The 106,994-nt window shown below is 41.4% G+C and overlaps 8 protein-coding genes across 11 annotated transcripts; 4 read left to right on the top strand and 4 right to left on the bottom strand.

The window, feature by feature from the left end:
• Positions 1 to 17,384: 17,384 nt before the first annotated feature.
• efemp2a (EGF containing fibulin extracellular matrix protein 2a) lies at positions 17,385 to 27,748 on the bottom strand. The gene is made up of 11 exons (XM_071457746.1): positions 27,585 to 27,748; positions 23,565 to 23,827; positions 22,897 to 22,945; positions 22,564 to 22,752; positions 21,932 to 22,054; positions 21,683 to 21,799; positions 20,304 to 20,423; positions 20,093 to 20,212; positions 19,817 to 19,943; positions 18,992 to 19,187; positions 17,385 to 18,316 (listed from the first exon to the last, which is right to left on the bottom strand). The coding sequence occupies exons 2-11, from the start codon at positions 23,664 to 23,666 to the stop codon at positions 18,155 to 18,157; spliced, it is 1,305 nt and encodes a 434-aa protein (XP_071313847.1). The 5' UTR covers positions 23,667 to 23,827; positions 27,585 to 27,748; the 3' UTR covers positions 17,385 to 18,154.
• A 1,583-nt stretch (positions 27,749 to 29,331) lies between these two features.
• fibpa (fibroblast growth factor (acidic) intracellular binding protein a) lies at positions 29,332 to 33,848 on the bottom strand. The gene is made up of 11 exons (XM_071457747.1): positions 33,481 to 33,848; positions 33,303 to 33,387; positions 32,510 to 32,708; positions 32,116 to 32,242; positions 31,720 to 31,820; positions 31,383 to 31,516; positions 30,803 to 30,911; positions 30,618 to 30,681; positions 30,417 to 30,503; positions 30,156 to 30,253; positions 29,332 to 29,616 (listed from the first exon to the last, which is right to left on the bottom strand). The coding sequence occupies exons 2-11, from the start codon at positions 33,385 to 33,387 to the stop codon at positions 29,547 to 29,549; spliced, it is 1,074 nt and encodes a 357-aa protein (XP_071313848.1). The 5' UTR covers positions 33,481 to 33,848; the 3' UTR covers positions 29,332 to 29,546.
• A 2,783-nt stretch (positions 33,849 to 36,631) lies between these two features.
• ccdc85b (coiled-coil domain containing 85B) lies at positions 36,632 to 39,296 on the top strand. The gene has a single exon (XM_071457392.1). It carries the CDS (start codon positions 37,414 to 37,416, stop codon positions 38,017 to 38,019), a length of 606 nt encoding a protein of 201 aa, XP_071313493.1. The 5' UTR covers positions 36,632 to 37,413; the 3' UTR covers positions 38,020 to 39,296.
• Positions 39,297 to 40,314: 1,018 nt separating this feature from the next.
• On the bottom strand, positions 40,315 to 43,889 carry fosl1a (FOS like 1, AP-1 transcription factor subunit a). The gene is made up of 4 exons (XM_071457389.1): positions 43,507 to 43,889; positions 42,882 to 43,139; positions 41,738 to 41,845; positions 40,315 to 41,621 (listed from the first exon to the last, which is right to left on the bottom strand). Exons 1-4 carry the CDS (start codon positions 43,609 to 43,611, stop codon positions 41,064 to 41,066), a joined length of 1,029 nt encoding a protein of 342 aa, XP_071313490.1. The 5' UTR covers positions 43,612 to 43,889; the 3' UTR covers positions 40,315 to 41,063.
• A 3,569-nt stretch (positions 43,890 to 47,458) lies between these two features.
• yif1a (Yip1 interacting factor homolog A (S. cerevisiae)) lies at positions 47,459 to 53,693 on the top strand. Of its 2 annotated transcripts, XM_071457390.1 has the most exons (10): positions 47,459 to 47,476; positions 47,548 to 47,638; positions 48,029 to 48,080; positions 49,273 to 49,517; positions 50,448 to 50,552; positions 51,857 to 51,935; positions 52,021 to 52,078; positions 52,175 to 52,330; positions 52,540 to 52,633; positions 52,966 to 53,693. In XM_071457390.1, exons 3-10 carry the CDS (start codon positions 48,050 to 48,052, stop codon positions 53,122 to 53,124), a joined length of 927 nt encoding a protein of 308 aa, XP_071313491.1. In that variant the 5' UTR covers positions 47,459 to 47,476; positions 47,548 to 47,638; positions 48,029 to 48,049; the 3' UTR covers positions 53,125 to 53,693. The 2 variants fall into 2 exon arrangements, with proteins under 2 accessions (XP_071313491.1, XP_071313492.1); XM_071457391.1 differs by lacking the exon at positions 47,459 to 47,476 and having other exon boundaries at positions 47,551 to 47,634; positions 52,966 to 53,327.
• Positions 53,694 to 58,351: 4,658 nt separating this feature from the next.
• On the top strand, positions 58,352 to 73,202 carry atl3 (atlastin 3). Of its 3 annotated transcripts, XM_071458661.1 has the most exons (15): positions 64,307 to 64,455; positions 64,937 to 65,225; positions 66,112 to 66,334; positions 67,050 to 67,184; positions 67,413 to 67,517; positions 67,601 to 67,651; positions 67,804 to 67,860; positions 67,964 to 68,056; positions 68,199 to 68,337; positions 68,447 to 68,574; positions 68,661 to 68,717; positions 68,843 to 68,914; positions 69,637 to 69,828; positions 69,979 to 70,218; positions 70,757 to 73,202. In XM_071458661.1, the coding sequence occupies exons 3-15, from the start codon at positions 66,131 to 66,133 to the stop codon at positions 70,817 to 70,819; spliced, it is 1,536 nt and encodes a 511-aa protein (XP_071314762.1). In that variant the 5' UTR covers positions 64,307 to 64,455; positions 64,937 to 65,225; positions 66,112 to 66,130; the 3' UTR covers positions 70,820 to 73,202. The 3 variants fall into 3 exon arrangements, with proteins under 3 accessions (XP_071314765.1, XP_071314761.1, XP_071314762.1); XM_071458664.1 differs by lacking the exons at positions 64,307 to 64,455; positions 64,937 to 65,225 and adding an exon at positions 58,352 to 58,376; XM_071458660.1 differs by lacking the exon at positions 64,937 to 65,225 and having other exon boundaries at positions 64,296 to 64,455.
• A 2,230-nt stretch (positions 73,203 to 75,432) lies between these two features.
• cfl1 (cofilin 1) lies at positions 75,433 to 82,251 on the top strand. The gene is made up of 4 exons (XM_071458666.1): positions 75,433 to 75,591; positions 79,316 to 79,626; positions 79,710 to 79,786; positions 81,241 to 82,251. The coding sequence occupies exons 1-4, from the start codon at positions 75,589 to 75,591 to the stop codon at positions 81,351 to 81,353; spliced, it is 504 nt and encodes a 167-aa protein (XP_071314767.1). The 5' UTR covers positions 75,433 to 75,588; the 3' UTR covers positions 81,354 to 82,251.
• Positions 81,942 to 86,785, bottom strand: prss23 (serine protease 23). The gene is made up of 2 exons (XM_071458665.1): positions 86,505 to 86,785; positions 81,942 to 84,740 (listed from the first exon to the last, which is right to left on the bottom strand). Exon 2 carries the CDS (start codon positions 84,721 to 84,723, stop codon positions 83,569 to 83,571), a length of 1,155 nt encoding a protein of 384 aa, XP_071314766.1. The 5' UTR covers positions 84,724 to 84,740; positions 86,505 to 86,785; the 3' UTR covers positions 81,942 to 83,568.
• Between the last annotated feature and the right edge of the window lie 20,209 nt (positions 86,786 to 106,994).

Below are 106,994 nucleotides of genomic sequence, written 5' to 3'. Positions count from 1 at the left end.
GTGTTTATATGTCTGGCACCTGCGGCGGACTCCGCGTCACCGCCCGTTTGCCCCGGACCTGTCGGTGAACACTGCCGGGGCTCGGCAGGCGCCACTCACCGGTTCATTGTGACACATTTCGCCTCCTGTCCACAGTTTGAACATGTCAGCTGCTCAGATGAGGTTCTGCACCGCAGAGCTGGGCAGCCACCGTCAAGCTGCTGTGGCAGGCGGCGGACACGGACCCGGGGCTGTCGAGCATCGCTGCGTCTCTCCGTCGCCCTTTATGACTGGAACCAAATTCACACATCTGCACATGAACTACCGCCAGCCTCCGGTTCCGTTAGTTTACTGGACTGTGGCTTCACGGCAGCGTCATGTAGAGAGTCGCTATGTGCAGCCTGTGCTTTTGCTCCATGATTCTGTATCTCATTCTGAGAGAGCAGCTGTTATTCATAGAGAAACGCAGAGCGCATCTGCGGCCGTGAATGAGACAAACCCGATGATCACAGAACACCGTGAACCACAGTCTGTTTTCAAGAAGCTTCTTCAAAAACCTCTTTCATCAGTGACGTTCATTAACGATTTGACGCGCGCGCCGTTACCTGCCGCCGGTCGCACGTGAGCCAGAACGCGCTGTTTCTAAGAATAGATTCTCACCGGTGACCGGCACGAGGACGGCGGGCCGCGCCCCCGCCGCCAGCTTCGGTTCCTATTTATAGGATCAGGTTTCACTGTGAGCCCCGGAAATAGACCTGGAGGAGCACACACACACACACACACCTGGACACACACACACACACACACACACACACACACACACACACCTGGACACACACACACACACACACACACACACACACACACCTGGACACACACACACACACCTGGACACACACACACACACACACACACCTGGACACACACACACACACACACACACACACACCTGGACACACACACACACACACACCTGGACACACACACACACACACACACACACACACACACACACACACACACCTGGACACACACACACACCTGGACACACACACACACACACACACACACACCTGGACACACACACACACACACACACACACACACACACACCTGGAGGAGCACACACATACACACACACACCTGGACACACACACCTGGACACACACACACACACCTGGAGGAGCACACACATACACACCTGGACACACACACACACACACACACACCTGGACACACACACACACACACACACACACACACACACACACCTGGACACACACACACACACACACACACACACCACACACACACACACCTGGACACACACACACACACACACACACACACACACCTGGACACACACACACACACACACACACACACACACACACCTGGAGGAGCACACACATACACACACACACCTGGACACACACACACACACACACACACCTGGAGGAGCACACACATACACACACACACACACACACACACACACACACCTGGACACACACACACACACACACACCTGGACACACACACACACACACACTCACACATTAGGATCACCACTTTTTTTTATTTCTTTAATTCTTTCATGTCATGTGTGAAGGGGGCGGGTATGGGGGGGTCAGGGGTCGGGGGTCAGGGGTCAGGGCTCGGTGGTAAATGTTCCTCCAGGAGCTGAGTGCAGAGAAGGTTCTGGCCACACCTGGTGAGTACCGGGGGTGATATCCAGTCAGCTGGCAGCTCACACTGATGCAGTCTGATACAACAGGGCCGTAATAAATCCTCCTTCATGAAGGTGACAGTCCAGTTTTTGTTTGAAAGGAGCTTTGGCTCATTTCAGAGGCTGCAGGCTGAGCTGAATTATTGCGATGTGCCGACAGGTGTTTAATTTATTTTGCCCACCCTGTTTATATGAGTGCGTTCAGGCTAAGTAACTTTAATTCCACAACATAAATCATTCCATTTTAGGGTCAAGACTTGACTTCAGGTTGAGGGTTTAGGGTTCAGGTTTGGGGTCAGGATGGACGTGGTCTGGGTCGGCTGTGAGTGAGGGAGGGATGTTTGTGAGCAGCTGTCTCAGTGTTTGAAGTTGAAAAAATATTCTAAAGCAAAACAGAGTCTGATCTATTATTTACTTCATCTAGATGAATGAGGACGAGTGAGGAGTCAATAGGACACTGCCCATTTGTTAGATAAATATTGATCACTGTGATCCACTGTTTAGCTACTTTGACACATTTCAGTATGCAGAGGGTAGCTCACTGATGAATCATCCTGCTCCTTGCTGGGGACCTTCAGCTTTACTTGTTTCAGTCCCTCTGTCTGTCTGTCTGTCTGTCTGGGTTTTGTTCTGTCTTTCCTGCCCAGGAGCTCGTGGGTCTGCCTCTGTTTCTCCTGCTTTGAGGTTTGTTTTTGTCTCATTTCCGATGACTCAGGCATCTCTGTTTTCTCCCTGGTTCCTGTTTGGTAATGACCCAAAGGTGTTACCAGATCATCAAAGAAAAAAAATGCATATTTGCTTCTAAAGCCACTGTTCATTGATTTTTTTTCTCAGTCAAAACAACCTCTAACCCTCATGTTCAATGTTTATAGTTTTAATTTACTCTACCAGAGGTCAGTGGAGACGTAGAAATGAGAGATATAAGTTTGTCATCTCTGCTTCACATCACATGGACGAGCAGAGAGAAATACATCACACATCAGTCTGTGACATCAGTTTTTCTTTTGGCTGTTCTGGATGCAGCATCACACTCGTTCATTAGTGCAGTCCACTGAGAGAAAACATTATCGCTCAGAGGTCACAGTAATCTCTCCCTTTTTTCTTTTTTTTCAAACCAATCCTGAAAAGACTAAAGTTGAGTCATGCTCTTCGTTTCAGGTGCATCAAACAGCCTTTTGTTTGGTTCGACGTGAACCCTCCTGCATCAGTGTGGGGTCAAAGGTCATCCAGCCATCAGGGACAGAGCTGAGGGACAACATCCAGATGCTACAGGTGGGTTTAACTCAGACGTCCAAGTGCAAAAGTGAAACCTTTGTAATAATTGTGAGATATGTTGAGTTTAGAGTTATATTGTCTGTCTGTGATCAGGACAGTTTTAGCCACAATGAGGTTTAAAGTATCTGTTGATCTGATAAACACCCATCGAATAGGTTTATTTGATTAACTCAAGTTTTGACACTAAAGTTAAACAGAGTCATGTGATCCCAGTTCCACAATCTGTACTTACTGTTCGCATTCACAAAAGTGATTATTCAAATAGGACGTGGAAAATGTTTTTTCATTAATTATCTTAAACCTGCATTACAGCTGAAACTATTGCTTAATCAAATTGTCAGGTGGCAGAAAATTCATTTCAGTCTCCTGCAGAAGGGCCAAACTCTCTGCTTCCCAGCCTTCAGCTGCAATGGTTTGGTACTTTTCTTTGTCTTCTGTGATTCTAAACTGAATGGGAACAAGATGCTAAGTCTGGGAATAAGTGAAAACAATCTGCGAACTAAGAAAGAATTTATACTGTATATATATATATTTCAACTAATGGGTGTCTTTTCTAACAGTGTGCAGTCTGACCTACTGAGCAACAAAGCTGGAAGTTTGAGGGAAGATGGGATAATGAGCACTTTACAAATCTATTGTGATTTGTTTGAAAATTATTACATGCTTCTTCTTAGGCAGAAGTTTTTATCCAAAGCAACTTACAAGTGAGAGACGACACACATTATTGACGAGTTCCTTTTTTAGGTTTGGGGACTTGCTCAATAATGAATAAATAATAGATAGATAGATAATAGAATAAATAATTTACTTTGGAGGAAGCAGAGGTGCAGGGAAAAGAGTATTACCAGGAACATACTGCAGGCCTATAGCCTGTATGTCACTGCCTGCTTATGGGCTACAACATTAGACTGGTACAGGTTTATGAAGACTGTGGAACTTCAAACTATTTCAACTTGCTTCCAAAACTGAGGCAAGTTTTAGGACAAAATCCCAAAACTACAGGCACCTGTAATAATACAACAGGTGCACCTTAGATATTCTATAACCCTCTCATTCACTACCTTCACATCCTGGTCCCCTGTTAGTACAAACAATGACACTGTAAAGTGTTCCCCTTGCTGCTGTAAAAAGGTTGTTAATTATATCGGCTCACACCACCTCTGCCTCTCGGAGCCCCTATCAGTGAAGCACCAAACTCTCCGGTTGTTGACATTTTCCTCAGGAACAGATTCACCCTGCATTATTGCATTTCCTTCCTCCTGATTTCTCTCTCTCTCTTTTTTTTTTTTTTAAATCTTCCACCCTTCACTGGTAGTTTGGCTGAAAATGTACCCAAAGTGCTTGTACCCGAAATCGTCATGTTTCAGTTTCGTCAGCCGCCACAAAGTAATGAAATGTCCTCCACAATTTGCATTTTGAGGGATGACACACCAAAGATGGTCGTCTGCATCTCAGTGGTAAAATGTTAAGATTCTTCAACATGACTACTGCAGCAGTCTAGTGAACAAAAAAAGGAACAGACAACACATTTAAGTTTGCTGCCTCATTAACTAGACTAAAAACAAGTCTGTGGCCTTGTATTATATTGACCATCATTAGAGTAATTAATGACAAACTTTAATTACAAAAAAGTCTAATTTTCCAAAGGATGACTGACTACAAAATGACTTCAGTCTCATGTTTGACCTTCTAGGCTGTCGCCATCAACTACAGATTAATTTGAAAGTGAATTATTTAGATTCCAACTATCTTTATACTTGAAGCATAAGGCCAGTGTTTCTACATGATTTGTTTCATTTACTAAACTACATTTAGATTATTGCTGACCATCTACTGAAACCTTTTTTTTTTTCTAATTTATGGACATGTTAACTTTCAGACTCTACTTGTTGTACTCTGTCTGGCTCTCAAATGCCTTTTTATCTTTAAATTATCATCTTGGAAAAGACATATTTTTTAACAGGGCATCAAAGCTGCCAATAATTGTTTGTTTTATGCAGGAAATTTCTGCACACGATTACCAAAGCCCAACAGAACACTTTCCTTGAGATAATTAATTTTGGAGCCTGGATGCAAGGATGTGGGGAGACAGGGAGGAAACAGTTCTAGTCCAATAAGACTGTGCATCCTTTTAGCTTTTAGCTTTGATATTGATATTGGTTCATGTGCAGATTTTAACAGGAGGTGCTTGGGATGCTGATAGTGTCACCACTGGGGTTAAACATATGCTTTCCAATTTTTTACTTCCTTTTAATTGCATTTTTTTTCTTGCTGGATGCAGCATTTGAACTCATGACCAATGAGTTACAGGCATTTCAGTAAGAAAGAAAGAAATTATACAGCATTTTTCAAAAATAGAATACAAAGTGCTTTACAATCACAAAAAAAGAAGCTAAACAGAATAAATTTTTGAGAAATATTTAAATCAAAGACAAACAAAAATGGGATTTTAAATTTCAATTCTAATTTTGCCACATAGAAAGTGTAACAAAGTCCTGGGTGAAGTGAGAGTAAAGGATTTGCTGGTTCCCTGTTGTCTACTGCTCCACATGTGAATCTCATTTTCACTGAATTTGTGACTAAGCACACATCACTTTCTTCAAGATGTAGTGTTTTCAGAGATTGCCTTAAAAAACAGCACTCCAGACTTTCTCTGGGCAAAAATAGCACACATCTTTATGCAGGAGCTCCCAGAACAAAAACACTCAAAGTTGTTTGTTTTTTTCCACCCTGCAGTCTCGTAGGTACTTAAGCTGTCCCGGTGTCCCACACACTCTGTTGTCTCAAGCGCTGCCATTGTTGCAGTTGTCATGATAATCCCTGCCATTATGAGACGAGGCTGTGTTGGTATCATAGGTGGGTGGCGGAGAAGAACATGGCTGTGGAGAGGCGGACGGATGAAGAGCGAGGGGTCGGAGGGATGAGTGCCTCGTCTCCCTGACAGCAAATGGACTCAAATGAATCCAATTAGTGGGTCTTCTTTGTGCCAGAATCTCCTGTTTGTGTCAATATTCATGTGGAGGCTCATTTAGTCTTATAACCCTCTTAAGTACAATCACTCATCTAGGCGCATTAACTCAGGCGCTCACTTATTCACTCACTCATTCATGTTCCCGCTCTCAGATCCATTTTTCCATGCAACTGCTCCTTCATTCACTTGCTCACTCATTAATTTGTTCACTCAGTCACCCTTTTACTCAGTCGCTCATTCACAGAGGCCGGTACATTGTGAGCAGTGACCTCTGTGGTTTGGTTATTTTCAAATGTAATTTATTAAGAAATTTTGCTGTTTTTCTCTCTGACTGTGACGATTTTCTCTGTCCTCGTGTGTAACGTTGTGAGTCGCTACATAAAACCCTGACTGACATGTTGCATTAGCATCACAAACTAACGTTGAGTGATGGATAAAAAAAGGCAAAAATACAGTCTTGGATCAGGTTCTGGTCTTAAATTTGGTGGTCGTGGACTTATACCCGCTTTGACTGATGATTGATTGATTAATTGATTGATGGAAAAATGCTGCAAAGAGAGCGCTGGTATTTGGTCACATGATTTTTTTGATAACTGTTACCTTTGAAGATGGTAAATGTGTTAGCTGCTAATTTACCCACCCTGCAGATACAGAGCAACATTATTGTTCATTTGTTGTCGTGTTTCTGGTTCTGAATGTCAGTCCAATATTCTTGTAGCTCCGCTTTGGTCTCCACCAACTGTTTTTCACTGGTTTACAGGTGAAACTCCTCAGCTCTCATTTCTGAAATCACATTTACACCACATAGGGTGAAGCAGAGTGTTGTACAGGTACCACAGTTACAGGAGGAGGTGTAGAAGTAAAAGCAGTGGAGAGGAAGACACGGATGAGGAGACAGAGGGAGAACAGAGGCAACATGCTTCTGTAAAAACGTCATGGCAGACAGATGTCAGATAAAGTAATGGATAGCCAAAAGATGTTGGAGCAGATTTACATTCTGCTTTTCATTTACAAATAGTTTCATATATTCAAAATCTTTTTCTGTTTTTTTTTCCCCCCTCATTTTTCTGTTTTCCGTTTTTTCATTTCTGTCACACATCAGGCCGTTCTGTGGACAGAGACTGATGTGTGATGCCTCTGTGGAAACTGACAGTCACTATATTTGAGTTTTAATTAGAAATGTAATAAAAGAAACACAATTTTATTGCTCTCTGTCAAACAAGTTAACAACAAGCTGGTGAACACAGTGGAGCTGAAGAGCCAGATATTTCCCTCAAGAGCTGGAGGAGACCAAACACAGAGCAAAAAGAGAGAAATCTTTTTTTTTTATTCATCCAGGGGACAGAAACACAACTCAAGCAACCTAAAATGTGATTATATGTAAATGTTATTTTCACCACTTGTTTCCAAGTGGCCAAAAAAAGAAAACAGTTTAAGCCATTACACATTTCAGTTTGGTGACAGTGATGAACTCAGTGGTAAAGTTGTTGTTCCTCGAGTTTTGAGTGTTGCAGCTGTGTTTGAGAAAATGTGCCTGAAGCAATTTGAGAAAAACCAATAATCTAAAAACTAGTAACGTGCTCACTCATTTATTCACACTCACTCTTTCACTCACCCACACGTTACCTTGCTTACTCTCTCAAATTTGCTCATTCAGTCACATTTCGCTGAGTTACCCCCTCACTCACACACTCATTCACCAACACTTACTCTCTGTCACTATCCTTCACACACACACACTGATCAGATGTACAAAGGGCAGGAGTATTCTGGCTCTTTCTACACACACACACACACACACAGTCGCTAACAGGTGTGACTTTCACAGCTTCGGCCGTTGGCAGCGACTGAAACTGCGGATGAGGAACAAGCAGCATGTTCCTCCACAACCTTAGTCATCACATCACAGGGAACAGAGAGGATAGATCATCAGTCTGCAACAGCTCCATCAAGCTGTGGTGTGAGTTATGGAGGTTTATTACCGTTAAAATGTCAACGATTTAGCTGATGATGAGAGATATGTTGTGTTTATCACTAATGTAAACGCGGCCATAAATAATTGGGTTATTTTTGGACCACTTCAGGGTGAAGAGTTCAGGAAACGAGGGGGGTAAAAGAGGCGGAGGAGGGGTTGGGTTATGTAGGAAATAATTTCAAGGTAAACAACCAGTGTGGTTCTCATGCCAGAGGTGAAAGACACTTGTCCTAAGACTGTCTTTTCTTTTCTTTTTTCAGTTTATTTTTACACCCAGAGAGTCAAGGTTGCGCTCTGCTTCTTGAAAGGAAGGAGCTAATCTGTCGCCTAGCAACACCTCCCACTCCTGCATCGAAGCGGGAGCGAGGGAGAGAGGGAGGATGTGGAGTAAAGAGAGGAGTTGAGGAAAAAAGATAGAAATTTAAGTACAGAGAGAGGTAGAGAGGGATGACAGGGAACATGGGGAACTGGAAGATGTACATCAGGGTGTATGAATCTGAATAATTATGTTCTGGAAGCTGGAAGAGGGAGATTGATCATCACATGGATGTACAGCTTCATTCTGTATTCATTTACACACAGTTGTGTATAACACATACGCACATAAACACACATACAGGCTGTTTTATCTGTTCTGTTGTAGACATGTGTTTGTTTAATGTCCAACACTTTATCTATACTGTTCCTATAAAACAAAAATACAAATACATACATAGAAAAGGAGAAATTGAAGAGTCCATACATAATCAAAATTAGGAAATGTGTCTGTGAAGCTGGTCTCACAAACGTAGAAGCTGAACCTCGGAAAAGATGAATTCATACCATCTCACAGTCTGCTGCATTGACAGTGAATGGAAAAGATTTAGTGCTTTTTGGTTTTATAGAAGTTTTTTTCAGCACATTTTCCTTTATTATTATTATTATTATTATTATTATTATTATTGTAGTGATCATGAAGATACAGACAGTAAGAGGGAGAAAAAAGCATGCATCAAAGATCTCAGCTGTTATATAGGACCTATCTTAACCTCTAGGTATATATGTATGAACTGTATCTGTTGCTTTATTTATTTTTATATAATTACATCTGACTGATAAATGACTACAAGGCTCAGCAGGGTTCAGATCCTCACCATGAACCACATCTGGGCAGCAGCTGCAGTATGTCGCATGTCATTATTCTTCTCCTCATTGCTCTTAAAATGGTTCAGGAGATGTTAGTCAGTTTCTCTGTCTTTTTTAAAGAACATTTTTATGGAAAAGAAGAGAAATAGGAAATATGGAGAGAAGTTGGAGGTGACTTCACTTTAATCAAACAGGGAATTTATGTGGGATTATCTCAGGACCCTGGACCACAGAGACGCCCCAGCTTTTCCAGCCTCTCTCCAAAATCCAGACATGACCCTTCAGGTTGAGAACCACTACTCCAGGTGAATCCCACCTCTTACACAATGCATGCTGGGACAGGCTGAACCCCCCCGCATGGAATTGTGTCTCTAAATATATCAGCAGCACAAAGACTCAGAAAATAAAAGCAATGGTAGTTACTGTTAAACAAACCTGAAAAAACAAAAGTCGTTTTCACACACACACACACACACACACACACATATATATGTATATGTATATATATATATATATATATATATATATATATAGTGGCAAAACTTGTAAATGTTCAAATGTTAATACCTTGGTTCACACACTGACAACTTCTAACTTCACTGCCTGTCTCTCTGCCTGAGATGAAGTCTGTCGAATCCATCGACAGACAGACGCAACTTGTGAATATAAACCATACAAACACCCACGCACACAGCTCCACCCACACTCCTGCTCCTCACCTCCTGCCTTTATCCATCACTCCCTGCCTCCTTCTCTCGGTTTGGCTTTGTGAGCCAGTAGCCTTGTACCTTTTCTCTTCGCTTTTCAATATGTAGTTTATTTTTAGCAGCCAGGGCAGAGAACAGGAGGGCAGAAGTTTTTCACTAGTGCTCTTTGGTTGTGTTCGAGTTCTCTGTCTCCTCAAGGTCCCTTTGGACTATACTTAGACTCACAGGAGAACATGGGGACAATAACTCAGTAAATAGCTTGGATATTTCTATTGAGGATGGAGTCCGCCACGAGAGGCTTTATTATACTGTGTGAGACTGGTCGTGCTTCTGTGCTCAAGGATAAAATCTGTATGAGAGAACATTTAAGATGCACTTTTTAAAGTAAAACATGCATGAGACCAACATTTGAGTACAAGAAAAACTCGCAGGCATCAAACTGTCACGAGCAAGTATTTATTTAACATGTAATATTTATATTTATATATTTGTATAAAGCATTTTTCTGTCTTTATGATCTAGATATTTGAACCCATGTGACTTTTCTGTGGTGGACACATGCAGTTTTCTTCTCCCAGAGTACTGTACTGTAACATACCAGAGCAGACACAGACTCTTTCTCCCCACAGTAAGTTGGTGCTGATGCGGGGTTGCCATGGTGACGTGATGTAGATGTGTTACATCATGAGAGGCCTCCTAGCAGCAGATCTTTCATTGAGACTCCCTCTGTTTCTCGCTCTGTGATTAACTCTTTCAGACAAGAGGTCAAACACAGGAATCAAATCAGGCCAAAGACAAAGACATAGTATGCGGATGATTCTGCATTTGCTGTTATCTTAAGTGTTCATTTTAGTTTGCATCATCCGGACTTACAGTATGTTCAAGATGAGCAGATAGATCAAGGTGTTGCATAACAAAAGCAGAGAGTGGGTTGATGAGAGTGAGGGAGGAGCAGATGTGCTGAATGGGCCTCATATCAGCCAATAACACACATTAGTACCTTGTTCTTTTCTTAGACTTGGTCCATTTGTCCTCTTTTTTCCTTCACTGTCCTTGTGCAGTGTGGCTCAAAATACATCTGTACTGACCTGACCCAGCGCTTTGATACCAGTCACATGACCACTCTCATATAACCATCACAGTTTGCTTCATTTGTGTTCCCCCCCTGTCCATGTTGTCCACTGTCCCGAGCAATTTACTGATTCATTCATTCTGGGCTGATTCATGAATGGATGGGGTCAATCGCTTGTCAGCTGTAGCTTGTTCATTTCTTCCCATTGAGGCCTGTGATTTCTAACTGGAGCGCTCCAAAAATACATCAACACACAAACAAGACCTGTGTGGTGTCAATAAGCTGGAAAACAGGTAACAGGTCACAGATGAGCCTTTTTCCAGGAAAGTAGCCTTTTATCTGATATTATTATTGTATTGACTCATTAATGAAGCACTGAATTAGAAACACTTATAAAAAGCAGGTTTGGAAATCCTGTCAAATGAACTGAATGAATGAACTGTCTGTTGAGAAGTGTGATTGTTGTCAATATTAGAGGTTTTTATCTATTTTGAGAGGTTATATAACACAGTTAATGGGCAGATGTGAGGGGTCCAGTCATGAAATAAAACTAGTTAGGGACATTTTTGAGGTACTTGTACTTTACATGAGTATTTCCATTTAGTGTCACCTTATACTTCCCCTCGACTGCATTTATTTAACAGCTATAGTTATTATCTACTTTACAGATTAAGACTTTACATAAAAACAAATGAAATACTATAAAAATACAACACATTGTTAAATATTAAACCTTTTTCTCATATGACTGCTTCCAAAAAGCAGTTGTAAGCAGGAGTTTGGATCTTCTGAGTTCTTAGCAGTTGAGATTTCTGCCTCTAAACTTCTCAGATAGTTTATTCTAATTAACCATTTGAGGCCCAAAAAGGGAAAATTTACTAAATTTTATGTAAGAAAATGATGATGAATTTAACAACTTCTTTCTTTTTCTCATGATCCATGAGATTTATCTTGTGACTCTTTCATTGTGCCGGACTCCTAAGTTAAGAATGACAGGAAAAAACTATTGAACTTCTTCAAGTAGTTAAAAATAGTTAAACCCTGATGCTACCTATACACTGATGCATCAGGATGAACAAGATCATAAAGTCATTTCTGAAATCATAAGGAGTATTTTTGCTGTGGAATAAGTACTTTTACATCTGTACCTAATTAAGATTTTAAATGCAGGACTAACAGAGTATTTTTACATCGGTGTATTGGTACTTTTACTTAAGGAAAATGTGTGACTACTTCCTCCACCACTGGTGCCTGGTGGTGGAAATATTCAGACCTTTTCCTTTATTAATATCAAATGTACTTAATGTACCAAAAATAAAAGTTCTCATTATGCAGAATGTTCCACTGTGTATTCTATACTTGGATGATAATTATTGATGCATTAATCTGTACATCACTGTAATGTTGCAGCTGACGGTGGAGCGCTTTATATACTGCTGGATAGTTTCATCTAATTCTAATCAGAAGTTATTTATGATCATGTGTTGCGTAAATAATCAGAATCTGCAAAGTAACTGTAATGAAAGTGTCAAATAACTGCAGTAGAATTGCCTCTAAACTGCACTTAACTACAGTATTTGAGTAAATGTACTTAGTTACATTCCACTGCTGGTTAATCCACAGTGAGATGTTCTTCATCTGAAAGTCACAGCTCAAATATCTGTTTCACAATCAGTTTGTGTTCTGTGATTCACAGAGTTCCTCCCTAGCTCCTGCTCCCTGGCGCTCACATACCTTTCACTTTCTTCATTTCTGTTATTTTTCTCAGGGCTGAATGTCTTTTCAGCATAGGTCCCTTTTGCCGCCATACGCCCACACACCCATAGCAACATGTTGTCGTTTCTTGGTAACCACATTTACGCAATGAGTAAAGAAACTGAAGGTAGAGTAGGCTTGGATAAGGTCTCGCTTAGAGCCTTATATAAATCTATCCAAGGCTCCTGAAAGAGGCGAGTGGTGTTGGGGTGGGGAGGAAGGGTGGGGGGGGGGGAGAGATGGGGGGGGGGGGGGGGGGGGGGGGGGTCTCATCATCTGGACCTGAAGTCTCAGCAGCTCTCATGTAATTCAGCATCTCAGCTAAATTTTTGTTTGTGCGAATGCCAAAGACAGATAAACATGTTGTGTTTTTTTGGAGCCTCTGTGTTTTTATTTGCTCCTGAATCTCAACATGAGCTTCAGTCAGAGTCCAGGCTGTCTGTGCAGTCATCCTCTCTGTGCAGTTATATTTTTAATTACACTGTTGTTAATCACTGACATGTGACCCATTATCCTGCTCACTGAGATACCCTGCACTCAATTCCCAGGGTGTTCGTGGGAGATTACACTGACCCGCGGTGATGAACATACCCAGCAATTGAACCTGTAATTGGACCAGACTGATAAGCTAATTATTTCTAACAAGAAACGATGGCTGTTGTATCACAGGGGTACAAGTTAGAGAGCGTTTCACACGTAGGGTCCTGGGTGATGTGTGCAGGTCACTTCTGGTCTGACAACCGTTCATATTGAAACAAAGAAGAAGAAAATCCCACAGGATTTATTTCTCAATAATAGAAAATCCAATCAAAACTCATTATATTTGCAAATATATTCAACCTTCATTCAGCCGTGGTTAAACAGCTCTTGGTAGTTTATCACAAACTACAGCCTCCAAAATGACCGTAATGTAAAATCAATAATTATTTCCTGGTTACACATCACAAACACAAACATCTGTACAGTATGAATCTTTATTCAAATGATCTGATCCAATTAATTCTCTTTCCAATCACGTCCACAACTAGAGACACCAGGAGGCCCTCATCATCAAAACTTTATTAGTGATCCAAAGCGAACCATGTTCTAGCTTCATGCTACATTTTCTTATATTCGATCTGAAATTCACACACAGCGAGTAGTTTACTTTCAAACACAGATAATATGTAATAAAACTCACTGTTGTTGGTCATGTTTTTCTTTAAATAGACGCTGATGTGATTGTTTATATAGTGTTGTGTCCCCTCTGATCATTCTCTCTCCATATATCTACATATTTATCTATATTTGCATATATATCTATATCTATATCTATAGATATATATACATATATGCAACTATCCAGAGGAGAGCCATTTCCTGCCCAATGCTCTCACTAATTTACACTCCCTAATCACTGGGCCCTCTTTGTATTGTGCAGCCTGTTTTTGATGTCCCACAGATCCCACTGCCCGCTCCTTTCATTAATGAACTAATCTCAGTGCTCGGGGTGAGGGTGGAGGGGTGTGGGTGGAGGGAAATGACACTCCACCTCGCTCTTTCATTCATAAATATAATACCTGCATTGTGGTGTAGTGGAGGGGAGAGGCATGGAGAGCTTTTTGTGATGCAGTAGGAGGAGATCAAAGGGGAACAGACTGAGGGACACAACAGGACTGCATAACGTGGAAAGGTGTCTTTTCTGTCCACCATGTTGATGCACTCTGCCCCCAGAGAGCCCTCGTTTCTCCTCTTCCGGTCCCACGCCATCCCCCTCTGCGGCCTACGGGACACGGCTTGCCCAGAAATGAGATCATACTCGGGCGAAGGTGCCAAAAAAAATGAGGCCCAGGCGTTCCAGCACTCCCCTCTGCCGCCCCAAACACTCCTCCCACTCGTCTGTGTGGGCACTGCCGCTCTCAAACACATGCTCCCCTATGTCAACACCCACACCCTCCGAACACAGACACCAACCTGAAGACACAGACACACGGAGGGATTCGGTTACTGAATACAAACACAAGCCCACAGCACAAACACACACATTTTAAAAGCTTTATCTAATTCCTCCAATTACATTACTACAGACACACACGTTTACACACACTCCCTTGGGCCCACTGGGCCGATACAGTGGTTGTTTTGTGTCTCACTGTAGTTGTAGTTTTGCATCGCTTTATGGTTGTTTTGTGTCTATTTTTAGTTCATTTGCATCTATTTTTAGTAATTTTGCAATTTAATTTTGTTTTTTTTTAACCTCTTTGTGGTCATTTTAGGTCTATTTTAGTTGTTTTGCATCTTTTTCATCATCATCAGTCATTTTACATCCTCTCTTATGTCATGTTTTATCTCTTTGTCGTCATTTTGTGTATTTGTACTAATTTTCTGTCTATTTTTAGTTGTTTGAATCTATTTTAAGTCGATTTTCTTCTCTTTGTGTTTGTTTTGTGTTTCTTTGTTTGGCCACTATGTGCATCTTTTTAGCTTTTAGCATCTGATTCTGGTTGCTTTGAATCTGTTTTAGTCATTTTGCATATTTTTGTGGTCTTTTTCCATTTCTCTCATTTTATGTCTATTTTGAGTTTGCATCATCATCATCATCATCATCAGTCATTTTACATCCTCTCTTAAGTCACGTTTTATCTCTTTGTGGTCATTTTGTGTTTCGGTGACATTTTGCAGGTGAAGCTCAGGGGCCCCGTCACTGCCCGGGCCCCTGTTCCTCGTCAGCCGGCTCAGGGATCCATCCATGACAGTGTCGGCCTGCTTCAGTCTGGACGCCAACAGGAAACACCAGGGGACCTGTAAAACTAATGTGAGCACAGACACGCACACACACCTCCTCCTGACCTCTTCACCACTATCACCAGGATCTGTCATCTTTGTTCTCCATCATCACAAGATGCCAAGTTATGTAAGAGAAAAAATCAATTCGACAACATATTTCAGATTCTCAAACGCTTGAAAAGTATTTGCACATCGTAGTCGCTGTATTGCACATTATTTGTGAGAGGTAGAAAAAGTTGTCATCACTTTTTCCTCCCACAGGTGCATGAGTTCATGAGAAATGGGCGAAAATGTAGGCTCGGTACTGGGTTAGGTTATAAAACCAGCTCTCTCCTCAGGTTGTTGCTATTCCTGGACTGATCCTGAGAGAGGATCTGTGTGATCTGCTGCCGCCTGCCGGCTGAACGTCGGCTGCTCCGGTTACATAAAACAGGGCCGTGTGTGTGAGTCATCACCCCCCCAGTGAGAACAGATGGGAGGTGTGTGTGGTGTGTTTGTGTGTGTTTGTGTGTGGGACTGGGCGGAGCGAACAGCAGTGGACTGTAAAATAAGGGCTTTCCCCTCTCTTTTTTCTCCCTCTCTCTCTTTTCCCTCAGTGTTTCTCTCAGATTTTGTGTGGGTCAGTAGAACCAGTTAACACACAAGTGAAGTGCTGTGACAGTAAAAATAGAACAGGAGGCTGCAGAGCTTCAATCTTGTTAAATCATACTGCAGCCATTTGCTGCCTCTCCTCCTGAATTTAAAGATGTCAGGAAGTGGATACGAGATCTCATCCTCCTCTTCCTCACACAGACATGAAGCATCACAAATCACATCATCTGTGAAGATGAGAGTGAGCTGATATTTCCTCTTTTTCCTGAGAGAAGTATTTAGAATTGGGCTCGATCAGGACAGGACAGGAGTCACGATGGTGTTGGCTGTTAGCTGCTGATGTTAGACACAGGTGAATATGTCTGGGTGAGTGTGTGGGTGCAGGTAAAGATGGAGGCAGCTCTGGGACATTTTAACCCACTGGTGACCCTCCTCTGTGTTGTGGGCCCGGCTCAGTGGGTTGTTGAGAGGTTACCCACCTGATGACCCTGCAGACAGCTTCATACTGAAACACTGTTATTTTCTTTGGTAAGATTCAGAAATCTCCTCATATCAGTTGGTAACTAGATAAAACAGTGATGGTGGTTTGGCTGCAGCACTTTGTGGATTTCAAGAGCAGTTTAAAGGTGAATTACATCAGAGTGGAAATGTTTCTAGTACAACTGGTGGCTATTTTAAGACTAATGGAGCCGGACCTCTGAGCGACCCTGGCTGCCTATCAAGCAGGAAGCAGCTATTTACCTGAACAAACACAGTGCAGATCTAAAACCAGGTCAAACCAGTGTTTGTGTTCAAGTACGATTTAAATGTACATCTTCATCTTTTAGTCTTTAGTCTTTCATGTCTGATGAAGCAGAAATCTTTGGGGCCAAATCACAACCACCTCATTACTGCCCCCTGAGGCTGAGTGTGGAAAACACCCACTGGTACGTTACAGTCAGTACATAGCATAGTTAGTAATAACCACAACATTGAGACCGTCCTACACTTGACAACACACTTAAACAAGCAACAAAACTCTGCTGTATGGATCCATCTAAACATACAGAGCAAACAACACAACCTGATACTGCAGCATCAGATTTAACAATAACACTGGGAACATTCAACCAACTTTAACCACAGTCAGTAAAGATTATTAGCTAATGATTATTTCCATCATTGATTAAACCGAAAATAAATCATTCTTTGTTTATTTTATCTATAAAATGTTAAGTGTTAACGTGTCAATCAACTAAAATCAAAAGATATTTGGTTGCATTGATATAAAACAAAGAAAATCAGTAAATCCTCACACTGGAGAAGCTGAAAGTAGAAAATGTTAAATAATTATTAATTAGTTCTCTGTTAATCAACTAATCAGTAAACTGTTTTGGCTAAATAACATTAGCAGCTGCAGAGGGATGGTGCTGCAGAATAAACACCAAGACACAGAGATGTAAAGTTATATTGTTTTATTTGGGTTTAAATCTTAGACCAAAAAAAAAAAAAAAAAAAATTAAAAATACAAAGTACAACAAAATCAGCAATGTGACAATCTGACAAATGGCAGTTATGGAGAGCTGGAACATAGGAATGAACAGTGGAGGGTGGAGGAGGAGGGTGGATGCTGAGGTCTGATCTGAGTGGTTGCTGAATCATGTCTGTCAACAGGAAACAGGGCTGACCAGAGTAAAGTGACGAGCAGAGTGGAACCGGACATAAGGATGTAAACTGGTGAAAACAGATGAATGTAGTGACGCTGGGCGTGAATCACTGCACCACACAGATTTGTTTTCACCCTGAACACGTGTGATGAAATAAAAACCCTTTGTTCACACCGAGCACAGAGCGACGCTGCCAGGCAGGTGTGAAGTTAGAAATAAATCTCATGATAAAACAGGGAAGCCGATTTGACTGGACTCATTATTTCTGCCCTTTATCTGTGAGACATTACTGCTACATGTATCTGTGAACTGTACTGTGGGTATATTCTCACACACACGATGGTGGGCTGACAAATGTGTGGCTTTCTTTGGACAATAAGTACAAAAAGCTTCGAGTGTAACATCACAGTGACTGGTTGAACTGCACTGACCACTTCTTTTTACAGCCTCTTTTTCTTTTATTTGGCATCCATGTTTCTCTCCAGCTCTTTCTCTCCATTTTTTCTGTTTCCCTCCTGTCTTCTTCTTCTTCTTCTTCTTCTTCTTCTTCTTCTTCTTCTTCTTTAAAAGCTGTAAGGCCCGACGTAGATGGAGAGTCTGAGGACGGAGCTGCCGTGGTAGCTGAGCAGAGGGTTAACTGACACCATCTCCAGGTCCAACGTGTACTCTCGGGGCCCTGACACAGCGCGGGCCAGCACCAGCATGGCACTGATATTATTGATTTGCTGCAGAAGACAAAACAAATATGACTGCATTCGTTTCTACCACAGAGGGAACTGAGTGAGTTTTTACATTTCTATACCAACAAGTAAACATTAAGCATGTTTGAACCGCGAAGCTCTTTATAACTGAAATATAATATTACTAACAATATTGTAGGAGAGGTTCACTGTTTGTCATTATTTACATTCAGTTGCCAGTTTACAAGGTGAACCTACAGTGTAGCTAATCCAGCTTTTTGGATGTCAAATTACATTTAAAAACTTTTAAAAGTGTTTTTTTTAGCCTCTATTTTTCAGTAAGTTCACTGAATTCTTAATGTTCAGCACATTGTTTCTGTGTTTGCTGTGTACTATTGGATGTACTGACAATGATCAGTGAATTACTTTGACAGTGAAGAAAACGTAAAAGCCTGATGATTCAGTTCTGGAGGATGTTTCGTCTGATTTCTAAGCAGATTTATGGACGTTTCTTTGTGATGGACATCAAAGTTAATTGTATCCTTGGAGAGTTTAAGTCATACTGAATCTAAAATCTGTGTTTCTGCTGCTGTTGATAAATGGGCCACACTATTAACTAACAGATGAGCGTTCAGTGTTGAATGAGACGTCTTTCCTGTGTCAGTATATCCATGTGACCCTGACATCCTGATTACAGGTCAGATCTGAACCAGTTCTCACCCTGATGTAGAAGTCTCCGTTCTCATCGCCGGAGCGGATGCGGAAGGTGTTGTAGGCCCCTGGAGAGACGCTGGTGGCTTGAATCTGGAAGATGTCGGAGGGGACGGAGCGCTCGGAGGTGATGGTCATGTAGCGGTGGACGATGGAGAACGGCAGCTCTCGACAGGCGGGTTTGCTGACGGGACACACACAGCGGCTGGACACACACAATGGAAAAAAAATAGTCAGTGATTTTGATCTTTGTGGTCATTTGTGTGTCTGTTGTAGTAATTTTGCATCTTTTTCTAGTCATCATGCAACATAATTTTACAGTAAAAAATGTTAAGAGCCAGGGGCCCAGAGGCTCTGACCCTGGGGCCCCTGAACCCTTTGGGCACCTACATTAATCCATCCACCACAGTAGGAGCAGAAAAACATCAACAGTAATTCTGAAATCCACCAGCAGAGGGAGTAAAGATCTACAATCTAAACAAATATTGAACAGTAGCCATTTTTTCCCTCATGTTTTTCTAAAGCACATTTTATTTTACCAAGTCTTCAGGGATATGTTAATACTAACACACACCTGTTACCAATCCAACACTTGTTCACAACCGTAATAGTTTTCTTATTGCACTGGGCCGTGTTCAAAAGGAAAGGTTGCAGAGTTGGACTCATATGTGGAAAAAGTAATTGGGGTAATCGTGCAGTTTGAGCCATACTCAAAACAGGGGCTGATTATATTCTGTGTTGAGGGCCAGCACATATTTGAGTAATTGGGAAAAGGTGTGTGAAAGTGTGTGTTTGTGTATGAACACACTTAAGCTTTCACGAGGTGTCACTCACTTTTCAGACACCTGGATGTACGGTTCTTGGCATCGGTTGGAGTCCACACACTGGTAGCGTCCGTGGATGTTCACACAGGTCTGCGCCTCCGTGCACTGATGTTCACCCGTCTCACATTCGTTTATATCTGCAGAGGAAAAACAGATCGTGATGTTTGACCCAACAGGAACAGGACGGGAGAGAACAGGAAGAGAGCTGCTGTCAAAGAATGAGTTAGTATTGACTCAGGAGAGGAAGGTGTTGGTTTTGGGAGGAGACGGGGGCAGGTGTGCTCACCCTGACAGAGTCTGGTTCCCAGCAGCTGGTATCCTTCAGGGCACACACAGGAGAACTTGCCTGGCTCATTCACACACTGGTACTGGCATAGGTAACTGGAGTAGCTGCACTCATCGATGTCTGTCAAATTGCAAGTTGGGGTTTTATTAACCGTCCACCGGTTCACCACGGACAGATTCACACAGAAACACAGACAGAGAGGGCGTCTCACCGTTACAGGCGAAGCCGTCAGGCCCCAGCTCGTAGCCCTGGTCACAGCGACAGAGGAAGGTGCCATATGTGTTGTAACACCTCTGAGAGCAGGGGGCACCCATGTCACATTCATTCACATCTGAGAGGAGGGAAGGGACATTTTATGGTACACTGTAGATGTAACATTTAAATGTTGCGTAAAGCAAAACACATCCTAAAATCTTTTATAGGTTCTGGATCAAAAACTCGAACTGAAGCAGAGATCAGAATGAAAGCTCCAAATAAATTTGAAGTCCTGGATCAACGTTTCCTCTGTCAGATGATTACTATAAACGACGGCATCCAACACAAACTGCTTTACTGCCAGAGCTGAAACACTTCAGGTTTCGTCACCATGAGATTTCTATCAGTGCTGTTTCTCTCACTGGTTTAAAGTGAGGTGATGTCACACACTGTGCGTCTGCACCAATTACAATTTACAAATAATAAATCAGTATGTAACGACAGTTGAGGGGGTTGTTGTTACACTGCTGTCAATTAAATGAGATCAAACTGCAACTGATGAGGCAGATTCATTTAGCCACGAATATTTAATGTTTCAGTTTTTATTTTTGTCGGGGACATGACAAAGTCTGATGAAGATCTTTGTAATATCGTAAATATATAAATCAAATATTTAAATGAAACAATTTTCAGTATCAAGAGACGATTGATGACACAATTCATATGTATTCACAGCTTTTTATTTCCTGTGATGAGGAAATAATGTTACAGACATTCAGTGCTGGAAAATAATTAAGTACATTAACTCAAGTTCTGTATTTAACTACGTTTTTGAGCTAACTGTACTTAAATCTGTGATTTTTATACTTTTACTTTAGAGCATTTTAGAGGAAAATATACTGATTGTATTTACAATATTGTAAACTACATTTATTTGACAGCTGTGGCCACAAAATATACTGTATGATTTTACTTTTACAGCTGAAATGATTAATGAAAAATTAACATATTGATGAAAATTATTAATTGCAGCCCTAATTAGTTTATAGGACATGGTGTATTAGTGCAGATTAAGCTTTAATACAGTGTATAACAGTATAGCAGTGTAAAAAGTAGTGAAAATTGACAGTACTTTGAGTAACTACAACATTAAAATGCTCCTAACATGATCACACACCAGTAATAATAATCCCATTATACAACATATACAAATATTACGCTAATATCATTCTGCTGGATAATGATAATACTTTTACTTTTGTTATATTTTGCAGTTTTTACTTTTATACTTTTAGTAAGATTTAGCGTGCAGTACCTGTACTTGTACAAGAGTAGTTTTATATTGTTGTGCTGATACTTTTACTTAAATGGCCTAAATGATGTTACATCACTCACCAATGCAAGAGCGGTTGTTTCCTGCCAGCTGGAAACCAGGTTCACACTGACAGGAGAAGGAGCCGGGGACGTTGACACAGCGATGTTGGCAGTATCTGTACCTGCACTCATCGATGTCTGACAGAGAGAAATGAGGAGGATATTAAACTCACCCCTGCAGCTGGAGCTAACGTCACCACAGGCCACGCACTCAAGCATTTTCCATAATTAAACCTACACTGGTTCAAGGATAAATTCAGGTTATCTCACCGATGCACTCTGTGCCAACCTTGCGGTAACCATCTGGACACTGGCAGGTGAAGGCGCCCAGTGTGTTGATGCACTGCTGGCTGGGCTGGCAGTCATGTTCGACCCGCTCACACTCATCGACATCTGTGTTTGTGGGTGAAGTGAAACAGGGACAAACAGCTCAAAACACAGCAGCCTGACAGATACACTGTGATTGTTTGAGGGCAGACGGGGGCCACTCTGCTCCCCTCATTTGCCCCCGACAGCTGAGAGTAACACATCATGTTGAGTCATGTTTGCTGTCTCATGCAGACCCAGATGACCCCCTCGCCGTCCTACAGCTCAAGTAGGTTTCTCGGTTCCTGAAACACAGCAGCTGTCCTTGTGTGAAATCTTCCACATTCCTACACTGTCTGTCTGCCACCACCACCCCCCCCGTGGACTCATACTAACTCACACCCACACAGATTGCAACAACACGCTGCCTCCAGTCCCAACACCTGCTACGGCCACCTGTCCCTCACAATCTGTGGCCATCGACAATAAATTTACTCAATCACACACACACACACACACACACACATGCTTAATGACCATCATCCGGTTGCCACCTGTCCACCTCTAACCCCCAGACATACAAACCAGACACCCACCCACACAGCTGTCTCCCTGCGGCTCGTAGCCCAGAGGGCAGGGGTTAAAGGGCTCGGTGGGCACGATTTGGGGCTCTGGAGCTGGGATGACTGACGCAGATCGGGGGAGGCACAGGTACCCTCCATAGTGGTTGAAGCACTTCATTTCCCCTTTGCAGGCATCTGGAATGGTCTCACACTCGTTTATGTCTGAGAAGAGATGCAGAAACAGATATTTAAGTACTGAAATAACTCGGGGCAGAGCCTGGAGAGCAGGAGGGCAATCAGAGACTGTGACTGTACAAGAGAACCGGGCGGTGAAGTGGAATTACTGCAGGTAAAAGAGAGCTTTACCTTTGCAGTGCTCAGTCTGAGGGTCCCAGTGATACCCATCTGTGCATTCCTACAAAAAGCAGCAGAGAGAGTGTGAGAAAATATTGGAAAGAAAGATGTGAATAGTCCCTCTGAGTAAAAGTTGCATAATATATTCATAATACATAATAAATTCCCCAGTAGTGGGACATAAAAAAAGAAGCAGAGGACAGAGAAACTTGTTTCCTCTGTGTTCACGTAGCAGCACGGGGCCAAAAAGACAAGAAGTCTGCTGCTGTTAAAGGAAGTATGACATTTTAAACTGTGTTCACTAAGCCAAATGTCACTTCAAAAACAAAGACTGGAAGGCCACTGTTTGGAAAAAGGGTCATTATCATTCTGGGAAGAAAATGTATTGCTGTAAGTGGCATGGAAAGAAAAAGTGAGGCCTAAAGAAACATGGAATTAAAACTAAAATTACCCCCAGTTAGGACTACTATAAAATGTTGGAAGCAGTGGAAAACAGCTGTGGAATATTAAACAAGGAGGAGAAGAGGTAATAAAGAGGATTTGAGGGCAACATTTCAACAACAAAAAAAGACGTAACATCACCTGACAGCTGTGAAATCTAATAAAAGAGAAGATGCAAAGAAAAAGAAAGGAGCAAGAGAGGAGAAGAGAAGGAAGGAGAGAGATTCGTCCGTCCTTACCGTATAGGTGTCACTTTCTGTAGATGGCTGTGAAATAACACTGCGGAGGAGCACAGACACACATATGCACACGCACAAGTTTGACACACAAGCACCCTGCATACTAATGCATTAAATGGTGGGAGACACGACAGGAACACACGTACAACATGCGCACAAACAGACACACACACAAACACATGCGCACACACACACACAGACGACAGGTAGCAGCGCCCTGAAGACGAGACTGTGTGATGTACAGAGCAGCCAGCAAGTGGTATCTGTGTTTCAGAGACAGAGAGAAGGAGAAGTGGAAAAAAAAAGACATAAAAATAGATTTCATTAGAAATCACAAATGGTTTGATTCATACTCGCTGTGAGCTGTTCCCACAGAAATGGATAAATCAACTGCAGTCAGCTTTTAAGTTGCCAGTCAGAACACAAACACTTCGGTTCTTGGACTCGGTTCACTGTTTGTCAACCAAACAGTTCCCCCTTGATCGCAGCAAGAATAAATGGAATAAATCACTGTGCCAGGTAAAAACATAAACACCGTGACGTATTCCATCCTTCAGCTGAAAATAACCGAGTCAACATCACAGAAATACTTTCATATTAGCTGCTCACAGAAAGCCCTCTGTGTCTGCAGACTGGCACACTACAACTCACTGGAATGATAGTCTCGCTGAGCGCTTCCTCCAGAGGTTCGGTTCACTGCGTGTCAGAGCAGTGTCACATAAACCCCACAGAATCAGCATCTCTTACTTAGCTGCTTCAGTTTCTGAGATAAACTTCAAGTTCATTTGTCTCTGTGACAGAGAATCTCCTTATATGTAGATGCTGTAATTTAAGAGGATATCAGCCTTTGTCAGGGATGGAAATTACAAAATATTTCCATTTATACAACTGAAGTTATTATTTACTTTTGACTTTGATTTGCCTACAAAAACAGGTGATTCACTTGTAAAAGATGATGTATTAAGTTAGATTAAAGGTCCCGCATGTCCACAGAGGTGTTTCCAGTTATGAGGCTGATAAAAGCTGCTCAGTTGTGCAAAGCTCTGCTGCTATTTACATGAGGTCACCACAAAGAATGACAAAGCTGCAACATGTCCTGCAACAACACTAATATAAACTAATATAAACTCATAACATTTGTGATTTTGAAAGTCTTTTAGGACATCGTAACACAAAATATAATATCCAGTGTGCATAAGATGAAAATATCATGATCATTTATAACCTTGGGATCTGGATAATTTAACACTCAGAAAGGGGCCATTAGGGATAAAAGGCACTTTTAATTCTTTTCTGCTATGATCTGTAGAGTGTGGTGTATTTCTGAGGTAGATTTACAGTGTATTATGTTTGCTCTGTGCTCTGCAGGACTTGGCTTTTCTCCCAGCAGAGACACAACCATCCTTCAGTTAATGTTCCTGGAGAGAGGCTATAAGTGTTTCAGCTAAACATAAACAAATCACTTATTCCAGCTCCCATAGACAAAAAGACCCAGACAGAAATCAGGCCAACTGAAGGAATAAAGAAAATACAGTCTAAGCAAGTGTTGTTTGTGAAGTAAGTGAGCTCCAGTTAAAATACATGACAGGAAAGTTATAATCACTGCTTGTCTACGTGCATAGACACACGCTCTGATATAAACTCCAGAGGCCGCATTTACAGGCACTGCTTATTGTTGTATTTCACGTTTGGACAAACAGAAGTCCGCAGGGTGACGTGGACACCTCAAATACTCAGGGGATGACATCACCGGCCATTTGTGACTTTTGCGTGGTGAAAAGCAGCAAAACATGCCTTCACCCTGTAAGCACAGACGGTAACACATACCACTGTGCAATCCAACTACCACAGTACGTGACCTCTCTGAACTGACTGAGCAGCCACTTACAACCAGCAAGAATGTGACCCGAAACCACCCGAAAACAAACTGACCATCAGTCCGGGGTCCAGTCGCTCACTGGCTACTCAGTGTGGGCTACAGGATGCATGGGTGTTGCCCCACTGCCGCTGCAGATCAAGTGGCGGTGGACCTCTGGAATGCCCGTGGCGAGGATGTGGGCGCCAGTTCTCAGCTGGGATGCCCTGCCATGGCAGTGGTTCCCAGAGTATCAGGTTCTGGGAAACCCCCTATGGTTCACATAAGAGGACAGCTGGTGCCAAATCTCCAGCCACTGCCCCCCCCAGCCTCTCATCTCTCCTCACTGTGTAGGAAGATGTCAGAGAATGTGGCCCCGGTGCAGAAGTTCACCGTGTAGGTCTGGACCATCGCTGACAGGGACTCAGGTCCGGTGTAACACCACCTCGCTAACGCTGCTGCTGCTGCTGCTGCACAACACCTGCTGCGTGTCATGTTCACATCCCCTGTGCTGATAAAATGACTATAATCAAATGTAATTACTAGTAAGAAATCAGTCGATTTATATTAATAAATTAGCTGATGACAAGAAAATTAATCAGCAACAATTTTGATAATTGTTCAAATGGTTAAATCAGTTTTCAAGCAAAAATGCATCAAATTCATAAGTCCCACCTTCTCAAATGAGAATATTACTTTTCTAAATCCTCTATGATGATTGACTGTATGTATTTGAACTGATGGTTGGACAAAACAATCAACATCCCCTTGGATCTCAGGATATTGTGGAGGGCACTTCACTACCTGCTTACATTTCACAGACCAAATGATCAATCAAGTTATCAAGAAATAATATTCAATCATGAAAATAATTATTTGCAGCAGATGTGACTCATACCTAAAAAACATGTGTTGTGTGTTTATTCAGATTACATCTCATGATAAAATAATTCTGATCTAATATAATCACCATTTGGAGGTTGTCTTGGCCTCAGTAACAACAGACTGACCCATTTTTAAATTCACACAGTCGGCACAACTTAACAAGCAAAACGTCAGGCGGCCTATAAAAGTGACCACATAGGGACCAGGAAAAACACACAGTTGGACCACACACACACACACACACACAGAGGATGGTCATGTCTTGTAGTATATACATAGCTAGCTTCGTGTTGTTCTGCTCGGTTGTGCGTGGAGCAGCCTGAGAACACGGTGGCCCAGCTTCTCCAGCTGTGCTCTGTTACCATTGTGGCAGTGAACCTTCACAATCAGCCTGTTCTGAGAATCTCCACTGTTAGTGACGGACTGTGGCCTGCAGGAAAGATCCACACCCTGTGATAAATCCCAGTGGCCGTGCTGCTCTGGCCTCCTCTGTGAAGACTGGTAAAGGGCTGAGATGTGTCAGTGTTTGCAGACAATGTGGCAGGAGATGATGGGCTGAAGGGAACAGCGCTCCTTCCTGTTGCCTTCAGAATCCCACTTGAGTCACTACAGAGGTGGTGGAGCTGTCACGTGGTAGCTATTAGGAGCAGCTGTATAAACTGTGGTAAAATACACAGTCAGATAGTAATAAGGCAGCATCCTGCTCTGTCTGAGGTGTCATCCAGGTTTTAAGGTCGTCTCTGTGTGTTTGATGCTGGCACCTGTTCCTCTTGTGTAACAGAAGCTGCTGCTTTCGCTCAGGAATTCAACTCAGACCTTCTTCTCTTACTGTAGTTTCCGCCGAGTGACTAAGAAAACTGAGCTTGTGACACTGGCTTTAAAAGTTTTACAAGAGGGATGAGGTGGAAGAATTTTGCAATATAATGTACAATAATACATGTCCTGTGACTCATCGCCTCTCTTCCTGTCTACCCCCCTATTTCAGTCTCAAACACAGAGCCGAGCGGCGAACTGCAGACTGTGTGCCACATTATCTTGCCTCTTGTGAGGAGCCAAGTGTAGCTGGGAGAGCGGAGCAGACAGCAGAGCAGACAGCAGAGCAGCGGTGCAACTGTGACGTGTATGGCCTGTACCAGAAAAGTGGGTAAGAGGTACATCTCACCTCCGTTACTTCTCCCTAAAACTCTCGCAAACATGATAATTTGTCTGCCTGTTTTCTGTTTGACACGACTCTCGTCTTACGTTTGTATAAGACGTTAAAGAAACACAGGAAAACTCACGGATGACTCTTTTCCAGTGGGTCTTCTGTGGGTCTTCTCTCCCAGTCTCCCTCTGACCAGTGCGTCCTTCTGCTGGCTGCTGTCGTCCCGGCTGAGCTGGCGAACAGAAGTGGTCCCTTAAACTCCTGCCTGTATGACCCTGAGAGAGTGAGTGGGGAGACCGACAGCTGGAGCAGCTGAACACATGCAAAGGGAGGGAGAGAGAGAGAGAGAGAGAGAGAGAGAGAGAGAGAGAGAGAGAGAGACGGAGAGGGGAGAGAGAGAGAGCGAGAAAGACAGCCCATTCTTACCCCCCCTCTGGCCCCCTGCACTGCCATCCTCCACTCTCCAAACCCCCTCTCCCTGACCCCCCAGGATGCAAATTCCTGGTCTGCGGCCCAAATTCCTAAATTCCAAATCCGTCCAAATCGCAGGCGGAACAACAACTCACAGATTCACACACATATGCCCCCCCATCTTCTTAACCAATGCCCCTCTTACTGGTCCCACAACACACCTGGTTTCATTTAAACTAAACCCCCGCAAAAGCCCCAAGCTCTCCCACCCTTTCCTCCCTCCCTTTTCCCATTTACCCCCCATCTATCTATACTTACCTCCCCCATCTTGTCCTCTCTCTCTCTTTTTTTTTCCATAAAGCGACTGAAGCCCTTGCTCTCGTCCAATCTGACATGCAGGATATTTATAGCTGGGGAGAGCGAAGTTAATGGAATGTGGACAAAAATTAGAGAGTGCAGAGGAGAGAGAATGTGTGGAGACCTACTTGGAAAATTTGTCAGCTTATTTCACAGAATAAACCGGTGGTGCTTTTGGGATAAAATACTGAAAATAAACTGCTGTTATTATTCCTGACCGACCCTGTAACTTTGCTGCTGTCTGTGTGCATGTGACTAATCTATTACTGCACTTGGAATCTTTTCCGGCAGTATTTTTTTTTCTTGCAAAATTTGCAGTCTGTTATGTTGCAAACTGTTTAAGATGTTGCTTAACCCTCATTAGTCTTATGAGTTTATGTCTGACTCAACCTAAAGTCAAACTTAAAGGTCACCCCCGTGCTTCCCACAAAATAAAAGCCTTTTCAAAATTAAATGAGCAGCACCCACATTAGTATAATTGCAAGTTTCTTTCCCAGACACAGAAATGTAACACCCATTACAAAATGATTGCCTGCATTAAATTTTACAGCCAAATATTTCTTAATTGACATACAAGTCATTATATTTTTAGAAAGCACAATCATGCTATTTGTAAAATTATAGGAGCTATTACTATATTTTTATCCTGTTTTTTCAAAGTCAACCTCCAGTGTGTAGGTTTGAAAACCTTTACTTAGCCTCTGATTGTTTATTTGTCCTGTGTCTCTGGGTGGCGGGAGAGATGACAGCTGTCATTACAAGGGATGTTGTTAAAAGTCACACTGACAACCCCCTAAATGGACCAACTGTGCCCCCCCCGGTTGGTCCCTTATTCCCATGGCCACACACAGACACCCCACACACTGGCAGAGCTCTCCTGACCCACATGATCTGCTGGTCGTATTTAAAATCTAAACTACTAATACAGTTTCAGCTGCACACTGCTGACAAACCTGCCATCTTCACTTTTGTGATTTATCTCTCCCTCTTTCTTCGTCTGTCTCTAATCTCCATCCAGCGCTCACAGGATCAGTAAATCCTTTCTCTGGAACAGGCGAATGATAACAGAACCTCCATATAACATAGCAGAAAAAAAACGATAACATAAAACAGAATGACATTTTAATGTAAATACGTTCATTTTATTTACAAACTGAATTTACAGACACTGTGGAGACACTAGAGGAGCAATAACGGAGCTTGAGAAGAAGAATTCATTGGCAAACAAAGAAAAGCACAAACCAAAGGGCTAAGATAACGGCTTCATCGGGGGAAAACCAACCAGAGGAAGAGCGGGTAGAAGAGAGGGGTGAGCCGCAAAGAAAACACTTCAGTCGTGATACATTTTGAAGATACAGCTTTTGATGACACCCATGTATCTGTCCCACACAACCTGGTGTCTGTGGGGCAGAAAGCAGAGACAGAAAGAGAGTCAACTGTAAGTAAATGGAGCAAAGAGGTACTGTAAGTCTCCTGACAAACTGTAATTGTGAAATCTGGGTGAAGAGAGTAAATGTAGCAATCTTTGTCCACTCAGTGTAATGGGGGGTGGGAGGGGGGGGTCGACGTTTCTTTTTATGAATATCTCTTTGTTAAGCATGTAGTGGTGCAGGGCTGTGTAAACCCTTAACTACATTCCTGAGTGTTTGCATGAGAAACAAGGTAACTACAGTTTGAGAAATCAGGGCGAGATAGGGTGACACCCACTGGTAGAACAGGGACGTCAATATTACAGGATTTGAACATACCAACTTTATGCTTGAGCAGTGTTTAATGACTGTCAAAATGTAGACCCTTGTTCGGTTATTGGTTAGCTCTCCAAAAGCTCTCTACAAAATCATGAGCGTATTTTTAGCTTTGGTCGCCCCCTTGGGGATTGATTTCCCTGGCAGGGTTGGTGCCGTGATGTATTTTACAGAATAAAAGCACATTAACTCACTTGAATGTGTCAAGTATGTGAGCAGAGTTGGTGTAGTGAGTGAGGTAGAGTCTCATGTCCGCAGCTGTCCATCGGTCTGAACGGCACGGCTCAATAAACTGGAGGAGAAAAGGGGGGGGGGGGGGGGGGGGACGTTACATCACACCGTCTCAAAGGCAGACTTTGAAGTTGGCACAGGCATCAGAAAAATTTGGGCTAGATGGTCTGTCTTTGCTTACAACGCCTGAGAAAAAAGAAACTGCACTTTGATAAAGCACAAACCTTTTCCACAAGATCAATGAAGAAATCTCTGACATCTTTTGTGTTAGTTAATTTTGCAGCGATGTTGACAAGGCCTCTGGAAAGATTCTACAACAATAAAAAAAAAAAAAAGAAATAAGATTGAGAAACTATCATCTCTTTCACTGTGGAGGTTACAGACTGATTATATTTAGGATTTGATGAAGGTGTAATGTTTCTCACCTTGAAATTAGCCTCCATCTCATTAAAAGCTTTAGTCTTCCCTCTGAGAGCTGTACAGACCAGACTGAACACAGAGGAAAGAACAGAAAGAGGAATTAGAAGTAAAAAGAGACTGGATAAAAATATGTTATAAATTATTAAGTAATCAGCAAAAATGTGAAGATCTTTTTGTGTGTGTCTGTTACCTTTTGTGTTGATCCAGCAGATCTTTGTCTGTGATTAAAATCTTCAGTTCCTTCAGCTCTTGTAAAAACTCTTTATCGAGATCGACGTCCATGTCTTCCACCATGTTATCTACACAGAAAACTCAGAAAGTCAGAGAGCTTAAAGGATTTTTTTTCTTGTTACTCTTTTTCTTTCAATTACTATGTCATCACATAGACTCGGCCTACTCCAGTAAACCTATCTCATTTTCTTAATTGGTAATTTATACATTTAAAATTCATCCTTATTTTAATGAGGACCAGCAAAGCCTGCAGGACCTCTGGTGGTCAGTGGGCCTCACTGACAGAGGCACTGCTCTAAATGTTCCTTATTCATAATACTTAACCAACATATACAGTGTACCTCTTGTTCTAAATCTCTTATTTCAGTTTTCTTCATGGATTTACAACTAATGTTTTATCGCTCTGCAACCCTTAAGCTAAGACAAACACAGACAGTTGAATTTGATTAATGGGTTACATAACTGTTAAAAAATGGTAGACGTGCCCCTCACATCGTATGTCAGCAAAACGGCCAAAGAAAACAGAGGAAATCACTCACCAACGGCCCCAACAGTCCAGTTGTTGATAAGCTGCCCAGCACAGAAAGCAAAGTCCTGGAAAGTGAGATATTGTAGTTTTCTTTTCCCAGTCTCAAAGCGATTGTTGGCAAAGAAAACAATGGCGGCATAATCCCTGAAACAAGCAGAGGAGGTAATATGGGAGATAGATGTTTTTGTTGGGTTGGTTATCCTGAACAGCAGCAGTTTCATGTGGTATTTTGTCAGTATTAGTAAACGAAACAAAACCATCATGAAAACTACAACAAAACAGATCTGAAGCAATAATAATGTTTTGAAAATAAACCTGGCTTGTACTCTGCTCCTCTCACTGATTACCTTGCAAGCTTGTCAGAGAGAAGAAAATGCTGACGTATGTTCTCCACCAGGGGTCCCTTCAGCTCTTCCACAACTTTGAAAACACGTTTGAAGTTGTCAAACTGAAATTAAACACATGACGCAGGAGATTTACTAAAATTACAACAACATGACTTGTATAAAACATGTACAGTTCTTGTTCTGCAGACATTCAGCTGCCCCATCACCCAACTGATAAACTGTGAAAACTCCTGGAAAATCAGCTTGTTGAAATGTTGAAATTCACAGAAGAAAGGCAGAGAAACACAACAAAATTTATATTTTACAAGTGAAATGTATCAACTCTGCTAAAGACTCCACATTTTAAAACTGATAGCACAGATAAAAGAGTCATTGTGGAGCTCAGAATGTATTTACTTGTCGTCTGCAGCTTTTCAGTGTCACACTTGTCTTGGCACTGATATCGTCTAAGTCTTTCTTGGTTCCTTTAGAGAGTTTCTTTCCCAGGACCTCACGGACAAATGCATCATCAAAAGCATAGTATCTACACAAAGAAACACAGAGGCAAAAGAGGAAATTAGAATAAGAATATGTTATCATCTACAATGTCAGGAAACAACAACAAAGTGGAGAGTTTAATGATAAATACATGCCATGGTTATATCTGCCTTGAGAGGAAAATAACCTAGTTCAAGGAAGATGCTCAGTCCAAAGATAGAAAAGACAAAATCCTTGATCAAATGTTGACAACCAGACACCAGAAACACTTCAGATAATTCAATGCAAATAAATGAGAAAATCATTACTGCACCTCTCTATGAGGATGGCTTGTCGATGAGGTGGGATCTGGAACAGGAGCTGGTTGGCTAGTTTGGCTGGACTGTGCAGCAGACGCTCGCACATCTGGAAAGTCCTGTACTGGTCCATGGTGTCACTCAGCAGGACATCTGCGCTCGCCTCACACTCCTCCAGCACTCCTCCCTCCATCCGCACTTTCACTGCATCATTCACTGGTGGGAGAAATGGACAAAGACTGTTTAGAGCTTATATATAATAATCTGAACTAACATAGCTACTGGTGTGGGGTGACTGTACAGCAGGACGAAATGAATACTGCTACTTTACAATTGTGCAGGTAATTATAGGTATTGTTATGATAAATAACTGGTTCTTAACATTTGGCTTGTGACACTTAAACCTCCTTTTTTGAAAATTCAGAAATTGCTGCCAGCAATTGTTGCTACCAGTTCACCCAGGTTGGTCAGTAGAGAGGTGTTGCCTTCTCAGGTTGTCTAATCTGAACAGGTGAAGAGGTGAAACTATCTAGTTTTTCCACAATAAAAAAGAAAGGAGAAACAAAAACGTGACAAAAAAAAAACAAAAACAATTGACAGTTAACAATTGTGTAGCAGCAATATGATTTCTTTACTATCTATTTTCCGATCATTGTGAAGCCCCTGTGATTTACCGTGTAACCACTTGCTATAGTAAAACCCAGATAACAGCTTTGTGGAAACTACCTCTAATTACCTGCAAATTCATCATGATTTCCACAGAGCACACTGTGGCCCACAGACTCCATAAATCTAAGGTGTGACCCATACCTGTGTGCCCATCCAACCACAGCTGATAAACCTCCTCATCCATGATGGTGGTGTTTCCCACGAACACATCCAGCTCCACGGCCATCTGCGTGGGGAAAAGGAACCAAGAGGGTCAGGAGGTCATTAACATCAGGTGATTAGCTCAAGTGTTTAGCTCACCTGCCAAACAGACATTTACCTTGTTTGAAGGTTCCAACCAGTTTTACGGACCAAGCTAAAAATAAACCCGCAAAATATATCGAATTATATTACATTAGCTGAGTTTAAATTGACTGTTCATGGCTTACTATTTAGCTAACTTCCTCCATTGAAACTTAGCCTCCTGTGCTAGCTGCGTCGCAAAGTTATCAGCGGAGACTAAACTGACAACCGGACAACAAATCGGTCATTTAAGAGCAAATTAACATGGCGGTAAAATCGGGAGATCGGAGCAGGATCTAACGTTTGGGTTCAAAACACGATCTTTTTAATCTGGCGTCACTGTGTTGTCGCGGCTCCGCAGTGTCAACAACAGCAGGCGTCCAACATGAACTTCCGGTTCTGCGACGTCACAGGAACGGCTGTACGTCATCACGCAGTGGCGTAAAATAACTGAGTACGTTTACTCAAATATTGTGCTTCGGCCCCTAAATACAGCTTTGAGGCGCTTGTAGGTATATTCTATATTCTACTGCACTTTACTGGAACCTCTCTATAATGAGTACATGATTCTTGGTATTTAGGGGTTAATTATACATTTTAATGCTAATACTTTACCACTTTTATTTAATTAAAAACGCTGGATGCAGGAATTTTACATATAACAGAATATTTCTACACTGTTGCTACTTTTACTTAAATAAAAGATCTGATTAGTTCTTCCACCACTGCTCTTACATTATCTCCTGAGCACACAACAAAAAGCCTTAAAGACATAGAAATTGTGTCATATAAATTATTTTCTTTTAATAATGTATTTATTTCTTTTTTTTTTTTGTTAAATTCTTTTCGTAATATGTGTGCCAGCAATATTCTTTCTATAATGAAAATTATTTAATTTTGTTATTTTATTTGTTTACTTTGTTTATTCGGGTTTTCATGACGTGTGTACCTCTGGCTGCATTTAACTTTTTTTTTTTTTTTTTTTAATCAAATGTTTATTGTTGTTACGCCCCTGAATGATTCACAGCAAATAATATTTTATTAAATGCAGAACAGGTTATCATAGGTTTTATGTTAAATTTTACATGTATTGTTTAAATGCAGATCAGATGCTTTACTTATGTAAAAAAAAAAAAAAAAAAAAAATCATTGTTAGAATAACATTTTTGTAAGATTATGAGTGTTTTGTTTGTTTGTTTTGCAGGTGTCAGTTATGTTCTGCCCATAGACTGTCGGCTCTGCCAGCACCTCCCCTCGGTGTTCTCAGTTATCCACAGTTGGCCTGACACTGTAACACTGAACGTCCCTGTATCTGTGTGAGGCTGAGCCTTGTTCGTAGTTGCTATAGTTACAGTACAGCCAATAAAGCTGACGTCACCTGCATCAATTTCTGGGTGGCTAAGCTATATGGGTGTATTTCATCCTTCAGGGTTTAGGTCCTGATTGGATAAACTGAACATAACTTGCATGGCGTAATAGTGACTTTATTGACTGGTGAATAATACGGATACAGACAATTTTACCATTAATCTGAGATAAGGTACAGAGCTGTTTTAGGTCTCAGTGAAACAAAATCGGACATTAATTAGGGTTACTGTACTGACAGCAGTTTGTATTTCTAAAAGCATGATTTATCTTGTTTCAGATTGTTCTCATAGTTATATTTGTTTGTTATTGTTCCTGAAACCAAAGCTTGATGATGACCTACAGAAGGCTGGAAGCGTATCATAAAACTAACAGACTCCATCTATCACCTTACAGTAGACCCAAGTCCTATCACTCAAACGTCCCATTCATTTGAAGTAAGAAAGTCATCAAATGACAATGGATGATCATGTCAGGACTCATATTACAACAGCACATGTGCCAGTCTGGCAGTAGCCTACTGTTGATCTCTGGCCTTTCATTTGTGCTCTTAGTTATTTGAGAAAGTGTCAGATCGGAGGCAGGCTTCTGTGAGAGCGGCTCTGCCTGCTGCTGCGAGTACACAATCTGCTCTTTTCCTCCAGCGATTAATCCAAATAAATCCCTGTAAATCCCTCCCCTCACCCTCCCTTTCTGTGTTTCTGCATGTGTCCTTCAAAATCACAACATGAGGGAAAAACGACTCAGTCAACATGTCTTTTTGTCAGATCTCTCGGTGCACATCAACACTCATTTCTAACCTCACATGACACCCTGATTCCGTCCCCGGCCCCCCCTTGCACGGTTAACACCCTACATTGTTATGGCCTCAGTGAAACAATGGAGGTGGGACAGAGGGCGGAAGGATGTGGCTGAATGCCTCAGCATAAACCCATGGAAAAAAGCCTGCAGTCACACTTTCCGCCAGTGTTCTTTGAAAAGAAACGGATACAACCAGGAGTCACACTTGATACGACTGGGCCTGCATTGAGCTGCAGCTTTCTCTTTAGTAAACTCCATATGCAGGACGTTGATGTATCTGTCGTTTTTGCAAAGATGTGGGGACAAAGATCTGGTTACAGTCTATGCCTTTAGTTTTTGAGGATTAGATCAGTCCAATGAATAGAAAATCCCACAGGAAGTGGCTTCACAGGCCTTTCCTGCTCATTTCCTTTGTAAATTGTGCTTATCAATGTTGTTTTGGTTTCATAGTAAACCAATCAGGGCTAAAATGCGTTTTTTAATCCAAATGGGGGCGCACAAGTCCTGGACTGGGAAAGCGCTTGGAGCAGATCTTCATCCTCACATCTTGCTGTTTTTCATAATGGAGCCTAACTGTGATGCCAGAGTCAGTTCAGATCACACAGCTGGTCGATTCTATTTTGCAGTTTACGACCATGCCATAAGTGAGCTGTGTCGAGGAGCCACTGGAAACATCCGAGGAAACCTCAAATATTTCTGATTACTAGCCCATCTAACCGAGGTGTCAAAGTACCTGTCATAATAAATATGAAAACTTCCGGAAGAATCACACAAAATAAAACCAACGTTGTTGGGGAACATGATTGGACCGACACAAGAGTAACACACAATCAATGAAAGCAATTGTTACGATGAGTAAGAAATATATTTCGTAGTTTACTACGTTCCCAAAATATATTTTGCAATATTTATTACCTATCTCATTAAAAGTTCACAACCCGGGCACTTTTATTTTGAAGGCAGCAGTGATGGCTTTCCGGCAGTGCTTCAGCTTGACGCGCAGCTCCGCGGAGTCTCAGCCGTGAAAGTGGAGGAGGCGGACATTGTTGTGGTCACAGTCCAGCTCCGGAGGATGAGCCGAGGTGGTGCGCTCACTTTGAGCGGATAAGAGGCGACACTGGACTGTGATTTATTTTGTTTTTCGCATGAATCGGCCAAATTAATCGTTTTGTAAAATAACAATAGTAAGAAAAAGCTGCCGCAACGCACGGACGCTTCCTCCAGCCGCCGGGGGGGTGAGTTCATTCAGCCGCGGCGAGGGGAGCGCAGCCCGATGAGACGATGCCAGCGCTGTAAAAATCACAACATCTGCGGGGCGTGCATCCGAGGCTGCTGGATTAAGCCTCCGTGGATCCGGGCCTTCCCACATACAGTCAAGAAAAGCCCACGGCGCCACTGTTGCCTTCAAAATACTGCGAGAGGAGGTAAAACAAGGACAGTTATACTCCCGGAGGCCTCTGGAGCGCAGAGCCCGCTGTTTGGAGGATGACAGACTGACATTAATGAGGGTTTGCGGTGCGTTTTCACACACGACCTCATTAAGGCTTTATCCACAGACACAGGCGCTGGCTCCAGCCGGGGAGACAGCGGGAGCCTCGCAGATCTGAATAAAGACATCACATGTGTCTGCTTTGATTTGGCCTCCGGTGTTGCAGGGATTGCATAGCTGCATGACATCTGGCAGACACTGAATGAAGACGAAGACCAGGATGTGATGACTCCGTACTGAGCACTGAAGAATCGACATCTCGGCGCTTATTAATATATTCTCAGGTACCCTGCAGGTGAAAGGTTTTAATAGAAAATGAGCAGCGAAGGGGAAATAATTAATAGTAGAGAACTGTCAAAGATGTCTGACGAGGATTTGCTGGCGTGCTCCAAAGAGGAGCTGGTGAGCCGGCTGCGTAAAGAGGAGTCAGAGAAGATATCAGCGCTGATCCAGCGGGGGCGGCTGATAAAGGAGGTAAACAAACAGCTGCAGGGACACCTGCTCGAAATCAGGGAGCTGAAAGTCATCAATCAGCGCCTGCAGGAGGAAAACGTGGAGCTGCGGGATCTGTGCTGCTTCCTGGACGACGACCGGCTCAAAGTGAAGAAACTGGCCCGGGAATGGCAGCTGTTCGGCCACCACGCAGCCAAAGTGATGCGGGAGGACCTGGGCGGGTACCTGAAGAAGCTGTCCGACCTGGAGCGCATGCAGGACGGGCTGGTGAAGGAGAATTTGGACCTGAAGGAGCTGTGCCTGGTCCTGGAGGAGGAGTGTGTCAGCAGGAGTGACTCCAGCCCCGGCGGGTCCACCGAGCTCAACCTGCCCTGCATGGTGGCCCGGGACCTGGGGGACGGAAGTTCGAGCACAGGCAGCGTGGGAAGTCCGGACCAGCTTCACCTGGTGTGCTCACCTGATGACTGATGACAGGCTTACGTCAGCGGTCAGGGCCTCTCCGCCCTGCACGAGGAAGCTGCAGACTATGTGGGTGATGTGATCGACAGGATGGAGACACAGAAGCTTTGTCAGACCATACAAGTTCAATTGGAGCAAAAAGCATTAGGGCCTTCTGAATGCTGCAAAGATTTGTGTGCCACTAGGGTTTGACTTGACAAAGACTCTTTGCTGTAGACATTTTCAGGACTTTACAAAGACATTTAATAGATGTTTGCCAGATGATAATGTATCTAAATTTTACAGTGTTTTTCTAAAGACTCGTCTGTTTTTGGGAAATTCTTTTTTCATTGGTCTGTTGTTGAAAAAAAAAATGGGACCAAAAAAGTGGGTCACATATATAAATTTATCTCATGCACTGGACTAGCCTACACTGATAGAAGCCTTTTTTCTATTGCACTGGACAGCGTTATCGTGGATCTTTAAATCACAGATCTAAAGATTCATTTCAATCCAGTTTTGAGCCATATTTAGTCCACTGAATTCAAATAGCACTGAAATAGATGAGTTGTGATAAGAAAAGAATATGAAAAAAATATGAAACTATTTGATATCTGCTTTTGCTAGTTGCCCAATAATGTGTAATATTTTATGCACTCTTCCTCAGGACAGGATTGGAGTGCCATATGTGCATGATGATTGTCACAACTTGTGCAGGCCTGTGAACCAGTCCGATGTGACGGCCCTTCAGGTTTACTGCGGGTGGGGCTGCTGTGCATAGTGTAACGTGTGAGAGCCTGGGCAGAGCCAGCACATAACTTGTTAAGGTTTTGGATCATGATACATGACAGATATCCTTGGACCTCACTGAGAGCTGAACTTTTTTAAATCTGACTGGAAACTCTTTATATCAAACTGGAAGGTCTACAAGTTTTAATGATTTCTATCCTATTCTATTCAAGCCAAGATGTTTAAATTCACTTGTAGGACATTTTTCTTTATTACATTGTTGTTGATGATGTTCAATTAGCATATCACAGTTTGTTTAAGTTGGACAATGGTCATCTTTCTCTTCTGTAACTCATGCTTTGTATTTACCCTGTAACATTATAGGGATCTTAACTTTCTTAACTTTGACCCTTCTTTATCTTGGTTTATCTGTATTAACTAGCATTACTAACCGATTTCAGTTTAAATCATAGATAATGCACATGGATTAGAAAAGATTTATTTTGTCGTTAGCTGTTTATTGGTGGGCTATGCTCGTAGTGCAATGAAGAGCTTTAAATACAGTGGCTATGACACTTTGTGCTGTCCTGACCTTTCTTTGTGTGTTTGACTTTGCAGAAACAATCATTTGCATTTACATGACACAGAATGAAGGATTGATTTCTGTACTCTGTTGTTTTGACCTTCACGTCTGAACCAGCTGCACTTGATTGATGCTCCCTCTCTGTCATACAGCCTGACTTTATGGATGTTCATCAGTTTTATTTTTGGATCTGTATTTGCACAGTCTGGAGAGCTGAAGAGGACAGTAATGCTTTCACCCACTTAGCGATGCACAGACGTCCTCTGACAGCAGAATCACACACTGATTTTTTTCTCCCTCATGCTCTCTCTGACTCTCTCTCTCTCTCTCTCTCTCTCTCTCTCTCTCTAACCCCATTTTAGCAGTGATCCAATGCCCTCTGAGCCATGTATGTATTAGCAAGAGATTCGCCTCATTTTTGGGAAATGGAGTAACAGAGAACACAGTGTTCACGGTTGAGGGGCATAGAGCGGTCATTCGTTTGTCATATATTATTTTATTTTTCAAACAGGCTATTATTTTCTCAATTAATCATTTAATCTGTAAAATGTCACCAAATAATAAAATAAGACCATTTATAATTTCCCAGAGTCAAAAGTTAAGTCTTCAAATTTCTTGTTTTTTTATGTCCAAAACTCAAAGATATTCACTTTACATTGATATTTATAAAACACAGAAAAGCAGCAAATCCTCACTTTGAAGAAGCTGCAACTGGAGAATATTTCACGAATATTTGGTGCTTGATCAAATGCATGAAACAATTGATCAACTATGATAACCAATCAGATGATCGACTATGCGTTTCATTCCTACAGTGTTCATATTCCAGTTTGGGTTAATCTGGTGTCTCAGCATTAGGTTTATGAAGTTTTAAAATATTTTTTGCACACTTCAAATGATCCTTTCAAGAGATTCGCAGAATCTGATGAGTCTCTTGTTTTTAAATTGTCAACTCATCCTGTTGTTTGTCTTGTTTAACCAATAATATTACATCATTACAATTCCCACACAAATACGAACACTTGTTCTTTATTATCCATAAAGTACAGTTTTGACAAAAGCTAAAAGTAAGGCACTGCCCACCATAACAGTTCATTTGCCAGAGAAAATGAAAACATTATCAAAAATATATTACACTCATAAAAAATAAATATGTGGTTATGTAATCTATATCAACTCCTATGGCCCAGCCTTAGTGGTCAATAATTTGCATAGACTATATTAAACTTCTTAAACGATGCTTAGAAAAATAAGGACCATTTATTTGTAAGTACTCTATTTCCCTTGGTGAAAACATTCATAAAGTGTTACATTACATGACATAAAAATGTAACAAGTCATTCAATGCAACATTGGATAATGTATAATTATCATATATGAAATATTATTTATCAATATGTGCTATTAGTCTTGTATAATCATTTAGAGAATATATTGTTCATGCAATTCTTTCAAATTAAACCTCAAACAAACTCATTCTACCTCGTAGCTTTTAAAATTAGAAATATAAAGTCTATATTTATATCAAATCTAAAAAAGAGTGTAACATTCATATCCTGATAATGCCACTAATTATCTAAATACAGAATCAATTTTCTAAAGCGATGAAATGAAGCAGATGCTAGTTCATTTTGGAATGATTATTAGAATCATCGTTTTCATTTCTGTCAAGTGTCCCACAGATCCTCTTTGTCACACACACTCAGACAATGACTGCGTTGAAATGAACATTAGTGTTAAGCCAGGATCACAGGGCCATCAGTCACAATGTGAGGATGGTCGGGGAGTGCAGGGAGTGATCTGATTGGTCACCACTGCTGCTGCTGCGGCGATGAGCTATCCCACAAGGCTGTGGGGCAGGAGACTGTTGGACGTTTCCCTGATGTGATGTAGCATTGGATGTGATGGAGGCGCTGGTGTCTAAAGAGGCAGAGGGATAAGTGAAAACCATGCCAGCTGTGAACGCCATTAGCGAAGGAGTGGATGTGAGAACCGGGGTGTGGAGCGACTCTGATTCAGCGGCAATAGCAGAGGCCACCGATGTCACGGGCTTGGTGGGGATAGTTATCTTTGGTTTGGGTTTCTCCATCTTTGTTGGAGGTTTGGTTGAGGGTCCAGGTCTGCTGGAGTCCTCTGGCTCCATTTTGATGCCTGTCAAAGAGGAAATTGGTGGATTTGGGTCAGAATCTGAATCGGAGTCCTCTATTTTACAGATGGGGCGGTGAGCTTCCAGGACCAGCTCAAGCTTCTCTTTCTCCTTTTGTAATTCAGCTATTTCCTTCTGTAAGCGGGACTTTTCGTCCTCCAGCTGGTCAGTCTCCTACACCAGGGCAAAGCAGAAAGAGACAGACACATAAATTCTCTCAAGCCTGACTGAATCCACTGCCTTGTCTTTCATGTATTAATGTTATGACATTTTCTATAATGTTCACTCACACTTTGCAGTGAGTCCGTGAGCTCCCGTCTGCGATTGCGACATTTTGCTGCTGCCAATTTATTCCGCTCCCTCCTTACTCTGCGTCTCTCCAGCTCTTCATGGGACAACTGATGGGGAGAGGAGGAGAGGATATTAAAATACATAACACAGGTTGTCCTGACACAGTGAAGTGAAAGTCAAACCCACTCCACGTTTTGGGCAAACAAGTAATCCCTAAATCTGAAATGTACAGGGAGGTGTGGAGAGTCCAACAAAGGCAGCATGACACAGGAAGAATACTACCACCGTGTGTGTGCTCTGAGTCATCACAGTCATGGCGGCTGAAAGATTTTGAAATGTCTGAGCTTTTGTGCCTTTGTAACACCCTGACTCTGACATCATCCAGTGCCCTACCAAATAATTACTGTTCATCCCATATTTCCCGCCCTTTCGAGATGATGAGTCACACTCAGACCCCACCAGTGACTCGGGTGTGAGTCAGAGAAAATGACTTGCCCCTATGAGTCACATGACACTCCACTTCCTGTACCATGAAATTACATCTCTAAGAACAAAAATGTGCGGGTGATATGTGCCAATGTGAACCTGATGAGCCCAGAAAATGATCCTACAGGTGTGACAATAAATGATGATGATGGTTCTTGGATGAAAGTTGTGTTTGATTGGGTCATTTTTAACGTCTGTTTGATGTTGCTCTGACACGTAACACCGCTCTGCTAACAGAAAGCAGATCATTGCAAACAGTGTGTCACAGGTGATAATTTAACTGAGTCAACATCGAGTCAAAGTAAACACAGCAGAAGAACACAAACAGAATGCATTCGCCTCTGGAGATTACATTTTTCTTTTCTTACTGAGAAAAATCTAAATAATGTTTCAAAATATTGTGTCTAATCTTAAATGGATTCGTGTGATGTGCAAGTCTAGTGGAAATAGATCAGTTGTGTCACTGGGTGACAGGATATTACACACCAGTTACACAGAAATGAGTGTAACACTCTCCACACCTTACTACTTGCATCCCCTCTTGGGTAACTATGAATCCCAAGAGTCCTCTTTCAATTTCTGTCACTGAAAACGCTCATTATTCAAACAGTAGAAATGAAACAAATCCATCATATTATTTAAATATTACTTTCTTACATGGTCATCGTTTCTACGCCTGGTTGAACCTGCAGTGTTTGCAGCTGCTCTTATGACCCCCGGTCTGAGAAGCTGAGAGTGGGAGGGTGGTGGACCCATCGGCCGTGCCCCTGAGAGGGTTGGGTAAGGAGGTACTGGTGATCTTGAAGGGCCCGGTGAATGCATAAGAGAGGGTTGGACCAGCCACTGGAGGTCCTGGCTGGATGTGATGGCATTGAGGCTTGGTACGAACTGGCTGCTGCCTGGCATGGCAAATTTCTGTCAAAACATAAGAAAAAAAAAAGTAAAAAAAAAAAGGAGAAGATAGAAGTACTGAAACAGAAGGCTTAACTTCAACCTGTGATCCATAACAAAACACACTGTGTCTGAGGTGTAAATCAAAAGTTATTACAGTGAGAGATGACTGATGAAGATTATCATGATTATGTTAATATATAAGTCAGACTTTTTATTACATACACTAACACTGTAATAACTTGTACGTCATACAAACACAACCTACATGTGAACTGAACAGTTTTAGCAGGAGCCTATTATATGTTTACTAAATTATTCACAACTTTATAAAAACAGTTTCATTCATATTCCATTCCACTGAAGCCTGGTGCGGTGGGGGCACACCTACCTGCTCCTGCTGTGCGGTGGGGGTGCTGGTGCTTCCCTGGGGTCCCGAGCTGCTGCCTGAGTACGCCGGGTTGCCGCGTCCTTGACTCCCAAAGTTTCGATACATCCTTTCTGTTCAAATGAAGAGAGAACCGGGCCCAGGTGCGGCTGTAGAGCCTTCAGACCTCACCGAGTGACTTTCGGGTTGAGTCTCTTGAGTCAATTCAAACTCGGGGTAAGCCCACCTTATTGCGGTAAGTCGGCAGAGTCCAAACTGCTCTGTCTTCAAGGGGGGATGAGGAAGGAAATACCGCCTCGCCTTTTTCTCAAATCGCACTAAAACGTCCGAAAACGACTTTCAGAACATTCTCTGGGTGTTAGTCACACATGCAGAAGCCGGAGTCTGGGGCCGGTTGTGAGGTTGTAAACTCTTAAAGCGAGCCTGCACATTTGCCACGCCCCTCTGTCATTACGGGAAATACTGTCGTCTGGAATCTCTCACGAAGCGCACCACGTGTCGTGACGTCGTTGACCATATTTGGTGAGAGTTTCCTCCTGAGAGTAGCACCCGGGATTCCTCGCACAGCTTCCCCTCATCTTCTGACACCAACACTTCTGCTTCTGCTCCGTGTTTACTGGTTTCTCTTCTTCTGATGGAAACACTACTACTACTGTTTCCTGCTCCGGTGGAAGCTCTGTCACTTATACAGTGTTTTGTTTACACAAAGGTTCAATTTGTGGTCTCAACAAATCTACCTGAGCAGATTAAAAAAAAAAAAAATTGCACTCAACTATTATTTTTTTATTTGCTGTGCTTTGCAGAGAGAGGGAAACTATCTATCTAACTTATCATTTCCACCAGCTAAGAAGACAGTTTTAAAAATCTGAGTGGATAGAGTTTATTACTGTGAAAAATGTAACCTTATGAAATTTCAAAATAAAGGCAGACAAACTTTCTCTTCGTGGCTAAAAACAGACACATAGTTTATCCATTCCCAACCCTATGGAGAGTTAACAAGTAATAAATGTTATTTCAGTATACCACTTATTATGGCCATCAAACTTAGCTGTATATTAACCTAATGTAAATGTACTATTACATTTACTATTTTTCGTAAATGTAATAGTAATAATATTAATGTGAATTCATACATTTTATTAGTTTTAAGTTACATAAACTTAAGTTTTTACTTTTCATGCTAATATCAATGTCAGATTTTATATTGAAATAATGAAAACATTTGTTTTCAGTAATGGATGTTATTTAACTGCAGTTTAAAGTATACCACCCTACTAATAACTTATTTTCACATGATTTTAAGGACTTTTAACTGTTCTCCAAAAAGTACAAATACTTTTACATAAGAGGAAATTCCACTTTCATCATATACATGCAACTGTCAAGAACAGCAGGGTGACAAAAGAGGCAACTCTACTCTTATATCTTCAATATGAATCAGTTTCAAGGTTGTATGTATACTACAGTTATAAGGTAGATTATAAAGTGTAGGCAAGTTGGGTACTTGTGCCTAATTGTGTTGAGGTTTTTGGCAGCCACTCTCACTTTACAAACCACATCAATGTGCACACATGCCTGTGGAGATGAGTCAGTCAATTGACAAAGCTGCTCGTGTATTTCACCATCCGTTTCAACGACTGTTTTCTACTTGCAAGCACAATATAGCACCTAGTAAAGATTCAAAAAATGCATGCTGTAGATTCGGTAAGCTTAGTCTGTCACAACAGCTGCTGACCTTGCAGTCCCTGAGGACAGAGTTCCCGGCAAAGGCTGGTTTCTCCTAGCTGCTGACTGTTGTACCAGTTTCTCATGTTACTGCTAATACTACGCCTGGGAATAAGGATTGTCTTTTTTTTTTTTTTTAAACCTCTATGTTAATTGAAAAGACAGTTTCTAGTTCACTCAAGAAAGTCTTCTTTTTGGAAGTTAAATGGGAAAAAACATACTACTGGTTGGTGATCTCATATAGGAACTGAGACTTTGTGGTTTCCTTGTAACTTGTGAATAAGAATGGAGACAGTGAATAGAAACTGAAGCTGCCAGGAGATTGTCATTTTACAAGCCCTTTACCTGCTGCTCACTGATCTACTCACCTGCTGAGTCTCACATTTCAGATTTCAACAATATTGCACCCTGTAATAATGAGAACACACATGCAGGATGTTTTTTCTTTCAGTGTGTTCAGTGGTACCACGTGAAGGGAATATGGGTTAAAGTTGAGTGCCAGATGACTAAAGCTTCAGGTATGCAGTGATGACACACTTGCTATGTCTCTGATTGTGACATGTCACAACATGTTGGCCACCATTTTTTCCCTTGATTACATCTATATTCACCTGCCTGTAGTTTCATTTGACTTTCATATGGCCAGGAAAAGGCTGCTCAACACATACTTGCATTTTGCTGAATAAAAATGTTTTTATCTTTATCTATATTCACATCTGAGGGTGTGGGCAAGTTATTTTCTCTTTTACTCCACATTTTCCCTCCAAAAGTTTTTGGATGCATTTTCTAGGGGGGATGAAAGAAGTTTAGATTCCATTACAATTTACTCACCCTAAAAATCTCCACATGTATTCACATGGCTCATCCACACCCACACACTCATCCCACACACTCACGTGCTTCTAACAGCATCCTCAAGCTACATTTGAATTTGGTTTTGTTGGCATTGCAGTTAATGCCTTGTTCATTCTTACTTCAGCACAACAGGTAGATTATTTTACTGTGACTCTACAGTGCAGTTTTGAACATCACTGTACTGAGACTACACTGATTGTCTCAGTCATGTTTATAGAGGAAAGAGTGTCTACAAGTAGATATAATTTGATAGATATTAAATGCTACTATAATAAATACAGTTTTCTCATTGTAAATGGTGTGGAAATAATAATATAATATAATATAATTAAAGTAACAGCATTGCAGCTACTCCAGATGGAGCTATATAGGCAACTGCATTATATAGGCTACCATTTAGTTGTTTAAAATTTTATGAACCCAGCATATGTTGTTATATATAAAGTTTTGTATGTAGTGACTCCAGCCTCACGGGACACAGAGAGAAGAGTAAAAACTATAAAGTTTCTCAAAATGTAAATGATCAGAGTACAAGTAACTAAAACTAAATAAAAAACTCCTTCAGAGTATAACGTAAATGTACTTGGTGACTTTCTCCCTTCAAGTGGTACATTTCTGATCTTTCTAATAGAGGGTGTTGTTAGAGACTATATGTTAAATAAAATTGATTTGACTTGAAACATTAACCTGTAATGAGTACAGCAGTGTCAAAGGTGGTCTAACTATGTATAAGCAAGGCTGGATTATGAACCAAGCAAAGCAGGAGTGTCAGAAAAATGGAGCACCAAGTTGTCATTATGCTGCATAATGAGCCCTGTCACTGTTATATATAATACAACTGTATCATCACTATTGCTTTATTAACATCCAAGCAAAAGTTTATTGTTATAGCAGGTTGAGGTGGAGCCAGTTCTACCTTTTTATATAGCCAGGCCTACTATCAACTTATTTTATCAGTAAAAATGTTTAATTTTCTACCTCATCGTTTGCGGGTAAAATCTGAAACTGCAAAATAACAGTGTCTATAATTGTCAAACTAATGAAGTGAATTAAAGAGTGCTATATGTTCCTCTGAAATATAGTGACATTTAAGTAGGCTATAGTATAGTATACTAGCTTATCATGGAACTATTCAAGTAAAATAGGCCACAAGTAGTGTTAAGTACTTATGTATTTTAAATAATTTTCACCACAGCCCACTGAGGAGTCATTTCAGCTATAGTAACACATCATGTTTTATGATCTTACTGTGTGTTGCAGGTAACACTGTTCCCTGCACAACTGCAGTTATGTGCTCAAGCAGAGGAGCTGCTGCAAGAACATGTGTAGTTGAAATGCGACGTAGACACAAAACAGAAAAGCTACACATGAAAGCTAAGCCCTGGGAGTGCTGGTATGAGCTCTTCCTGTGTGTACTGGAGTCACTGTGTGCTGTGCAGTACTTACATGTCCTCTGCCACGCAGGCACAGCGGAGCCAGCCAACCGCGGTGGATGGGTGGGATCAGTGCTAACATCTGATAGCCACGTAGCTAGCTTCCAACGTTAGCCGTGTAGGTAAGTGCTCTAACCCTCGGTATCTTCTTCATAATCGTAATATTATTCCTCAGACAAGCTGTGTGGACATTTACTAGGATATTTACTAAAGTATTTATTTCGCCTGTCCCGGTCTGCGGTGCGTCAGCTGAAAATATGATGTTATAACTTAGCTTGCCAGGCTAGGTAGCTAGCTAGCATTAACTGGCAGCAAGAGTGGCCCCGTTAAATAAGTTTATACGAAGGTTAGCTGGGTAGCTAGCATAGTGTTGTGAGTTAGTCTACAAATGGTTTCAAGTCAGTGTTAGCTGTGGCATAACAACGTAGAACTGCGTTTAGTTCGCGGACCAAGATGAGCAGAGCCTTCAATTAGCTGAAATGTTGCTAACGTGTCATTGTTTTTATTTTAAGCTAACGTCAGCGAACATTACAATGGACTTGCCACATCACGGGTACCGAGCAAGTAAGTGTAAAGATGAATAACCATCAGTTGTCACTTTGAAAAGTTTTGCAAAATATCCACCCATAGTTGCCACTTCCTTTTTTTTCCACTACAGCACGACACACTCATCTCATCACACTGCACTGGTGCTGTCACCTGGCTGGTGATGTGCACTAAAAGGTCACAGTTTGCAAGGCACAACTAACTGAAACTGGTGCAGTCTAATGCTCCAGTGCTTCAGTAAATCCTACTTTCATTAGAGTCATGTCTGCCCCCACTGAGGAGGACAGAACCTGAATTAAATCAATATTTGGTGTGATCACACTTAGGCTTTAAAACAGCACCAGTTCTCCTCTTACACACAGTTTTCGAGGTAGATGTGCAGGTAGGTTGTTCCAAGCATCTTGGTGACCTTGCCACAGTTGTTCTGTCTCAGTGTCTTCTGTCTGCTCATGTGATCCCAGACTGACTCCATGATGTTGAGATCAGGGCTCTGTCAGGGCCACACCAATCTGTTGCAGGACTCCTTGGTCTTCTTGTCACTGAAGATAGTTCTTTATGGCTCTGGCTGTTTGGGGTCCTTGTCATGCTACAGAATTAACTTGGGGCGGGTGAGATGCCTCTGTGGTGCTTTTGGGTGATGGTTAAGAATCAATATTGTTAAAATGTTTTAAAAACCTGTCAATGTAATGCAGTCTAATTCAACAGCACAAAATGAAGTCCTCACAAATGTCCATAAATACATCTTTACAACATTTTGACCAAAAACTGAAAATTACAATCTTTGTGAAGGTGCAGAGCTGCGTTACTTATTTTTTGCACTACATTAGTTTTAGCTGAGGATACCTAACAAACTGGCAACTGAGTGTAAACCTTGAATGACTTTAAGGATCAATCTTACAGTAATTTAACAACAGACCTGGGCACATTTTTGGAGTAACTGCAGTGAAATGAAATAGAATTCCTCCAAAAACAAAATAAACCAGCATTAATTAAGGAGCTCCATATGTTACCTTGGTCACCACAGAGCATTGTTTCTCTGTCGATAAGGGAAACACTTGATGTGGTTGGAATATCTTAAGTGATAGGATAAGTAGTGTGTGTGTGTGTGTGTGTGTGTGTGTGTATTTGTATTTGATATTGTGAATAATAAGGTAATAACACCATTAAATATCATCCTCCATATTCTCCAATGTGTCCATCCTTTCCACAGCTAAACAGAGAGCTCGTGCAGCTCCCACCTCAGCAGATTCTGTCCTGTTTGAAGACACCAGCTCTGCAGCACCAGCAATGAACAGTCAGGGATACTACACTCCTGGGTACAATATGGCAGGACCCTCGAATGACATGCAAGGGGGTGCTGGAGTAAACAACCTGTTTACTGACCCAATGGCCAACGCTGCAATGATGTACGGCTCCTCTTTAGCCAACCAAGGAAAGGACATGGTAAACAAAGAGGTGAGGAAAAGCGGGATATTCATAGGATTCCTGTAGATATGATATCCAGCGCTGTATGTATATGAATGGGAGATGTTCTTGATGTTCTTGATCCATCAACCTATAAATAAGATCAAGGCCTATATCGAGTAACTGGCACCACTTCACACAAAATGTGTCTCAGGTAATTGAGATCACACGTCACCAGTCGTAAATCCAAGTTTAAATGTAGCCTAAACACATTCTGAACAATTTCCACGTGGTTTTAAAGTTTCTTTGCAGCCGTTTGACTGAGTCTGCAGATCTAGAAGCAGCCTGACTCACAGCCCCTTTGGATGTGATAAGATATTAGGTCTAAACAGGAGAATAGAGACATTGGAAATGCAGTAATTTGTTTTACAGTAGTGAAAAAAATGTTTTCATCCATGCAAGTGGGTTTTTTGTGCCATTATTTAATTTTTGTCCATTAAACTGACTCTTGCTTTCACAAGTACATAATTTAAGGTGTTTAACTGACACAGTCTCTCTGCGGGAGCAGCCAGATACTTTGTGCTGTTCAAATACTTCCTAATGATCCTTTGCCTGATATCAGTCACATCTAGAGCCTTTTCACAGTGAATATTTTTATGTCAAAGGTATGTAATTTTTTTAGTGGACAGGTTTTTAGTCATACTTTTCCTCACCCAGGAATAGAGGGAGAATTGTTAAAATAAATGCATTGCTTGTGGAAGTCAGATAAATATCACTGATGTTGTTTTTCTGGTTTGGCAGCTTTGTTACGCAGGTGGTTCAGAATACATCGACTGTGCGTCAAGCTAGAGTGATGCACAGTCCTGAGGGCAGCCACAGCCTTCTTTAAAAATGACTATGACTCATCTGTATTTATTAACTTTGGCAGACTGTTGCTCCTTTAATTGTGAAGTTAATGTTTGCACTTCTTCTGCCTTTCAGATCGGCAGATTCATGTCTGTGAACAAGCTGAAATACTTCTTTGCCGTCGACACCAGATATGTCCTGAAGAAACTTATGATCCTTATGTTCCCTTACACACATCAGGTAATCAAACCATTCATCCTGTCAGACTTTGTCCCATGTCAACGTACGGGACAACACAAAACATTTAATAGTTAAACTCTCCATGATAAGTTTCTCTGGTATCTTATTTTTAACCACTTATCACATTGAAACTGTGCAAACAAGATAATCAGCCACTTAATCACTAAGCCAGCTTTATTTATGAACATCATAAAGCTGTGATTGCCAGTGAGAATATAAACACACACTGAGCTCGGTGAATTCCCACAACTTTAACTTATTCAGATTGTAAATTAAGTCATTTTGTGCTCTGATAATGTACAAACTGCACAGAGTGCAAACTCTCTTTGCAAGAACAGGGTCACATAGATTTAGCTGATTGACCCTAAATACTATTTGCTACTACACAGTATTTACAACCACTACAGTTTGGCTGTAATGTTAGTTTAGTTCCTCATGGTTTGGGTTTCTTGAAGCAGTAAGTCTGGTGATATCCTGTATTTTTCTTCTTGTCAACAAATCCTATGAAACAATCAAAACCAACAATGAATTGATTCTAATAACAAGTATCATCTGCGTAGTTATAGACTTCGTCCTCCTCATCAATGAGCCGTGGTCGACATGTTCCTTCAGAGCCATCAACATGGACACAGTAGTTGTAGCACTGAGACAGTCCCACATACTCAGACCTGCTGCTGATCCACAGCTGAAATGATTCTTATTACTAATATAAACTGCAGCTATATATTTGTGACCTGTTTTTAAAGATTTATGTCTTCAGTTGGAACTAATGGGCTTGGATCTGAGTACCACAGGGAGGGTGCAGATGTTGGAAAATATTAAGAGAAGAAGTAAAGTATTGAGGGACAGACCAATAAACTGTTGATTTTGTCTTTTATAGAATAATATAGAACAAAAATATAGAATATTTCTTGGCTCATTCATTTAATGAGGATGTTCTTACAAACACATGACGTAGAATAGTCCAGCTTCATGTCTTATATCGTAGTTTATACTCTGCTTTTAAAATACATTAAGTCGAGGCTTCAGTATCTTTGAAATGTCCAAGATGCAATGAAGACAATGCTACTAAACATCAATACATCCGCGCTTCAGTAACATACACAGAGACACTAAGATGGCCTCAAGTGTGGCCTTTTTTGCAGGATTTTTGATGTATGGTCCCTCAGTGGTTTCGATCTGTTGCAGTGTAAATGGACTGAAAAGCAGATTGTTCCATCTAATAGACCCTGAGAGCATCATTTGCATGTAACTCTGTTCGACTCCTCTGGGTGATTCATACTGTATTTGTGTTTTCCTGGTAGGACTGGGAAGTTCGTTATCATCGGGACACTCCTCTGACTCCAAGACAGGATGTGAATGCACCTGATCTTTACATACCGAGTAAGTTTTCCATAAATAAATCAATCATACATATATTAATCATATAATCATATATAATGTCTGAACTGTCCTTTCTGTCTTTTAGCAATGGCTTTCATCACCTACATTTTACTTGCTGGAATGGCCCTGGGTATCCAGAAAAGGTGATTCCTCCTCATTTAATTTATTTTATATCTCACAATAAATATGTTATATGTTAAGTAAGTTAAATAAGGAGTGTGTGTTGTCCTTGTGTGAAGGTTCAGTCCTGAGGTTCTTGGCCTATGTGCCAGCACTGCCCTCGTGTGGATCATCATCGAGGTCTTGGTGATGCTGTTGAGTTTGTACCTGCTGACCGTACACAGCGACCTCTCGACCTTTGATCTCATTGCCTACAGTGGATACAAATATGTTGGGTAAATAGACCTCAGATGCAGATGTTTTGAAATAAGTGTGATGACCAAAGCTGCTCCTCATCCTCACTGAACAGATCACGTAGTACATAAAAGATTTAGATTATGACTCAGCTCAGTGGTTGAAATGTAGTTTTGAAAATGAGGATATTTTAAAATGTAGTTTGGTCCATGTCAACATTGTGAATGTTTTTCTTTGTCTTCTCCTATAGGATGATCTTCACAGTGTTGTGCGGCTTATTGTTTGGCAGTGATGGATATTTTGTGGCCCTTGCCTGGTCCTCTTGCGCCCTTATGTTCTTCATTGTGAGTATTTTGAGTCTTTAGAAAAGACTGGGGACTGGACTTGCAGAGATTGAATAGGAAGTGAAATTTTTGAAACTGTTAAGTTTACAGGTGGTGGTGGGTAGATTTTATGACCTTCACTTATAATCAGGCTGTTTCTCCCTGCGTTCAGTTTTCATGCTAAACAGTAGACATGAGAGTGGCATCAGTCCTCTCATCTAACTCTTGACAGGAAAGCGAATAAGCTTATTTACTAAAATCTTGAACGATTCTTTCAGTGCAGTCAGTTTTGTAACTTCCATATTATTTATGTTAGTCTGAATGTGGGTTTAAAGATGTTACTGTCTCCTCAGGTGCGATCTCTAAAAATGAAGATCCTCACCTCTCTCTCCTCGGACTCCATGGGAACCGGATCAAGTGCCAAACCTCAACTGCGCCTTTATATCACCGTAGCCACTGCAGTGTTTCAGCCAATCATTATATACTGGTTAACCTCTCACTTGGTCAGGTGACCTTGAGGCATTTAATAACCTGAAGTCCATGTGTGTTGGACCCAAAAAAAATGTGGTTGAGTGTTTGTACACCTTCCTTTATACGCTCTTTTGTCAGTAAACTCAAAACATGTGTAGACAGTGTTGAGCTGCAGCTTGTCAGATGGACTTGTTCATAATGTAGTCGTTTCATGGATATAACAAGAAAGTGTGACAGAAAACATCTCACCGGAAGACTGTTGTTTTCTGTTGTTGTGTACAGTAACACTGGCAAATGCTTATTTCTGGCCACCTAACTTTGAACACAAGGGCTTTCATTGAGATTTCTTTGATCCTAACATGGATTCAGTTTAGGTTTCATTTTATATAATGTCACTTGACATGCTTTCCAGTGTGTACACCACACACAGACAGAAACGCACATTACACATATGATTCACCTTTTGTTTTTCTGGTATGGTAATGTTGCTGCAATTCCTCTCTCCTCTTGTCAACCCTGGATTTTATTTATCTACATTTGACAAAGCATGACAATGTTTGGATTTTTGTAGGAAAAATAAATTTATTTAGCTTTGTGTATTCAATTTTAACCTTTTCTGAGGCTTCTATTGTTCAATGCCAAAAAGCTACACAATGTGATTCTGCATGAGTTGTAGCTTATCTCCTTCTGAAAAAATATTTATTTGCGTCATTAAGTAAGATTTGATTTCTGAAGGTGGTGCCAGAGCTCAGAATATGGCCGACAGTCTGTGACTGAGACAGATTCATGCTGCAAAGTTATACTCAGAGATGGAAAGTAACTGGAATTCATTTAGTTAGAATTACTGCACTGTGCACAGTTTTGAGGTACTGGTGTTGTACAATGTTTACTCCCTTTACATTTCAGGGGGAATTGGGTCATTTTTATGCCTACATGCTGGTGACAGCTGTGGCCAGAGGCAGTTTGTTTTTGGGGTGTCCATCCTTCAGTGAATTTCTTCAAATTTGGCCAAACGCTCACTTGGACTCAAGAATGAACTGATTGATTTAGATTTACATAATCTGCTTTAATATTAAAATGCTGCTTAAATGTTAATACAGTTGTATAAAACATAACAATGACAGGGGTCATTAAGCTGCTTGTCTACTTGTGATGCTGCGTTTATCTGAAACTCTTCACCAGTGGTGGAAGAAGTGCAAACAAACCAAAGAGTTCTCTTTATGCAAAATGACCAGTTTCAGAATCATGTATGTTTTATTATTCGATTATAAATGATTAATATACATGTACAATGCAGTGCAGCTGGTAGAGGTATTTTAGTGTGTGGAGTGGAGTATGTGTAATATTGAAGAGAAGTACAAGAACAAAGTACAAAATTATATCTAATTACAGTAGAGTACAGTACTGGAGTATTTGAGTAAATATATGTAGTTACTCCAGTTCAGCTCCTTACAAACGTTTACTCTTTAAATGCAGAACTTGAACTGTGGCCTGTTTTTACTAAAGAAAACCCTGAATACTTCTGTCACCGTTTAATTAACGTTCCTGCCTCTGAACCAGGCTCTTTACAGTGGAGCTGTTTGACCTCACCTCCCTGTTGAATGTGAGCCTCACACTGAAGATATAACCACAGACTGTAGATATAAACACAGACTGTAGATATAACCACAGACTGTATATAGAACCACAGACTGTATATATAACCACAGACTGTATATAGAACCTCAGACTGTATATAGAACCACAGACTGTATATATATAAACACAGACTGTAGATATAAACACAGACTGTATATAGAACCACAGACTGTATATATATAAACACAGACTGTATATAGAACCACAGACTGTAGATATAAACACAGACTGTATATATAACCACAGACTGTAGATATAAACACAGACTGTATATATATAAACACAGACTGTATATAGAACCACAGACTGTATATATATAAACACAGACTGTATATAGAACCACAGACTGTAGCTATAAACACAGACTGTATATATAACCACAGACTGTAGATATAAACACAGACTGTATATATAACCTCAGACTGTGTATATATAAACACAGACTGTAGCTATAAACACAGACTGTATATAGAACCACAGACTGTAGATATAAACACAGACTGTATATATAACCACAGACTGTATATATATAAACACAGACTGTATATAGAACCACAGACTGTAGCTATAAACACAGACTGTATATATAACCACAGACTGTAGATATAAACACAGACTGTATATATAAACACAGACTGTATATATAACCTCAGACTGTGTATATATAAACACAGACTGTATATAGAACCACAGACTGTAGCTATAAACACAGACTGTATATATAAACACAGACTGTATATATAACCACAGACTGTATATAGAACCACAGACTGTAGATATAAACACAGACTGTATATAGAACCTCAGACTGTATATATATAAACACAGACTGTATATAGAACCTCAGACTGTATATATATAAACACAGACTGTATATAGAACCTCAGACTGTATATAGAACCACAGACTGTAGATATAAACACAGACTGTATATAGAACCTCAGACTGTATATATATAAACACAGACTGTATATAGAACCTCAGACTGTAGCTATAAACACAGACTGTATATATAACCACAGACTGTAGATATAAACACAGACTGTATATATAACCTCAGACTGTGTATATATAAACACAGACTGTATATAGAACCACAGACTGTAGCTATAAACACAGACTGTATATATAACCACAGACTGTAGATATAAACACAGACTGTATATATAACCACAGACTGTATATAGAACCACAGACTGTAGATATAAACACAGACTGTATATAGAACCTCAGACTGTATATATATAAACACAGACTGTATATATAACCTCAGACTGTATATATATAAACACAGACTGTATATAGAACCTCAGACTGTATATAGAACCACAGACTGTATATATATAAACACAGACTGTATATAGAACCTCAGACTGTATATATATAAACACAGACTGTATATAGAACCTCAGACTGTATATATATATAAACACAGACTGTATATAGAACCACAGACTGTAGATATAAACACAGACTGTATATAGAACCTCAGACTGTATATATATAAACACAGACTGTATATAGAACCTCAGACTGTATATATATATAAACACAGACTGTATATAGAACCTCAGACTGTAGCTATAAACACAGACTGTATATATAACCACAGACTGTATATATAACCTCAGACTGTAGATATAAACACAGACTGTATATAGAACCTCAGACTGTATATATATAAACACAGACTGTATATATAACCACAGACTGTATATAGAACCTCAGACTGTATATATATAAACACAGACTGTATATAGAACCTCAGACTGTATATATATAAACACAGACTGTATATATAACCACAGACTGTATATAGAACCTCAGACTGTATATATATAAACACAGACTGTATATAGAACCTCAGACTGTATATATATATAAACACAGACTGTATATAGAACCACAGACTGTAGATATAAACACAGACTGTATATAGAACCTCAGACTGTATATATATATAAACACAGACTGTATATAGAACCTCAGACTGTATATATATAAACACAGACTGTATATAGAACCTCAGACTGTATATAGAACCACAGACTGTATATATATAAACACAGACTGTATATAGAACCTCAGACTGTATATATATAAACACAGACTGTATATAGAACCTCAGACTGTATATATATATAAACACAGACTGTATATAGAACCACAGACTGTAGATATAAACACAGACTGTATATAGAACCTCAGACTGTATATATATAAACACAGACTGTATATAGAACCTCAGACTGTATATATATATAAACACAGACTGTATATAGAACCTCAGACTGTAGCTATAAACACAGACTGTATATATAACCACAGACTGTATATATAACCTCAGACTGTAGATATAAACACAGACTGTATATAGAACCTCAGACTGTATATATATAAACACAGACTGTATATATAACCACAGACTGTATATAGAACCTCAGACTGTATATATATAAACACAGACTGTATATAGAACCTCAGACTGTATATATATAAACACAGACTGTATATATAACCACAGACTGTATATAGAACCTCAGACTGTATATATATAAACACAGACTGTATATAGAACCTCAGACTGTATATATATAAACACAGACTGTATATAGAACCTCAGACTGTAGCTATAAACACAGACTGTATATATAACCACAGACTGTAGATATAAACACAGACTGTATATATAACCACAGACTGTATATATAACCTCAGACTGTAGATATAAACACAGACTGTATATAGAACCACAGACTGTATATATATAAACACAGACTGTATATAGAACCACAGACTGTAGCTATAAACACAGACTGTATATATAACCACAGACTGTAGATATAAACACAGACTGTATATATAAACACAGACTGTATATATAACCTCAGACTGTGTATATATAAACACAGACTGTATATAGAACCACAGACTGTAGCTATAAACACAGACTGTATATATAACCACAGACTGTAGATATAAACACAGACTGTATATATAACCACAGACTGTATATAGAACCACAGACTGTAGATATAAACACAGACTGTATATAGAACCTCAGACTGTATATATATATAAACACAGACTGTATATAGAACCTCAGACTGTATATATATAAACACAGACTGTATATAGAACCTCAGACTGTATATAGAACCTCAGACTGTATATATATAAACACAGACTGTATATAGAACCTCAGACTGTATATATATAAACACAGACTGTATATAGAACCTCAGACTGTAGCTATAAACACAGACTGTATATATAACCACAGACTGTAGATATAAACACAGACTGTATATATAACCACAGACTGTATATATAACCTCAGACTGTAGATATAAACACAGACTGTATATAGAACCACAGACTGTATATATATAAACACAGACTGTATATATAAAGGTGTGAACACTGTCTTTAGGCCGCTTGCCTGTGCACTCAGCGGGAGCGCGCCTGGGAGCGCGCACACGCGGAGCGTCTTTTCGGTTTCCATGGATACCGCGGACGGTAACACAGCACGGAGGCCGCTGTCCGACTCGGGCTCTACTTTCTGGCGCCGGAACCTCACCTGTAACTTCTCAGCGACGTGTTCTGGACGGTGAACAGCTGCGGGTCCCGCCTCAGCCTCCGCTCTGGTGCTTTGGTGAGTAACCGCTGAGTATTTTGCGTTTGAAGCCCGGGCTGCCCTCACCGAGCGGGTTACCTGCGGGGGGGGCTGTCCGGACCAAATGAAACTTTATATTATTCCGCCATTTGCCTCCCGAGCTGCTCGGTGAAGCCATGTGGCATCGCCCCCCAGCTCTGAGCGACATGAATGTGACTGCATCGATCCGCTCAGGTCATTAAAAGCATTTCATCGATGCCACCGCAGCTTCTGAAAGCTACGAGAGACAACGACCTGCACCTGTTCACCCGTTCACCTGTTCACCCGTTCACCCGTTCATCTGTTCATCTGTTCACCTGTTCATCTGTTCATCTGTTCATCCGTTCATCTGTTCATCTGTTCATCCGTTCATCTGTTCACCCGTTCATCTGTTCACCCGTTCACCTGTTCATCTGTTCATCTGTTCACCCGTTCACCTGTTCACCTGTTCATCTGTTCACCCGTTCACCCGTTCACCTGTTCACCCGTTCACCCGTTCATCTGTTCACCCGTTCACCCGTTCACCTGGACAGAGGGGGCGATCTAAGCTGAATTAAGCTGCAGATGTTCCTGTGAGGAACATTTAACTGCATCAGGCTGTTTCTGCTCCTCAGCTGGTTCAGGTCAAAGACTGTGCAGCTGGAACGAGCCTGTTTCATTTACTGTTGTTGTCTTGAAATGTAGTTAAAATTTGGTCCTTAAAAAAACAGTAAACCGAAAAAAAACCAATAAATACTTTTGTTATTTCTGCCTATTCTGTACAAAAGACATGTACTCAGTGTAGGGAGGTTGGTTCTTTTCCATAGGGTGATGTTTACTGTACATATCTTTAAACTATTTGAGGCAAATCTGTGATATTAGATGATCATAAAATAGATTTAACCTCAGTCTTTCGTACCGTGTTGCACACTTTTAATTCTGATTTACATTAAGTATTAACTATATTCATTTCTGTTATATATTTCAGCAGTGGTTTAGCTGAATGACCCTGGAAGTTTCCTCCTGGAAGAGAGATGGAGAATAGCTCTCAAACGCTGCCGCCCTCGTCCCCATGTCCCACCACTTTTGGAGGGTCCCTGCCTTTCTCCTCCTCGCCGCAGCAGACCTCCAGCCGTATTTCACTCCCACTGTCACCTATTTCATTCCCCCCGTCCCCTACCTCACTGTCTCCAGCGACAGCAGAGTCCATCCACTCGTCTTCCCCTCTTTCACACTGCGCTGCGTCTCAGTGCCTGGAAGCACAAAACATACAATGCCTCAGCCCTAACACATCTGACCAGGATGACCTGACCTGCCTCAGCTGGCTACACCAGAGGGGCAACCTGCTGCCGCTGCAGCCCCTTCCCAAAATGACACCACTGCCTCAGCTGGAGTCCTTCGCACCATCCCAGCCTCTGCCTCCTGCCTCGTCCAAGCCGCCCTACTCCTTCAGTAGTCTGATTTTCATGGCAATAGAAGATTCACCAGACAAGAGACTTCCAGTGAAGGGTATTTACGAATGGATTGTGAACAATTTCCCCTACTACAGGACAGCCTCTGGAGGCTGGAGGAACTCTGTTAGACACAACCTGTCCCTGAGCAAGAGCTTCTGTCGCATTCAGAGGGACAAGAGCCAGGTAGGGACATGGCTCCCAGTTTCCACATTAAGAGTAACAGGGTTATGTATAAAGTATAGAAACTGTGCTTTAATTATAGGAGAGAAGTTCAGAAATCAGTATCTGAAATCATGGTCCTTGAGCAACAAACAATCAAGATGTGCTGCTCTGTAGTGAAGTCCTACAGGGAAATGAATAATGAGGTTTATATGTGGTGAAATGTGCCAGTGTTGCTTAAGACTAACATCTTTGCATGGGTTGTTGCTGTTTCGGTGTTTAAAGTAGTTTTGTATTGTTGTTTCAGTCAGTGGGGAAGGGATCACTGTGGTGTGTTTGTCCAGACTATCGGCCTGCGCTCCTGGAGGTGCTGAGGAAGACCCACAGTTACCACAGCACCAACAGCAATCTGATAAACAAGCCTGCACTGTGAGTACAATGTAGTGAGGTGGGCTAGACACATTTTCTGTTGTCTGGCTCCTGGTTAGATAAAAGAGCAAAGTCAGTACTAAATATTAGTGGTGGTGCAATTAGTTAAATACTAAAAGTTAAAAAGCAAAAAGCAGTTTTGATAATCGGTTAAGTTATTGATCCAAAGAAAAATGCCAAACATTTTCTGTCACCAGCTTCTAAAATGTAAATGAAGCAAAAGAATTTGTGTCTTTTTCAAATTTTAATAAATTTAAATTGAATATATTTGGATTTTGGGCTGTTGGTCAGACAAAACAGGCAACTTAAAAACTTTTCCTTGGGATCTTGCAAATTGCAATGGGCATCTACGTATCACTGTCCTCTGCTTTTACTGATTGATTGATTTATTGTAAAACAGAAAGATAAATAACCATTAGTTGCAGTCCAACTAAATGTTTAGTTTTTCTGTTACTACACTGCATTTTTCTGGATTTCCTTGTAAAATGAGATTTTCCTGCAGTGGGTGAGGTGCCTCTGAATAATTTTACATATTAATAACACTCTGGTTCTGAGGCTTATTTTAAACACACAAACAAACTAACTGTATTTATTTTAGATTGTATCTGGTTGTCTAACCATCTTGGCGTGTTGTGTGCAGGTTGGAAGGCGTTGACTATGAGATACCTGCAGTGTGTGACTCTATGGAAATCTCAGGTTTGTGATGAGCAGGTTCATTTTACTTGATTATCACATGAACTCTCACATTTGACCCTTTATGAATTTCTTTTAGTCTACAATATATTTCATCCATGGAGTAACAGTTCTCTCTGACACTTTTATTACCTGAAGCTTTTCTCCGTCTCTGCAGCTTTCTCAGCATGCGACATTGTTCCTGTGTTTGTGTTCAGTTGTCACGGCAACAGCCTTGCATTACCGTGGCAACGCAGCAATAGTCTAGCTTAGTGTCCTTTATGTCCGTTTTATTTCCGAGCCTATGCACTATATTGGCCCACGTGCACTCTGAAGAATCTGACAAGTGGTTGTTCAACCAGTTGTTAGTATTAATATCTTACCTTATGACTCATATTCTGCTTGTTTGTCCACTTGTTTGTTGTTATTTAGACCCACATTAGTTACTGTATTGTAACAGTGGCTTCTCTTCCTGAGGGTCACATAAATATATTTACGACACCTGAGCCACAAAGAGTACACATACAGTAACATTTCCATACTCACAGAAAGTCTTGATAAGTACTAAGATATAAACAACAAACAACATGATGATTTGAGGCATTTCTAGTAGAGATACCTCCGCATTATACTGTTCCCTCAAAACTTAATCCACTAAATCACAAGTAAAAGTGGGACAGATAACTCCCTACATCCACGTCTTAGATAACACCATATTAAACAGAAAGTTACCCTCTGTAAAATAATGATGACTCTCTGAATAAAACAACGACTTTGTATAAAGTATTTCTGGGGTTTTAGTGACTGTGATATTTCTTATTAAGCTCTAAAGAAGAACAAAGTTTTTTACACCACTACAAACGGCAGTACGTCATACCGACTGATTTGTTATTTATTACAATTACTTTCTGTTGTGTTGCACCAAATAACTGACAGTAATTTAACTGTGTCAGTACTAATGCTTGTACTAATCGTTCAGTTATGATCGAATACTTTGACCTGATATTTCTCTCTTCTTACTGTTTTTTTTTTTCTCATGCAGATCCTCTTTCTCACACCCTCCTCCTCTCCACCACCTCACCCCAAATCCTGACCACTGACAACCCAACTTTTGGCGAAAACCCACAGTGCCCTTTGACCTCGGATCACGAGGAGCTCGTCACCATGGAGTCAGTTGAATACCAGCAGGAGGAGGTCAGCGAGGAGATGGAGAAGGACCCCCTGTCAGACAGCGGGTACATCGAGTTGCACTACTACCAGTCTCACCAGTACCAGTACCTGGTGCTGCCCGGTGACACCGAGCTGGACCTGGAGACTGTGGAGATCCTTCAGCTGGATGCTGAGGCCCAGGAGGCTGCTGGGTCACTGCTGGACCTAGCAGGAGGTGGATATTAATCTGAGTTCCCATTTAACAATCACAACTGATGCAATGCTTCAATCCAGCTACTCCAAAAAAGCAACGTAAAGAGGATTTATGTTGGTTTGGATCAGCCGCTTCTTCCTGAGATGCCGACACTGCCCTAAGGCTTGTGTATCGTTGTGTATTTAGATAACAATAGAGATCAGTTTTACTGGTGGACTAACAAGACAATGGATCACATTACTTCACATGTATTCAGGCACTTTCAGCACAGAAGCTGAATTTACCACCATACCATGCCATCAATGACAGCCTGGACAAGACTTGAGTGAGTAACATTAAGATGAGATACATGGACAAAATTATACTCTGAGATTTTAAAATGAGGGGAAAGTATTAACAGAGTATGGTCTTCAATACAATAAGTTTTTAGGGTTTCCACTGTGATTTTTAAACAGATCAAGTTCATTCTCAGGGGTGGAAGGAGGGTGCTTCTTTCTAACTCATGTACAAGTGCTGTCTCTTGGCTAAAGTATTTCCCAAATTAAAGGAGGTTTTTATAGCGTTGGAACCCGCACAAGGAAGTACTAAAGTAGCTCTTTGGAGAAATACATTGAACAGCACACTGACTCACATCCACACTACCATTTCAATATGAATATATTTTACCAACCGATTCCTCCAAGTGGTTACCACCTTTTCTTTATAAGAATGTTTTCAGGTCACTTTAAAACAACCTTAAGTTGAATATCTTGCCCCTTAACACTGTTATTGTTCTGAAAATACTGTCTTTCTAAAAGTAGTTGTGTGTAATACTTAGAAATACTATTTATAATGTAGTTCCAATTGTAGCTTGTACTCCAAAAGTGAAAAAGCACTACTCAGTGATATAAGTACTTCCAATTTTATATCTAATTAATTTCTTTACACCCAGTGTCTTCAGATTATGTTCTCTACCGTTGATTTCATGTTCATGATGTTATGTCACTGAATCCCTGAATGTCTTACGTTTTCTGTGAAATTGAAAACCTGGATATGATCTTGTAAGTTAAGCTAAGCTAAGCTGCCTTCAATCAGGAATAGTGTGATTGGAATTTTGAGTTAAAATGTAAGATGAACTCACTGCCATTTAAACAATCTTATATTTCAGGATACACTGAATCTGTGTTTGTATATTGTATGTATTTTCAAATGCTCTAGATTTTGTAATCTAACAAATAAAGTGTCATGTTGTCATTGTGGATTAAAATGGACTGATTTTATGTTTAGACATCACAAAGTTTCATTTTGATAGTGTAAGGCCTCGTGAGGTCAGAAGGTGCCGGGGCTACACCCTCAGTTTTTCTGCAGTTCTTGTTGGAAGGCTCACAAAGAGACAAAATGACTATAAAAACACACAAAACACCCACAAAAAGATGCGAAATGACAACAAACACTCTCAAAACAACAGGAGTCACAAAGAGACACAAGCAGTCCGGGTGTCTTCCCTGTAGCTGCTACTCCAAAAACTGTTGCAGAAGAGGTTTTGTGTATTTTCAGCTCACTGGATGTTGTTTATGTGAATGTCACCATCAGATGGCGTGACGTTCACAGCCCATCGGACCGAACTCAGTCTGCTAGATATTTACATCATCCGTCCACAAGCAGAAACACGTTGCTAAGCTACGACTTCATCCGCTGACTTCTCTCAGATATGATTTGTGTACATGCAAAACTCCTGCTCTACGTTACCTGCTCGGTAGTTCCGCATTCGTAACTTTACACCAAAAAACACATTTCCCATCGCTATGAGGCGTCGTTTGGCACTCTGGGTAACGTAGTTCATAGACAGACTCAAGTACGAGCAGGAAATCAGAGTGAAACTACATTTCCCTGAAGGCACTGCGCGGGCTGAAAACGGAAGTGTGTGAGTTTCGTGTAGGAAAAAAGTTCTCACGGTTGTCTTCATGCCAGTGTATGAAAGTTAGGTTTCAGTCGTTTGTCGACTCTCATGAGATTGTGTCGAAGCCTTCTGAAGACACCACAGGTAAAACTACACCGTGAAACCGCAGCTAACGCAACGGGAGAAGCTATTTACAGGCGTTTTCAGGGTCAACAACTTAAAAGATTTCTGCAGCTAACGACGCGTACTTGTTTGGTTTTTACTGTTTTTGTTTGAGTACATGGAGACGTACAGGATGTTAGCCACTAAGTTGGGGCGTCAGTAGTTAAGGGCTTTAGCTGTCGAGGTTAGCTGTTAGCTTTACAAATGCATCAATGCAGAGCGCTAAGGATCCGTTTAGCCTAGCTGCCCTGATCTAAGGCAGCTCCAGCGGGGTCGATCACAGAGCAGGGACTGAACACTGCAGCTTATCTCAGGCTGTACTTGCACATAACACAGATGAGGCAGATTACAAAATATAGTTTGATTTCATAGCTGCTCAACTCGGTGCTGGACACTCACTGCAGAGAAATGCCTGGCATGCTACCTCTGAGAGCCACACCTCTGAGGTGTTGAGTGTTTGCAGGGAGGAGAGAGCGATCTTCTGGGCATTATAATCACAGATGAGCTGTTGTGAAAGCTCCTTCCTGTGTTACTCATCATGGGAGAGGGCATCCTCCTCAGACAGCAGCAACAATGACGAGCAGTGTGTTGGAGAGCATTCAGAATCTACTAGCTGGAGGCAAAGCAGCATGACACCCAGCAGAGCATCCCACAGCCAGCTCCACACAGAGCTAAATATTGTGCTCCTGGGAGGATCAGTGCATGTCTGATTGCTCAGTAGGCACAGGCCCACCCAAACCGTATGTAAGCGAGTGAGTAAACAGCTTTCCGTGTAATTATCATCCAAATCTCATAACTTAGTGAAGCTGGAAAGAAAATCAGCAGTGTTCTTCCCTTAAAGCCTTAAGGCCTACAACTAATGGCTGTATCATAATTAATACATTTACTGTTTATGTTTAAATTTTTTACATAGTTTTCTTCTGACTAAGTTTTATATTGAATGACTTCCGTTCTGTTGATCGGCAGAAAAAGACACAGTTCATGTCAAGCTGCAGCAATTAGTTGCCCAACAGAAAATTAATCATCTGAAGGCATCACCTTGTGCTGTGGGAAACTGTAACAAGAATTTCTTTCAGACATTTTACAATCAATCAAGAAAAAAACTGACATATTAATCAATTATGAAAATTATTGTTAGTTGCAACCCTAATTTAATTTGCCACAGTTGCTCAGAATTAATATTTTCCGTTAGTTTTTTTATTAATAATTGTATTGAGAAGTGTCCATTACAACTAATGAGCCTAAAGTAATGTTTTTGAATAGCTTGTGACCAGCTCACACAAAAAATGAAAAAGGAGAAAGTTTGTATAATAACTTCAAATGAGAAAAGAAAGCACCTCTTTTGTGTTGAGTAAAGATCAATAAGTAAAGCTATGAAGTGATGATCAAAATTTGAATTGAATAACTGATGATTTATTGCTGAACTTTTTTTCTTATTTCTAATTTTATAATCAATGAATGGTTTTAATTTATCAAGAAAAATGTCAAGAATTGTCATTGTATATTTGTTTGTCAGGTGTAGACTTTAGTGAATTATAGACAGGTAAATCAATAACAAATATTAATAGTAGTTAGTTGTGACTCTAAAATCATTCATTAGTAATATCCACCTGATGTTTTGGTCTGTGATTTCCACAGGGACTAGTACCTCTGAAGGATGACGGGTCAACCAGGCGCAGTTCAGATCGTCACAGTGTGTAAGGAGGATCACTCCTTTGCGTTGGACACGGAGGCTTTGGCCAAGATTCTGTTGGCTCCTGAGGTCCGAGACAAACATGTGGTGGTGCTGTCAGTGGCCGGAGCCTTCAGAAAGGGAAAGAGCTTCCTGCTGGATTTCATGCTCCGTTACATGTACAGAAAGGTGAGTCTCACTGTGACATGATCTCTGTCTCGCTTCTCCACACATTATACCTGTCTAATATAAGCACAGGCCAAGATCTCCAAACTGATGCTGAAATGTTGTCATGTTGGCTACAGCTGAATCAAGTCAATTAATCAGCAGATAATTCATTAATCTGCAACTATTTTGTTAATTAATTTATTATGTAAAGAGTATAATTCTGACATTATATAAAAAAGATTAAGGGAGGTCACAGCAGGTGATGCAGACTAGTTCCTCCTCTTCTGAGGAAGGTCTGTATTCTGTAGTTGGACTGAAAACATATAAGCAGTCATACAACATTAACACCCATCCCTGCTTTAACATGTGAACTAACCAGTTTACTGAACAGGAGGATTTAAGAATTAATCATTACCTTTGTTACGTAGTGGAGACTGTGAAAGCCGTCTGGTATACTGTACATGTGCTATAGGGAGGGAGATATTTATGAGCGGAGAGGTCAGCACTGAACTTTGTATGTTTTTGCATTGTAAACTATGTAGAACAAAGATAATTTCTATTCACAGTTCAGGGTAAAAAAACCTGCTGATGCGTCTGCTGCTGTATTCTTGGAAGTACACGACGAGACATGTTTGAAAATTTGAATAAGCCTGAAGAAGCAGACACACTCGAGTTTCACTCTCAAACACCCAGCCTGCCCCTGACAAGTCTTGAAAGTGTAATTTGTGTTCTGCAGGGGGATGAAAACTGGCTGGGTCAGGATGATGAGCCGCTGACTGGATTTTCATGGAGAGGTGGTTCAGAACCAGAGACAACAGGCATCCAGCTGTGGAGCGAAGTTTTCCTCGTCCCAAAGAGTGATGGTACTGAGGTACTCGCACATTTTATTTCATTATTTATTTATGCACGAGGATTTGTGTGTATGAAGATTTGCTTTTTTGCTCTGTTTTCTCTTTTGAGTTTTTACTTTTTTACGAAGGATATATCTTATTTTTAAAAAACAGCTGTTAAAAGGACACAAAAAGGAGGATTCCTTCACATAACATCCCCATTGAAACCAAAGGCATCTGCTGCATGTTTTGTCTCTGTGCTGCTGTAGGTGGCTGTGGTGCTGATGGACACTCAAGGAGCATTTGATAATCAGTCCACCGTGAAGGACTGTGCCACCATCTTTGCCCTCAGCACCATGACCAGCTCAATACAGGTGACCGATCTCCTCTGACTATGTTTGATAAATGTTTTCTCAATATTCTGGTCATGTGTGCTTATGTAGTTTCTATTTTGTAGATCTACAATCTGTCACAGAACATCCAGGAGGACGATCTGCAGCAGCTTCAGGTCTGTTCACATTGGCAGGTGTTGACGTGATTGATGTGCTAGTGAAGCATGTTTGAAAGTTTCCAACTAGAACAATGGTTATTTTCAATCCTTTTTGCATCTCAGTATTAATTTAGTGTAACGGTGCCTCCTCCTCCTCCTCCTCCTCACAGCTGTTCACGGAGTATGGTCGTCTCGCTATGGATGAAATCTTTCAGAAACCCTTCCAGGTGAGAGAAACCACACATTGTTGCTGATGTTGGACATTTATCTGATTGTTTTTTGCTCTGTTTGATCATTTTTTATTCAACATCTTTTTATTTCCTCCTACAGTCTTTGATGTTTCTAATCAGGGATTGGAGCTTTCCCTATGAATACACCTACGGGTTCAAAGGAGGCAATGAATTCCTGGATAAACGGTTGCAGGTACCGGTGGTGCCTTATTGATTTGGCGGAGTATAATAAACAAACTTGGACTTCAGCTAAAAAGAAAGAAAAGCACTTAGAGTTACTTATCTTCAACTCTGTGTTGAGAGTTTTCATCAAACTATTTCACTGATTTTCAAAGGTTAAGGAGGCCCAGCACGAGGAGCTGCAAACAGTGAGGGAGCACATCCATTCATGCTTCACCAAAATTTCCTGCTTCTTGTTGCCTCACCCTGGGTTGAAGGTTGCCACCAGCCCTGCATTTACAGGGCAACTCAGCGGTAAAATCCCTGTTTTCCATATTATTTAATTTGACTTTAAGCTTAGTATTTAACGGTATGTCCAATACATTGAGTGTTGCTCTAACTATTGTTACATTTACTGTGTCAGATGTGGGACCGGATTTCAAAGAACAGCTGCAGAGTCTGATTCCTAAACTGCTGCATCCGGATCGTCTGGCTGAGAAGGAAATAAACGGAAACAAAGTCACCTGCAGGGGCCTGCTGGAGTTCTTCAAGGTAGCATCATCTTTATCTGAGCATCAACCTTAATCTGCTTCCACAGTATATCTGACAAGATCTTTGCATATTTTTTGTGTTACCAGGCTTACATCAAGATCTACCAGGGAGAGGACTTACCACAGCCAAAGACTATGCTCATGGTATGTGAAGGATGAACATAAGTTTGAACTCATGTGTCCTGTGAACTTGGAGCTGAGTATATATTAACTTGTTTTTTTTGTTTTTTGCCCTAATATGTTTAAGATTTACCTGTTTGTCTCACCAGGCTACAGCAGAGGCCAACAACCTGGCAGCTGTGGCAGCAGCCAAAGATCAGTATTACAAGAACATGGAGAAGGTGAGTTCACTGGGATGTGACAGACGACGCCATAACGACATCATAACAGTGTGTTCTCCACAGTCGTTCGACAGTAGAGAGTGATTCTTCTTTAATCCACATAGAAAGGATGGATTATTTTAATATGTTAACAAAGGATGACAACAAGCTTTGGACAAACCACATAAAGATTTGTTTTTTTAGTCTCTCAGGAGTGAACATAAATCTTTCAGCTGAGTAAATACACTAGACACCACACTAATCGACAGATCAGTAACGACTAAAAGATGAACCTGCAAATTCCAGAGGAACTCCAAACGTTCTTGTACCAAAAACGAATGCGGGCAGCAACAAGTAGTTTACATTGTTGATATTCTGTGACGTTTGAGCTGAAAAGGCCAAAGAAGGAGAAAGGAACAAGAGTTTGGGAAAGATTTCAGTCATCCAGTAAACTCTTACACCACAAACCACTGCGAGCCAGTAGAGTCAGTACTTCTCCCTCGGGCATCATACGAATCGAACTCAAACATGTTTAAAAAAATATTTTGAGAACAACTTGCAGCGACTTGATTTGAAGATCTGAGATTAGAATCTTTACATTTCACACAGTATATGATGTTATCCAACAAACCTGTCAGCAGATCCCGTCAGTCGTCACACCCTCAGCATATTTACAATCAGATCAGCAGTCGTCGTGTGTGTTCGCTGCTTTATGCCTCTGTTCTTTGTTCTTCTTTTGTAAGGTGTGTGGGGGCGACCTGCCTTATGTGTCTCCTGATTCTCTGGAGGAAAAGCATCACTTCCACTCTCGAGAGGCTCTTCACGCCTTCTCGTCCACGAAGAAGATGGGTGGACAGGAGTTCTGTGATCGTTACCAAGCACAGCTGGAAAAGGAGCTGGAGGAGATGTGGCAGTCTTTCAGCAAGCACAACGAGGTAAAGGACTATTCCAAAAATATCACATTTAAACTGTGTCTGTTTAATTTGCATTATTAACCATTTTAATTTTAAACACAAGTTCTTGGTTTTGCAGTGACATGATTTCAGGATTGTTCCTAACCATCAGCTTTTCTCTTTGTTTTAAAGTCAAAAAACCTCTTCAGCGCCTTCCGGACACCTGCAGTGCTGTTTGTGTTGGTGTGTCTCCTCTACGTGCTGTCGGGTGTGTTGCTCTTCGTTGGCCTGTCTACTTTCGCCTTGGTGTGTGACTGTACTCTGGGCGTGGTCATGATGGCCATGGTGACGTGGGCCTTCATCCGCTACTCTGGTCGGTACCATTCTGTGGGAGGAGCCATCGACCAGGCTGCAGGTGTCGTCCTGGAGCAGGTGAGGCCAGTTTGTGTTCGCCGATGTGTGTCTATCTGTATGGGTGTCACAGCTTTCAGTTACATTGGAGTAACATTTGTTTCAATACATGCACCTATTGAAGCCACTAGATGGCGTTGTTGATGTTTCAAAGAGCAACAAACAGAGTTCAGCAATTATAGAACAAAAGAAATCTAGTTTTAACTCACCTGCGAAAAACTGGTCAACTGGTGTTTTATGCAAAAATACATCACACTGCTGAACATAAAGATGCTCTAAGTTCCATTTCAATATGAATTTAAAGGTTTCTTTTCACATAACATCTAGTCATTAAATCCTGTCTTAGTTTTTAGATTAATCTTTAATTCAATAAAACACACAAGATTATAAATGTGTGACCTGGGTTGCTCATTCACAGAGAGTCTAAAGCCCTAACATTACAGACACAAAACCGGAAGTGGTTTGGAGTGATCGATGACACCCAAGTTAGAAAAACTGTAGTCTGAGAATGTTGCAAGATGCAGTCAAACAAATTGTCTTTCACTTTTTCTATTTCTAGGCCACGGTGGTGTTGAACAAGTCGAGAGGGACAAGTATTGGTGACAAGAAGAAATCCAGTTAGAGGACCTCTGAACCTTCATAATCCTGATGCAATGCAACCAGCACACAACACAAGCACACATTCAGCACTAAAGCCTTATCATGCCTCTCACTGGAACGAGCGTGCAGCTAAACCACATTGGCACAAGGTACAAATATGATGCCAATTCACCAGCATCTCTTATTATGCACGTTACTCTGCCTGATAAAATCCAGTTTCATATAAAGATGAATGGATTCACTGAGGCAGGGGCTTAAACCATCCCAGTCCCTCTCATCCGTACTTCATGTCTTAAAATGACACTGCCTTCATTTTACCATTTACAATTGGTCTAAATAGACAAGTCAATGTTTACTTTTAAACTTAAAAAACTTTTTTCTATATCAGCTGAATGCGTCTTACATGGCTGTATATTGTTCAGACAGGGATAGTCAGGGTGCTTTTCAAACAAAGCCTCTTTAAATAATTATCTTATAATAGCTTTAAAGCTTATACATTTATGCATATTTCTTTTGCTTTTTTTTTTTTTTTTTTTTTTTTTTTTTTTTACTTATAGGCCTTAAACATTCCATTCAGTTTGTAGATTTGCTTTATATTTGATATAAACTAGCATTACCTACTTTGAACGGAGAAGAGGACATGCACTTTGTATTTAGTCCAGCAGATTTTGGAAGCTGCATGTAACAGGAGTTCGGTTGTTTCAAGTGCTTTGCCATTTATTCCTTGATGGAAACATGTTACACTTTGTAGATTTTGATACTAAATACTAGAGTCTTCTAGAGAAATTATATATAGGAACTTATATTCTGCAAAACCTTCCAACTCCAAAGATAAGAGATTCTTGTAATACTCAAGGTGTTGACCGCCCAACATAATAAAACAACAATCAGTCAGCCAAAGAGACCGCTGGTGTTTGAATTAAACTTTGGCCTTGTACTCCTGTCACTGAAGACATCAGTAAATATAAGCTAAAATATCACAGGAGAGTTTTATCAAAAAATGAAGAAATGCCAAAAACTTTTTTACTCAAACATTGCAAGTGTTGAACACACATGCAACAAATAACAAGCAGAATATTGAAATAGACCAAAACAGGACTACAGTAACTGGGACTGTGTGGCTGTCCTGCGCTTTTGTACCTGCACTTCAGTTTTCAAAAGTTTACAGCACTTATTTTCTAATTAGATTGTTATCAAAAATCTTTGACATCCTGTCATGTTGATAAGTTCACACCTCAGAAATTATATTCTGATGTCATTTCCTTAGCGAGCTGTGCGAAAACACTAGTGTGCAAGCAACACTACTGTGATGCAGTACACACACATGTTGCCTCACCCTGGGAGATATATATATATATATTTATCATATTGTTGATCTGGCTTCAAGCAAAAGGGAAACTTAAATTATTTCACAGTCGAAACTTCAGAGTCAAACTTCTTTTTGGTAAAATAGTGATTATACGTGGTGATCACTCCAGCCTGAAAGTATTGTGTGCTGGGGTCAAAGCTTTGCTTCAAATGACTGATATGAAATGGTTGCATAACATAAAATCAAATCATATGAAGGAAAAGAAAAAAACAGATTGGGGCTAATGGGCTAACTTGTTTCGTAGCTGCTTGTTTAGATGCAGCCATTTAACCAGTCAGTCAAAGGTATTATTAAAAAATCAGCCATACAGAGAATTGAAAAGATGGAGTACACAGTGGATTTATTAGGTTTTATTTTTCCATTGTGGAGCCAAGCAGGGCGTCTCAGGCCAACTCAGAATGAATCAGGCATTGGATTAAAGGACTCTGATTATTTGCAACCATGGCCTACATCTCTGAATATGATGAAATGCAGATTCTCTCAGAAACATTGGGTTGGAGACGCGGAATGGCAAATATTTAGTATCGTAAAACAGGCCTTTAAAATGCCACAAGATTGTGTGACCTGAGAGCAAACGTAGAATCAGGTGGACTCATGATATTCTACATGGTTCAACTACTAATTTATTGTCTGTCCTCGAATACAGAGGAGAGACAAAAGCTGATCAACAGTGCTTTAGTTACTCAGTAATTCCTCGTCATTGTTGGTACAAGTCACAAGAACAAAGGGCCAAAAGTGACCATAGAAATGTGGAGGATGAGAGACTTGGAAATTCTCAGTCCATGGTTTTTGACCTTCATTTTGCACATTCCATGTCCTTTTTCCACAAGAGGAAGAAACTTAAAGATGTTTTACAAGCACATGCTATTGCACTTACCTTTCTCTTTGGTGCTTTTTGCACAGTGTTCATTCAAAAAGTAAATAAATGCATGCTATATTGTAGCAACGGCTATTGTAATCATCTCTTGCAGGGGTATGGTGGCCTTGACTCGAGAAATGCTGTTTCATAAAGAATAAACACAGCTTGAAACTGTCAGTGCATCTTTCCAGTGTAATCATTCAACTGTTTTTCCTGTATAAAGTGGCGTCAGGGATGAAACTCAGTTTAAGTCAGATAAAGGTTGTGTAAACCTGGAGGAGGAGGACACAGGATCTTCAGAGGTCTGGAACCGCACAGATCCACCAGCAGGTTCTCCACTACAAACACTTCCTGTTTGGCAAAACCATCACTCATTTTACAAAAATACTAATTATGTCCGGCTTCTATTTCATTTAGAGATTGTCATTCAAATGTGCAGCCACAAAATTGTACATTTTACTCCACTACCTTTGCTTCGCAGCTATGACTACTACTTATATTTCAGTATTATTATCACAAACATGATCCGATTCTAAAGATCTCCGTATGAAGTCATATTAGTCTGTGATTGAGTCCTTCACATCTCTTTTTCTCTGACAGTGTGGTAGGAATATCCCAACACATTTTCAACTATTTATATTGTAGTTTTGGTTTATAGTGTTATGTATTGTGCAGAAGCCTGCTTCATTCTGTTTGTCTCCTTTTTAGAGTATTTTTAAACCTATTGATTTAAAATTAAATGTAAAAAAAGTCTTAAGTTTTGTCTCTTGACTTAATGTTAGTTTTAATTATTTTATATCAGACTCAGGCATCATTATTATAAGCTCGGAGGCTCATCAGGTCACAGGGATGACTGTTGCAAAATGTTAAATGAAGTTATATAAATAAATCGTATTTGTTTAGTCCATCCATCCAGTTTCTGCTGGTAAGTGAATCAGCTCATGTTCCAGTTTAGGTCACAGTTTAAACGTTTACAGCCACAAAGACTTCAGGCGTCCACCACACAACAAAATAAAATAAAATAATGAAAGAAGCAGCTCTGCCTCGGTATGAGTCGACTTCAGTGTTATAACTTCATGTTATCATTTATCATGTTATCATGTATCATGTTATCATTTATCATGTTATCATGTTATCATTTATCATGTTATCATGTATCATGTTATCATTTATCATGTTATCATTTATCATGTTATCATGTTATCATTTATCATGTTATCATTTATCATGTTATCATTTATCATTTATCATTTATCATGTATCATGTTATCATGTTATCCTCTAGAAATTCAGCTCCCTGCTTGATGTGTTAGCGCCACTTCTCTCCTCCCACTGCCTCTCATCAGACAGACCCCTCTGTCTGCTCTCCTCTCTCCTTCCTCGTCTCCTCTGCTCTCTCCTCTCTCTCTTTCTCTCCTTCCTCGCCTCCTCTGCTGTCTCTCTCCTTCCTCATCTCCTCCTCTCCTCTCCTTCTCTCTCTCTCTCCTTCTCTCTCTCTCTCTCCATCTCTCTTCTCTCTCTCCTCCCCTCCTCATCTCTCTCTCTCCTCCCCTCCTCATCTCTCTCCATCTCTCTCTCTCTCTCTCTCTCTCGGTCAAAAATCTGCTATAGCGAAATCCGTGTCCCTTGTTTCCTTATATGGTGATCAGCGTCGCGGCCCGACCCCTCCTTTCGCCGGGAGCGAGGCGCGTTCACGTACCGCCGCCGCTCGCCGTTCGCTTCCATATTTGGAAGTGAGTTCAACAAAAACCGCACGGAGGGGGGAGGGGGGGGGGGGGGGGGGGTCCTCCCTCCCGTCCTGAAACCCGCTCTGCGCAGGTCAGGCCGCTGAATGTCGGTCAGACCTCTTTACTTATTAATCACTCGTCACGCCACTGGTGTAATGACGAACTCAGATTACACCTCACAACACAGTCTATATATCTGTATATGTGTTACAATAAAAACTAAAGACGTAGCTTTACCATTCTGTTTGTAGTTCTATTGTACATCCAAGACTACAGCACTGTTAAATAATCTCATAATATAGCATCTGATATCACCAGGGATTTATTGGTTTAGTCAAATATTACACAAACACTTATTCCCATAATGTTCTCCGCTATCCGTTTAGTAGGTTTGATTAATTACATACTGCAACACTAAAGTAATAGATGTAAAAGTAGAAGTAAAAATACTAATAAATTAGGAGGTAAAAAACTAGTGTCTTCAAACAGATAACAATTGTAACGTTTAATAACAGTGGTTAATAATATGTTGAGGTATTTGTATTACCAGTTTAATTTGTGTATTTGAAACACTGAACTGAAGCTAATTATTAATTAGATCAGATCCACAGATTAAATGCATTAATCAAAAGTAAAAAAAAAAAAAAAAAAAACAACTAATAAAAACAACCGGACGCTCGTACTTTGCAAATGGGCGCTCCCGCTCGTGCACCTTGCTCCAGCCGGGGTCGCGCTTTTATGCGCGTCCACGTTGCGTATCCACTGTGTGAACGCGAGCGGCGGTTGATCGTCACAGTCCATTCAGTTTCAGACGCTGACCAGTCTCATCGACAACAATGGTAGGTCCAACGCCTTTTTTACAGCGCTGCATTTCCTCCCGCCGGGTCCACCGCCTCTTACACACTCCATCTCAATATGTAGGAAGATTTAGGGTCAATTTGTGATGTATTTAGTAGATTACGGTGTTGGTTTTGGTGTCAAACATAGCAAGACGGCTCTGTGCCGCAGAAGCCGCTGCTAGCATCGGGGCTAGGTGGTGAGCTCCTCCGCTGTGCAAGTAGCTGGACGGCTAGTAATGCTAGTAATGCTAGTAATGCTAGTAATGCCTTCAGAGAGCACGACGGAGCAGCAGGTCACATTCATTGTGAATTTACTGTGCGGTATTTTTACACAGTAAATTAATACCAGACCATATAAACTGGCGCTTCCAAACAACTGGCGCCATTTCGTTTATCTGCCCGAGTTTCGCCGACATAAAGCCGCTTTGCGAAAGGCCCTGTCTGCGTTAACATCCAGACCGTGGTCCTGCCGCCGGTCCGCAGTTTTCCCTGCATCATGTTTCCGTTGTTTCGCCTCAGCCCGTCGATGCTTCCGCGGAGGAGCAGAGCCGGCAGGTGCAGCAGCGCCTCAGGGCCCCAAGCTAACGGTATTGTTAGCTGAGCTAGCTACGTTAGCAGAGACAGAAAATGACACCCATTATGGCTGGCGCTAGCGGAGATTTTCTTGCTCTTTGTCTGTACACGGCTTCCTCGCTAGCAGTGTTTGAGATTCTACGTGCTTCACAACGCGTCGCTTTTAGCTCACGGTGGTATAACAGTGCAGACTGCGGGTTTACAGCCGAGCTGCGCCGGGACGGTATATGTGTGAATTGACGGACGGTCGGGCCGTTTGAGCGGAGTTTTGCCTTATATAGCAAGCTAGCGCACACATGTGCGTGTGCTGCATTCATGGCCCCACCCTGAATTTGGTGCAAAGACCATTTTGTTTGCTGCCGTATTATAATGGATCTGCACTCGGATTTAATTTACTGTCATTTGCGATGTCAGAGTTTTACCACGTACCTGCTCGGATGTAGCAACGATTTGACAGAATTATCACCTTTATGTGACGCCTGTTTGGCAGCGTTGGCTTCGTTAGCTACAGCTAGCGGGCCGCTGTGTCTGGATCTTCGTGGTCGCTGCTGCGCATCTTTTTTAGTTGCGCATCTAATTTGTGCAGCAGCTCACACTCGCCGCACGACCGCCACGCCATCGGACCACGGAGCCAAGAGGGAACAATTAACGCACGTCTCTATTCATTCAAACGTAGTCATCATAAATAAGTGAAGCATACAGATGCCGGATGTGGCAGAATATACGTATTTTTTGGTATTACGACAACATATGAAATAAAATCATGATTGTATATTTGTAGTATAACTTGTATTATTTTTTAACATCCAGCTGTTCTGTCTATTGTCTTTCATTGCTGACTCTGCACCGTTGACAGCTCGGCATTAACTAAATGTGCGAGCTGCACAGCCCCCGTCCCCTGTCCGCTGCTTTTATTCATTTATTTATTTAATTAAGAGTTTGAAAACAAATCCATTGGTCCTGTTGATGCATAAGCGACATGTCTGCCAGGTAAAATGGTCTTTATGCTGATATCCTGTGAGGCCTGTAGTCTTAACTCTTCCGTGTAAGGGAATTCAAGACTCGGGCTGTGAGTAGTTGTATTGAGCCACTTGAACCTTGACTTCTGTAAAGAAAAGTCTCCATGGTTCAGATTAGATAAGGTGAGAGCTTAGTGATCGCCATGGGGATGTTGGCCTGCTGCTATAAATAAACAAAACACAAACAATCTCATGGCAAATTGTGGTGAAGCAAAGAAGTGGAAACATAAAAATTTGCGAATGACTCAACAGTTGTAAATCATGTTTGTGTACAAAAAAATGAGAAATACAAGGGATATGGTAATAATCTGTCCGCATCACCATGGAGGAAGATGGCACTGAGACGTCTGCTGACTCGTGCAAAAGAGTATTGATATTTGTAAACTTGGTAAATATTTAGGAAATAACAAGGAACACGAAAAAATATCAAAGCACAATGCGTATTATATTGATGGGGGGGGGGGGGGGGGGTTTAGGAAATGGGTAAGATCATTTGCTGGTTAATTATTATTCCAAAATTCACTGTTATCTCACACAGGCCTTTTACGCCCTGAGCAAACATTGTGCCTGCCTGTTCTGCTTTGCAGTTGGGTTCCCCTTCCGTCTTTCCTGCCCCATTATTTCCTTTTCATTGTCTTTTTTTTCCATTGACACGTTGCTGGTAGGTAGCACTTTTCTTCCCTCTTCTCCTGAGACTGCATTTTCCTGTCTGTGAATTGCCTTAAACAGAGTCAGAAGACCTGACTGAGTGAGTTTATGGAGCAGCTGTGACTCGGCGATGTGACTTGTATTCTATATTTCAACAGAAGCTCCATTGTCCGTGACTGAACCCTGCTCTGAAACACTTAATTCCTGACCACACCCTCACCCACATGGTCATCTTTATGGCAGAGATACATGGCCTTTCCCTGTTCCTGCAGAGGGAACTTATGTAATGTTTTATACCTACTGGTCCTACTCCAGTCACAGATTTGCTGCGGACTTTGAACAAGCAGTACAGGCCACTTTTTTTTTTTTTTTTTTTTTCTTTCCTTCGGTATTCTTACAGTCTGACCTCATACATAATAAAAGGTAGTACTGACTGAATCATCAGTGTTGATTTCCTTTTCACCAACTGTGCCGGCAGTTAGATCATTTTCAGATTGCATTTTGCTGCATAACTCTTCCGCCACCACGACTAACAGCTTATCATGGCCACACCTTTGTGTTTCAATCCTCCTTATCAGTTGTCCTCATAGAAGCATTCCTGCTGTGTGTGTGATAGTCACATGCCGCCCTCTCAGGCCCTTCTTCATTTTCATGATGTCTGTATTTACTGTGACTCGAGTCGTCACTTCTGGCCCGTTAAACATGTTGGTAACTGCAGTCTTCTTTAGACAAAACTATCACTGGATAGAGCTGCAGTAACTAGTTTTTGTTGTTTTTGGGTTTTTTTTTTTTTTTTCCTCTCAGGTGGTTTGTGAATTATTTTCTAGATTAATCATATGGCCCATTAATAGTCTGAAAATAACAATAAGCTATATTTTTAAGGCAAAATGTCACATTTTTGCTGTCTTTAGCTTCTCAGATATGAGCACATGATTATTTTCTTTGTCACTCATGACAGTAAACTGAATATTTTTGGGCTGTGGACTGTCGGTCGAGACAAAACTACATGTGACGCTGTCATCTTGGTAACCAATTTTAACAGGCATTTTTCAGAGTTTTCTTGTCATTGTATAGACGAGAAAATGAATCTATTAATTAAAAAACTGGTGAATTTTTGATGCCAAGACTTTGACTTAAAATGATCAATCAAAACAGATAAAAATGAACCAGCACCTATTGATTAATCAGCCTTTCAACTCTAAGGTGGAACTTAAAATCGTTAAATGTTCATTTGCATTTCAAACATTTTATCCTCAGGTCATGATTATATTTCCCATACCAGTCCAAGCTTAGGGAAAAGCGTTGCAAGTTATAGCAATCCACTTTCTACTTGATGAAAAAATCACTGCAGCCTCTGAATGCATTTGTTTTTTATCTTTCGGGTTATTGTGGGTTGTATATTCTGCTGCTGTATGTGCAGTAATGGCAGCTGCCATGTCAAACTGTGAATACATCTCTGAGGCAACATACTGTTTTCTCCTCAGGCCTCCGGTGTGAAAGTCACAGATGAAGTTATTGCAGTCTTCAATGACATGAAGGTGCGCAAGGCTCAGGCTAACGAGGATGAGAAGAGGAAGAGGAAGAAGGCCATTCTCTTCTGCCTGAGCAAGGACCTCAAGAACATTGTTCTTGATGATGGCAAAGAGATCCTGCAGGGTGACTTGGGTACCACCGTCCAGGATCCGTACCAGCACTTTGTGAAGATGCTGCCCCCAGACGACTGCCGCTACGCCCTGTACGACGCGACCTATGAGACCAAAGAAACAAAGAAGGAGGACCTGGTCTTCATCTTCTGGTGAGGGCAGACATTATACCACATTATAGGGTTTATGACTGTCATTGAGACATTTGGCTTTAATATTTTCCCCCCTTTCACAGGGCTCCAGATAATGCCCCCTTGAAGAGCAAGATGATCTATGCCAGCTCAAAAGATGCTATCAAGAGGAAATTTGAAGGTGAGTGGGAATTAAAGCTGCATTAACTGTGGAATTGCTTGGTGACAACATCACAGAAAATTACCACCTGACTCTGCACTTCCCCTCAGAGAGCATTTAAGCATCTTCCAGCTCAGTGTTTTTGCCACTTACCGTTTGGTTCACTCTCACCACATTCATAGCAAGGTAAAAAATCTCTGATTAACCTACTTTACTTTGCCTGGCAGGTAAAGTTAGCGGCCAGCTGGTGAACGTAGTGAAGCATTTAACAGCTGAAGAGCCAGATATTTCCCTCAGCAATGATCAACTCTGAGCTAAAAAGAGAGACTCATGTTTGTCAGTTGGCCAAAAATGACTGCATATTAATATTAATGTTGCTTCGTGAGTGCTGGACCTGTAAACAGGCAATTATTACATCAGCATAATAGGATGATAAATGTCAGTGTTGTGTAAACAGTTTGTTCTACTGCCCCCAAGTGGACAAAACAATTAATACCGTTTTAAAATCCCTAACTGTACACGTCACCTTCTGCTTAAACTAATCATCCTCAGGTTATTAGCTTAGCATTAACATTTCTCTCCTCTTATACATAAACATGTTCAATGTAAGTCTAAACTCTTCCCGAACACAGGTGGACCAGTTTGTGTTTTTATTTGTTTTATTTATTGTTGTTTTTTTGTTTGTGTTTTTTTTTTCTAGTATGAATTGAAATCACACAAAAAGCAGTTTAGTGGTTAATTGTTCATTTTGATCAAGTGCGACCTACAAGCCCTTTTTATTTTTATTAGCTATTGGGCTTTAAACATTCTTCAGTACCTAGAAAACTTTGCTTATGGATGTGCAGGACAGATGTATGATCTAATCACAAATACTGACTTAACTAAACAATAGGTTTTGGCGATAATACAGTTCATACACAAGCAGGCAACATACATTTGTCTACCAACAGAGATTTTACTGTAGCATTCATATGTTGGAGAGTCTCCTTTAAATATCTTGGCCATTATAAGCTCATTGTGGACAACGTGGCAAGTCAACTCTGTGGCATCTTTACAGGAATTTTGCATTGATATGATTTAAGTGCCTTTATTCGTCAACCACTTTTTGCTGGACAAGCAAAATATTTTATCTATTTTTTTTTTTTTTCTCCATACCACTCATGTCCGCTCTCAGAACGCTACAGGCAGCAGCCAGTTAGCTCAGCTTAGCACAGACTCAGTGGAGGGGACAACAAGCTATGCTCTGCCCAAAACAGTAGCCGACCAGCACCACTAAATCCCATCAGTCATCCCTTTACATCTCCTTTTGTTTAATGCATACAAAAAGCAAGGGTCAGTTTTTCTTTTCAAGCTTACCTGTTGATTTTTGGTTTTGGTTTTTTGACAAGTCTTGTTTAATAAAAGTGGTGATAGTTTGTTTTTGGTCTGAAAACGTATCAATGTGTAATTCTGGCTGCTGTCGTCCACCCCCCCAGGTATTAAGCACGAGTGGCAGGTGAACGGTTTGGAAGACCTCAAAGACCGGCACACCCTGGCAGAAAAGCTCGGCGGCTCATCAGTAGTCAGCCTGGAAGGTTCTCCTATATAAATATTACCCCCACTCCTCCTCTACGGCTTCGATCGAGGCCTTTCAGACACATCTGTTGGGTTTAGCTGTTCATTCCAGTGTGGTTTGGAGAAGGGCAAAAGCAGAACCAGCACCATTTGCGGGACTTTCTTGGGGAGGGATATTGTGGGTGGGTTTGGGGTCAAGTGACAGTTACAGAGAAAAAAAAAAAAAGAAATTCCACAAATTCAGACTGTCATTCCAGTTCAAGCAACATAAAGGATATGAACAAAACACACACAAAGGAAAAACATAAAGATACAACTGAGGAAGGATAATGATGATGATAATGATGATGATAAATACACATATTGTTCATGCTTAAGAACAGAGTTTTGTTCTTTCTGGGTTCCATTTGAAAAATTGCAGAGAAAGGGACAGAAAACAACCTTTAGTTTCCAACCACTGAATCCTGACAAATAATTGTTCCAACTACATTTTTTTGCCAAACTTCTAATTAAGTTTTGTAAGTGTGTGTAGTTGAGACTAGCTGTAGTATGAACTAATTCACTCTTGTTTGCACAAGATGTATCAAAACCTTCTCTGGAGGAACACGGTTAAATATATATATTTTTCTTTTTTTTTTGTTTTTTGTTATTCCATTGTTTTTTCTTTTTGAACATGCAAATTCCAAAACTTGAGTGATTCCTTTTTATTTCCAGTTCTGGGTCAGAAAACCATGGCATTTGATGTAGTAAACAGACAACATTCCTTGTACGTGTTAAAACCAGGATCTCCTCAATTTAAAAACTTTGATGTTATGAAGGTCTGATGGGGAGCGATGTGTATATGAAGGACCAGCGGTCAGAGTTGAGACTGAATATTGAATGGTGGATGTTTTGTATCGTCTCCTTATCTCTAATAAAAAGCACTAAACTACTGACTTGTTCTGCTCTTTTTTTTTTTTCCTTCTACTTTGTAAAAGCTCTGTAGCTGCAGTCAAACCTTCATCTGTCACACATCAGACTGGTGTCATTTAAATATAATAGCATCATGATTATGTTGGACGGTAGCCATTGTAAAGCCTTAAATTTTGAGGACAATGCTCAGACCTCACTGCACAAATGGTTAAATAACAAAATGTGCTCATCCAATTCACTTTGGGCTGTAACTAATTATTTTCATTATCAACTAATTGTTTGGTCCATAAAATATTAGAAAAACAGTAAAAATAAAAATATCCTAAATAAGCTGAAATGTTCAAACTTCTCATTTCATCCAACAAACTGTCTAAAGAACAAAGGTCAGTTTTCAATCATGGAAGACTGAAAAAATAACTAAATATTTACAGTCAATCTTTGGAAAAAATGACTCGATGTTGCACGTTTATTTCCTGTCAACTGACTAATTAATTCGGCTCTAAATTCAGTTTAAACTAGATGAACCACATCCCTGGTGTTGAGGTTCATTGACGCTGCAGTTTCACGGTGACCACAGGAGGTCACCCCAACACCACTCCTGAAACCAGACACAGACACAAGGGCTTATAAATCTCTGTTTATTAAAATATATCAAGCATTTCTTTTTAAAAATAAAATTACCATTCTGTCTCTCCAGTCCACACCGTGAAGAGCAAGCTGTCTGCTGAAGTATTAGGCATCAGTGGTGTCCATAAACTATTGTCAGTTCTTTATTCTGTGCACTCTAGAGCTGTGTATCTATCAGAACGGAGACTGTGACAGATGAAGCTTAGTGATCCTTGAAGAGATATCCAAATACCAAACCATTTCCCCAAGAAAGTACAGCAAAGATGAAATGAAAGAAGCGTCCTCAGTAGATCAGTAGATCGTCCACAGTAGGAAAATAACGTGCTGTTACTGACACACGCAAGGAAAAGTGTTTCTCTGCTGTAAAAAGTGGTTCATGTTAATACTGTGGGCAAAAACATATTAAAAGATGCTGTGGTGATGATCTCACAGGCAGATTGTTTAATAGGCTCAGAGATTACAGAGAGCTCATTAAACACAGGAGAGAAATAACTCAAAGACGGGAAACTAGATTCCAGAGTAACTGAGTCCACCTGTTTTACTGGTCTACCACTGCAGGATGATATTTTGTTTGGATTTAATCCCGTTTCACTCTTTTTTCTCCTGGTGAAGTAAAACATTTCACTCCAATGTCACTCTGTATTTCTTCAGTGATCTTGTGTTTTTCTTGCTCTGCTTTCGAAACCTCCTTTAGTCCGACTCCTTCCCTCTCAGTCCTGGACACAGTCCAGTCGGTTACCGTGCACCCAGTAACAGATCTGAGCAAACTTCAGAGGAGTGATGCGCACGGCCACGTTGTAATCCCGGTTCTCTCCATCTATCTCCAGCCACTGGTGTCCAGAGAAAATGCCGATGACCTTCCTTTCCCAGCGCTCTAAGCTGTTGTCCCATACTCTTCCGTAAACCCCAGAGCCGCTGGCTCCCGGTCGTGCATCGCAGTGCTGGTATATCAGGTCACTGGATTCTTCTTCCACAGGACAAAATCTGTACACCAGCTCCCCGGGTCTGTCGCTGTCAAAACCAGAGAAGTGGATGCGCTTCCCTGCCAGGTCATCGGAGGAGGGAGCCACAGAGAGGCGCATGAAGGGACGTCGGTGAGGCCAACGCAGCTCCAGCAGGGCGTAATCAAAGTCCATGCTGACCTCCTGGGGGCCCTGGATCCAGCCCTTTGGCACACGGGTACGTTTCACCCTCACCCAGCGGACCAAAGGCTTCTTGGCAGAAGTGAGGCTGGTTTTTGTGCCATTGAAAGATGGAGGGATCAGGAAGCCCACCCTGAGCTTCCTCGCCCCCTTCACATAATCCTTCCCATCATGCACACAGTGGGCAGCTGTGAGGACATGTTGCTGAGACACAAGAACGCCGGTGCAGCCGGTGGAGATCCGCACGGCTGTGGAGAAAGGGTAATCCAAGAGGAAGTTATCGCCCTGAATGTTAAAACGGCCGTCTGCTCCATAGATCTGCCGCCTCACACGCTTGTGCCTGGGCTTCACTCTGGGGCCTCTCCTGGGTGAAGGGTGAGCAAAGAGACGGTCGCCGCTCTCGAACTCATCCTCTCCCTCCACCTCCACAGTGGTGAGAGTGCGGGAGCCGTCAGCGTACAGCGTCTCAAAAGCCAGCTTCTCTGCCAGCTGCTCATCCTGCTCTCCTCTGTGGAAGCAGCTGGAGTTGCAGTGAGTGGTGAAGTCCAGCTGAGTCTGAGCGCTGAAGCGGGAGCGAGTGAGAGGCGTCGGTGTGTGAGGTACTATCGTGGGGACGTGGACCGGTGGGGGGTGGGGAGGCTGCAGAAAGGACCGGGTGAGGGGGAGGAAGAGCTGGAGGAGCAGGAGCAGGTGAGTCGGGAGGGAGCTCTCACACGGCGTCATTATGGTGACGGAAAACACTGCAACGACAGGAAATAATCACATCCATGAGAGGAACAGCTTAACAACTTATCTGTGAGGGATTGCATGAATTCCTACATGTTTTTCAAGAAATCAACAGTGGAACACGCTCCCAAACAAACTGTCAGACAAGCACACAAACTCTGATCCTTTGTAAATCTGGACTCTCTCACAGTTTATTGTTGACTGTAAATCACGGCGCCTATGCAAGTGAGGTCAGCTTGCAAAATCTAATGCTGCAATGCAGGCCTGAGTTTCCTCTGGTGTGGTGAGGCAACAATGAACCTCTTGTTCCTGTAATATAGATTACCAGGAAAATAGGATTTCAGCCTGACGGAAACAAACAAGCATTTTAATGTCTGTTTGGTACAAAAAGTCACAGGAAAATTTCAATCATACAGGAAGCAAAGTGGCCACAGGCATAGCTGAAAAGCCAGAACAAAGCTGAGTGGTCAGTGGTTTAGAAGGAAAAGAAACACAGTTTGTGATCATTTGAAACATAAAAAAAAACACCAGGATATTGTTTCCTTGACAAAAGCTAAAGAACTGTAGAGCTTCTGTATTACGGAGACTGAATAGGTGAAAAAGAAGTTGGGAGGGTACAATAAAAACCCTCCAGTCAAATGTTTTTCAAAGCTCAGAGGTAAGAAGTTGTTTTCCATCAAACATTAACTACTTCACATTGTACGTGGAGATTTCAGGGCAGATTAGCCGCGACAAGGAGATACTTGATCCCCTCTAAAGGCTGCGGACCCAGAGGCACTCATGGCACGAAGAGAGCAGGTGTGTAAAAAGTGAAGAAAAGAAAAAAACAAGTCAAGGCACAGCAGCAAAACAGAGCATTATTCCTAACAAAAGACAGGGAGGGGCCTGTCCACACACCTATGTGCTATCTCATATAACACTGCAGAGCAGGGAAAGTACAAATTCCCCTCCAGGTTGACATGTTAGATACATGACAGCGGTGGCAGACAGTTAACACCAGCCACTGAAGATCTCAAGTGGTAAATTGGCGGGTGAAGGAGCGGCAAACTGTGACACAAACCTGTAGTTTCAAACAATAAGAAAGACAAAATATCAAGTGCTACTAACCAGGCTGAACCAGAAGGGATTTTGGGAGGTGAAACCAGGCGATAGCTGCGTTTTCAGAGCCTGTTTTAGTGTTGAAATACACAGAATTTTCAGGCTCTAAACCAAAAACCACAGCTCTTCCTAAGGGTTTAGAGGCTCATTCTGATGGAAGCCACAGGAAAATGATCCAGAAGACATCTCTTTGTAAAAGTAACAACATTAACTGGGGGCGAGTTGGAGGGAGAGCAATGGTTTTTGGACTGCATCACTGGCTTTGGACCCGGGACACTGGGATGCAGTTTTGAGGAGAAAGAAATGTTAGGACAGACAACTCTTTTCAGAGATATATTATTGCATTTCAGAGGGGAAACTGCAACGATTACTGAAGTGGAGGATTCCCTGACCAGCATCTAAATCTGATTTTATCTGGTCTCATGTATGCAGCAGAGTCCAATAAACTGCACCCCCCCCCCCCCCCCCCCCCCCCCCCAACAAGAGATGAAAACACCTGAACCCTCATAGAGACATACATAAATTAATAATTATTTCACCAGAACATTTAGACTGATTAATCACACGTCTGACTACAAAACAATTCTCTATAATCACATATAAAACAGTGGTGACTGTGGGCATCAAAGTAAAGACAGGTCAGGGGAGAGGGAACCTTTAGCTCTAATCTAATATATTACCTCCTGATTAGAGATCGATGGTCCGTGTTTACATCCCAGTCAAGTGTTCCTCCCCTTCAGACGAGTCCTTCAGGATCACCTCCCAGGTTTTCCTCATCATCCTCCCCGGTGACTGGCAGGCACTTTGTCCCTCCTCTCCGGCGCCTTGTCCTGCAGAGGTAAGAAGCCTGCTCGCTCTTTAACAGCGTGTGCACATAAAGCTCCAGATGCTGGATGTCCGGAGCTCAGAGACCCGCCCAGCTCAGACACAGAGCCACAACTGTGAGTCTCTTGTCTGGGGAGCAGTTCTCTCTCTGCCCCTGGGCCCCGCCCCCCCCGCCCCCCCCCCGCCCTGTCTGCTGAGAGGGGACATTAGTGTTGGCCTCCAGTGTCTAAGCCTGTCATACCGGCTTATTGTCACACTTTCACTGCATTTTAACATTATTATTGTATTTTAAACCGCTGCACCGAATATAGACGGAGAGATATTTATGAAAATCGATGAGATTAGATAATAATCAAAGATAAACTGTCTACAGTCAAGACAGAGGCTGTGTCAGGCTACATTAGTGATCTGAGCTAAATGCTAAAATCAACATGCTAAGGCTACATCCACATTTTCGTTTTGAAATGAAAAAGATCCGCGTCCACTAACACCTGAAAACACGTGACCGTTCACGGCCACTGGGCATGCGCTAGCCGGTGTAAACAGGAAGCAGACAGCCTACTCTCAGGTGTGCTCAGCTGATGAGTTAAATAAATTATTACGAACAAGGAAAACAAAGACAGTTGTAGTATTAACACGCAGGATTTCAATGAACAACAGCTGCTGGTAAACACAACAAGGTCGGTAACACTCATTCATGTTTCCACAGAGGCTGATCAGAGCCAATCAGGGAGCGAGCGGGGGTTACGTCATCGTTTCCAAGACTACAACACAACTCCGGAGGTTTCAGACTGAAACCGGAGCAGCAGCTTTTCAAAACGCTCCGGTTTCAGTCTGAAACCTCCGGAGTAGTTTGGACGGAAGTGAAAACGGTGTGTTTTAGAATAAAAACGTAGCAGTGTTGATGTAGCCTAAGATGCTCACAAATTCAGTGGTTAGCATTTGTACCAAGTCCACCATTTTGGTTTCGCACATTAGCATGCTAACAATTGCTAATTAGCATTAAACACAAAGTACAGGTGAGACTTTGGGTGATGTGGTTTTGCAGGTATTTGGTCAGAAACGTCAACATGTTAACATATGATCGAGCCCACAAACACGATGTTAACATGTTCAGCAGGAATAATATGTTCAGATAGTCTAGCACGTTAGCATGCTAATGTGCCAATTAGCACTAAACACAAGCCACAGCTGAGCTTGTGTATAATCATTTGGTGAGAATCAATATGCTGACATGCTACCATGATCACAATAATGATGATATATATATATATTACCATGTGTTACCATGTTCATGAAATTGTAGGTTATTGTGTAGCATGCTAATGTATGAAAATTAGCACTGAACGGCTAATCTCAATAATGGCTTTTAACTGATCTATAAACCATCTGTGCATTATCAGAATCAGAATCAGTTTTATTGTCAAGTATGTTTTCACATACAAGGAATTTTTTCTGGTGATTGGTGCAATTGAGGATCAGGGGGATCAGCAACAGTGGGGCTCTCTAGCCTTGTTGATGAGGCTAATAGCAGATGGGAAGAAGCTGTTTTTGTGGCGAGAGGTTTTGGTCCAGAAGGACCGCAGCCTCCTGCCAGAGGGGAGTGACTCAAAGAGTTTGTGTCCAGGGTGGGAGGAGTCAGCTACAATCTTCCTGCACGCCTCAGAGTCCTTGAGGCGTACAGGTCCTGGAGGGATGGAAGATTGCAGCCAATCACCTTCTCAGCAGAGTGGATGATACGCTGCAGTCTGTTATTGTCCCTCTCCGTGGCAGCAGCGTACCAGATGGTGATGGAGGAGGTGAGGATGGACTCAATGATGGAGGTGTAGAAGTTCACCATCATAGTCCTTGGCAGGTTGAACTTCTTCAATTGCCTCAGGAAATACATCCTCTGCTGAGCTTTTTTGATGAGGGAGCTGATGTTCAGCTCCCATTTGAGATCCTGTGTGATGGTGGTTCCCAAGAAGCGGAAATGCTCCACGGTAGCCACGGGGGAGTCACACAGGGTGATGGGGGTGGGTGGGGCTGGGCTCTTCCTGAAGTCCACTATCATCTCCACTGTCTTCAGAGCGTTTAGCTCTAGGTTGTTCTGCCTGCACCAGGTCACCAGACGCTCAGTCTCCCACCTGTAGGCAGACTCATCGCCATCAGAGATGAGTCCAATGAGAGTGGTGTCGTCTGCAAACTTCAGGAGCTTGACAGACTGATGGCTGGAGGTGCAGGTGTTGGTGTACAGGGAGAAGAGCAGAGGAGAAAGAACGCAGCCTTGCGGGGATCCAGTGCTGATGGTCTGGGAGTCAGACACATGCTTTCCTAGCTTCACGTGCTGCCTCCTGTCAGACAGGAAGTCGGTGATCCACCTGCAGGTGGAGTCAGGCACGCTCAGCTGGGAGAGCTTGTCCTGCAGCAGAGCCGGGATGATGGTTTTGAAGGCAGAGCTGAAGTCCACAAACAGGATCCTGGCATAGGTCCCTGAGGAGTCCAGGTGCTGGAGGATGAAGTGGAGAGCCATGTTGACGGCGTCATCTACAGACCTGTTGGCTCTGTAGGCGAACTGCAGGGGGTCCAGGAGTGGGTCAGTGATGGATTTGAGATGGGACAGGACAAGGCGCTCAAATGATTTCATGACCACAGAGGTCAGGACAATGGATCTATAGTCATTTAGTCCTGTGGGCCTTGGTTTTTTGGGGACAGGGATGATGGTGGAGGATTTGAAGCAGGCTGGCACGTGGCAGGTCTCCAGTGAGGTGTTGAAGATGTCCGTGAACACTGGAGACAGCTGATCAGCACAGTGCTTCAGGGATGATGGAGAGACAGAGTCAGGACCGGCTGCTTTGCGGGGGTTCTGCTTCTTAAAAAGCCTGTTGACATCTCTCTCCAGGATAGAAAGAGACATTCCTTTGGTAGCGGAGGAGGAGGGGGGTTCTGATGTGGCTCTGATGTGGAGGTTAGTGTCAGGCTTGTCCCACTGTCTTTCAAAGCGGCAGTAGAACTTATTACCCATTGTTTTATTTATTAATTACTTATCACTACATTGTGTTTTTACCTATTAGAACAACTTATTCCTTTTCTATTAAATTAATATAAAAAGTTTAAGGGACTCTGAAGTTATGTTTTCCAGGTTATTCAAGTAAAATTGTAGGTGTAGATTCAGGTAGAAGGCAATTCTTAGCAGTGTATCTGAGCAAAGAGTAGCTAACATCAGTAAACGTTTGGTGTTTTTAATGCAAAATGATTAATTAATTTTCAAAATTGAAACTCTCTCTGTGAACCAACCAACCAGTCAGCTTAACTACAGATTTGCTGATTTAGCCTGTTGTAAAGTAATTCACTGGGTTTTATTAGACTGAAGAACTTTGGCCCAACTTTTCCATCAACTTGTAAATTCAAGACTGCAAGAAAACTTGTTTTTATAGTAAAGTATCATAGTGATGCATGTTAAAGGCATTATATTGTTATACTGTGCAAATTAAATCTTGAGCCACTGCAACATTACAAGTTTAACTGTGGCATAAATATTTAACATTTAGCACAATGAATCAACAATACGTTTAACTGTTTTTCCTTCTCAGTTACAAACCATAACTGTTTATATTCATCATATCAAGTGTTTGGCATGAACATTCATAGCCTAAGGTTAACACCCAAGCAAGAAAAGTCTTGTTTCTGGCATTAGTGCATTCCAATTATCATGTATGCCAGGAGTTAAAATAGATACAAATGACGACCAACCCTTAGCTGGCAGGCAGATGACTGTTGGGGCTTGTTGGTTGCGAGTTCCCCTCGTCCTCTGCTGCCTGACCTTGATCTCCATGAAGTCTTTCATTTCTCTTTCAGGATTTCTGTGAACCTGTGGAATTTGGGAAGCTGTGCACCGATGCTCCCATAGGGTTTGTTGCAGCTGCAGGGGTGCCGAAACAGAGCTCCCAGTCACAGCGACAGTGCTTTCAGGAATGCTGAGGAATCTCCCAACAAGGACGCAGGTCAGGCTGTCAGCACAGTGTGACCGCTGTTCCTCAGAACAAATGTCGCCCCAGAGGGACACCTACTGAACCGGCTCTTCATCCCTGTAATAAAATCTGCACTAGTACTGCTCCTGCACTGTGAATGGTGCACTGTTGACAGATTAAGTGTAAGGTATAGTCCCTCAGAAATACAGAGGGAAATCATAGTGGATGGGAAGGAAGGCAGCAGGCAGAAGGCCAGAGACGTGTAAACGTGTAACTCTGTAAGCATGCTGTGTGTGATAATTGTATCACTGCCTCTTTCTGTGCTATAGCGAGTGAGCACAAGACATTTCCTTTGTGCGTTGGCATGAAGGGACTTGGCCTCTGTTTCTCTGTGGATTCCTCTCTTTCATCATCTTTTCACTCTTCGTGTCCTTTTCCAGCTCTGTAAAATAATACAGGACAGAAGATGCAGATACAATAGATCAACATTTTGGGATGTATGATTATTTGCTTTGATGAAAGGATTAATACCACTCTCATGACGGCACTGTTGATATGTAGCTAGAGCCAACAGTCACTTAGCTTAGCATAGAAACTGGAAGCAGGAGAAAACAGCGAGCATGGCTCTGACCAAAGGAAACAAAATCAGTCTACAAACACTCATAAAGATCCATAATTAACACATTAACACTGGTTTATTTAGTCTGTAGAAAAACTAAAGAGCAAAAACAATCATTTGTAGGTTGACAGTTACAGAAGTGATGGCACCTGACCTGAATAGACTTACACATGACTCCCTACAAAACTACAAACCAATTAATCAAATTTAGACTTCCAAAGAAGTTAAAGTATTTCTTTAATTAAAAAAAATATGTTATTATTTTTCACCTACAAAAAAAAATCACGGATGAATTATTTATGCAATTTTTTTCCTTCAAGATTTTTGTCAGTTTTTTGTGAAATATTGTAGCGTGTATAAAGTCTAACCCTCGTCAAGAAAGCAATTAATCCAAAAAGTATTTTGTATTTCATAAAATATTCTCCAAAATAGTCAAGTAATTCATTTAAAGCCTGTATTTTGGCTAAATTTATCACAGCTTCTTACACAATGGAAACCTTCCAAGACATCTTCTCAATTTGTCAACCTGTAGGCTGTAAATTGATGTGTATGGTAATATGTCAAAAAAAGCAAGAAACATAAAACGTTCAAGGTCCAGTGGCCCACCTGCCTCCTGTCTGTTGTACGGTAGATTAGCAGATCCTTGTCTAACACGTGTTTCAAGGTTGATTCATGTCTCCGTTTTCAGAAGGGGCACCTGTAGTATATTTGACAGCTTAAAGGAAAAAATCTGCCTTAAAACTGTGAAAAAACAGCTGTTGGTCGTATATATTTCATTTCCGAAACCATTTGTTTTCTTTGACAGCGTTCATTCAGTCGTTCAGGTCCAGAGTCACAAGGAGCTGAGGCTTAGAAACAGGCTCCCAGCATGCTTTGGGTGGTGCAAAAGTGTAAATAAACACTCAAAGTCACAGTTTTCTATCACAGGACTAATTCAGACCCTAACAGTCCACAGCTTAAACTAACATTTGTGAGGACATGCAATTGAACGCAGGGAGAACATGTCAGCTCCAGATGAAACAAAATTCCTGGACTGGGGATCGACCCCGTGACACTGACACACTGCTGCCTCTGTTTGATGGTGTAATTTTTTTCCCACTGCAGACCACGCGCTCCACGTCACTAACTCTGCTCCTTCAAACATGGACGCCGGGTGGAACAGTGATTTTATTGGTCACCCTTTGGCTGTTTAGCATCTGGTCAACTGAGTCTTCTGGCTGTTGAACAGGCAGATGTGGACGTGTTCTGTAGCAGGAATCCAGGGAATATACAAAGACTGAGATTTGACTGCATGATGATTTTAAGTCTGATATTTAATGGCTGCTACTTTTAAAAACTGTGGTGCTTTAAGCTAAATGCTACCACCAGCATGGCAACATGCTCACAATGACAATGCTAACATGCTAATGTTAATCAGGTATAATGTTTAGCATATTCACCATTAGTGTGTAAGCATGCTAAAATTTGCTAATTAGCACTAAAAGTACAACTGTGGCTGTTTGAAATTTTAGTTTTAATGTTGATGTTAGTTCAGCAAATGTTACGTCATAAAACCAAAGTACTGGAGAAACCGACTTTCTGTTGGGCCAAAGATCAGCAGAGTGAGAGGGATTCATCCTCTGAGGAGCATGAATGCCAGAGCTGTGCTGCTAGCATAGCTACAAATGAAGAGTCCTTGGTGAAGTATTTATCTTGGTCAGTTCAGACCAGTTCACACTGAGGCCGTGACCTGTGATCAGAGGTCACAAATAGATGTTGCTTCATTTAAGGTGTCACAAGCCAAAAGGCTGGAAAGTTTTCAGCTGCAGCAAAAGTTCCCTGAGGGACCAAATCTTTTTATTCTGTCTTATTCTTGCAGAATAAGACATGATATTTACATATTTTCAGTGTATGTATGACACTAAAGAGATGCAGAGTTTTCAGTAAAGGCTGTGGTGGACGATTAAGGCATAAACCAGAACTGAACTTCAGGACCGTTTTCTCGAGTTTGTCAAAAATGATTTTAGGAGAAGTAGAAAGATGAAGCAGGGAAAAAACCTCTAAGTGATACCTCCTCACAAATGACATCTCAAACAGCTACAGGTCGAAGAGATTTAACAGAGTGAACAGTGTATGTTTCCTCAACCTCATGTGTGTCTCTGTAAAACTAAGGTCCTGAAGGTCATTAACCTTTCTGCTCAACCCCTGACCCCCCAGTCCTCAACAATCTCAGTCCCTCTCTCTGACCCACACTCACACTTTCCAAGATGATTCATTTAAGAAAACAAAAAAGTGGCACCAAGACCTTCGTTTTCCCCTCTTTGGAGAAACGGCCATCGTGTTCATTAACATCTGACCATTTTTCAGGGACGTGAGTTATTAGTCTGTCACTGTATAAAGAGCAAGAGAAGAAAACAAACGGGGGAAACTGAAAATGAAAGCCATCGGGTCCCTGGCCATCTGTGTCACTTGTGTTTGAGGTTCTTCATAATTATTCAGTGTTTGTGCAGGATTCCCTAATATATCTCATAGCTGGTAGCTGTCTGGGCTGTTCAGCCTGGAGGGAAGCAGCGTGGAGGATTCCAGATGAGTGAGTTCACGCTGGGTCTGTGTGAGCAGGCATACCTTAAATTTCCATGGAAATGTTGCTGTGGCACTGAGCACAAGTCAAAGCCTGTAATAGCTCCATTGTATAAACAGAGTTTATTCCTCATGTGCATATTAGACAGAGTAAAAGACGTGGTCCCTTCTGCCCGTCCTGATGCCACCATGGTGGGCCAGGGGGTCATGACTTGTGACAAACCATGAAGGCTCCATGTCAGTGTCTCTAAGCAAACAGGGATTTATTAACAGGATCACTGGGTTTTCTCCAGACTCTTTAATCTGATAATTGGCTTCAGAGCCTTAAAACAGTAGAATAAACCTTTGGTAACGATGCACTGTCAGCGGGACCCTCTCCTCTCGTCACTTAAAAACTACAGAAACTGGAGCCTTTTTAGAGTGAAGTTTTTAAGAGAGCCGGACTATGAACACAAAGAATGTCCCCTTTCTGCTCTCCAGCTTATGCCTCAGTGTTTTATGTCCTCCTTTTTTCTATCTGGATATATTTATAGCTTCTTCACTCCCATTCCATCTGTGCGTCCTCTATCTCTCCTCATCACCAGGTCAAAACAAAACAGATATTTTCCACATTTGTTCATCTGTCCCAGAAATTACCTTTTCAGACATCCGATTTTCCCCTCTGATAAATATCTCATCCTCCTGTGGAGCAGATACCTCTCCTGCCTTTGGTCCCTGGTTCTCCTGCAGGGCCTTGTGGGTACGTATGCAGCCCGGCTACCCCTCGGCATGATGTCATTTCAGTTTGGCTGCAGGAACTGTAAGGAGGAAAAAAAGAAAAACAGAGTTAGCAAAAACAGAACTAAGGAATGCAAACTGACTGACTGCAATGAAATCCATCAGGAGAGAGGTGGAGAGTGTGTCTCCTCATATCTTTAACCAGTCTGGGCAGAGTGAGGTGTAGAGAGGAGTCTGCTGCTCAGATTAGAAATCGTCCCACACAGGATTCTGTTGCTCCAACCTCTGGCCTCCTGTAACAACCTTAAAACATCTCCTCCCCTGGATGTATGGAAAGAAGAAGAGCATCTGTTTGCTTAATCAAGCGATTCATAGTTATAACAGGAATTATGGTCCCAAAAGAAAAAATAAAATCTGGAATACAATTTCTTATTATTTGGACTGTTATCTTGAACACTGATTTAACACTAATATTATTTTTGTTCCATAATCATGACCTTGACCAAAGTTTGACCGTGGAGACGAAGCTGTCCAACAGGGAAATATACAAAAACAAATCAGTTTTATGTTGTCAGTTTCCACACAGATTCCCTGTCTGATGAGAAGATCAATGTCAAAATACTTGATGGAAATCCAAGAACAGGCACTGAAGTGTGGATTTAATACTTGGGTGATGGCTGGTTAAGTGATACCAGAGAGAAGACATTACGTGTGGAATGCTAGAAATCTTGTGAGATGTGAGTTTGGTGAGACCAGAGATAATGCAGATTTGGCTCAGCAGTGACAAGTGAAGTCTAAGTGTCTGCAGACGTGACCCCATGCAGCTGTTATACGTTGTGGAAAATGCAAACATGTGAGCCTCCAGTGGAACGACAGGCCTGATCAATGCAAAGCCCCCATCACAGCAACATGGTTTGAATATCATCAAAAGAGGCTACGATAGAAACCCAACACCGGCGACGGCAAACCGTCCAACCACAAGAGAGCCAGACTCCATCAAACTTCCTGAAGCTGTTTCTGTGAAGGAGACGGAGACGAAAACACATTCAGGTCGTTTGAGCGGAGGAACAAATCTGCTGTAAAGGACTCAGTAAACAGACCCAAATATTTACAGCCTGAGAGCGAACATTCCCGCTGACGCTCCTCTGTGTGGGTCTTTCAGTCTGCGTAGAGACAGTCGAGTTTTATTGATGAGTTTCTATAAGAATATCCTCAAACCCCACCTGCACATCTTAGTTTGACCATTTAATTAAGTGACTGTGATTCTCTGTCAAATCCCAGTTTACTTGCTGGAACCTTCCTCCCAACCAGAAAACTTCCTCCTGCTCTTTAACCCACTTTGACCACAGATACACAGTCAGTGACAACTTATCATCTCATCATTATCTAAACCCAAACACAATCATATTTATCATGTAATCATATTTGTATAAACATCTTTAACATGTATCTCTGTGTTTATGATTAATCTTGTTGAAAACGCCCCTTTTTCCACTTTTTTGTGTATTTATGATACGTAATCTGATGTTTCCTGTCACTGCTCACTTCTGCTGAGGTTGTGGAAGGTGCAGAGCTTCAGAGGGGTTTGATGATGTTCCTCAACAAAACCTGGACTAGTTTGATTTCACAAACCTAAATTATGTTATTTAAGGCTGAATATATTGATTTTTAAAATTATATTAAGCCTAAATGTAGTCATTATGGTGAATGTGTTAGCAAACAGATGTTAATTTACAGTAAGAGAGTAGCAACCATCTGATGAATGTGAGTCTTTTTTGGTTTTCATCCACTCCTGATAAAAATATCTGGTTATTTAGCTGCTAAATGCTGCGTTATATTCATAAGCTAGTTAGCTTTGTCTGCTATTCGATGCTAGGATGTGAATGAACTGTGGGTTTGTCGGAGCTTTTTTGATGAGAACATCCTGCTGGAGCTGGAAAAGTGGGGTGAGAACAGATTTGTAGGCCAGGATAACAGAACAGTAAGCTAGAAGATGTCACTACAACTGATGCTTTTCACATTACACATATTCATTTCATCCATTCTTATCAAAAATATACTGCAGCATAGTTAGTTAAGGTATGATAATATATAATATAATAATAATTTACACAGATTTAATTTCCAATGAGATAAAAGTTGAAATGTCCCACAGGTCAGTTTTGCTCTCTTGCCTCCACACAGAATCCAGGCGGCGGCGGCCTGAGTGGAATGTTCAGGAATGTTCAGGAATGTTATCACCACAGTTCTTCGCTACAGAGAAATGACAAAGGCCCCGCCCACAGGAACAACATGGTTGCCAGGTAACAAAAAAAAAACCTGGATAGTGGACACAGTGTAGTGTGTGTGTGTGTGTGTGTGTGAGAGAGAGAGAGAGAGAGAGAACATTTACCTTTGCCCCTGAACACACACACACACACACAATCACCTTTGAGGGATAAAGTCATTCATGCTTGTAAGTAACAGCCAGGATTTGGTTGCACCAGCTATTCATAAACCTATTACAGTGTCTGAATATAAAGTGAGGAGCTAATTTTGAACTCGTGAGTCACTAAATGATGTTGCACTGTGAAAGTTTAAGAACCAGCAAAGACGTCAGAGATGTGTCAGTCATCATTTTAACATTTATGACGCTCGGAAAAACGATGGGTTTGATAAACAGCTGCAGACAGATATATTTTGTTTGATCTGCGTCTGCATACATAGAGAAATATGTGTTCAGAGTAAGCAGCATTCATAGAGTTTACAGAAATGTCTAATTGACATCATTTAAGCATCCAGTGAAATATCACTGTCAAATAATGTCATAAATTTAAGGTACATTGTGTTATTTTTATGAAATGTAATTAAAAATCTTCCAGATTGAGTTGACCATACTCGTGTTACCGCTTTTACTCTTCACTCTAAACAGGTCATACATCACAAGGTCAGTTAGTATTATTAGTTTGGTTTTTTATGTCAGTTGGCTACTCAGCAGTTACTCTTGACAGTGACTCTGTGTAAATATTCAGTCACAGCTTCTCTCTGCAAAACGATGTGAGAAGTTTGTGCATCCTGTTTTTATTCAGTGATACTAACTCCTGGTAAACACTTGAATTAGAACTCGGCCACATTTTTACAAACAGCTGGTGGAAGTGGCTCCTGGCAAGACAATAGTATTTCAGATCATGCCCAGTTTAATTTATGTGTTTATTTGTATGTTTCTTATTTAATTCCATTGATATATTTTTTTAACCAACCCCCAAATTTGTGGCATTGTTGGTTTTTGTCTTCAGACAAACAGAGCTGTGAGGCTGCAGGCTGCCAGATCTCCTCACCCTGTTCTCCTCTGCAGCTGCTAATCCCCACACTTACATTCAGTATTAATGTAGTGCCTCTGCCCCCCAGCAAAAAACAATAGCAGTGCACATAATCCCTGTCAGGCTCATTTAACAGACACTTCCTATATGCTAAACAACTTGTCCATGAATGAAGAGACGAGGCCGGACACACCCTGTCGCTCTCTCCAGCAAACAAATAAAGGTTCCAAACAAGGGGCTCAATGATCAGTGAATGTGTTCAGCTGTTGCTGCATTCCCACAGTGAAATCCCAAAGATATCCAGGGACTCTTGTGATTCTGAATCTGCCAGAGCTGTGCAAGTTGAATGAGAAGCTGAGCAAGCCAGACGAGTGCACTGGAAGGTTTTCATGCTTATGAAAAATATCTGAAAAGGATGGGAGCGTGGCTTCTCGTGCTGCATTCTTTCCTTCATCAGGAATTCACTGAGGTTTGGCCACGCACGTTTTACTGCAACCTTTTCCTGTTCGACTGGGAATAACAAGGCCATCCATTTTTTGTCCCTGTGCACTTTGAACAGAGAAGCCGCAGACTGTGCTTCAGGGAGACTCCACACCCACGGTTTAATCCTTTAAACACTGCATATCACACAGAAACAAAGCGAGCCCCCACTCCCAGTGTCCGACACAGACCCCAGTGTCTCTGCAGCTCATTTCCCTGAGAATAATGCTCCTCATGCAGATCAGCCACAAGCTCTGGTTCAGGGTTTTGTCCCCATGACTGGTTCTTTTTTCAGCTGCAGACAGATTGATGAAGCAATGGCGCTCATAATTGGATTCCAGCATGGCACATCTCTGCTCTGTGCTCAGCTGGAGCGCATTGTTTTTGACCAGCATTTAATCCAGGGCTGATTGGGGTCTATAAATTCAACAGACAGGAGATGGCACGGGGATTTACAGCTCCAAAAAGACATCAGTGCCATGACAAAACATTCCAGCGACAACTGTTTAATTGTAAACTCATCTAAAGGTTATCCACAGTCAGACGGACAAAAAGCCCAGAAGATATGAGTGCCTGAGAATCTGGGATGATGACAAAAGCTTTGCAAACACATGTCTGTTTATAATAAATGGTAGAATCCAAAACACCTCAAGCAAAGCCAAGAAAAACTTGGAGAAAAACTTGTCTAATACCAGAGACACAGTGGAAGGATAGTTATAAAGAGACGCTCTGTACCAGCAGAACCAGTAAAAACACTTATTAAATGTCTCTCTGCCTGTTGTATTTCTCTTGGCTCATTAAACATCTTAATCCAGAAAGAAAATGAGGAGGAAAGGGGACGAAGCCTACTTTAAAAAATACATAATTTTACATCTGTTTTCACTGTCCTCTTCTATCCCTCTCATTAACTTGTTAAGAGAATAACAACATGTATAATCCTGATGAAAATGACAACCTGTAGTAATCATTCTGACACACACTGATCCAACACATCTGACACCTCGCACCAAGTGTTCCTGTTTTTCCGTGAAGCACGTGAAGGCGCACAAACGTCTGGCAGCTCAGACCAGGCAGTGGGACGAGTGACAACAGTCTGTAATCACACTCAGAGAGAGAGAGAGAGAGAGAGAGACAGAGAGGCACATGAGGCGGCCGTGGTGGCCAAAGCCTGATCTCAGGACAGATGAGGCTGGGCTGCAGCTGTGCGTCCTCACATTCAACTCCCATCTAGCTCCAGATTAGTAACACTGCTCCTCAGCCAAGACCCGCTCCCACTGATTCTTGGACTTCAGTAAACACAAGTTTGAACCCTTTATCTTTTTATTGATGCACTTACACATATTACATCATACATCGTATCTACTCCCAAACAGTTAAAGTTTCTCTGTAGAGTTCCTGACCACTGACTCTGCTGTAAAGGCAAAGTTTAATAAAACGTCCAGTTATTGTTTCCTTCTCTGAGTTTTACCGCCACACGCACAATGATACACATTTACACTGTAGTCATGGGGCTCATGTGAGACACACTCCTGCTAATACATATTGACACCTGGTAGAGCGACAACAAACCATGACAGGTGGCAATGTACCTGTAAACAGGAAAAGAAATGATAATTCAATATTATTAATTATTGATCATCAGCTGATCTGATTCCAAGCAAATAGTTTTGTCTGAAATGATTGAAAAAAGTGGGCTTTGAATTAATTTTGTCAAAATAGTGATTAAAGTATGATTAAACACAACATGATTCATATTTATATTAAGAAACAATAGAAAACTTATATAACATAGATTTAACCACATCACCAGCTGTGTCCCTTTAAAACTAAATGTCAGCTGTGAATCTTTGCCGACCCCCACCTCGCTGCAGTGATGTAGAAGTGGACCACAGGGTGTGTCAGTACACTGTGACATCACTGTTGGGCGCGTTCAAAACACTTCAAACTTTCAAAAGCTCAAAAACTTCTCTTCAGTCTGGTGTTTAAGTTGCTTTTCATTGTTTCAGTGAGAAACGTTTGTTTCAATAAAAACCCTCGCGGGTCCTTTTAAAGTTATCTGTAGAATCTCTTTTATATTCCCCAGGACGTTGAGGCTATTTCCCGTCTCTCTCTAGCTTCTGTGCTGCGAACAGTGTTTGTGTTGCTGTCACTTTCTCCTCTCATGCAGGGGCCGTGTAGCCAGAGGGTGTTGTTGAATTATGAGCCTGTGACTTGGCAGAGTGTTGAATGACTGTCAGCTCAAAGGACGCCTGTTTGCCAACTCCACCGCAGAACTGAACTCAGCCGCCAAGTCCCAGATGCCCTCTAGTCACCCACAACAAACACCCAGAGGACATGTGGAAACCACAGAGAGTTTAACCTGCTGTCATTAGGTCCCCTAATATTTGGACTTTTTTTCTCACTTTGCACAAAAAAACCTTGCACAATCATAGAAGCTTGAGCAGGAATGTGCTTTCTTTTCCAGCGCACTGTTTCACAGTCACAGTTTTTACATTTTACAGCTGCTTATTACAGCTCCCACATGTAATGAGAACTTCACTGCAGCAGTTTGAGGGATAAGTGCCTTGTTCAAGGTCATTTCACATGTTCCCATGATTCTCCAGATACAAACCAGCAAATCTGAAATCACAAACCTAATTCTCTAACTTTTAAATACAGTGGAAATAATTAATTGATTAATCATCTTTCAAGCAAACATGCAACACGTAGCAGCTGCTCCAGTGGAGGAGAAAATAATTAACCATTAGTTTCAGCTCAACTTTAAAGCTGCAGAGTCCTCAGATTACATTTGGTACAGAAGCAAAAGTAGTTGAGACTGTGCAGGACACAGGCTGCTGGCTGTTCATCTAAATCACATCTGTCTCTTCCTGTATATAAAACAGAGATATGGAAACAGTGAGTGGGTTAATGTACCACAAACAGTGTGAACCTGCTGCCCACATATCAGAGACCTGACAGCTGCGTAACAATGGGCTGCACCTGACCTTTCCCTGCTGCTGCTCTCAGCACCAGAGCTGCTGCTGCAGGAGTCCGAGGATCTGTGTGACCCGGCAGGACGAGAGCGCCGCTGTTACAACACAGAAGGAACAGAAAAACAAATAGCAGTCACTTCTAACTACATGTCAGGGTATGCTTTACTGTACTTGCCTGTTTACATTGTCATTAACACAGAGAGGATGCACAGAAACAAAAAAAAGTGTCACACAGCTTAATGAATAACATGGAGATAAACAAGCTGCAGCAGCAGTGGAGCTGATTTCATGCAGCCTCTGGTTCCTGAGCTGTTGTTTCTTTTAGAGTCGCTCAGACGCCATGTGACAGACAGATGGAGCGTGAAGTCATGACTCACATTGACACTGGGTTTAGCTCTGCGGTGACCAAGTGTGACAAAGGTCTCAAATACAGCAGAGAGTACAGAGACCGGCTTAGAGGACCCAATTTGAGACCCTACACTTTCTTTTCTGTTATAATATCTGGATTTTCTAAGCCAGTCCCCCCCTCCCTCACAGATGTTTCTCTTTTTAAAGAAAGACAAAGAGACATGGAAACTTATTCCACTCTCAACTTTTTATTCACCCTCCAAGTTAAGCTTTTCTCGCTCCGTTCTCTTTCTTCCACTGTGGCTGTAACACTGGGAAACTCCAGAACACATCCAACTATGTCCCTCAAGTCAAACAGGGTAGAAAGTTAACATTCAGTGTAGTCTCTCCAGCCTGAGCGGCTCCCAGCTCTCCATCATCTGATACTCTCTCACTGAGCTGCAAACGGTGTCAGATTCAACTGGGTCAAGGCGTGGAGGGGCAGAAATACACAGAGAGGGCGAACACAGGACAGATCACTGGCGGCCTGGGTGTGAACACGTGTTAATCTGCTTCCAAAGACTGATTTTTGTGGTTTCTTTGTGCATCTAGAGATGTAAAGTTTGCTGCAGCAGTCTGAGCGTATTTGCTGCGCCCCACATGGTAAACGGCGCGTGGGAGCGAGGCCAGGTATCTTAATCCCCATCACCCTTGGGATTCCCCACCAAGAGATCCCATTAGTGAGGATAAAAGCTGTAATGTAGTCCGGAGAGGCTCGGTGGACTTGTGGTGTGCTGCAACCCCCACAGGCCAGCAGTGACCTCCATCTGATCCCTCACTAACTGGAATTACAGCTCCGGCTCCAACAGGCAGTGTAAAAGAGCAATGAACTGTAAAGCATTTTGATGTCTTAATGAACAACATACGCGCAGCAACAAGTCCAATAAAGGGCACCTATAAATTTGAAAAGACCAGCAGTATTTGCAGATGCCGTAGAGACCACTCCAAACACTCGAGGGCTTTCAGAGTAAAGAGAGGAGGGAGGAGGGAGCTTCACACTCAGAAAACCTTTAAAGACCAGTGTCAGGAAAAAAGCTGCGCGATGCCACCGTGTTGTAAAGAGGCAGAAATAGTAGTAACGTGTGTTTAAATGTGAATCTCACAGATCAAAAACTAAGGAAGCTGAAAGGAGGAAACTGGTCTACATTCTTCTCGGACATACAGCGCAGCACATAGACCTGGGTCAACATCTGGTGTCACTGAGCAATAATCACACACAATGTGAACACGTGAAATAATTCCACTACAAGATCCGGAGATCAGGAAATTTATTCAGTTTAATGATGTCTGGAGAGCGATCAGAGCAGGTGTCAGAGCGTGAAGAAGAAGAAGAAATCAGAGACACCTGAACACGAATCGCAGCCTTCATCCTGGATGTAGGATGAAAGGAAAAGGACTGATCACGTGCTGCAGCAGATGGAATCAATTAATGATCAATTTTCATGATTGAAAAAAAAAAAAACGCTGATTATAGTGTAATGATCACTATAATAGGCACAAACCAGATCCAAGTTGTTATATCATCACAGGTACACAAACAAAACAGGTCTGTAATCAGCGGGAGGGAGAGGGTAATGAGCGAGGCTGAATTCCTCTGGACTGTGTTCACCACGTTCTGGCCTCAGGTCTGTGAGTAATTACTTTAGTATGTTTCCCTTCATAGTTTATTTTGTGCTTTTCGTTAAAAGTGAAACTCGAGGAGCAAAGTTTGTCCAGAAGTCATTGCCCTCAAGTGACCACTTGTCCCAGAGCTAAACAATCAGGACACAGTTTCCTGAACAGAAAAACCTGACTGTAAAAAACCTTCAGTGATGTTTATGCATCATCTGTGAGCGATGTGAGATTTTTACTTTACTGCTGTTCCTGTCACCTTTAACCTTTAACCTTTAACCTGTCACTCATGGTGTTCATGACTTAGATCATTATTTTTGGTCATTATGTAAATACTTATACAGTACATACACTGGGACAAATATGTAGATTATAGGAAGGATCTGTGTGTTAATAGGGTGAATAAACTACTTTACATATATGATACATTTAATACCTATTTAATTCTTATGAAGTGTAATATTGTTAAGTCAGGGAGGTCGGTATCAGTGCCAATGCTGCAATGAAATTAGTTGGGGTATTGATTTTTAAATTATAATAGACTCAGATTGTATCTGGAAAACGAGACATTGGTCTTTAATGACCCAGCTATTGTGAAAGGACGTTCAGGCCTGATTTAATATGTACCGGGTAATTTACCCTGTGATCTAAAGTGTTTGCTTATTTTCAAATTCTTAGCTCCAAAATAAAATTCTCCAACCTCTGCACAGATGTTTTAGTAAAATAAATTAACCCCAGGTTATATCTCAGTAACAGGGACTGTGAACACTCTCACTTTCTTTAATTCCTATTGTGAATTAAAATGCAACTATTGCTAATATAAAGTGGTAATAATAAGAAGTGTTCTTTCAGTTTTCTTAGTTGTTTTCACAGTGGAACAGATCACATCGAAAAAATGACTCTTTTTACAAATGTGTTTGCTGTGGAGGAAAAAACGCACATATACGTTATACTTATATATACTTTAGAGGCAACAATTTGTTCACCATCATCATCAGGTGACAGGTTACACAAGACGTTTTAATTACCTTCCATTAATCTTCATAAGTTATCTTATGTGTGTAAAATGCAGCGTGTCCTGCTGAAAGATTAGTGTGAAAGACGAGGGCTGGAAAAAGAAATCTGAGGCGTAAACATTAGAGAAAAGGTCACATGAGCAAACGAAGAGTCAGTGCAAAGGACAATGTTGTAAACAAGTTTGGAGATAAACAAAGGTCAGAGTTCACCATCCTGATGGCCTGAAAAAAGAAACTTTTTCTGAGTTTCTATAAGCCACCAGGCAGATAGAAGCTGGAATATTGTATTTCTGCTTTGGTGAGAAAATATAAACTATTGATGCTTCCTGACTGCGACGTGAAGATGCAGAGGACATGAGGTTTGTTGTGTGGAGGCCTCTGACAGTACACGTCAGTTTTCCACCTCCTGCTCCACAGAAACGCTCAGAAATATTTGATGGTGTGTATGAACCCTGGAAGTTTCCATCTCTCTCTCCTGTGCACAGAGCTGATATTGTTGTCTAAGCCGTGGCTCTTTCACAGCGGCACGTTAGAGGCAACAGGAGACCGTCTGGTAAAATAAACAGTCAAATAAAAGGAGTTTTACCGACCCCGCCCTCACTCCTACGCACTCCTGTTGTAGGTTGATTATGGAAACACTAAGACGGCAACACTTCCCCCTCCCTTACACACACACACCTGGTCAGACGTCCCCGGGCCTCCTGGTTGTGATCCCTTCATCTGGAAACAAACAGCCGTATAAACCAGTGTCATTTTCCCAATTAGGAGAAGAAAGGAGGCCGAGAGATGAAGAGAGACAGCAGCAGCTTCTGGAGTCAGCATGAAAGCTGCTCATTTGCTAACACCCTGCTGGGTTAATTCAACCCCTGCATGAGTGTGTATGTTTTCACACTGGCCTACTGAACTCTTTCATTTCAGGCCATCGGAGGACGTCTGGTGTGGACAAATAGACTCAGAGGAATGAACACATGATAGAGCCGTGACCACACATTCACACCGCCTCACACAAAACAAAACATCTCATGAAACATGAATTAAAATGTTCATCTCTGTTTCTTTTGTTGTGCTTTCAGATTCCTGTCATTTCAACCCTCTGCAATCTGTCTGTTCCCTGGGAAATACGATGAGCATATTCTATTTACAGTAACATAACTTTATTTCTAGGTATATCACCGTGACTCATTTATGTCTGTAAACCATTATACACTTTGAAAACTGTGAATAATTAATATTTTCAGTGATTTACAGACATAAACAGGCACAAAAATGAGAAAGGCACAAAAATGAGTTGTGATAAAATCACTTTACATGTAAATAGACTTTATTGTGGTTTATTTCTTCCATTTCTCTGCTGTACTTGTGTGTTTAGGAAGTGAAACAATATTTTTTACAAACCTTGAACTTCACCATAATGATATTTTGAGTCATTATCACTAAAGGTTTGTACATTTTTAGGCGCTTGTGTTATTGTTCATATATATTTTTGGGCGTAGCTGGCAGCATTATACTTTTTTAATAAAATGAGACGATTTAAAGTTGAGTTTGTGAAAAAAAGGATAAGATGCATGTGAGTAAGAGTTTAAACAAAGATGAAAATGAATGTGCAGAAAGTTAAATCCAACCTGGATCTCAGAGGGTTAAATTGACAACAGTCAGTAGCATCAGTAGCCTTCACTCTACTGTACGTGCTTCCCCGTGTGTTTTCACAGCTGGTTTTAATATAGGAAGAACTGGCAAATAAGAAAATGGTCAAAATCCGTGAAGGGAAAAGGGATTTGATGATAAATACCCAACAGAAAATAACACATATGTTACAACCTCCTGCTGAGAGGGTGTTTGGTTATTTTCTATAATAAATCCAGTCCTGTCTCTGCATGTGTTTAAACAGAGCTGAGAAGAAACCACAGCTTCTTCATTTTATCTACACAGATCTTATTGTTCTATCCATCCACAGGTTTCCACTCGTCCCACATATTATGAAAAACAACGAGCAGACGTGTGACTGACCATTGTGAGCATCAGGTAAAGTAACTGTCTCATTCTGGGAAGTGATCACAGCACAGTTTAGATTATTGATCTTGATTATTAGACTGATTATCTGGTCTGTTCAAACGCTGACAGATGTTTTGATTTGATCCTCACTTCACTGTCACAAAGGCCTGAGGACAAAAACCAACAAATATTCCGACTTGAGAAGCTGGTACCAGTGAAGTTTTTTTTTTTTTTTTACTTAAACAATAAATCAATTATCAGAATTTATTGCAGATTTATTTTCTGTGCATCAGCTAATCGATTAAACATCTAATCTATGCAGCTCTAGTTGGTTCTGATGTTAAGTGGAAGTGATGAGGAGTAAATGGGTTAAAGAGAGAGAACTACAGTCCTTTAAAAAACATTAGTAAGGTGTGTGCGCGTCACCAGTTCAGTATCTCCTGGAACGAGCTGCTTTTGTCCTATAACACAGCAGTTTTTAAACACAAACGATCCCACTTCAGTACAGTTCGGCTCCACTAACAGTACATCTACTAGAGCTGGAAATGCTCTAAACAGCAGGACATTCTGCTGCCAAAGTGGGAGTTAAGACCTTCATATCACGCCCAGGGTAGGCCAGGTGGCTGAGAGCGAAGTCCGCCCTCCTGGGACACACAGACCAGCAGTGTATGTTGGTTGGACCGGAGCCCACCCAGGAAACTGGCTGCACGCGTGCTTTGAGTCATGTCGACGGCAGACAGCGA

This window comes from Trachinotus anak, unplaced genomic scaffold (assembly GCF_046630095.1).
Source record: "Trachinotus anak isolate AG129_WGS33_773 ecotype Australia unplaced genomic scaffold, CSIRO_AGI_Tana_v1 ptg000021l, whole genome shotgun sequence".
Taxonomy (NCBI): domain Eukaryota; kingdom Metazoa; phylum Chordata; class Actinopteri; order Carangiformes; family Carangidae; genus Trachinotus; species Trachinotus anak.
This window is presented reverse-complemented; position numbering and strand designations above follow the sequence as displayed.

What these genes read in the sequence shown, in the direction of transcription:
- efemp2a (XM_071457746.1), bottom strand. Translation starts at nt 23,666, where the DNA reads ATGCAGGGTGCTTGTGTGTCAAACTTGTGCGTGTGCATATGTGTGTCT. An exon ending in TCAGACTGAGCACTGCAAAG is followed by an intron (nt 22,753 to 22,896) that starts GTAAAGCTCTCT and finishes ATCTCTTCTCAG; the next exon opens with ACATAAACGAGTGTGAGACC. An exon ending in TACATCCAGGTGTCTGAAAA is followed by an intron (nt 19,188 to 19,816) that starts GTGAGTGACACC and finishes GTGTGTGTCCAG; the next exon opens with CCGCTGTGTGTGTCCCGTCA.
- yif1a (XM_071457390.1), top strand. Translation starts at nt 48,050, where the DNA reads ATGGACTTGCCACATCACGGGTACCGAGCAA. An exon ending in ACATCACGGGTACCGAGCAA is followed by an intron (nt 48,081 to 49,272) that starts GTAAGTGTAAAG and finishes TCCTTTCCACAG; the next exon opens with CTAAACAGAGAGCTCGTGCA. An exon ending in TGTTCCCTTACACACATCAG is followed by an intron (nt 50,553 to 51,856) that starts GTAATCAAACCA and finishes TTTTCCTGGTAG; the next exon opens with GACTGGGAAGTTCGTTATCA.
- cfl1 (XM_071458666.1), top strand. An exon ending in GACCTGGTCTTCATCTTCTG is followed by an intron (nt 79,627 to 79,709) that starts GTGAGGGCAGAC and finishes CCCCTTTCACAG; the next exon opens with GGCTCCAGATAATGCCCCCT. An exon ending in TATCAAGAGGAAATTTGAAG is followed by an intron (nt 79,787 to 81,240) that starts GTGAGTGGGAAT and finishes CCACCCCCCCAG; the next exon opens with GTATTAAGCACGAGTGGCAG.
- fibpa (XM_071457747.1), bottom strand. Translation starts at nt 33,387, where the DNA reads ATGGCCGTGGAGCTGGATGTGTTCGTGGGAAACACCACCATCATGGAT. An exon ending in CTCTCTGACAAGCTTGCAAG is followed by an intron (nt 31,517 to 31,719) that starts GTAATCAGTGAG and finishes TGCTTGTTTCAG; the next exon opens with GGATTATGCCGCCATTGTTT. An exon ending in CACATACTTGACACATTCAA is followed by an intron (nt 29,617 to 30,155) that starts GTGAGTTAATGT and finishes TCTGCCCCACAG; the next exon opens with ACACCAGGTTGTGTGGGACA.
- fosl1a (XM_071457389.1), bottom strand. Translation starts at nt 43,611, where the DNA reads ATGTATCGAAACTTTGGGAGTCAAGGACGCGGCAACCCGGCGTACTCA. An exon ending in GGCGTAGAAACGATGACCAT is followed by an intron (nt 41,846 to 42,881) that starts GTAAGAAAGTAA and finishes TCTCCCCATCAG; the next exon opens with TTGTCCCATGAAGAGCTGGA. An exon ending in TCACGGACTCACTGCAAAGT is followed by an intron (nt 41,622 to 41,737) that starts GTGAGTGAACAT and finishes GCCCTGGTGTAG; the next exon opens with GAGACTGACCAGCTGGAGGA.
- prss23 (XM_071458665.1), bottom strand. Translation starts at nt 84,723, where the DNA reads ATGACGCCGTGTGAGAGCTCCCTCCCGACTCACCTGCTCCTGCTCCTC.
- ccdc85b (XM_071457392.1), top strand. Translation starts at nt 37,414, where the DNA reads ATGAGCAGCGAAGGGGAAATAATTAATAGTAGAGAACTGTCAAAGATG.
- atl3 (XM_071458664.1), top strand. Translation starts at nt 66,131, where the DNA reads ATGACGGGTCAACCAGGCGCAGTTCAGATCGTCACAGTGTGTAAGGAG. An exon ending in TCTTTCAGAAACCCTTCCAG is followed by an intron (nt 67,861 to 67,963) that starts GTGAGAGAAACC and finishes TTCCTCCTACAG; the next exon opens with TCTTTGATGTTTCTAATCAG. An exon ending in ATTACAAGAACATGGAGAAG is followed by an intron (nt 68,915 to 69,636) that starts GTGAGTTCACTG and finishes TTCTTTTGTAAG; the next exon opens with GTGTGTGGGGGCGACCTGCC.